Source organism: Mobula hypostoma, chromosome 3 (assembly GCF_963921235.1).
Source record: "Mobula hypostoma chromosome 3, sMobHyp1.1, whole genome shotgun sequence".
NCBI classification, from domain to species: Eukaryota; Metazoa; Chordata; class Chondrichthyes; order Myliobatiformes; family Myliobatidae; genus Mobula; species Mobula hypostoma.
In genome coordinates this window covers 1,579,178-1,723,356 of record NC_086099.1, presented here as the reverse complement: position 1 = coordinate 1,723,356, position 144,179 = coordinate 1,579,178, and the positions used below count along the sequence as shown (strand labels likewise).

The 144,179-nt window shown below is 47.3% G+C and overlaps 2 protein-coding genes and 1 pseudogene across 3 annotated transcripts; 2 read left to right on the top strand and 1 right to left on the bottom strand.

Moving 5' to 3' along the window:
• Window positions 1-82,210: 82,210 nt before the first annotated feature.
• On the bottom strand, window positions 82,211-92,392 carry LOC134343806 (gastrula zinc finger protein XlCGF57.1-like). Its single transcript, XM_063042554.1, has 2 exons — window positions 92,354-92,392; window positions 82,211-88,913 (listed from the first exon to the last, which is right to left on the bottom strand). Exon 2 carries the CDS (start codon window positions 88,234-88,236, stop codon window positions 86,848-86,850), a length of 1,389 nt encoding a protein of 462 aa, XP_062898624.1. The 5' UTR covers window positions 88,237-88,913; window positions 92,354-92,392; the 3' UTR covers window positions 82,211-86,847.
• Window positions 92,147-110,017, top strand: LOC134343325 (zinc finger protein 239-like; annotated as a pseudogene).
• A 5,457-nt stretch (window positions 110,018-115,474) lies between these two features.
• On the top strand, window positions 115,475-124,109 carry LOC134343344 (zinc finger protein 239-like). 2 transcript variants are annotated; one of them, XM_063042031.1, is made up of 3 exons: window positions 115,475-115,493; window positions 120,155-121,719; window positions 122,977-124,109. In XM_063042031.1, exons 2-3 carry the CDS (start codon window positions 120,908-120,910, stop codon window positions 123,011-123,013), a joined length of 849 nt encoding a protein of 282 aa, XP_062898101.1. In that variant the 5' UTR covers window positions 115,475-115,493; window positions 120,155-120,907; the 3' UTR covers window positions 123,014-124,109. The 2 variants fall into 2 exon arrangements, with proteins under 2 accessions (XP_062898101.1, XP_062898102.1); XM_063042032.1 differs by lacking the exon at window positions 115,475-115,493 and adding an exon at window positions 115,506-115,861.
• Window positions 124,110-144,179: the final 20,070 nt, after the last annotated feature.

The following is a 144,179-nucleotide window of genomic DNA, read 5'->3' as shown; positions in this document are numbered from 1 at the left end:
CTCCACACCCCGGGACAGTCCCGATCCTTCCACTCTTTCTCAGCGCGTCGATCGGCTTCCAGGTCCCAGGGCGCTTTGATGAGTGAAGGCGCTGTCGCGATTTCAGCAATGCATGCGTATCGTTGCGACCGAGGCGGTCAAGATGTGGAGTTGAGATTGCAAGGGGAGCTGGGAAAGGATATGTAATAAGGGCAATGTCACAAATGTAATGGAGGACATCGATATGCAAGGGGATTGTGAAAATCAGGTTGGTGTCGGATCGCAAGAGCAGGAATTTCTTGAATGCCCACGAGATGGCCTTTTAGAACACCTTGAGCTTGATCCTACTCGGTGACAGGATGGTGTTGTGCAACTATCCAGATTTTATTAGGTAGATTAAGATAGAGGAACCCTTAGGAGCCATTGATCATAATATTATTGAATTCATACTGCAATTTGAGAGATTAAGCAGGTCAGATGAGTCAGAATCACAATTGAATAAAGGGAATTACAGCGGCATGAGAGATAAGCTTGTTGAGGTGGATGGGAATGGGATACTGGTGGGGATGACGGCAGAGAAGAGGTGGATGAAGTTTCCGGGAACAGTTAACAAGACTCAGGATAAATATATCCCCCAGAAGAAATTGTTCTCAAATAGCAGGGGGTGGCATCTGTGGCAGACAAGGAATGCATAAAAGCCAAGGGAAGGACATATAATGTAGCCAGGGTGAGTGGGATGTTTTTAATATTCAACGAAAGGCAAATTGAAAAGCTGTATGAAGGAAAAAGATGAAATATGAGAGCAAACAAGCAAATAATGATAAGTTTTCTTTTCAGTAACATGAAGAGCAAAAGGCTCTTGTAAGTTTACACTGGACCACCGGCAAATGATGCTGTTGAGGTAGATGTTGTAGGGCAGCAAAAAATGGGGGATGAATGTAATGACTTCTTTGCATCAATCTTCACTGTGGAAGACACGAGTACTGTGCCAGAGGTCTTTGAGTGTCAGAGAACAGGAAGCAGTGCCATTGCTATTACAAGGGAAAACAGTGCCAGGCCGATATAAAGGACTTAAAGTGGATGTCACCTGGACCAGGTGGACTACATTCCAGAGACCTGAGAGATGTTGCTGAAGAGAAAGCAGATGCATTGTTTATGATTTTTCAAGAATCACTTGATTCTAGCATGCTCCCGGAGCACTGGAAAATTGCAAATGTTACCCCACTCTTTATCAAGGGAGGAAGGCGAAAGAAAGTAAGTCAAAGTCAGCATGGTGTCTATGAGGGGAAGTCTTGCCTGACAAATCTGTTTGAGTTCTGGGTGGATAAATGAGCGGCAGTGTATGTCATTTACTTGGATTTCTGAAGGCATTTGATAAAGTGCCACACATGAGGCTGCTTAACGAGATAAAATTAAATATTTGAAGGCACAAAACAGATTATGCAGAGACACTTCGAATGCAATGTGCTACGGAGCTCAGAAGCCGAACAGTCCGAAGGAAGAATCTGTTTCCCATCCAGAACTTTCTTGCATTTTATAAAGCGGATTCTCCTCCCTGATAGTAGAAAGCCAAAGAGGATGCTTGGTGGATTTCTTAATAATACGAACGCCCTGCATATGCAAAGCTTCCAATAAATGCTCCCGATAGATGGTAGAAAGACCCCTGTCATCTTCTCAGCCGTACTCACAGTCCTTTATATGGAATTGCGATAGGATGCTCAGCTGATCCCATTCAAATGTAGATGCATCTTGTCAAGACACTTGTCAATGGTGCTCCTATATATATATAAAACACTTAAAGTGGACGGAGCCTCGATTATCTCAATGTCCTTAGAAGCGGCGCTGCTATAAAAACCATTTAAGGTGGAGGGAGCCTGGTTTATCTCAATCTCCTCAGAAGTGGAGGAGCTGCTAACCTTTCCTTTTCTGGGAGGTGATATTGAGATGACTCTGGCAGATGAAGCGAAGGAAAATCCTAAGGGATTGTACAGATCTGTTAAATGCAAAACGATTGCAAGCAGCAGCATCTGTGCTCTGGGAGTTCAGAATAGTAATCCATATGTGGAGCCAAAGGAGATGGGGGAGATCCTCAAAAGATTTTTTCTTTTGCTTTCCTATTTACCAATATGGACATTAGTAAGGCACTTGACACGGTCCCACATGGGAGAATGGTTAGGAATATTCAGTCATCCGGCATTCGAAATGGGGCAAATTGGATTAGACATTGGCATTCTGGGAGGAACCATAGGATGTATAAACGATCACGTCTTGGACAGGAGGCCTGTGACTGGTGGAGTGCCGCAGGGATCAATGCTAGGTCCATTGCGGTTTGTCATCTTCATGAATGATCCAGATGATGTGTTCATCGTTCTCAGCGAGGCTCCTTTACCAGCGTAACTCGTTAGCTATCTCTACTGACAGCCACGTAACACGGGTGAGAAAGCCACCTTTAATAAATAATATCTGTCTAGGGTCGCTGTGCGTTTATTTAAATTTTCAGAGTGCTAGGCAGCTGCTTAGAGGAGCCCATGGCTGCTGATTGTTAGGACAAGGTTTGAGGAGTCAGGTTATTTATAAAGCTTTGAAATTTGCATCACATGGCCTTTCCTAACGATGACTGTGAACAAGCCATAGCCCTAACAAGCTAATTAAGGTTTGTGATCTTGGTAAAAGTTATCTGAGAGCTCAAATCTCTTAAGGTGCCCAAACTTTTGCATGGTGCTCCTTTCCTTTTTTCACTCTAAAATTGTACAAAACAAAAATAATACACTAATCTTTCTTAAAACGTTAAAAGTAATGTTTCATCTTCAACGGTATGAGTTTTGGAGATCAGTTCATCTTCTACTCACTTACCTATTCACATTAACAGAAATTTTTACCGGGGTGCTCAAACCTTTGCTTACCACTGTATCTTTACATTCAACAACTTTTATGTTGATATAATTTTCTTTTCACATGTTAAATCGCAGTGTTGACGTATTTCCGGGCTGTACGCACTATACTTCCTGTCTCAATCCAAAGTAAATAAATTAATTCATTAAGGTATCTGCTTGGCCTTTGGGAACCCCTTAGAGCTGTCGAAGGTTTCATCATTATTTTAGTTAGGATGGCGTTTCTCAGGTCAGCCATTTATTCATGAATAATAGATTCGAGGGTTTATAAAGACTGGAATAAACACTTTCGCCCAACTGGTCTTTATAGCCAAGACATGTATTTACACTAATCTCAAGGCTGCTTGTCAGCCTTATCTAGCTAAATTATAGTCTATCCATATAATTGTCCAAATGTCTGTTAATTTTCCAAATTGTCCAAATGTCTGTTAATAGTCAGTTTTACTTATCTCTAACCGTTCTGTCAGTTCGTTTCATCAATTCACCAACGTTTCTTTGAAAATACTTTCCTTTTTGGCATGATAAATCGTAGTGTTGACATATTTCCAGGGATCGCTATAATCTGAACGCACCATGTTTCCTGTCCATTTCCAACGTAAATATATTAATTCATGAAGACATCTCTTGACTATTGCCGTCCTCCTACATCCGCCGAAGGTTACATCTTTAGTTTAATTAGGATAGGAAACTATAGCAAACAACAATGTATTGCCGATATTATCACTGCGTTCACAGAAGTTTATTTCTGGAAGGATCTGGCAACTTTACAAAGTGTGCAGAAGGGATTTACCAGGATGCTGCTTCAACTTGATGGCGTGTCCTTTGAAGGTTAGTTAACCGAGCTAGAACTTTTCGTTTTCGAGCAAAGGAGGATGAGAGGTGAATTGCCGGAGATATACTCGATAATGAGAACCATTGATAGAATATGTACCCGGATATTTTTTCCTATGGCGGTAATGGCCAATAAAGAAGGGCATTATTTTAAGGTGATTGGAATTATGTATAATTGTGGGTGTCAGAGAAAAGCAGTTTATGCAGAATAGTGTCTGCGTGGAACATTCTCCGAGGGACGGTAATAGGTCTAGATGCTTTCGGGACACTTTTCAGTGTCCACACGCAAATAGATGGTAGGAAAATGGAGTCCATATAGGAGTGATCTCTTAATGTGCTGTAATGATTATTCTAAGTCTTTCAGTTGTTTGCAAAGTTTCTGAAGGAAGGAAATTGGAAACATGGATTTTTGTGTTGTCTTTCCCGCATTACATTTAAATCTTTATTTTTGCTGGTTTCGTCTGCCCATGTGGAATCCAGTGCTGGAAATACAGTGTTACAGACGGTGCTGGAAATTCTGTCTGTATTCCAGACACGAAATTCCCAAATTCAGAGAGAATTGGTCTTTTCGGAATTAATGATTGCTGTTCATTCATATAGGGAAATTAAATGTGGCATTGTGTGCAAGAAACTGCAATAATTCTGGAGTTATCTGAAAAGTAGACTTTCCGCACTGCGAATGTTCAACTATGTTGAACAACATTTCTAATACACTGATTTTGAATTTCGAGTTCATTAGAAAACGTGGTTTTATGTAAGCACTGTGTTTGTCTTCTTTAAGGCTAGTGAGAAGACAGGATTCCTCTCATCAATGTGTTTAAATATGTTCAATTTCTGTAAAGACCGGCAGTCATAATAAAATGATGGAATTCATAACACGTAATTGCTGACGTCAGCTAGATAGGTCTGTTTAGCCTTTCCGCTTGTCATTAATGAGATGTAGAGTCGATTAGATACCATCCACAGAATGCGAGATCTTTTTACTCTGTTTTTTTTTAATCTCATAAATTATTCCAAACTTGATTCCGCCCAGATGTCTTTCGAAACCAGAGACTAGAGTAGAATATTAAAATTGGTGTCCGGAATGAACTGCGAGAAATGACGTTTCTGCGGCTGTCTCTGCGACAGCCCCACGTTCTGAAGTTTCAGGGTATATCGACGCCAAGATAGTGTTCTGCGTTCCACAGCGAAGTGACGCCCCACATCGGTAAAGAACTTCCTATATGTCGGGCAACTGAGCAGAAAGTACACAGAACTGATCAGATCCTCCCGCCCACTTTTGACTAAATAATTGTCAAGCACGCAGAGTAGATCAGGGACAATGTGATTCAGTAGAAATATTCGACATCGTCGTGCTGGAGAGGGGATAGATTTTAATTTCACTGGCCATTTATTATTTATTCCAGTAAAATAACCAGCATCATTTCACATCACAACAATTTCCTATTCTTGACAGTAACCTCACTTTTATAATCAACACCATCTAATTACCTGATCATGGCGTGCGTCTAAGAAATGATACATTATTTCCTCCGGTGTGATATCACAAAACACAGGACAAACCAAGACTGAAAAAACTGACGAAACCTCATAATTATAACATATAGTTACAAACAGTGTAACAATACCATAACTTGATGAAACACACATCAAAGTTGCTGGTGAACGCAGCAGGCCAGGCAGCATCTCTAGGAAGAGATACAGTCGACGTTTCAGGCCGGGACCCTTCGTCAGGACCTGATAAAGAAGTCCATGAGCACAGTAAAGTTGACAGCTTCTCAAATGTCCCACATCTCACGCAGACGGGAGAAGGAAAAAAAATTCTCCCTGCCATGCCGACCACAATCCGACTCTGAGTCATCCGAAAACTTCGAGCTCTGATCAGCTCTCCGACACCAAGTCCTGAGCGCCATCTCTGTCCGAACGATTCGACCTCCTTCTCGGTCGTCAAAAGCAGGCAAGGCCGGGGATTTTGAGGCCTATCCTCCGAAAGATTCCCGACCACACAGTAACGACAGCAGCGAACTGGCGTTTCAGAAATTTCTCCAGATGTTCCTTTGTGCTTTCACGTCCATTCTCCATCAAATCAGAATTGTCCACGGCCCCTATTTAACAGATACGATATCATTTTTTCACCGGAGGGCTGCGCACACCCAGGCGCGCCAACATCTTCTCCTCCCGTGAAGTCCACACTCTCAGAATCAGAATCAGAATTAGGTTTATTATCACCGGCATGTGACGTGAAATTTGTTAACTTAGTAGTAGCAGTTCAATGCATACATAATATAGAAGAAAACAAAACCACAAAGAATATAAAAATACTAAATAAAAAAATAAATCAATTACAGTATAAGTATATTCGATAGATTTAAACAACATGCACACTCAGAAATACCGTATATTATGAGAAAGTGAGTTGTTGTCCAAAGACTCAATGTCCATTTAGGAATCGGATGGCAGAGGGGAAGAAGCTGTTCCTGAATTGCTGAGTGTGTGCCTTCAGGCTTCTGTACCTCCTACCTGACGGTAACAGTGAGAAAGGACAAGCCCTGGGTTCTGGAGGTCCTTAATAATGGGCGTTGCCTTTCTGAGACACCGCAACCTAAAAATGTCCTGACTACTTTGTAGGCTCGTACCCAACATGGAGCTGACTGGTTTACAATGTTCAGCAGCTTCTTTCGGTCCTGTGCAGTATCACACTGTCATAGTCCGGATCGGGGTCCCTTTAAATTTACCTTGTTTATGTTACGATCCGGACCGTTGATTCCCTGTTTTCCCGTGTCCCTCGACTTTGGTGATTAGAGGCAATTAACACTCGGCTGAACCGGCAGTTTATAATCTCCGGCTTTCCGCCATTCGGGGCGGGAGCGTCTGCAAAGTCACGGCGTGCTAATGTTATCTGGCCGGAGCAAGACTTGTCTCCGCCCGAAGCGAGTGCCAGTAATTCGCCTTTCCTTACTGGAGCAACCCTGTCCAGTTACCTCGCCGAAGTGAGCCTGCAAAGTTTCCTCATCAAGGTGGGTCCGTCAGTTAACCCGCCGGAGAGAATCAGGAGCCTCTGTCTCCTGTTCCCGGGCCGAGTCGAGAGCTCGGTACTACCCGGCGGTTCCAAGCACCACGTCCTGGCTCCGGCGGCGTTCGAGTACCATGTCAAGTCCTGGCTCCAGCGGCTTCCCAGTTCTGAGTCTAGTCCTGGCCCTGGCGGTTTGTGATTCCTGTCCTACCCCCTTGTCTGAATCCCTACTCTGCTCCTCTCGCCTCTAGCCCTCGTCTGCAGCCTCCGCCTGCACTTCGGTCTAGTTCCATCACCGGAGCTAGACAGGTACTGTCTGGTGTCCATTCGTGTTGGTCTTGTCTTGTCTTGTCTTGTCTTGTTCTTGCCTCCGTGGGGTAAGCCAGGCCGTCTTGCCGTTGCCCCGCGGAGGGTCATGAGTCCCGGCCCTATGTCCTGTACCCAAGGAGGGGTCCCGACTCTGTGTTCTGTGTATGTGTCCATGGTTCCATGTACCTGCTCTCCCAAGACCGATGGTCTGTTTTCCATGTTCCTCCTCTCGCGAGCCCATGTCATGTCCTTGCCTAGTTCTAGGGTCTGAGCCCGAGGCAAGACCCAGGTACTGGGTCCTTGCCCAGACTCGGGCTCGGAGTCCATACCCTAGCCTCTTCATGTCTCCTCTAGTTCTGGGAGCCGATTCCGAGTCGATGCCCAGACCCTTGGTCCCAGCCTAGTCATAGTCCTCAGTCCTTGTCCAGTTCGCTACTCCTGTTCCTGCCTAGCTCTCCTGATATCGAACAATAAACTAAATCTAAGTAAGCTCAAGATGTGTCTTGCATTTGGGTCCACCCTTGCTCCCTATGTACCGCCATTGTGACACACACTGTATCATAGACTGACAGGTACAGAGCGAACCCCACCCTCTCACAATGTATCAGAGACTGGCAGGTACAGAATGAATAATATTTCTAACACTGTAACAGAGACTGAGATACAGGAGGAACTCCACATCCTGCAATCTGTGCATCTGTTTCTGGCTTCCCCCTCCCCCTCCCCCTCCCCCTCATAAAAGGCCACATCGGGAGCACCGGACGCAGTATATCACCCCAGCCGACTCACAGGTGAAGTGTCGCCTCACCTGGAAGGACTGTTTGGGGCCCTGAATGGTGGTACGGGAGGAAGTGTAAGGGCATGTGTAGCACTTGTTCCGTTTACACGGATAAGTGCCAGGAGGGAGATCAGTGGGGAGGGATGGGGGGGGGGGACGAATGGACAAGGAAGTTGCGTAGGGAGCATATATATATCTATATATTGGCGAGACCCGACGCAGACTGGGAGACCGCTTTGCTGAACATCTACGCTCTGTCCGCCAGAGAAAGCAGGATCTCCCAGTGGCCACACATTTTAATTCCACATCCCATTCCCATTCTGACATGTCTATCCACGGCCTCCTCTACTGTAAAGATGAAACCACACTCAGGTTGGAGGAACAACACCCTATATTCCGGCTGGGTAGCCTCCAACCTGATGGCATGAACATCGACTTCTCTAACTTCCGCTAAGGCCCCACCTCCCCCTCGTACCCCATCTGTTACTTATTTTATGCACACATTCTTTCTCTCACTCTCCTTTTTCTCCCTCTGTCCCTCTGACTACACCCCTTGCCCATCCTCTGGGTTCCCCCCCCCAACTTGTCTTTCTTCCCGGACCTCCTGTCCCATGATCCTCTCGTATCCCCTTTTGCCTATCACCTGTCCAGCTCTCGGCTCTATCCCTCCCCCTCCTGTCTTCTCCTATCATTTTGCATCTCCCCCTCCCCCTCCAACTTTCAAATCCCTTACTCACTCTTCCTTCAGTTAGTCCTGACGAAGGGTCTCGGCCTGAAACGTCGACTGCACTTCTTCCTACAGATGCTGCCTGGCCTGCTGCGTTCACCAGCAACTTTGATGTGTGTTGCTGAGGTAATGCCGATGAATTTTGATGTATTTGTCTCCAATCGCCCCAGTATTTACAATAGAGATAATGATATTGAAATAAAGTGTTTGTTCAAGCAACTATAACTAAGAAAGTTAGTGAGGTGTATAACCGTATCTCTGGAGACAGATCCTCTGTATAAATCAGGGCCGCTTGGAATGCATCAGCTGTCTGCCGGATCTGTGAATACAGGAGCAACAGAAATCACCGATTCTCACTAAAATGGTGTATCCAGTCATCTGGCGGATTGAAGACGTTTACAATCCTTTCATTTCTGCCTTTGGAATTCCCGGTAAGCCGCAGTGTCAGCTGCCGTGGGTGGAAGTTGAAGTTTAATTACACCGTTGCGATTGATTTTGCCGCTGGTTTAAATTCTCACATTCCAGTCCCGGTATTCCGCATTTCAGGAATGGAGTGGAAACGCCGGGACTATAAAGGCTGGGACTTGGATCTAAAACCAAACCGCTTCCGGAATTCAGCGAAACGGCCACTTTCTGTGTGACTGGGCGGGTCAGGCAGCGTTCTTCCAGCGGTTTGTGATTAATAATGGGATATTCGGCTCTCTGCTTTTGGTCTTGTAGTAGCTGCACTGCAGTTGCAAATATTGTGTTTATACAGGTCGTGGAGCTCATGCTAGTTGATCGTCTGCATTTGAATGTGAGTGTTTGTCCAATCAAACCATCGACTGCAGTAACACTGTAGCAAATGTGAGGAGTTCCGTGTTGTAACACGAAACTGTTGTGGATCTTTAGTAAATGTCTGCCATATGTTTGAATATAAAGCAAATTATGGACAACAGTGAGGTCAATGATATGGCAATTAACCCAACCGACGTGGTGCTTCATAGTTATCAATACAGTGAAATGATTTATATTATATCTACACCTGACACCGGAGCAGACATTTGACTACGGCACCGAGTTTGAATTCTGCTCATCTGCTTCCCTGTGATGGATTCAGTGAGAGTGGTCATGTCTGACTGAGGTTGTGTCAGACTGCGCTGTATCTGTTGGAATCAGTCAATGTTCTGTTGTAAAGTCAGTGAGGTGGCAAATGCAGAATAGGAAACAAACTCGGGGAGTACTGGAAACACTCAGCCTCAGGCAGCTTGCATGGGAAGCAAAACCAGTTAACACTCGTGTTAGGGGGTCTCTCTGAGAACACTTCTGTCGGAAGATACATTAACTGTTTTCCACAGATTCTGTTTTCCTTCCATGAGTGTTTCCAGCATTTCCTGTTTTTGCTCCGTCTTTCGGCTGTTCTGTCACCGACAGTTACCGCCATGGAAGTTGATGATTGTCTAATGGAAGAATCCCACCATCAGCGTCCGGATTTATTCATTTCATCCAGACGAGACGCGGAAGGCACCGGTTAAAAATGTTCCATCAAGTATTGACTCTGAGGAGGTAGTTACTCAGTTCTAGCTTTTCGCTGCCACTTCACATTTCGTTCATCAGTAAGGAATCCGTACTCAGATCATATTGACTTCATTTTACTGTGTAAACTTATTATCTGTCTACGCCAACTCTGCGCCTGTCTCGACCACTAAGTGCAGCAGTAAAGTGGAAATATTGCAAGATCCCCTCAAACTGTTGCATTGGCTTCTGCTCAGTATTTTCTCAACTTGCTGTTCCTTGTCTCTCTTCCAGCGAACGTGGTGGCGATTGTGATCCTGTCCCGGGGAAAGTGCGGTCTCTCCAAATGTGTCACTCGCTACCTGGTGGGAATGGCAGCGGCCGATCTCCTGGTCGTTATCTCCGATCCGCTGCTGAAGTGCGCTGCTAATATTTATTTTCCCCGATCATTCCTGTGAATCACTCCCGTGTGCAGACTCAGATTGTGGTTGGTTTCTGCTAGCACGGCGGCCTCAGTCTGGCTGACTGTCGCTTTCACCGCCGATCGAATTGCGGCTATTTGCTGTGAGAAGCTGAAAACAAAATATTGCACCGAGAGAACGGCGGCTGTGGTTATCGGGACAGTGAGTGTGCTGGCCTGTTTGGAGACCGTCCCCTGGGGCTTTGTATTCGGGCCTCGAGAAATAATTGATGGTGTTCCCTGGTATTGTGTTTATACACCGAGCTGCAAAAACTCTCCCTCCTGGGCGGCATTTGAAATGTTTGACCTCATTTTAACCCCTTGTGTCCCATTCTTTCTGATGTTGCTGTTCAATATTCTGACTGTCAGGCGGATTCTAGCGGCCAGTCGAGCCCGCAGGGGGCTCCGGGGACAAAAGAGAGGAGAGAATGACAAGGACCAGGAGATGGAGAACCGACGCAAATCCATCGTTTTGCTCTTCAGCGTAACCGGTAGTTTCATATTGTTGTGGGGAACACAGCTGGTATTTTCCATCTACAGACGGATTTCAATGAGTTTTGTAAATTCTGTCACGGATCCCTGTTACATCACACACCACACATCGGTAATGCTGCAGCTTCTCAGTTCCTGCACCAACACTTGTATTTACGCCCTGACTCAGAGCAAATTCTCAGAGGAACTGAAGAATGCGGTGAAATACCCACTGAATCTGATTTTGAAACTCAAGAAACGTGAGAAATAAATGCTGTGAAGTATTACAATTCAGCCGCCTACATGCTCCCTATTCTATCCCCCTACTTGTCTGTAAATGGAAACAATGTGAAGAACAGAATTACAAAGCTAACACGAGAGAATCTGCATTCGCTCGTAATACAAAACAACCCACACAATCACATCCTTATGAAGGGTCTCTCCACGAAACGTCCACTGTTTACTCTTTCCCCCACAGAAAAATGCTGGAGGAACTGAGCAGGACAAGCAGAATTTATGGAAAAGAATAAACTGTCGACGTTTCGGACAGAGTCCCTTCATCAGAGACCTGTCAACTGTTTACTCTATTCCCGTTTTGTGTGTGTTGCCTTTGAGTTGTAAAACAGCTGTTTACAGCTGATCCTGACGGCATTACCGGCCTCATCATCCCAGAGAAATCCCTTTTGTTCCTCACGTCCCGCCCTGTTAGATTGAAGCTCAAAGCGAACCTGTTTCCCCCGCTTCCCGGTTCTGACGAAACTGCCTGATCTTAGAGTAAATTTTCGCCACTCTCAGCCTCTCTCGCTCCCGTCAAAACATCTCTATTCCTTCACCTCTTTCTTCTCCTCCTTCTCTCCCTGTAGTTTTGTCTTCTTACTGCCAACTTGAACTATCTTCCTGTAGGAGAAGGCTCCTGTTTTACAATTGAAGACAGAGAACCGATCCGTTCACTTGTCTCTCTGCGAGAGATGGAGAGAGAGAGGAAGTGAGCGCGAGGCTGAGGGCGCGAAGGAGAGAGCGAGTGAGACATCGCGAGAAAGAGAGCGAGAGGGAGAGGGTGCCATGGAGATGACGCGGGAGTGAGCGTGATGTAGAGGGCGCGAGGGAGAGGGTGCGGGCGATGGTGAGCGCGAGGGGGAGAGCGCATGAGGGAGAGGGCGCAAAGGAGAGCACGTGAGGAGAGCGCGCGAGGGATGGGACGTGAGGACAGCGCGCGAGGGATGGGACGTGAGGAGAGCGCGCGAAGAAGAGCACGTGAGGAGAGCGCGCGAAGGAGAGCACGTGAGGAGAGCGAGCGAGGGATGGGACGTGAGGAGAGCGCGCGAGAGTGAGTGCGTGGGAATGGGCGAGGCAGAGAAATAGAAATACTGAAGTTACAAAGACATCGTGAGGGAGACACGGGGACAGAGAGAGAGAGAAAGAGCGGGAGAGAAAACAGCCTGTGTGACATTGCCGTATCTGTGCTTCCACTCTTTCACAGAGATCGCCTTGTTTTAGTGGATGATAAGTATTATTTTGAACCCTAGGACAAAAGGTAGGAGTTTTATGCCTAGAGGCAGAGTTAACATGGGAGGAAGAAACTGAATACTGGTATTGAATATTATCCACTAAGGGAAAAAGGACTAGGAGAAAAGCGTGATGAGAAAGGCGGTATGGTGATATTGTCTGGCGTGCTGCTACTAAACAGAAAGTGCTGTTGGGTCTCTCAAACCATTTTGATGGGTAAGTCCTTTGGGGGAATTTAGTACACTGGGAGATACATACCACCTGCAGTTAATTATGATGTTTAACCTGCCGGCACCGTACTGTAAGAACAGAGATCTTAACAACATCTGGTCTGCACTACAAGGGAAGGGAATGGTCTGTCTCTGGTATAAACATGCCCTGCATATGTGACGGGTCAAGAAAAGTCCACATTTGACTACAGGGTCAGTGAACATTACAATATCTACAACTTCACTAGCAGGACACAGAACAATAAAACTCACAGCACTGTGCGGTGAGCACACGGTCCTGTACACGTCCAGAACTCTACTCCACCATTAAACACTAGAACAACCACAGCACCTCAAGGACATAGAACTGTACAACCCTGATAATAGAAACATAGAAACATAGAAAATAGGTGCAGGAGTAGGCCATTCGGCCCTTCGAGCCTGCACCGCCATTTATTATGATCATGGCTGATCATCCAACTCAGAACCCCGCCCCAGCCTTCCCTCCATACCCCCTGACCCCTGTAGCCACAAGGGCCATATCTAACTCCCTCTTAAACATAGCCAATGAACTGGCCTCAACAGTTTCCTGTGGCAGAGAATTCCACAGATTCACCACTCTCTGTGTGAAGAAGTTTTTCCTAATCTCGGTCCTAAAAGGCTTCCCTCTATCCTCAAACTGTGACTTCCCCAACATCGGGAACAATCTTCCTGCATCTAGCCTGTCCAATCCCTTTAGGATCTTATACGTTTCAATCAGATCCCCCCTCAATCTTCTAAATTCCAACGAGTACAAGCCCAGTTCATCCAGTCTTTCTTCATATGAAAGTCCTGCCATCCCAGGAATCAATCTGGTGAACCTTCTTTGTGCTCCCTCTATGGCAAAGTTGTCTTTCCTCAGATTAGGGGACCAAAACTGCACACAATACTCCAGGTGTGGTCTCACCAAGGCCTTGTACAACTGCAGTAGTACCTCCCTGCTCCTGTACTCGAATCCTCTCGCTATATATGCCAGCATACCATTCGCCTTTTTCACCGCCTGCTGTACCTGCATGCCCACTTTCAATGACTGGTGTATAATGACACCCAGGTCTCGTTGCACCTCCCCTTTTCCTAATCGGCCACCATTCAGATAATAATCTGTTTTCCTATTTTTGCCACCAAAGTGGATAACATCACATTTATCCACATTAAATTGCATCTGCCATGAGTTTGCCCACTCACCCAACCTATCCAAGTCACCCTGCATCCTCTTAGCATCCTCCTCACTGCTAACACTGCCACCCAGCTTCGTGTCATCCGCAAACTTGGAGATGCTGCATTTAATTCCCTCATCCAAGTCATTAATATATATTGTAAACAACTGGGGTCCCAGCACTGAGCCTTGCGGTACCCTACTGGTCACCGCCTGCCATTCTGAAAAGGTCCCGTTTATTCCCACTCTTTGCTTCCTGTCTGCTAACCAATTCTCCACCCACACCAATACCTTACCCCCAATACCGTGTGCTTTAAGTTTGCACACTAATCTCCTGTGTGGGACCTTGTCAAAAGCCTTTTGAAAATCCAAATATACCACATCCACTGGTTCTCCCCTATCCACTCTACTAGTTACATCCTCAAAAAATTCTATGAGATTCGTCAGACATGATTTTCCTTTCACAAATCCATGCTGACTTTGTCCATTCATTTCACGGCTTTCCAAATGTGCTGTTATCACATCCTTGATAACTGACTCCAGCAGTTTCCCCACCACCGACGTTAGGCTAACCGGTCTATAATTCCCCGGTTTCTCTCTCCCTCCTTTTTTAAAAAGTGGGGTTACATTAGCCACCCTCCAATCTTCAGGAACTAGTCCAGAATCTAACAAGTTCTGAAAAATTATCACTAATGCATCCACTATTTCTTGGGCTACTTCCTTAAGCACTCTAGGATGCAGAGCATCTGGCCCTGGGGATTTATCTGCCTTCAATCCCTTCAATTTACCTAACACCACTTCCCTACTAACATGTATTTTACTCAGTTCCTCCATCTCACTGGACCCTCTGTCCCTTACTATTTCTGGAAGATAATTTATGTCCTCCTTAGTGAAGACAGAACCAAAGTAATTATTCAATTGGTCTGCCATGTCCTTGCTCCCCATAATCAATTCACCTGTTTCTGTCTGCAGGGGACCTACATTTGTCTTTACCAGTCTTTTCCTTTTTACATATCTATAAAAGCTTTTACAGTCCGTTTTTATGTTCCCCGCCAGTTTTCTCTCATAATCTTTTTTCCCCTTCCTAATTAAGCCCTTTGTCCTCCTCTGCTGAACTCTGAATTTCTCCCAGTCCTCAGGTGAGCCACTTTCTCTGGCTAATTTGTATGCTACTTCTTTGGAATTGATACTATCCATAATTTCTCTTCTCAGCCACCGGTGCACTACCTTCCTTGATTTATTCTTTTGCCAAACTTGGATGAACAATTGTTGTAGTTCATCCATGCAACCTTTAAATGCTTGCCATTGCATATCCACCGTCAATCCTTTAAGTGTCATTTGCCAGTCTATCTTAGCTAATTCACATCTCATACCTTCAAAGTTACCCCTCTTTAAGTTCAGAACCTTTGTTTCTGAATTAACTATGTCACTCTCCATATTAATGACCACAATTCAGGAACACTATCTATTCCCTCAATCCCAGTGGACAACATTCAGGATGTAACAGAGAGTTGACAAAGGATAACCTTGAATGATGCCAGCAGCAGAAGGCAGAACAGAAATGAAGGCAGGTTCTGGAAGTAGTAAAAGCAACAGAGTAGTGTGTGACTGTAATTTCCCCAACACTGGCTGGGATTATCTTAGTGTCGAGACTCCGAGGAGTGGAATTTGTTGGTATCGTGGAAATATTTCCCAGCATTTACATCTATACTATGTCAGTTTGTGCAGATTTAGCATGTGGTCTAAATGTTCTCTGGATCTAGAGTGGAGAATAGCCTGACTGATCTGGTTTGAATATAATAACAATTGAAAAGTTGTGGATAGAGCCAGTCCATCACAGGTAAAGCCGTCCTCATCACTAAACATATCTACAAGGAGACCTGTTACAGGAAAGCAGCATCCATCATCAAGGCCTCCATCATCCAAGCAATGCTCTCTTCTCGATGTTGTCATCAAGAAAGAGTTACTGGAGTCTCAGGCCCCAGAGCACCAGGTTCAGGAGTAGATATTACAACGATTAGGCTTTGAAAGCAGAGGGGATAATGTCAGTCAGCGCAACAATGAACTCACATTCAGGGACTCCACAGCTCATGCTCTTGATAGTTACTGCATATTTATTATCATTTTGCCAGGCTTTTTGGTTTACTTACACAATTAATTCTCTTTGTTGTCTATTCTACATTGGTGTTTTGCCAGTCTTTGATGTGTGCAGTTTTTCATTCATTTCTTTGTGCTTCTTTGTATTTACTGTGCATGCCCGCAGCAAAATATATATGGTAACATTCGTACTTTGACAATAAATTACTTTGAACTTTGAACTTCACAGAAACAATCTTGTGAGTATAGGTGGAGTAAGATAGGGTTATTCTCTTCGGCAGGAAGTAGGATGAGAGGGGACTTGATGGAGGTATACAAAATGATAGGAGGCATCAGATGAGGGGACATCCAGGGAATATTTCCCAAAGTGGAAGTCGCTGAAACAAGGACGCATAATTCTAACGTTCTTGGGGAAAAGTATAGAGGGGATGTGGGGATGTCTGGTAAGGATGGTGGTAAAGGCAGTGTTGCTTTCGGGACAATTAAGAGACGTTGTACTGGGGTATGACCCTTGCAATTGACGAACTTCAGTGGGTGACTTAGAACATAGAAGATAGAATAGTACAGCACAGTACAGGCCCTGCGGCCCGCAATGTTGTGCTGACCATCAAACCCTGCCTCCTATATAACCTCTACCTTAATTTCCTCCATTTACCTGTCCAGTAGTATCTTAAATTTCACTAGTGTATCTGCCTCCACCACTGACTCAGGCAGTGCATTCCACGCACCAACCACTCTCTGAGTAAAAAAAACCTTCCTCTAATATCCTCCTTGAACTTCCCGCCCATTACCTTAAAACCATGTCCTCCTGTATTGAGCAGTGGTGCCCTGGGGAAGAGGCACTGGTTATCCACTCTATCTATTCCTTTTAATATCTTGTATACCTCTGTCATGTCTCCTGTTATCCTCCTTCTGTCCAAAGAGTAAAGCCCTAGCTCCCTTAATCTCTGATCATAATGCATACTTTCTAAACCAGGCAGCATTCTGGTAAATCTCCTCTGAACCCTTTCCAATGCTTCCACATCCTTCCTATAGTGAGGTGACCAGAACTGGACACAATACTCCAAGTGTGGCCTAAACAGAGTTTTATAGAGCTGCATCATTCCCTCCCGACGCTTAATCTGTATTCCTCGACTTATGAAAGCTAACACCCCATAAGATTTCCTAACTACCCTATCTACCTGTGAGGCAACTCTCAGGGATCTGTGGACATCTACCCCTGGATCCCTCTGCTCCTCCACACTACGAAGTATCCTGCCATTTACTTTGTACTCTGCCTTGGAGTTTGTCCCTCCAAAGTGTACCACCTTACACGTAGACCATAAGACCATAAGACAAAGGAGTAGAAGTCGGCCATTCGGCCCATCGAGTCTGCTCCGCCATTTTATCATGAGCTGATCCATTGTCCCATTTAGTCCCACTCCCCCGCCTTCTCACCATAACCTTTGACGCCCTGGCTACTCAGATACCTATCAATCTCTGCCTTAAATACACCCAATGACTTGGCCTCCATTGCTACCCAAATTCCATAGATTCACCTCCCTCTGGCTAAAAAAAATCTTCGCATCTCTGTTCTGAATGGGCGCCTTTCAATCCTGAAGTCATGCCCTCTCGTACTAGACTCCCCCATTATGGGAAACAACTTTGCCACATCCACTCGGTCCATGCCTTTCAACATTCGAAATGTTTCTATGAGGTCTCCCCTCATTCTTCTTAACTCCAAGGAATACAGTCCAAGAGCGGACAAATGTTCCTTTTATGTTAACCCTCTCATTCCCGGAACATTCCAGTGATTATTCTCTGAACCTTCTCCAACGTCAGCACACCCTTTCTTAAATAAGGAGACCAAAACTGCCCACAGTACTCCAAGTGAGGTCTCACCAGCGCCTTATAGAGCCTCAACATCACATCCCTGCTCCTAAACTCTATTCCTCTTGAAATGAATGCCAACATTGCATTCGCCTTCTTCACTACCGACTCAACCTGGAGGTTAACTTTAAGGGTATCCTGTACGGGGACTCCCAAGTTCCGTTGCATCTCAGAACTTTGAATTCTTTCCCCATTTAAATGATAGTCGGCCCGTTTATTTCTTCTGCCAAAGTGCATAACCATACACTTTCTAACATTGTATTTAAATTGCCACATCTTTGTCCATTCTTCCATTCTGTCCAAGTCTCTATGCAGACTCTCTGTTTCCTCAGCACTACCGGCCCCTCCACCTATCCTCGTATCATCAGCAAACTTAGCCACAAAACTATCTATTCTATAATCCAAATCGTTGATATACAATGTAAAATGAAGCGGCCCCAACACGGACCCCTGTGGAACACCACTGGTAACCGGTAGCCAACAAGAATAGGATCCATTTATTCCCACTCTCTGCTTCCTGCCAATCGGCCAACACCCTATGCACGTATGTAACTTTCCCGTAATTCCATGGGCTCTTATCTTGTTAAGCAGCCTCATGTGTGGCACCTTTCAAAGGCCTTCTGAAAATCCAAATATACAACATCCACTGCATCTCCCTTGTCTAGTCTACTGGGAATTTCCTCAAAAAATGGTAATAGGTTTGTCAGGCAGGATTTTCCTTTAAGGAAACCATGCTGAGTTCCACCTATCTTGTCATATGCCTCCAGGTACTCTGTAACCTCATCCTTGACAATCGACTCCAACAACTTCCCAACCATGGATGTCGAGCTAATTGGTCTATAATTTCCTTTTTGCTTCCTTGCCCCCTTCTTAAATAGCGGAGTGACATTTGCAATCTTCCAGTCCTCCAGAACCATGCCAGAATCTATCGACTTTTGAAAGATCATCGCTAATGCCTCCGCAATCTCCACAGCTACTTCCTTCAGAACACGAGGGTGCATTCCATCTGGTCTGGGAGATTTATCTACCTTTAGACTATTCAGCTTCCTGAGTACTTTCTCTGTCGTAATTGTGACTGCGCACACTTCTCTTCCCTGCCACCCTTGAGTGTCCGGTATACTGCTGATGTCTTCCTCAGAGAAGACTGATGCAAAATACTCGTTCAGTTCCTCTGCCATCTCCTTATCTCCCATTACAATTTCTCCAGCATAATTTTCTATCGGTCCTATATCTACTCTCACCTGTCTTTTACTCTTTATATACTTGAAAAAGCTTTTAGTATCCTCTCTGATATTATTTGCTAGCTTCCTTTCATAGTTAATCTTTTCCCTCTTAATGACCTTCTTAGTTTCCTTTTGTAGACTTTTAAAAACTTCCTAATCCTCTGTCTTCCCACTAATTTTTGCTTCCTTGTATGCCCTCGCTTTTGCTTTAACTTTGGCTTTGACTTCTCTTGTCAGCCACGGTTGCATCCTTTTTCCACTTGAAAATTTCTTCTTTTTTGGCATGTATCTGTCTTGCACCTTCCTCACTTCTCGCATAAACTCCAGCCACTGCTGCTCTGCCGTCTTTCCCGCCAGTGTCCCTTTCCAGTCAACTTTGGCCAGTTCCTCCCTCATGCCACTGTAATTTCCTTTACTCCACTGAAATACTGACACATCAGATTTCGGCTTCTCTTCTTCAAATTGTACAGTGACCTCAATCATGTTATGATCACTGCCTCCTAAGGGTTCCTTCACCTCAATCTCTCTAATCACCTTCGGTTTATTACACAATACCCAATCCAGTACAGCCGATCCCCTAGTGGGCTCAACAACAAGCTGTTCTAAAAAGCCATCTCGCAGACATTCTACAAATTCTCTCTCTTGCGATCCAGTGCCGGCCTGATTTTCCCAATCCACTCGCATGTTAAAATCCCCCACAATTATCATAACACTGCTCTTCTGACAAGCCTTTTCTATTTCCTGTTGTAATTTGTAGTCCACATCACTGCAGCTGTTTGGAGTGCCTGTATATAACTGCCATCAGGGTCCTTTTACCCCTGCGATTTCTTAGCTCAACCCATAAAGATTCTTCACCTTCCGATTGTATGTCACATCTTTCTAATTATTTAATATCATTTCTTACCAATAAAGCCACGCCGCACCCTTTGCCTACCTTCTTATCCTTCCGATACACCGTGTATCCTTGGACGTTCAGCTCCCAGAGACATGCATCCTTTAGCCAGGTCTCAGTGATGGCCACAATATCATACCTGCCAATCTGTAGCTGTACGACAAGATCATCCACCTTATTCCTTATGCTGCGTGCATTTACGTATAACACCTTAAGACCAGTATTTGGTACTTTTTGCTTTGATTGTACTGCAACTTTATTGCACTGCAACTCATCCCAATGGCTACAAATTTACCCCATCACCTGCCTGTCTTTCCGGACATCTTTACTCCTCACTATCTTAGATTTATTTCTGTTTTCCCCTTCCTCCGCTCTACCATTCCGGTTCCTAACCCCCTGCCAAATTAGATTAAACCCTCCCTAACAGCTCTATTAAACCTTCCCACCAGGATATTGGTCCCCTTCGGGTTCAGGTGTAACCTGTCCTTTTTGAACAGGTCATACTTTCCCCAGAAGAGATCCAAATTATCCAAGAATCTGAAGCCCTGCCCCCTACACCAGTCTCTCAGCCACGCATTCATCTGCCCGATCCTACTATTCTTGCTCTCGCTAGCACGTGGCACAGGTATCAATCCCGAGATTACTACCCTGGAGGTTCTGCTTCTCAGCTTCTTTCCTAACTCCCGGAAATCTCTCTTCCGGACCTCCTCCTTTGTCCTATCTATGTCATTGGTACCAACATGTACCAAGACAGCTGGTTGCTCGCCCTCCCCCTTCAGAATATTCAGGACCGGATCCGAGACATCCCGTACCCTGGCACCTGGGAGGCAACACACCATGCGGGTATCTCTATCAGGCTCACAGAATCTCCTGTCTGTTCCTCTGCCTATGGAATCCCCTACGACTACCGCATTTCTCTTCTCCCTCCTTCTCTGCTGCACAACAGTGCCAGGCTCAGTGCCAGAGACCCGGTCACTGTGGGCGTCCCCTGTCAGGTCATCCCCGTCAACAGCATCCAGAACAAGATATTTGTTGCTGAGGGGTACAGCCAGAGGTGTGCGCTCCACTATCCAGGCATTTCCCTTCCCTCTCCTGACATTCACCCAGTTTTCTGACCCCTGTAGGCTAGGGATGACTACCTTCCTGTAGCTCCTGTCTATCACCTCTTCACTTTCCCTGATAAGCAGTAGGTCATCAAGCTGCAGCTCCAGATCCCTAACACGGCCTCTGAGGAGCTGCATCTCGGTGCACCTGGTGCAGATGTGGCCTTCAGGGAGGCTGGAGGTCTCCCAGGATTCCCACATCTAACAGCCTGAACAAAGCACTAACCCTGCAGGCATGCTATCTAATCCTACAGGAATGAAACTGAAAAATAAGTCTACTCACGCACTTACCTCGACAAACAGATGAACTTTTTAAACCGTTAGCTCGTACCGTTAGCTGTGTGAGCCATGCTGTTCCTGTCTGTCCGGGCCGATTCGCCAAGGGGGAAAACGTTGGTGATTCGCTCTCGTCTCTTCCCGTTACCGCCGAAGCCCGTTGTCCCAAGCCCTACACTCTGCTACCAGTCACTCCGCTGCCCGCTGTATAGGGTGGTCTCCTTTTTAAACTCTCCGTACTCTCCTGCCTACGTCACGCGCCTGCGCAGTCTCGTCCTTCTTGCACTCGAAGTTTTCAAAAAAAAAACTGCCTTCCTTCAGAATTCAGCTCCCACGCCGCTCTGCTTCTCCCGATCCAAATGACAGCCGTTGGAAGTAACCTTCCTTTTTAAACTCTCCGCGCTCTCCTGTATACGTCACGCGCCTGCGCAGTCTCGTCCTTCTTGCACTTCTCCTGGTTGAACTCCATCTGCCACTTCTCAACGCACATCTGCATCCTATCAATGTCTCTTTGCAATCTTCGACAATCCTCTACACTATCTACAACACCACCAACCTTTTGTGTCGTCTGCAAACATGCCAACTCACCCTTCTACCCCCACATCCAGGTTGTTGATTAATATCACGAAAAGTAGAGGTCCCAGAACAGATCCTTGTGGGATACAACTAGTCACAATCCTCCAATCTGAATGTACTCCCTCCACCACGACACTCTGCCCTCTGCAGGCAAGCCAATTCTGAATCCACCTGGCCAAACTTCCCTAGATCCCATGCCTTCTAACTTTCTGAATAAGCCTACTGTGTGGAACCTTATCAAATGCCTTAGGAAAATCTTAGAACAGAATGAAGAGGAATTCCTTACAAATTGGTCGTGAAACTTGAATTCATTGCCATAGAGAGGTGTGGAGGCCAAGCCATTCAGTATAAAATGAAGGTTGATAGGTTTTTGATTAGTCAGTGGATGGACGCATTGTTGGGAAAAAGCAAGAAAATGGTGAAAAGAGGGATAGAGAAAAAATCAGCCATCATGGAATGGTGGAGCAGACTGGATTTGGCTGAATGGCCTTATTTTGCCCCTATTTCTTCTGGTCCTATCACAGCCACAACAGAATCATGGCTGAGGGAAGGGCAGAAAGGACAGCTCAGTGCTCCAGGACATAAAGATGCAGGTAAGAAGGGAGAATGAGCAAGGCTGTGCGCAGTGGGAGTCCTTTAACTGTGTGATGTCAGGTCTTCAGAACCTGCATTACTCTTTTAGGGTAAACGAAAAGGCTGGCAGGTTGCAGGAACCCTGGTTGATGAGAGATACTGAGGCCACGGTTGAGAAAGTGAAGTCAAAGCAGTTAGCTTCACCTGCCTTCACTTGCCCCATCATTGAAATTTTCCCACAACCGATGAACTTACTTTCAAGGACACCGCATATCATATTCTCGATATTTATTCTTTGTTTAATTAGTGTGTCTTCCTTTCGTATTCGCACAGTTTGTTGCCTTCTTCACTCTGGTTGAGCGCGATATTTGGCCGGTTTTTCATTGATTATGTCATAGTTATTATCCATAGAATAGATAACAGTTATCAGTCTATAGATTTGTTGAATAGACAAGAAAATTAATCTCAGGGTTGTATATGGTGACGTATATGTACTTTGAACTCCTGTCTACTGCCTTCAACTTTTCCTTGTTTTTGTAAAGTTATGTTACGTGCCCACGGGTTTCGTTTACTGTGGGTGTCACTTTAAGAGACCCCTGGATGAGGCGGGACTATAATATCAGTATAACAAGCTGAGACGGACCGCTGGGATTTTCAGTGGTAAGAGGAGAGAGACACTGGACTGCAAACTGCTGGTAGTAGTTTGCTGAAACAATGGGTAAAGTTTGATACTTTCCCATACCGAAAGGATTGAGTTGATCAACGGCACATCGTACATCGGATGTGTGACTGTCACTTCGTATTATCCAGATGTGGATTCTTTCGGAATATCCTGTGGGAACACTGTTGTTGACCCTTACCTGGATTCAGGGCTGTTATGTGGTAACCATTTGGAGGAAAGGATATTCCGTGACTGTCACCTTGTGATGTTTCGACGTGGATTTCGGATCGACTCAACGGATAAGATCTTCGGCGACTGTTCCTTCGATTTACCCAGCTTGGAACCTGTGGAATTTCTTCGTAATTGCACTCTCTCTACATTTGAATGTGGATTTACAAATCTCTCCCCTCATTTATTCCGTGGATTACTGAAACTTTCTACTTTGCCATGTTTAGACATTACGAACTGTTCCTGAGCTTGACAGTTTGGGAGCCAGACACCCATAACACTGTTAACTTCTGCTTATTTCGTTTAATTTTCTATATTATGATTAGATATTAATGAAGATAGTGGTTTTAACATTAAAACCTGACTCATTGGTGATCTATTGCTGCTGGTACGTAACATTTGTTACATTTATACTGAAATGTAGTAAAGACACCCTTTCCATTTTTATTTAAATCCTGTCTATTTGCCTTGATCACAGGACAGTAAACCACTGGAATTGTCAATTCCATGAAAAAGTTTATTGTAAAGCACATGTAAACTTCGAAGATGGGTATGAATTTTTCTTTAGGTGCTGTAACAGTACGACCAATGTTGTCCTTGATCCTGGTGCTGTGTGTTCTCACTCCCTTATGTCTGCTGCCCACTGGAAGGTATGGGAATACGGAATGACAGGGGTGGGAAGGGTCTTTGATTATGTTAACTGCTTTCCCGGGGCTGCAGGAAATGCAGCCGGAGTCAATGGAGGGGAGCAACCTTTGTGTGACAGACTGCGCTGTGATCACAAAGTCCTTCTCTGATATGACTTCATAAATTGCACACCTCACTTATCTGGACCGAACACCATTTACCATTCCTCAGCCGACTCACCAGGCTGATCAATAATCCCTTCTATCAGAATCAGAATTCGGTTCATTATCACCGGCATGTGTTCTGAAATTAGAAAACTGTTACCATCAGGTAGGAGGTACAGAAGCCTGCAGGCAAACACTCAGCGATTCAGGAACAGCTTCTTCCCCTCTGCCATCTGATTCCTAAATGGGTATTGAAACCTTGGATACTACCTGACTTTTAAAATATGTATTGTTTCTGTTTTTGCACGATTTTAATCTGTTAAATATACGCATACTGTAATTGATTTATTAACTTAGTTATTATTATTATTGTTGTTATTATTATTATTATTATTTTATTTTGTTTTTTTCTTCTATATTATGTTTTGTTGAACTGCTCCTGTTATCAAATTCGACGACACATGCCAGTGATAATAAACCTGATTCTGATTTGTTAACTTATCAGCAGCAGTTCAATCCAATACATGATAACATAGAAAGGAAAAAAAAACAAACAAATTAAACAATAACAGTAAGTATATATGCTTATTGAAATGATGAAATATAGTGCAAATACAAAAATAATATAATAAAAGTGAGGTAGTGTTCATGGATTCAATATCCATTTAGGAATCGCATGACAGAGGGGAAGAAGCTGTTCCTGAGTCACTGAGTGTGCGCCTTCAAGCTTCTGTGCTTCCCTCCGGCCCCTAACAATGAGAAGAGGGCATGTCCTGGGTGATGGAAGTCCTTCATTATTGACGTCGCCTTTCTGACGATGTATTGGATACAACGGAGACTCGTGCCCAAGATGGAGCTGATTAATTTTACGACTTCCGGAAGCTTCTTTTGGTCCTGTGCAGTAACAGCCCCCATCCCCACCAAAGAGTAATGCAGCGTTTTAGAATACTCTTCACTGTACATTAAGAGAGGTTTTTCAATGTTTCAATTGAGGAACCAAATCTCTTCAAACTCTAATGAAATATATCTGCTGTCTTGTCTCCTTTATAGTTGCATTGTTATTTTGGGACAAGGATAGATCCTCAGAGATCTTGACTTCCAGGAACTTGAAATTTCTCACTCTCTCCTATTCTGGTCCCTCTGTGAGGATTGTTTCGTGTTCCCATGTCTTACCCTTGTAATTTTCAATGCCTTCTTCATTCTTTCTATTAGTTTGAAGAAAGTGATGGGAATGTATAGTCAAGTTCACAGTTTAGGGATCCATTCTGGAGAAAAGGTGAATTTTAGTGTATTTGACTGGATCAAGCAGAGGCGGAGTGAGAGAACTTGTGTGACAGAAAATCAACCAATGGCAAGTGGGAGTAGTTTTTTTTTTGCCTTTTTTTATTTATGAGTGTGATTGCAGCTGTCCAGAAGAAGCATGTTCCTTTTAGGGTGAAGGATAACCTGACAAGTTTAGGGAAACTTGGCCAATAAGAGATGCAGGTGGATGCTTCCCTGGTGTCGTGGATTATTGATTACCTGACTGGCAGACCACAGTACGTGTGCTTGCAACATTGTGTGTCCGACAGAGTGATCAGCAGCACTGGGGCTCCACAGGGGGCTGTCTGTCTCCCTTCTCTTCACCATTTACACCTTCGGACTTCAACCACTGCACAGAGTCTTGTCATCTTCAGAAGTTTTCGGATGACTCTGCCATAGTTGGATGCATCAGCAAGGGAAATGAGGTTGAGTACAGGGCTACGGTAGGAAACTTTGTCACATGGTGTGAGCAGAATTATCTGCAGCTTAATGTGAAAAAGACTAAGGAGCTGGGGGTAGACCTGAGGAGAGCTAAGGTACCGGTGACCCCTGTTTCCATCCAGGAGGGTCAGTGTGGACATGGTGGAGGATTACAAATACCTGGGGATATGAATTGACAATAAACTGGACTGGTCAAAGAACACTGAGGCTGTCTACAAGAAGGATCAGAGCCGTCTCTATTTCCTGAGGAGACTGAGATCCTTTAACATCTGCCGGACGATGCTGAGGATATTCTACGAGTCTGTGGTGGCCAGTGCTATCATGTTTGCTGTTGTGTGCTGGGGCAGCAGGCTGAGGGTAGCAGACACCAAGAGAATCAACAAACTCATTCGTAAGGCCAGTGAAGTTGTGGGGATGGAACTGGATTCTTTGACGGTGGCGTCTGAAAAGAGGATGCTGTCCAAGTTGTGATGGAAGTTGTGACGGGGAGTGGTGCAGTGACGGAAGGGTTTACAGTAATGGGGAGCAGTGTAGTGAGGAAAGGGTTTACAGTAATTGGGAGGGATGTAGTGACGGAAGGGTTTACAGTAATGGGGAGTGGTGCAGTGACGGAAGGGTTTACAGTAATGGGGAGCGGTGTAGTGAGGAAAGGGTTTACAGTAATTGGGAGGGATGTAGTGATGGAAGGGTTTACAGTAATGGGGAGTGGAGTAGTGATGTAACGGTTTATAGTAATGGGGAGTGGTGTAGTGACGGAAGTGTTTACAGTAATGGGGAGTGGTGTAGTGACGGAGAGATTACAGTAATGGGGAGTGGTGTCGTGATGGAGAGGGTTTACAGTAATGGGGAGTGGTTTGGTGATGGAAGGGTTTACAGTAATGGGGAGTGGTGCAGGGATGGAAGGGTTTACAGTAATGGGGAGAGGTGTAGTGATGGAAGGGTTTACAGTAATGGCGAGTGGTGTAGTGACGTAAGGGTTTACAGTAATGGGGAGTGGTGTAGTGATGGAAGGGTTTACAGTAATGGGGAGTGGTGTAGTGATGGAAGGGTTTACAGTAATGGGGAGTGGTGTAGTGACGTAAGGGTTTACAGTAATGGGGAGTGGCGTAGTGACGTAAGGGTTTACAGTAATGGGGAGTGGTGTAGTGATGGAAAGGTTTACAGTAATGGGGAGTGGTGTAGTGACGGAAGGGTTTACAGTAATGGGGAGTGGTGTAGTGATGGAAGGGTTTACAGTAATGGGGAGTGGTGTAGTGATGGAAGGGTTTACAGTAATGGGGAGTGGTGTAGTGACGGAAGTGTTTACAGAAATGGGGAGTGGTGTAGTGATGGAAGGGTTTACAGTAATGGGGAGAGGTGTAGTGATGGAAGGGTTTACAGTAATGGGAGGTGGTGCAGTGACGTAAGGGTTTACAGTAATGGGGAGTGGTGTAGTGATGGAAAGGTTTACAGTAATGGGGAGATATGTAGTGACGGAAGGGGTAAAGTAATGGGGAGTGGTGTAGTGACGAAATGGTTTACAGTATTGGGGAGTGCTGTAGTGATGGAAGAGTTTACAGTAATGGGGAGTGGTGTAGTGACTGAAGTGTTTACAGTAATGGGGAGAGGTGTAGTGACGGAAGTGTTTACAGTAATGGGGAGTGGTGTCGTGATGGAAGGGTTTACAGTAATGGGGAGAGGTGTAGTGATGGAAGGGTTTACAGTAATGGGGAGTGGTGTAGTGACGGAAGGGTTAACAGTGATGGAGAGTGGTGTAGTGATGGAAGGGTTTATGGTAATGGGGAGAGGTGTCGTGATGGAAGGGTTTACAGTAATGGGGAGTAGTGTAGTGACGGAAGTGTTTACAGTAATGGGGAGTGGTGTAGTGATGGAAAGGTTTACAGTAATGGGGAGATGTGTAGTGACTGAAGGGGTAAAGTAATGGGGAGTGGTGTAGTGATGGAAGGGTTTCCAGTAATGGGGAGTGGTGTAGCGATGAAAGAGGTTACGGTAATGGGGAGTGGTGTAGTGACGGAATGGTTTACAGTATTGGGGATTGGTGTAGTGATGGAAGGGTTTAAGGCAATGGGGAGTGGTGTAGCGATGGAAGGGTTTACAGTAATGGGGAACCGTGTAGTGACGGAAGGGTTTACTGTAATGGGGAGTGGTGTAGTGACGGAAGGGTTTACAGTGATGGGGAGTGGTGCAGTGACGGAAGGGTTTACAGTAATGGGGAGAGGTGTCGTGATGGAAGGGTTTACAGTAATGGAGAGTGGTGCAGTGACGGATGTGTTTACAGCAATGGGGAGTGGTTTAGTGATGGAAGAGTTTACAGTTATGGGGAGAGGTGTCGTGATGGAGGGATTTACAGAAATGGGGAGTGGTGTAGTGACGGAAGTGTTTACAGTAATGGGGAGTGGTGTAGTGACGGAAGAGTTTACAATTATGGGGAGTGGTGTCGTGATGGATGGGTTTACAGTAATGGGGAGAGGTGTAGTGATGGAAGGGTTTACAGTAATGGGGAGTTGTATTGTGACGGAAGGGGTTACAGTAATGGGGAGTGGTGTAGTGATGGAAGAGTTTAGAGTAATGAGTGGTATAGTGAAGGAAGGGTTTACAGTAATGGGGAGTGGTGTAGTGATGGAAGGGTTTACAGTAATGGAGAGTGGTGTAGTGACGGAAGTGTTTACAGTAATGGGGAGTGGTGTAGTGATGGAAGGGTTTAGAGTAATAGGGAGCATTGTAGTAATGGGGGGTTTACAGTAATGGGGAGTGGTGTCGTGACGGAAGAGTTTACAGTTATGGGGAGTGGTGTCGTGATGGAAGGGTTTACAGTAATGGGGAGAGGTGTAGTGATGGAAGGGTTTACAGTAATGGGGAGTGGTGTAGTGACGTAAAGGTTTACGGTAATGGGGAGTGGTGTAGTGATGGAAGGGTTTACAGTAATGGGGAGTTGTATTGTGACAGAAGGGGTTACAGTAATGGGGAGTGGTGTAGTGATGGAAGGGTTTACAGTAATGGAGAGTGGTGTAGTGACGGAAGGGTTTACAGTAATGGAGAGTGGTGTAGTGACGGAAGGGTTTACAGTAATGGAGAGTGGTGTAGTGACGGATGTGTTTACAGCAATGGGGAGTGGTGTAGTGATGGAAGAGTTTACAGTTATGGGGAGAGGTGTCGTAATGGAGGGGTTTACAGTAATGGGGAGTGGCGTAGTGATGGAAGTGTTTACAGTAATGGGGAGTGGTGTAGTGACGGAAGGGTTTACAGTAATGGGGAGTGGAGTAGTGACGTAACGGTTTATAGTAATGGGTAGTGGTGTAGTGACGGAAGTGTTTACAGTAATGGGGAGTGGTGCAGTGACGGAAGGGTTTACAGTAATGGGGAGTGGTTCAGTGATGGAAGGGTTTAGAGTAATAGGGAGTACTGTAATGATGGGTGGGTTTACAGTAATGGGGAGTTGTGTGGTGATGGAAGAGTTTACCCTAATGAGGAGTGGTGTAGTGATGGATGAATTACGGTAATGGGGAGTGGTGTACTGTCAGAAGGGTTTACAGTAATGGGGAGAGGTGTTGTGATGGAAGTGTTTACAGTTATGGGGAGTGGTGTTGTGATGGAAGGGTGTACAGTAATGGGAGTGGTGTAGTGATGGAAGGGTTTACAGTAATGGGGAGAGGTGTGGTGATGGAAGGGTTTACAGTAATGGGGAGTGGTGCAGTGATGGAAGGGTTTACAGTAATGGTGAGTTGTGTACTGAAGGAAGGGTTTACAGTGATGGGGAGTGGTGCAGTGACGGAAGGGTTTACAGTAATAGGGAGAGGTGTCGTGATGGAAGGGTTTACAGTAATGGGGAGTGGTGTAGTGACGGAAGTGTTTACAGTAATGGGGAGTGGTGTAGTGACGGAAGAGTTTACAGTAATGGGGAGTTGTATTGTGACGGAAGGGGTTACAGTAATGGGGAGTGGTGTAGTGATGGAAGAGTTTAGAGTAATGAGTGGTATAGTGAAGGAAGGGTTTACAGTAATGGGGAGTGGTGTAGTGATGGAAGGGTTTACAGTAATGGAGAGTGGTGTAGTGACGGAAGGGTTTACAGTAATGGGGAGTGGTGTAGTGACGGAAGGGTTTACAGTAATGGAGAGTGGTGCAGTGACGGATGTGTTTACAGCAATGGGGAGTGGTGTAGTGATGGAAGAGTTTACAGTTATGGGGAGAGGTGTCGTGATGGAGGGGTTTACAGTAATGGGGAGTGGCGTAGTGATGGAAGTGTTTACAGTAATGGGGAGTGGTGTAGTGACGGAAGGGTTTACAGTAATGGGGAGTGGAGTAGTGACGTAACGGTTTATAGTAATGGGGAGTGGTGTAGTGACGGAAGGGTGTACAGTAATGGGGAGTGGTTTAGTGATGGAAGGGTTTAGAGTAATAGGCAGTACTGTAATGATGGGTGGGTTTACAGTAATGGGGAGTTGTGTGGTGATGGAAGAGTTTACGGTAATGAGGAGTGGTGTAGTGATGGATGAATTACGGTAATGGGGAGTGGTGTACTGTCAGAAGGGTTTACAGTAATGGGGAGAGGTGTTGTGATGGAAGTGTTTACAGTAATGGGGAGTAGTGTAGTGACGGAAGCGTTTACAGTTATGGGGAGTGGTGTTGTGATGGAAGGGTGTACAGTAATGGGAGTGGTGTAGTGATGGAAGGGTTTACAGTAATGGGGAGAGGTGTGGTGATGGAAGGGTTTACAGTAATGGGGAGTGGTGCAGTGATGGAAGGGTTTACAGTAATGGTGAGTTGTGTACTGAAGGAAGGGGTTACAGTAATGGGGAGTGGTGTAGTGATGGAATGGTTTATAGTAATGGGGAGTGGTGTAGTGATGGTAGGGTTTACTGTGATGGGGAGTGGTGTAGTGATGGAAGGGTTTACAGTAATGGGGAGTGGTGTAGTGATGGAAGGGTTTCCAGTAATGGGGAGTGGTGTAGTGATGGAATGGATTATAGTAATGGGGAGTGGTGTAGTGATGGAAGAGGTTACGGTAATGGGGAGTGGTGTAGTGACGGAATGGTTTACAGTATTGGGGAGTGGTGTAGTGATGGAAGGGTTTACGGTAATGGGGAGTGGTGTAGTGTCAGAAGGGGTTATAGTAATGGGGAGTGGTGTAGTGATGGAAGAGGTTACAGTAATGGGGAGTGGTGTAGTGACGGAATGGTTTACAGTAATGGGGAGTGGTGTAGTGTCAGAAGGGATAATAGTAATGGGGAGATGTGTAGTGATGGAAGGGTTCACAGTAATGGGGAGTGGTGTAGTGATGGAAGGGTTTCCAGTAATGGGGAGTGGTGTAGTGATGGAATGGTTTATAGTAATGGGGAGTGGTGTAGTGATGGAAGAGGTTACAGTAATGGGGAGTGGTGTAGTGACGGAATGGTTTACAGTATTGGGGAGTGGTGTAGTGATGGAAGTGTTTGAGGTAAATGGGAGTGGTGTAGCGATGGAAGGGTTTACAGTAATGGGGAGAGGTGTAGTGATGGAAGGGTTTACAGTAATGGGGAGTGGTGTAGTGACGGAAGGGTTTACAGTAATGGGGAGTGGTGTAGTGATGGAAGGGTTTACAGTAATGGGGAGTGGTGTAGTGATGGAAGGGTTTACAGTAATGGGGAGTGGTGTAGTGACGGAAGGGTTTACAGTAATGGGGAGTGGTGTAGTGATGGAAGGGTTTACAGTAATGGGGAGTGGTGTAGTGATGGAAGGGTTTACAGTAATGGGGAGTGGTGTAGTGATGGAAGGGTTTACAGTAATGGGGAGTGGTGTAGTGATGGAAGGGTTTACAGTAATGGGGAGTGGTGTAGTGACGGAAGGGTTTACAGTAATGGGGAGTGGTGTAGTGATGGAAGGGTTTACAGTAATGGGGAGTGGTGTAGTGACGGAAGTGTTTACAGTAATGGGGAGAGGTGTAGTGATGGAAGGGTTTACAGTAATGGGGAGTGGTGTAGTGACGGAAGGGTTTACAGTAATGGGGAGTGGTGTAGTGATGGAAGGGTTTACAGTAATGGGGAGAGGTGTCGTGATGGAAGGGTTTACAGTAATGGGGAGTGGTGTAGTGATGGAAGTGTTTAGAGGTAAATGGGAGTGGTGTAGTGATGGAAGGGTTTACAGTAATGGGGAGTGGTGTAGTGATGGAAGGGTTTACAGTAATGGGGAGTGGTGTAGTGATGGAAGGGTTTACAGTAATGGGGAGAGGTGTAGTGATGGAAGGGTTTACAGTAATGGGGAGTGGTGTAGTGACGTAAAGGTTTACGGTAATGGGGAGTGGTGTAGTGATGGAAGGGTTTACAGTAATGGGGAGTTGTATTGTGACAGAAGGGGTTACAGTAATGGGGAGTGGTGTAGTGATGGAAGGGTTTACAGTAATGGAGAGTGGTGTAGTGACGGAAGGGTTTACAGTAATGGAGAGTGGTGTAGTGACGGAAGGGTTTACAGTAATGGAGAGTGGTGTAGTGACGGATGTGTTTACAGCAATGGGGAGTGGTGTAGTGATGGAAGAGTTTACAGTTATGGGGAGAAGTGTCGTGATGGAGGGGTTTACAGTAATGGGGAGTGGCGTAGTGATGGAAGTGTTTACAGTAATGGGGAGTGGTGTAGTGACGGAAGGGTTTACAGTAATGGGGAGTGGAGTAGTGACGTAACGGTTTATAGTAATGGGGAGTGGTGTAGTGACGGAAGGGTATACAGTAATGGGGAGTGGTTTAGTGATGGAAGGGTTTAGAGTAATAGGGAGTACTGTAATGATGGGTGGGTTTACAGTAATGGGGAGTTGTGTGGTGATGGAAGAGTTTACGGTAATGAGGAGTGGTGTAGTGATGGATGAATTCTGGTAATGGGGAGTGGTGTACTGTCAGAAGGGTTTACAGTAATGGGGAGAGGTGTTGTGATGGAAGTGTTTACAGTAATGGGGAGTAGTGTAGTGACGGAAGCGTTTACAGTTATGGGGAGTGGTGTTGTGATGGAAGGGTGTACAGTAATGGGAGTGGTGTAGTGATGGAAGGGTTTACAGTAATGGGGAGAGGTGTGGTGATGGAAGGGTTTACAGTAATGGGGAGTGGTGCAGTGATGAAGGGTTTACAGTAATGGTGAGTTGTGTACTGCAGGAAGGGGTTACAGTAATGGGGAGTGGTGTAGTGATGGAATGGTTTATACTAATGGGGAGTGGTGTAGTGATGGTAGGGTTTACTGTGATGGGGAGTGGTGTAGTGATGGACGGGTTTACAGTAATGGGGAGTGGTGTAGTGATGGAAGCGTTTCCAGTAATGGGGAGTGGTGTAGTGATGGAATGGATTATAGTAATGGGGAGTGGTGTAGTGATGGAAGAGGTTACTGTAATGGGGAGTGGTGTAGTGACGGAATGGTTTACAGTAATGGGGAGTGGTGTAGTGATGGAAGGGTTTACGGTAATGGGGAGTGGTGTAGTGTCAGAAGGGGTTATAGTAATGGGGAGTGGTGTAGTGATGGAAGAGGTTACAGTAATGGGGAGTTGTGTAGTGACGGAATGGTTTACAGTAATGGGGAGTGGTGTAGTGATGGAAGAGGTTACAGTAATGGGGAGTGGTGTAGTGACGGAATGGTTTACAGTATTGGGGAGTGGTGTAGTGATGGAAGGGTTTACGGTAATGGGGAGTGGTGTAGTGTCAGAAGGGGTTATAGTAATGGGGAGTGGTGTAGTGATGGAAGAGGTTACAGTAATGGGGAGTGGTGTAGTGACGGAATGGTTTACAGTAATGGGGAGTGGTGTAGTGTCAGAAGGGATAATAGTAATGGGGAGATGTGTAGTGATGGAAGGGTTCACAGTAATGGGGAGTGGTGTAGTGATGGAAGGGTTTCCAGTAATGGGGAGTGGTGTAGTGATGGAATGGTTTATAGTAATGGGGAGTGGTGTAGTGATGGAAGAGGTTACAGTAATGGGGAGTGGTGTAGTGACGGAATGGTTTACAGTATTGGGGAGTGGTGTAGTGATGGAAGTGTTTGAGGTAAATGGGAGTGGTGTAGCGATGGAAGGGTTTACAGTAATGGGGAGAGGTGTAGTGATGGAAGGGTTTACAGTAATGGGGAGTGGTGTAGTGACGGAAGTGTTTACAGCAATGGGGAGAGGTGTAGTGACGGAAGTGTTTACAGTAATGGGGAGTGGTGTCGTGATGGAAGGGTTTACAGTAATGGGGAGAGGTGTAGTGATGGAAGGGTTTACAGTAATGGGGAGTGGTGTAGTGATGGAAGGGTTAACAGTGATGGAGAGTGGTGTAGTGGTGGAAGGGTTTACGGTATTGGGGAGAGGTGTCGTGATGGAAGGGTTTACAGTAATGGGGAGTGGTGTAGTGACGGAAGTGTTTACAGAAATGGGGAGTGGTGTAGTGATGGAAGGGTTTACAGTAATGGGGAGTGGTGTAGTGACGGAAGTGTTTACAGTAATGGGGAGTGGTGTAGTGATGGAAGGGTTTACAGTAATGGGGAGAGGTGTAGTGATGGAAGGGTTTACAGTAATGGGGAGTAGTGTAGTGACGGAAGTGTTTACAGTAATGGGGAGCGGTGCAGTGACGTAAGGGTTTAAAGTAATGGGGAGTGGTGTAGTGATGGAAAGGTTTACAGTAATGGGGAGATGTGTAGTGACTGAAGGGGTAAAGTAATGGGGAGTGGTGTAGTGATGGAAGGGTTTCCAGTAATGGGGAGTGGTGTAGCGATGGAAGAGGTTACGGTAATGGGGAGTGGTGTAGTGACGGAATGGTTTACAGTATTGGGGATTGGTGTAGTGATGGAAGGGTTTAAGGCAATGGGGAGTGGTGTAGCGATGGAAGGGTTTACAGTAATGGGGAACCGTGTAGTGACGGAAGGGTTTACTGTAATGGGGAGTGTTGTAGTGACGGAAGGGTTTACAGTGATGGGGAGTGGTGTAGTGATGGAAGGGTTTACAGTAATGGGGAGTGGTGTAGTGACGGAAGTGTTTACAGTAATGGGGAGTGGTGTAGTGACGGAAGAGTCAACAGTAATGGGGAGTGGTGTCGTGATGGAAGAGTTTACGGTAATGGGGAATGGTGTAGTGATGGAAGGGTTTACAGTAATGGGGAGTGGTGTAGTGATGGAAGAGTTTAGAGTAATGAGTGGTGTAGTGAAGGAAGGGTTTACAGTAATGGGGAGTGGTGTAGTGATGGAAGGGTTTACAGTAATGGAGAGTGGTGTAGTGACGGAAGGGTTTACAGTAATGGGGAGTGGTGTAGTGATGGAAGGGTTTAGAGTAATAGGGAGTATTGTAGTAATGGGGGGTTTACAGTAATGGGGAGTGGTGTAGTGACGGAAGAGTTTACAGTTATGGGGAGTGGTGTCGTGACGGAAGGGTTTACAGTAATGGGGAGTGGTGTAGTGACGTAAAGGTTTACGGTAATGGGGAGTGGTGTAGTGATGGAAGGGTTTACAGTAATGGGGAGTTGTATTGTGACAGAAGGGGTTACAGTAATGGGGAGTGGTGTAGTGATGGAAGGGTTTACAGTAATGGAGAGTGGTGTAGTGACGGAAGGGTTTACAGTAATGGAGAGTGGTGTAGTGACGGAAGGGTTTACAGTAATGGAGAGTGGTGTAGTGACGGATGTGTTTACAGCAATGGGGAGTGGTGTAGTGATGGAAGAGTTTACAGTTATGGGGAGAAGTGTCGTGATGGAGGGGTTTACAGTAATGGGGAGTGGCGTAGTGATGGAAGTGTTTACAGTAATGGGGAGTGGTGTAGTGACGGAAGGGTTTACAGTAATGGGGAGTGGAGTAGTGACGTAACGGTTTATAGTAATGGGGAGTGGTGTAGTGACGGAAGGGTATACAGTAATGGGGAGTGGTTTAGTGATGGAAGGGTTTAGAGTAATAGGGAGTACTGTAATGATGGGTGGGTTTACAGTAATGGGGAGTTGTGTGGTGATGGAAGAGTTTACGGTAATGAGGAGTGGTGTAGTGATGGATGAATTACGGTAATGGGGAGTGGTGTACTGTCAGAAGGGTTTACAGTAATGGGGAGAGGTGTTGTGATGGAAGTGTTTACAGTAATGGGGAGTAGTGTAGTGACGGAAGCGTTTACAGTTATGGGGAGTGGTGTTGTGATGGAAGGGTGTACAGTAATGGGAATGGTGTAGTGATGGAAGGGTTTACAGTAATGGGGATAGGTGTGGTGATGGAAGGGTTTACAGTAATGGGGAGTGGTGCAGTGATGAAGGGTTTACAGTAATGGTGAGTTGTGTACTGAAGGAAGGGGTTACAGTAATGGGGAGTGGTGTAGTGATGGAATGGTTTATAGTAATGGGGAGTGGTGTCGTGATGGAAGGGTTTACAGTAATGGGGAGTGGTGTAGTGATGGAAGGGTTTCCAGTAATGGGAAGTGGTGTAGTGATGGAATGGATTATAGTAATGGGGAGTGGTGTAGTGATGGAAGGGTTCACAGTAATGGGGAGAGGTGTAGTGATGGAAGGGTTTCCAGTAATGGGGAGTGGTGTAGTGATGGAAGAGGTTACGGTAATGGGGAGTAGTGTAGTGACGGAATGGTTTACAGTATTGGGGAGTGGTGTAGTGATGGAAGTGTTTGAGGTAAATGGGAGTGGTGTAGCGATGGAAGGGTTTACAGTAATGTGGAGTGGTGTAGTGACGGAAGGGTTTACTGTGATGGGGAGTGCTGTAGTGATGGAAGGGTTTACAGTAATGGGGAGTGGTGTAGTGACGGAAGTGTTTACAGCAATGGGGAGAGGTGTAGTGATGGAAGGGTTTACAGTAATGGGGAGTGGTGTAGTGACGGAAGGGTTAACAGTGATGGAGAGTGGTGTAGTGATGGAAGGGTTTACGGTATTGGGGAGAGGTGTCGTGATGGAAGGGTTTACAGTAATGGGGAGTGGTGTAGTGATGGAAGTGTTTGAGGTAAATGGGAGTGGTGTAGCGATGGAAGGGTTTACAGTAATGGGGAGTGGTGTAGTGACGGAAGTGTTTACAGTAATGGGGAGTGGTGTAGTGATGGAAGGGTTTACAGTAATGGGGAGAGGTGTAGTGATGGAAGGGTTTACAGTAATGGGGAGTGGTGTAGTGACGTAAAGGTTTACGGTAATGGGGAGTGGTGTAGTGATGGAAGGGTTTACAGTAATGGGGAGTTGTATTGTGACAGAAGGGGTTACAGTAATGGGGAGTGGTGTAGTGATGGAAGGGTTTACAGTAATGGAGAGTGGTGTAGTGACGGAAGGGTTTACAGTAATGGAGAGTGGTGTAGTGACGGAAGGGTTTACAGTAATGGAGAGTGGTGTAGTGACGGATGTGTTTACAGCAATGGGGAGTGGTGTAGTGATGGAAGAGTTTACAGTTATGGGGAGAAGTGTCGTGATGGAGGGGTTTACAGTAATGGGGAGTGGTGTAGTGATGGAAGTGTTTACAGTAATGGGGAGTGGTGTAGTGACGGAAGGGTTTACAGTAATGGGGAGTGGAGTAGTGACGTAACGGTTTATAGTAATGGGGAGTGGTGTAGTGACGGAAGGGTATACAGTAATGGGCAGTGGTTTAGTGATGGAAGGGTTTAGAGTAATAGGGAGTACTGTAATGATGGGTGGGTTTACAGTAATGGGGAGTTGTGTGGTGATGGATGAATTCTGGTAATGGGGAGTGGTGTACTGTCAGAAGGGATTACAGTAATGGGGAGAGGTGTTGTGATGGAAGTGTTTACAGTAATGGGGAGTAGTGTAGTGACGGAAGCGTTTACAGTTATGGGGAGTGGTGTTGTGATGGAAGGGTGTACAGTAATGGGGAGTGGTGTAGTGATGGAAGGGTTTACAGTAATGGGGAGAGGTGTGGTGATGGAAGGGTTTACAGTAATGGGGAGTGGTGCAGTGATGAAGGGTTTACAGTAATGGTGAGTTGTGTACTGAAGGAAGGGGTTACAGTAATGGGGAGTGGTGTAGTGATGGAATGGTTTATAGTAATGGGGAGTGGTGTAGTGATGGTAGGGTTTACTGTGATGGGGAGTGGTGTAGTGATGGACGGGTTTACAGTAATGGGGAGTGGTGTAGTGATGGAAGCGTTTCCAGTAATGGGGAGTGGTGTAGTGATGGAATGGATTATAGTAATGGGGAGTGGTGTAGTGATGGAAGAGGTTACGGTAATGGGGAGTGGTGTAGTGACGGAATGGTTTACAGTATTGGGGAGTGGTGTAGTGATGGAAGGGTTTACGGTAATGGGGAGTGGTGTAGTGTCAGAAGGGGTTATAGTAATGGGGAGTGGTGTAGTGATGGAAGAGGTTACAGTAATGGGGAGTGGTGTAGTGACGGAATGGTTTACAGTAATGGGGAGTGGTGTAGTGTCAGAAGGGATAATAGTAATGGGGAGATGTGTAGTGATGGAAGGGTTCACAGTAATGGGGAGTGGTGTAGTGATGGAAGGGTTTCCAGTAATGGGGAGTGGTGTAGTGATGGAATGGTTTATAGTAATGGGGAGTGGTGTAGTGATGGAAGAGGTTACAGTAATGGGGAGTGGTGTAGTGACGGAATGGTTTACAGTATTGGGGAGTGGTGTAGTGATGGAAGTGTTTGAGGTAAATGGGAGTGGTGTAGCGATGGAAGGGTTTACAGTAATGGGGAGAGGTGTAGTGATGGAAGGGTTTACAGTAATGGGGAGTGGTGTAGTGACGGAAGGGTTTACTGTGATGGGGAGTGCTGTAGTGATGGAAGGGTTTACAGTAATGGGGAGTGGTGTAGTGACGGAAGTGTTTACAGCAATGGGGAGAGGTGTAGTGACGGAAGTGTTTACAGTAATGGGGAGTGGTGTCGTGATGGAAGGGTTTACAGTAATGGGGAGAGGTGTAGTGATGGAAGGGTTTACAGTAATGGGGAGTGGTGTAGTGACGGAAGGGTTAACAGTGATGGAGAGTGGTGTAGTGATGGAAGGGTTTACGGTAATGGGGAGAGGTGTCGTGATGGAAGGGTTTACAGTAATGGGGAGTGGTGTAGTGACGGAAGTGTTTACAGAAATGGGGAGTGGTGTAGTGATGGAAGGGTTTACAGTAATGGGGAGAGGTGTAGTGATGGAAGGGTTTACAGTAATGGGGAGTGGTGTAGTGATGGAAGTGTTTACAGTAATGGGGAGTGGTGCAGTGACGTAAGGGTTTAAAGTAATGGGGAGTGGTGTAGTGATGGAAAGGTTTACAGTAATGGGGAGATGTGTAGTGACTGAAGGGGTAAAGTAATGGGGAGTGGTGTAGTGACGGAATGGTTTACAGTATTGGGGATTGGTGTAGTGATGGAAGGGTTTAAGGCAATGGGGAGTGGTGTAGCGATGGAAGGGTTTACAGTAATGGGGAACCGTGTAGTGACGGAAGGGTTTACTGTAATGGGGAGTGTTGTAGTGACGGAAGGGTTTACAGTGATGGGGAGTGGTGTAGTGACGGAAGGGTTTACAGTAATGGGGAGAGGTGTAGTGATGGAAGGGTTTACAGTAATGGGGAGTGGTGTAGTGACGGAAGTGTTTACAGTAATGGGGAGTGGTGTAGTGACGGAAGAGTCAACAGTAATGGGGAGTGGTGTCGTGATGGAAGGGTTCACAGTAATGGGGAGAGGTGTAGTGATGGAAGGGTTTCCAGTAATGGGGAGTGGTGTAGTGATGGAAGAGGTTACGGTAATGGGGAGTAGTGTAGTGACGGAATGGTTTACAGTATTGGGGAGTGGTGTAGTGATGGAAGGGTTTAGAGTAATAGGGAGCATTGTAGTGATGGGTGGGTTTACAGTAATGGGGAGTTGTGTAGTGATGGAAGAGTTTACGGTAATGGGGAATGGTGTAGTGATGGAAGGGTTTACAGTAATGGGGAGTGGTGTAGTGATGGAAGAGTTTAGAGTAATGAGTGGTGTAGTGAAGGAAGGGTTTACAGTAATGGGGAGTGGTGTAGTGACGGAAGAGTTTACAGTTATGGGGAGTGGTGTCGTGACGGGAGGGTTTACAGTAATGGAGAGAGGTGTAGTGATGGAAGGGTTTACAGTAATGGGGAGTGGTGTAGTGACGTAAGGGTTTACAGTAATGGGGAGTGGTGTAGTGATGGAAGGGTTTACAGTAATGGGGAGTTGTATTGTGACAGAAGGGGTTACAGTAATGGGGAGTGGTGTAGTGACGGAAGGGTTTACAGTAATGGAGAGTGGTGTAGTGACGGAAGGGTTTACAGCAATGGGGAGTGGTGTAGTGATGGAAGAGTTTACAGTTATGGGGAGAGGTGGCGTGATGGAGCGGTTTACAGTAATGGGGAGTGGCGTAGTGATGGAAGTGTTTACAGTAATGGGGAGTGGTGTAGTGACGGAAGGGTTTACAGTAATGGGGAGTGGAGTAGTGACGTAACGGTTTATAGTAATGGGGAGTGGTGTAGTGACGGAAGGGTATACAGTAATGGGGAGTGGTTTAGTGATGGAAGGGTTTAGAGTAATAGGGAGTACTGTAATGATGGGTGGGTTTACAGTAATGGGGAGTTGTGTGGTGATGGAAGAGTTTACGGTAATGAGGAGTGGTGTAGTGATGGATGAATTACGGTAATGGGGAGTGGTGTACTGTCAGAAGGGTTTACAGTAATGGGGAGTGGTGTTGTGATGGAAGGGTGTACAGTAATGGGGAGTGGTGTAGTGATGGAAGGGTTTACAGTAATGGGGAGTGGTGTAGTGATGGAAGGGTTTACAGTAATGGTGAGTGGTGTAGTGATGGAAGGGTTTACAGTAATGGGGAGTGGTGTAGTGATGGAAGGGTTTACAGTAATGGGGAGTGGTGTAGTGATGGAAGGGTTTACAGTAATGGGGAGTGGTGTAGTGATGGAAGGGTTTACAGTAATGGGGAGTGGTGTAGTGATGGAAGGGTTTACAGTAATGGGGAGTGGTGTAGTGATGGAAGGGTTTACAGTAATGGGGAGTGGTGTAGTGATGGAAGGGTTTACAGTAATGGGGAGTGGTGTAGTGATGGAATGGTTTATAGTAATGGGGAGTGGTGTAGTGATGGAAGAGGTTACAGTAATGGGGAGTGGTGTAGTGACGGAATGGTTTACAGTATTGGGGAGTGGTGTAGTGATGGAAGGGTTTAAGGTAATGGGGAGTGGTGTAGTGATGGAAGGGTTTACAGTAATGGGGAGTGGTGTAGTGATGGAAGGGTTTACAGTAATGGGGAGTGGTGTAGTGACGGAAGGGTTTACAGTAATGGGGAGTGGTGTAGTGACGGAAGGGTATACAGTAATGGGGAGTGGTTTAGTGATGGAAGGGTTTAGAGTAATAGGGAGTACTGTAATGATGGGTGGGTTTACAGTAATGGGGAGTTGTGTGGTGATGGAAGAGTTTACGGTAATGAGGAGTGGTGTAGTGATGGATGAATTACGGTAATGGGGAGTGGTGTACTGTCAGAAGGGTGTACAGTAATGGGAGTGGTGTCGTGATGGAAGGGTTTACAGTAATGGGGAGAGGTGTGGTGATGGAAGGGTTTACAGTAATGGGGAGTGGTGCAGTGATGGAAGGGTTTACAGTAATGGTGAGTTGTGTACTGAATTAAGGGGTTACAGTAACGGGGAGTGGTGTAGTGATGGTAGGGTTTACTGTGATGGAGAGTGGTGTAGTGATGGACGGGTTTACAGTAATGGGGAGTGGTGTAGTGATGGAATGGTTTCCAGTAATGGGGAGTGGTGTAGTGATGGAATGGATTATAGTAATGGAGAGTGGTGCAGTGATGGAAGAGGTTACGGTAATGGGGAGTGGTGTAGTGATGGAATGGTTTATAGTAATGGGGAGTGGTGTAGTGATGGAAGAGGTTACAGTAATGGGGAGTGGTGTAGTGACGGAATGGTTTACAGTATTGGGGAGTGGTGTAGTGATGGAAGTGTTTGAGGTAAATGGGAGTGGTGTAGAGATGGAAGGGTTTACAGTAATGGGGAGTGGTGTAGTGACGTAAAGGTTTACGGTAATGGGGAGTGGTGTAGTGATGGAAGGGTTTACAGTAATGGGGAGTTGTATTGTGACAGAAGGGGTTACAGTAATGGGGAGTGGTGTAGTGACGGAAGGGTTTACAGTAATGGAGAGTGGTGTAGTGACGGAAGGGTTTACAGTAATGGGGAGTGGTGCAGTGACGGAAGGGTTTACAGTAATGGGGAGCGGTGTAGTGAGGAAAGGGTTTACAGTAATTGGGAGGGATGTAGTGATGGAAGGGTTTACAGTAATGGGGAGTGGAGTAGTGATGTAACGGTTTATAGTAATGGGGAGTGGTGTAATGACGGAAGTGTTTACAGTAATGGGGAGTGGTGTAGTGACGGAGAGATTACAGTAATGGGGAGTGGTGTCGTGATGGAAGGGTTTACAGTAATGGGGAGTGGTGTAGTGATGGAAGGGTTTACAGTAATGGGGAGTGGTGTAGTGATGGAAGGGTTTACAGTAATGGGGAGAGGTGTAGTGATGGAAGGGTTTACAGTAATGGGGAGTGGTGTAGTGACGGAAGGGTTTACAGTAATGGGGAGTGGTGTAGTGATGGAAGGGTTTACAGTAATGGGGAGTGGTGTAGTGATGGAAGGGTTTACAGTAATGGGGAGTGGTGTAGTGACGGAAGGGTTTACAGTAATGGGGAGTGGTGTAGTGACGTAAGGGTTTACAGTAATGGGGAGTGGTGTAGTGATGGAAGGGTTTACAGTAATGGGGAGTGGTGTAGTGACGGAAGGGTTTACAGTAATGGGGAGTGGTGTAGTGATGGAAGGGTTTACAGTAATGGGGAGTGGTGTAGTGATGGAAGGGTTTACAGTAATGGGGAGTGGTGTAGTGATGGAATGGTTTATAGTAATGGGGAGTGGTGTAGTGATGGAAGGGTTTACAGTGATGGGGAGTGGTGTAGTGATGGAAGGGTTTACAGTAATGGGGAGTGGTGTAGTGATGGAATGGTTTACAGTAATGGGGAGTGGTGTAGTGATGGAATGGATTATAGTAATGGGGAGTGGTGTAGTGATGGAAGAGGTTACGGTAATGGGGAGTGGTGTAGTGATGGAATGGTTTATAGTAATGGGGAGTGGTGTAGTGATGGAAGAGGTTACAGTAATGGGGAGTGGTGTAGTGACGGAATGGTTTACAGTATTGGGGAGTGGTGTAGTGATGGAAGGGTTTAAGGCAATGGGGAGTGGTGTAGCGATGGAAGGGTTTACAGTAATGGGGAGTGGTGTAGTGACGGAAGGGTTTACAGTAATGGGGAGTGGAGTAGTGACGTAACGGTTTATAGTAATGGGGAGTGGTGTAGTGACGGAAGGGTATACAGTAATGGGGAGTGGTGTAGTGATGGAAGGGTTTAGAGTAATAGGGAGTACTGTAATGATGGGTGGGTTTACAGTAATGGGGAGTTGTGTGGTGATGGAAGAGTTTACGGTAATGAGGAGTGGTGTAGTGATGGATGAATTACGGTAATGGGGAGTGGTGTACTGTCAGAAGGGTGTACAGTAATGGGAGTGGTGTCGTGATGGAAGGGTTTACAGTAATGGGGAGAGGTGTGGTGATGGAAGGGTTTACAGTAATGGGGAGTGGTGCAGTGATGGAAGGGTTTACAGTAATGGGGAGTGGTGTAGTGATGGAAGGGGTTACAGTAATGGGGAGTGGTGTAGTGATGGAATGGTTTACAGTAACGGGGAGTGGTCTAGTGATGGTAGGGTTTACTGTGATGGAGAGTGGTGTAGTGATGGACGGGTTTACAGTAATGGGGAGTGGTGTAGTGATGGAAGGGTTTACAGTAATGGGGAGTGGTGTAGTGATGGAAGGGTTTACAGTAATGGGGAGTGGTGTAGTGATGGAAGGGTTTACAGTAATGGGGAGTGGTGTAGTGATGGAAGGGTTTACAGTAATGGGGAGTGGTGTAGTGATGGAAGAGGTTACAGTAATGGGGAGTGGTGTAGTGACGGAATGGTTTACAGTATTGGGGAGTGGTGTAGTGATGGAAGTGTTTGAGGTAAATGGGAGTGGTGTAGAGATGGAAGGGTTTACAGTAATGGGGAGTGGTGTAGTGACGTAAAGGTTTACGGTAATGGGGAGTGGTGTAGTGATGGAAGGGTTTACAGTAATGGGGAGTTGTATTGTGACGGAAGGGGTTACAGTAATGGGGAGTGGTGTAGTGACGGAAGGGTTTACAGTAATGGGGAGTGGTGTAGTGATGGAAGAGGTTACGGTAATGGGGAGTAGTGTAGTGATGGAATGGTTTACAGTAATGGGGAGCGGTGTAGTGAGGAAAGGGTTTACAGTAATTGGGAGTGGTTTGGTGATGGAAGGGTTTACAGTAATGGGGAGTGGTGCAGGGATGGAAGGGTTTACAGTAATGGGGAGTGGTGTAGTGATGGAAGGGTTTACAGTAATGGGGAGTGGTGTAGTGACGGAAGGGTTTACAGTAATGGGGAGTGGTGTAGTGATGGAAGGGTTTACAGTAATGGGGAGTGGTGTAGTGATGGAAGGGTTTACAGTAATGGGGAGTGGTGTAGTGATGGAAGGGTTTACAGTAATGGGGAGTGGTGTAGTGACGGAAGGGTTTACAGTAATGGGGAGTGGTGTAGTGATGGAAGGGTTTACAGTAATGGGGAGTGGTGTAGTGACGGAAGGGTTTACAGTAATGGGGAGTGGTGTAGTGATGGAAGGGTTTACAGTAATGGGGAGTGGTGTAGTGATGGAAGGGTTTACAGTAATGGGGAGTGGTGTAGTGATGGAATGGTTTATAGTAATGGGGAGTGGTGTAGTGATGGTAGGGTTTACTGTGATGGGGAGTGGTGTAGTGATGGACGGGTTTACAGTAATGGGGAGTGGTGTAGTGATGGAAGGGTTTACAGTAATGGGGAGTGGTGTAGTGATGGAAGGGTTTACAGTAATGGGGAGTGGTGTAGTGATGGAAGGGTTTACAGTAATGGGGAGTGGTGTAGTGATGGAAGGGTTTACAGTAATGGGGAGTGGTGTAGTGATGGAAGAGGTTACAGTAATGGGGAGTGGTGTAGTGATGGAATGGTTTACAGTATTGGGGAGTGGTGTAGTGATGGAAGTGTTTGAGGTAAATGGGAGTGGTGTAGCGATGGAAGGGTTTACAGTAATGGGGAGTGGTGTAGTGACGGAAGGGTTTACAGTAATGGGGAGTGGAGTAGTGACGTAACGGTTTATAGTAATGGGGAGTGGTGTAGTGACGGAAGGGTTTACAGTAATGGGGAGTGGTTTAGTGATGGAAGGGTTTAGAGTAATAGGGAGTACTGTAATGATGGGTGGGTTTACAGTAATGGGGAGTTGTGTGGTGATGGAAGAGTTTACGGTAATGAGGAGTGGTGTAGTGATGGATGAATTACGGTAATGGGGAGTGGTGTACTGTCAGAAGGGTGTACAGTAATGGGAGTGGTGTCGTGATGGAAGGGTTTACAGTAATGGGGAGAGGTGTGGTGATGGAAGGGTTTACAGTAATGGGGAGTGGTGCAGTGATGGAAGGGTTTACAGTAATGGTGAGTTGTGTACTGAAGGAAGGGGTTACAGTAATGGGGAGTGGTGTAGTGATGGAATGGTTTATAGTAACGGGGAGTGGTGTAGTGATGGTAGGGTTTACTGTGATGGGGAGTGGTGTAGTGATGGACGGGTTTACAGTAATGGGGAGTGGTGTAGTGATGGAAGGGTTTCCAGTAATGGGGAGTGGTGTAGTGATGGAATGGATTATAGTAATGGGGAGTGGTGTAGTGATGGAAGAGGTTACGGTAATGGGGAGTGGTGTAGTGATGGAATGGTTTATAGTAATGGGGAGTGGTGTAGTGATGGAAGAGGTTACAGTAATGGGGAGTGGTGTAGTGACGGAATGGTTTACAGTATTGGGGAGTGGTGTAGTGATGGAAGTGTTTGAGGTAAATGGGAGTGGTGTAGAGATGGAAGGGTTTACAGTAATGGGGAGTGGTGTAGTGACGTAAAGGTTTACGGTAATGGGGAGTGGTGTAGTGATGGAAGGGTTTACAGTAATGGGGAGTTGTATTGTGACAGAAGGGGTTACAGTAATGGGGAGTGGTGTAGTGATGGAAGGGTTTACAGTAATGGGGAGTGGTGTAGTGACGGAAGGGTTTACAGTAATGGGGAGTGGTGTAGTGACGGAAGGGTTTACAGTAATGGGGAGTTGTGTAGTGATGGAAGGGTTTACAGTAATGGGGAGTGGTGTAGTGATGGAAGGGTTTCCAGTAATGGGGAGTGGTGTAGTGATGGAATGGTTTATAGTAATGGGGAGTGGTGTAGTGACGGAAGTGTTTACAGTAATGGGGAGTGGTGTAGTGACGGAGAGATTACAGTAATGGGGAGTGGTGTCGTGATGGAGAGGGTTTACAGTAATGGGGAGTGGTGTGGTGATGGAAGGGTTTACAGTAATGGGGAGTGGTGTAGTGATGGAAGGGTTTACAGTAATGGGGAGAGGTGTAGTGATGGAAGGGTTTACAGTAATGGGGAGTGGTGTAGTGACGGAAGGGTTTACAGTAATGGGGAGTGGTGTAGTGATGGAAGGGTTTACAGTAATGGGGAGTGGTGTAGTGATGGAAGGGTTTACAGTAATGGGGAGTGGTGTAGTGACGGAAGGGTTTACAGTAATGGGGAGTGGTGTAGTGACGGAAGGGTTTACAGTAATGGGGAGTGGTGTAGTGATGGAAGGGTTTACAGTAATGGGGAGTGGTGTAGTGACGGAAGGGTTTACAGTAATGGGGAGTGGTGTAGTGATGGAAGGGTTTACAGTAATGGGGAGTGGTGTAGTGATGGAAGGGTTTACAGTAATGGGGAGTGGTGTAGTGACGGAAGTGTTTACAGAAATGGGGAGTGGTGTAGTGATGGAAGGGTTTACAGTAATGGGGAGAGGTGTAGTGATGGAAGGGTTTACAGTAATGGGAGGTGGTGCAGTGACGTAAGGGTTTACAGTAATGGGGAGTGGTGTAGTGATGGAAAGGTTTACAGTAATGGGGAGATATGTAGTGACGGAAGGGGTAAAGTAATGGGGAGTGGTGTAGTGACGGAATGGTTTACAGTATTGGGGAGTGCTGTAGTGATGGAAGAGTTTACAGTAATGGGGAGTGGTGGAGTGACTGAAGTGTTTACAGTAATGGGGAGTGGTGTCGTGATGGAAGGGTTTACAGTAATGGGGAGAGGTGTAGTGATGGAAGGGTTTACAGTAATGGGGAGTGGTGTAGTGACGGAAGGGTTAACAGTGATGGAGAGTGGTGTAGTGATGGAAGGGTTTATGGTAATGGGGAGAGGTGTCGTGATGGAAGGGTTTACAGTAATGGGGAGTAGTGTAGTGACGGAAGTGTTTACAGTAATGGGGAGTGGTGTAGTGATGGAAAGGTTTACAGTAATGGGGAGATGTGTAGTGACTGAAGGGGTAAAGTAATGGGGAGTGGTGTAGTGATGGAAGGGTTTCCAGTAATGGGGAGTGGTGTAGCGATGAAAGAGGTTACGGTAATGGGGAGTGGTGTAGTGACGGAATGGTTTACAGTATTGGGGATTGGTGTAGTGATGGAAGGGTTTAAGGCAATGGGGAGTGGTGTAGCGATGGAAGGGTTTACAGTAATGGGGAACCGTGTAGTGACGGAAGGGTTTACTGTAATGGGGAGTGGTGTAGTGACGGAAGTGTTTACAGTAATGGGGAGTGGTGTAGTGACGGAAGAGTTTACAGTAATGGGGAGTGGTGTCGTGATGGAAGGGTTCACAGTAATGGGGAGAGGTGTAGTGATGGAAGGGTTTCCAGTAATGGGGAGTGGTGTAGTGATGGAAGAGGTTACGGTAATGGGGAGTAGTGTAGTGATGGAATGGTTTACAGTATTGGGGAGTGGTGTAGTGATGGAAGGGTTTAGAGTAATAGGGAGCATTGTAGTGATGGGTGGGTTTACAGTAATGGGGAGTTGTGTAGTGATGGAAGAGTTTACGGTAATGGGGAGAGGTGTAGTGATGGAAGAGTTTACAGTAATGGGGAGTGGGGTAGCGACGGAAGGGTTTACAGTAATGGGGAGTGGTGTAGTGATGGAAGGGTTTACTGTGATGGGGAGTGGTGTAGTGATAGAAGGGTTTACAGTAATGGGGAGTGGTGTAGTGACGGAAGTGTTTACAGTAATGGGGAGTGGTGTAGTGACGGAAGAGTTTACAGTCATGGGGAGCGGTGTCGTGATGGATGGGTTTACAGTAATGCGGAGAGGTGTAGTGATGGAAGGGTTTACAGTAATGGGGAGTGGTGTAGTGATGGAAGGGTTTACAGTAATGAGGAGTTGTATTGTGACGGAAGGGGTTACAGTAATGGGGAGTGGTGTAGTGATGGAAGAGTTTAGAGTAATGAGTGGATAGTGAAGGAAGGGTTTACAGTAATGGGGAGGGGTGTAGTGATGGAAGGGTTTACAGTAATGGAGAGTGGTGTAGTGACGGAAGGGTTTACAGTAATGGGGAGTGGTGTAGTGACGTAAAGGTTTACGGTAATGGGGAGTGGTGTAGTGATGGAAGGGTTTACAGTAATGGGGAGTTGTATTGTGACAGAAGGGGTTACAGTAATGGGGAGTGGTGTAGTGATGGAAGGGTTTAGAGTAATGGAGAGTGGTGTAGTGACGGAAGGGTTTACAGTAATGGAGAGTGGTGTAGTGACGGAAGGGTTTAGAGTAATGGAGAGTGGTGTCGGTGTAGTGACGGAAGGGTTTACAGTAATGGAGAGTGGTGCAGTGACGGATGTGTTTACAGCAATGGGGAGTGGTGTAGTGATGGAAGAGTTTACAGTTATGGGGAGAGGTGTCGTGATGGAGGGGTTTACAGTAATGGGGAGTGGTGTAGTGACGGAAGTGTTTACAGTAATGGGGAGTGGTGTAGTGATGGAAGAGTTTACAGTTATGGGGAGTGGTGTCGTGATGGATGGGTTTACAGTAATGGGGAGAGGTGTAGTGATGGAAGGGTTTACAGTAATGGGGAGTGGTGTAGTGACGTAAAGGTTTACGGTAATGGGGAGTGGTGTAGTGATGGAAGGGTTTACAGTAATGGGGAGTTGTATTGTGACGGAAGGGGTTACAGTAATGGGGAGTGGTGTAGTGATGGAAGAGTTTACAGTAATGGGGAGTGGTGTAGTGATGGAAGGGTTTACAGTAATGGGGAGTGGTGTAGTGATGGAAGCGTTTACAGTAATGGAGAGTGGTTTGGTGATGGAAGGGTTTACAGTAATGGGGAGTGGTGCAGGGATGGAAGGGTTTACAGTAATGGGGAGAGGTGTAGTGATGGAAGGGTTTACAGTAATGGCGAGTGGTGTAGTGACGTAAGGGTTTACAGTAATGGGGAGTGGTGTAGTGATGGAAGGGTTTACAGTAATGGGGAGTTGTGTAGTGACGGAAGGGTTTACAGTAATGGGGAGTGGTGTAGTGACGGAAGGGTTTACAGTAATGGGGAGTGGTGTAGTGATGGAAGAGTTTACAGTAATGGGGAGTGGTGTCGTGATGGAAGGGTTTACAGTAATGGGGAGTGGTGTAGTGATGGAAGTGTTTACAGTAATGGGGAGTGGTGTAGTGACGGAAGGGTTTACAGTAATGGGGAGTGGAGTAGTGACGTAACGGTTTATAGTAATGGGGAGTGGTGTAGTGACGGAAGGGTATACAGTAATGGGGAGTGGTTTAGTGATGGAAGGGTTTAGAGTAATAGGGAGTACTGTAATGATGGGTGGGTTTACAGTAATGGGGAGTTGTGTGGTGATGGAAGAGTTTACGGTAATGAGGAGTGGTGTAGTGATGGATGAATTACGGTAATGGGGAGTGGTGTACTGTCAGAAGGGTTTACAGTAATGGGGAGAGGTGTTGTGATGGAAGTGTTTACAGTAATGGGGAGTAGTGTAGTGATGGAAGGGTTTACAGTAATGGGGAGTGGTGTAGTGATGGAAGGGTTTACAGTAATGGGGAGTGGTGTAGTGATGGAAGGGTTTACAGTAATGGGGAGTGGTGTAGTGATGGAAGGGTTTACAGTAATGGGGAGTGGTGTAGTGACGGAAGTGTTTACAGTAATGGGGAGTGGTGTAGTGACGGAAGAGTTTACAGTAATGGGGAGTGGTGTCGTGATGGAAGGGTTTACAGTAATGGGGAGAGGTGTAGTGATGGAAGGGTTTCCAGTAATGGGGAGTGGTGTAGTGATGGAAGAGGTTACGGTAATGGGGAGTAGTGTAGTGACGGAATGGTTTACAGTATTGGGGAGTGGTGTAGTGATGGAAGGGTTTAGAGTAATGGGGAGTGGTGTAGTGATGGAAGGGTTTACAGTAATGAGGGTGTAGTGATGGAAGAGTTTACAGTAATGGGGAGTGGTGTAGTGATGGAAGGGTTTACAGTAATGGGGAGTGGTGTAGTGACGGAAGGGTTTACAGTAATGGGGAGTGGTGTAGTGATGGAAGGGTTTACAGTAATGGGGAGTGGTGTAGTGATGGAAGGGTTTACAGTAATGGGGAGTGGTGTAGTGATGGAAGAGTTTACGGTAATGGGGAGTGGTGTAGTGATGGAAGGGTTTACAGTAATGGGGAGTGGTGTAGTGATGGAAGAGTTTAGAGTAATGAGTGGTGTAGTGAAGGAAGGGTTTACAGTAATGGGGAGTGGTGTAGTGATGGAAGGGTTTACAGTAATGGGGAGTGGTGTCGTGACGGAAGGGTTTACAGTAATGGGGAGTGGTGTAGTGATGGAAGGGTTTACAGTAATGGGGAGTGGTGTAGTGACGTAAAGGTTTACGGTAATGGGGAGTGGTGTAGTGATGGAAGGGTTTACAGTAATGGGGAGTTGTATTGTGACGGAAGGGGTTACAGTAATGGGGAGTGGTGTAGTGATGGAAGGGTTTACAGTAATGGAGAGTGGTGTAGTGACGGAAGGGTTTACAGTAATGGGGAGAGGTGTAGTGATGGAAGGGTTTACAGTAATGGGGAGTGGTGTCGTGATGGAAGGGTTTACAGTAATGGGGAGTGGTGTAGTGATGGAAGGGTTTACAGTAATGGGGAGCATTGTAGTGATGGGTGGGTTTACAGTAATGGGGAGTGGTGTAGTGATGGAAGGGTTTACAGTAATGGGGAGTGGTGTAGTGACGGAAGGGTTTACAGTAATGGGGAGTGGTGTAGTGACGGAAGGGTTTACAGTAATGGAGAGTGGTGTAGTGACGGAAGTGTTTACAGTAATGGGGAGTGGTTTAGTGATGGAAGGGTTTAGAGTAATAGGGAGTACTGTAATGATGGGTGGGTTTACAGTAATGGGGAGTGGTGTAGTGATGGAAGGGTTTACAGTAATGGGGAGTGGTGTAGTGATGGAAGCGTTTACAGTAATGGGGAGTGGTGTAGTGATGGAAGGGTTTACAGTAATGGGGAGTGGTGTAGTGAAGGAAGGGGTTACAGTAATGGGGAGTGGTGTAGTGATGGAAGGGTTTACAGTAATGGGGAGTGGTGTAGTGATGGAAGGGTTTACAGTAATGGGGAGTGGTGTAGTGATGGAAGGGTTTACAGTAATGGGGAGTGGTGTAGTGATGGAATGGATTATAGTAATGGGGAGTGGTGTAGTGATGGAAGAGGTTACGGTAATGGGGAGTGGTGTAGTGACGGAATGGTTTACAGTATTGGGGAGTGGTGTAGTGATGGAAGGGTTTACGGTAATGGGGAGTGGTGTAGTGTCAGAAGGGGTTATAGTAATGGGGAGTGGTGTAGTGATGGAAGAGGTTACAGTAATGGGGAGTGGTGTAGTGACGGAATGGTTTACAGTAATGGGGAGTGGTGTAGTGTCAGAAGGGATAATAGTAATGGGGAGATGTGTAGTGATGGAAGGGTTCACAGTAATGGGGAGTGGTGTAGTGATGGAAGGGTTTCCAGTAATGGGGAGTGGTGTAGTGATGGAATGGTTTATAGTAATGGGGAGTGGTGTAGTGATGGAAGAGGTTACAGTAATGGGGAGTGGTGTAGTGACGGAATGGTTTACAGTATTGGGGAGTGGTGTAGTGATGGAAGTGTTTGAGGTAAATGGGAGTGGTGTAGCGATGGAAGGGTTTACAGTAATGGGGAGAGGTGTAGTGATGGAAGGGTTTACTGTGATGGGGAGTGCTGTAGTGATGGAAGGGTTTACAGTAATGGGGAGTGGTGTAGTGACGGAAGTGTTTACAGCATTGGGGAGAGTGTAGTGACGGAAGTGTTTACAGTAATGGGCAGAGGTGTAGTAATGGAACAGGTTACAGTAATGGGGAGTGGTGTAGTGACGGAATGGTTTACAGTATTGGGGAGTGGTGTAGTGATGGAAGTGTTTGAGGTAAATGGGAGTGGTGTAGTGATGGAAGGGTTTACAGTAATGGGGAGTGGTGTAGTGACGGAAGGGTTTACTGTGATGTGGAGTGCTGTAGTGATGGAAGGGTTTACAGTAATGGGGAGTGGTGTAGTGACGGAAGTGTTTACAGCATTGGGGAGAGTGTAGTGACGGAAGTGTTTACAGTAATGGGGAGTGGTGTCGTGATGGAAGGGTTTACAGTAATGGGGAGAGGTGTAGTGATGGAAGGGTTTACAGTAATGGGGAGTGGTGTAGTGACGGAAGGGTTAACAGTGATGGAGAGTGGTGTAGTGATGGAAGGGTTTACAGTAATGGGGAGTGGTGTCGTGATGGAAGGGTTTACAGTAATGGGGAGTGGTGTAGTGACGGAAGTGTTTACAGTAATGGGGAGTGGTGTAGTGATGGAAGGGTTTACAGTAATGGGGAGAGGTGTAGTGATGGAAGGGTTTACAGTAATGGGGACTAGTGCAGTGACGGAAGTGTTTACAGTAATGGGGAGTGGTGCAGTGACGTAAGGGTTTAAAGTAATGGGGAGTGGTGTAGTGATGGAAAGGTTTACAGTAATGGGGAGATGTGTAGTGACTGAAGGGGTAAAGTAATGGGGAGTGGTGTAGTGATGGAAGGGTTTACAGTAATGGGGAGTGGTGTAGTGAAGGAAGGGTTTACAGTAATGGGGAGTGGTGTAGTGATGGAAGGGTTTACAGTAATGGAGAGTGGTGTAGTGACGGAAGGGTTTACAGTAATGGGGTGTGGTGTAGTGATGGAAGGGTTTAGAGTAATCGGGAGCATTGTAGTAATGGGGGGTTTACAGTAATGGGGAGTGGTGTCGTGATGGAAGGGTTTACAGTAATGGGGAGAGGTGTAGTGACGGAAGGGTTTACAGTAATGGGGAGTGGTGTAGTGACGGAAGGGTTTACAGTAATGGAGAGTGGTGTAGTGACGGATGTGTTTACAGCAATGGGGAGTGGTTTAGTGATGGAAGGGTTTAGAGTAATAGGGAGTACTGTAATGATGGGTGGGTTTACAGTAATGGGGAGTGGTGTAGTGATGGAAGGGTTTACAGTAATGGGGAGTTGTATTGTGACAGAAGGGGTTACAGTAATGGGGAGTGGTGTAGTGATGGAAGGGTTTACAGTAATGGGGAGTGGTGTAGTGATGGAAGGGTTTACAGTAATGGGGAGTGGTGTAGTGAAGGAAGGGTTTACAGTAATGGGGAGTGGTGTAGTGATGGAATGGTTTATAGTAATGGGGAGTGGTGTAGTGATGGTAGGGTTTACTGTGATGGGGAGTGGTGTAGAGATGGTCGGGTTTACAGTAATGCGGAGTGGTGTAGTGATTGAAGGGTTTCCAGTCATGGGGAGTGTTGTAGTGACGGAATGGTTTACAGTATTGGGGAGTGGTGTAGTGATGGAAGGGTTTACGGTAATGGGGAGTGGTGTAGTGTCAGAAGGGGTTATAGTAATGGGGAGATGTGTAGTGATGGAAGAGGTTACAGTAATGGGGAGTGGTGTAGTGATGGAAGGGTTTCCAGTAATGGGGAGTGGTGTAGTGATGGAATGGTTTATAGTAATGGGGAGTGGTGTAGTGATGGAAGAGGTTATAGTAATGGGGAATGGTGTAGTGACGGAATGGTTTACAGTATTGGGGGGTGGTGTAGTGATGGAAGGGTTTACAGGTAATGGGGAGTGGTGTAGCGATGGAAGGGTTTACAGTAATGGGGAACCGTGTAGTGACGGAAGGGTTTACAGTAATGGGGAGTGGTGTAGTGACGGAAGGGTTTACAGTAATGGGGAGTGGTGTAGTGACGGAAGGGTTTACAGTAATGGGGAGTGGTGTAGTGATGGAAGGGTTTACAGTAATGGGGAGTGGTGTAGTGATGGAAGGGTTTACAGTAATGGGGAGTGGTGTAGTGACGGAAGGGTTTACAGTAATGGGGAGTGGTGTAGTGATGGAAAGGTTTACAGTAATGGGGAGATGTGTAGTGACTGAAGGGGTAAAGTAATGGGGAGTGGTGTAGTGATGGAAGGGTTTCCAGTAATGGGGAGTGGTGTAGCGATGGAAGAGGTTACGGTAATGGGGAGTGGTGTAGTGACGGAATGGTTTACAGTATTGGGGATTGGTGTAGTGATGGAAGGGTTTAAGGCAATGGGGAGTGGTGTAGCGATGGAAGGGTTTACAGTAATGGGGAACCGTGTAGTGACGGAAGGGTTTACTGTAATGGGGAGTGTTGTAGTGACGGAAGGGTTTACAGTGATGGGGAGTGGTGTAGTGACGGAAGGGTTTACAGTAATGGGGAGAGGTGTAGTGATGGAAGGGTTTACAGTAATGGGGAGTGGTGTAGTGACGGAAGTGTTTACAGTAATGGGGAGTGGTGTAGTGACGGAAGAGTTTACAGTAATGGGGAGTGGTGTCGTGATGGAAGGGTTCACAGTAATGGGGAGAGGTGTAGTGATGGAAGGGTTTCCAGTAATGGGGAGTGGTGTAGTGATGGAAGGGTTTAGAGTAATAGGGAGCATTGTAGTGATGGGTGGGTTTACAGTAATGGGGAGTTGTGTAGTGATGGAAGAGTTTACGGTAATGGGGAATGGTGTAGTGATGGAAGGGTTTACAGTAATGGGGAGTGGTGTAGTGACGGAAGGGTTTACAGTAATGGGGAGTGGTGTAGTGATGGAAGGGTTTACAGTAATGGGGAGTGGTGTAGTGATGGAAGGGTTTACAGTAATGGGGAGTGGTGTAGTGACGGAAGTGTTTACAGTAATGGGGAGTGGTGTAGTGACGGAAGAGTTTACAGTAATGGGGAGTGGTGTAGTGATGGAAGGGTTTACAGTAATGGGGAGTGGTGTAGTGACGTAAAGGTTTACGGTAATGGGGAGTGGTGTAGTGATGGAAGGGTTTACAGTAATGGGGAGTTGTATTGTGACGGAAGGGGTTACAGTAATGGGGAGTGGTGTAGTGATGGAAGAGTTTAGAGTAATGGGGAGTGGTGTAGTGAAGGAAGGGTTTACAGTAATGGGGAGTGGTGTAGTGATGGAAGGGTTTACAGTAATGGAGAGTGGTGTAGTGACGGAAGGGTTTACAGTAATGGGGAGTGGTGTAGTGATGGAAGGGTTTAGAGTAATAGGGAGCATTGTAGTAATGGGGGGTTTACAGTAATGGGGAGTGGTGTAGTGACGGAAGAGTTTACAGTTATGGGGAGTGGTGTCGTGACGGAAGGGTTTACAGTAATGGGGAGTGGTGTCGTGATGGAAGGGTTTACAGTAATGGGGAGAGGTGTAGTGATGGAAGGGTTTACAGTAATGGGGAGTGGTGTAGTGACGGAAGGGTTTACAGTAATGGGGAGTGGTGTAGTGACGGAAGGGTTTACAGTAATGGGGAGTGGTGTAGTGATGGAAGGGTTTACAGTAATGGGGAGTGGTGTAGTGACGGAAGTGTTTACAGTAATGGGGAGTGGTGTAGTGATGGAAGGGTTTACAGTAATGGGGAGTGGTGTAGTGATGGAAGGGTTTACAGTAATGGGGAGTGGTGTAGTGATGGAAGGGTTTACAGTAATGGGGAGTGGTGTAGTGACGTAAAGGTTTACGGTAATGGGGAGTGGTGTAGTGATGGAAGGGTTTACAGTAATGGGGAGTTGTGTAGTGACGGAAGGGGTTACAGTAATGGGGAGTGGTGTAGTGATGGAAGAGTTTAGAGTAATGAGTGGTGTAGTGAAGGAAGGGTTTACAGTAATGGGGAGTAGTGTAGTGATGGAAGGGTTTACAGTAATGGAGAGTGGTGTAGTGACGGAAGGGTTTACCGTAATGGGGAGTGGTGTAGTGATGGAAGGGTTTAGAGTAATAGGGAGCATTGTAGTAATGGGGGGTTTACAGTAATGGGGAGTGGTGTAGTGATGGAAGGGTTTACAGTAATGGAGAGTGGTGTAGTGACGGAAGGGTTTACAGTAATGGAGAGTGGTGTAGTGACGGAAGGGTTTACAGTAATGGAGAGTGGTGTAGTGACGGATGTGTTTACAGCAATGGGGAGTGGTTTAGTGATGGAAGGGTTTAGAGTAATAGGGAGTACTGTAATGATGGGTGGGTTTACAGTAATGGGGAGTGGTGTAGTGATGGAAGGGTTTACAGTAATGGGGAGTTGTATTGTGACAGAAGGGGTTACAGTAATGGGGAGTGGTGTAGTGATGGAAGGGTTTACAGTAATGGAGAGTGGTGTAGTGATGGAAGGGTTTACAGTAATGGTGAGTTGTGTAGTGAAGGAAGGGGTTACAGTAATGGGGAGTGGTGTAGTGATGGAATGGTTTATAGTAATGGGGAGTGGTGTAGTGATGGTAGGGTTTACTGTGATGGGGAGTGGTGTAGAGATGGTCGGGTTTACAGTAATGGGGAGTGGTGTAGTGATTGAAGGGTTTCCAGTCATGGGGAGTGGTGTAGTGATGGAATGGTTTACAGTATTGGGGAGTGGTGTAGTGATGGAAGGGTTTACGGTAATGGGGAGTGGTGTAGTGTCAGAAGGGGTTATAGTAATGGGGAGATGTGTAGTGATGGAAGAGGTTACAGTAATGGGGAGTGGTGTAGTGATGGAAGGGTTTCCAGTAATGGGGAGTGGTGTAGTGATGGAATGGTTTATAGTAATGGGGAGTGGTGTAGTGATGGAAGAGGTTACAGTAATGGGGAGTGGTGTAGTGACGGAATGGTTTACAGTATTGGGGAGTGGTGTAGTGATGGAAGTGTTTGAGGTAAATGGGAGTGGTGTAGCGATGGAAGGGTTTACAGTAATGGGGAATGGCGTAGTGACGGAAGGGTTTACAGTAATGGGGAGTGGTGTAGTGACGGAAGGGTTTACTGTAATGTTGAGTGGTGTTGTGACGGAAGGGTTTACAGTGATGGGGAGTGGTGTAGTGACGGAAGGGTTTACTGTGATGGGGAGTGGTGTAGTGATGGAAGGGGTTACAGTAATGGGGAGAGGTGTCATTGTGGAAGGGTTTACAGTAATGGGGAGATGTGTAGTGACGGAAGGGTTTACAGTAATGGGGAGTGGTGTAGTGATGGAAAGGTTTACAGTAATGGGGAGATGTGTAGTGACTGAAGGGGTAAAGTAATGGGGAGTGGTGTAGTGATGGAAGGGTTTCCAGTAATGGGGAGTGGTGTAGCGATGGAAGAGGTTACGGTAATGGGGGGTGTGTAGTGACGGAATGGTTTACAGTATTGGGGATTGGTGTAGTGATGGAAGGGTTTAAGGCAATGGGGATTGGTGTAGCGATGGACGGGTTTAAAGTAATGGGGAACCGTGTAGTGACGGAAGGGTTTACTGTAATGGGGAGTGGTGTAGTGACGGAAGGGTTTACAGTGATGGGGAGTGGTGCAGTGACGCAAGGGTTTACAGTAATGGGGAGAGGTGTCGTGATGGAAGGGTTTACAGTAATGGGGAGTGGTGTAGTGACGGAAGTGTTTACAGTAATGGGGAGTGGTGTAGTGACGGAAGAGTCAACAGTAATGGGGAGTGGTGTCGTGATGGAAGGGTTCACAGTAATGGGGAGAGGTGTAGTGATGGAAGGGTTTAGAGTAATAGGGAGCATTGTAGTGATGGGTGGGTTTACAGTAATGGGGAGTTGTGTAGTGATGGAAGAGTTTACGGTAATGGGGAGTGGTGTAGTGATGGAAGAATTTACAGTAATGGGGAGTGGTGTAGCGACGGAAGGGTTTACAGTAATGGGGAGTGGTGTAGTGATGGAAGGGTTTACTGTGATGGGGAGTGGTGTAGTGATGGAAGGGTTTACAGTAATGGGGAGTGGTGTAGTGACGGAAGTGTTTACAGTAATGGGGAGTGGTGTAGTGACGGAAGAGTTTACAGTTATGGGGAGTGGTGTCGTGATGGAAGGGTTTACAGTAATGGGGAGAGGTGTAGTGATGGAAGGGTTTACAGTAATGGGGAGTGGTGTAGTGACGTAAAGGTTTACGGTAATGGGGAGTGGTGTAGTGATGGAAGGGTTTACAGTAATGGGGAGTTGTATTGTGACGGAAGGGGTTACAGTAATGGGGAGTGGTGTAGTGATGGAAGAGTTTAGAGTAATGAGTGGTATAGTGAAGGAAGGGTTTACAGTAATGGGGAGTGGTGTAGTGATGGAAGGGTTTACAGTAATGGAGAGTGGTGTAGTGACGGAAGGGTTTACAGTAATGGGGAGTGGTGTAGTGATGGAAGGGTTTAGAGTAATTGGGAGCATTGTAGTAATGGGGGGTTTACAGTAATGGGGAGTGGTGTAGTGTCGGAGGAGTTTGCAGTTATGGGGAGTGGTGTTGTGATGGAAGGGTTTACAGTAATGGGGAGAGGTGTAGTGATGGAAGGGTTTACAGTAATGGGGAGTGGTGTAGTGACGTAAAGGGTTACGGTAATGGGGAGTGGTGTAGTGATGGAAGGGTTTACAGTAATGGGGAGTTGTATTGTGACAGAAGGGTTTACAGTAATGGTGAGTGGTGTAGTGATGGAAGGGTTTACAGCAATGGGGAGTGGTGTAGTGATGGAAGAGTTTACAGTTATGGGGAGAGGTGTCGTGATGGAGGGGTTTACAGTAATGGGGAGTGGCGTAGTGATGGAAGTGTTTACAGTAATGGGGAGTGGTGTAGTGACGGAAGGGTTTACAGTAATGGGGAGTGGAGTAGTGACGTAACGGTTTATAGTAATAGGGAGTACTGTAATAATGGGTGGGTTTACAGTAATGGGGAGTGGTTTAGTGATGGAAGGGTTTAGAGTAATAGGGAGTACTGTAATGATGGGTGGGTTTACAGTAATGGGGAGTTGTGTGGTGATGGAAGAGTTTACGGTAATGAGGAGTGGTGTAGTGATGGATGAATTACGGTAATGGGGAGTGGTGTACTGTCAGAAGGGTTTACAGTAATGGGGAGAGGTGTTGTGATGGAAGTGTTTACAGTAATGGGGAGTAGTGTAGTGATGGAAGCATTTACAGTAATGGGGAGTGGTGTAGTGACAGAAGAGTCAACAGTAATGGGGAGTGGTGTAGTGACGTAAAGGGTTACAGTAATGGGGAGAGGTGTCGTGATGGAAGGGTTTACAGTAATGGGGAGTGGTGTAGTGACGGAAGTGTTTACAGTAATGGGGAGTGGTGTAGTGACGGAAGAGTCAACAGTAATGGGGAGTGGTGTCGTGATGGAAGGGTTCACAGTAATGGGGAGAGGTGTAGTGATGGAAGGGTTTCCAGTAATGGGGAGTGGTGTAGTGATGGAAGAGGTTACGGTAATGGGGAGTAGTGTAGTGACGGAATGGTTTACAGTATTGGGGAGTGGTGTAGTGATGGAAGGGTTTAGAGTAATAGGGAGCATTGTAGTGATGGGTGGGTTTACAGTAATGGGGAGTTGTGTAGTGATGGAAGAGTTTACGGTAATGGGGAGTGGTGTAGTGATGGAAGAATTTACAGTAATGGGGAGTGGTGTAGCGACGGAAGGGTTTACAGTAATGGGGAGTGGTGTAGTGATGGAAGGGTTTACTGTGATGGGGAGTGGTGTAGTGATGGAAGGGTTTACAGTAATGGGGAGTTGTGTAGTGATGGAAGAGTTTACGGTAATGGGGAGTGGTGTAGTGATGGAAGGGTTTACAGTAATGGGGAGTGGTGTAGTGATGGAAGAGTTTAGAGTAATGAGTGGTGTAGTGAAGGAAGGGTTTACAGTAATGGGGAGTGGTGTAGTGATGGAAGGGTTTACAGTAATGGAGAGTGGTGTAGTGACGGAAGGGTTTACAGTAATGGGGAGTGGTGTAGTGATGGAAGGGTTTAGAGTAATAGGGAGTGGTGTAGTGACGTAAAGGTTTACGGTAATGGGGAGTGGTGTAGTGATAGAAGGGTTTACAGTAATGGGGAGTTGTATTGTGACGGAAGGGGTTACAGTAATGGGGAGTGGTGTAGTGATGGAAGAGTTTAGAGTAATGAGTGGTGTAGTGAAGGAAGGGTTTACAGTAATGGGGAGTAGTGTAGTGATGGAAGGGTTTACAGTAATGGAGAGTGGTGTAGTGACGGAAGGGTTTACCGTAATGGGGAGTGGTGTAGTGATGGAAGGGTTGAGAGTAATAGGGAGCATTGTAGTAATGGGGGGTTTACAGTAATGGGGAGTGGTGTAGTGATGGAAGGGTTTACAGTAATGGAGAGTGGTGTAGTGACGGAAGGGTTTACAGTAATGGAGAGTGGTGTAGTGACGGAAGGGTTTACAGTAATGGAGAGTGGTGTAGTGACGGATGTGTTTACAGCAATGGGGAGTGGTTTAGTGATGGAAGGGTTTAGAGTAATAGGGAGTACTGTAATGATGGGTGGGTTTACAGTAATGGGGAGTGGTGTAGTGATGGAAGGGTTTACAGTAATGGGGATAGGTGTGGTGATGGAAGGGTTTACAGTAATGGGGAGTGGTGCAGTGATGAAGGGTTTACAGTAATGGTGAGTTGTGTACTGAAGGAAGGGGTTACAGTAATGGGGAGTGGTGTAGTGATGGAATGGTTTATAGTAATGGGGAGTGGTGTCGTGATGGAAGGGTTTACAGTAATGGGGAGTGGTGTAGTGATGGAAGGGTTTCCAGTAATGGGGAGTGGTGTAGTGATGGAATGGATTATAGTAATGGGGAGTGGTGTAGTGATGGAAGAGGTTACGGTAATGGGGAGTGGTGTAGTGACGGAATGGTTTACAGTATTGGGGAGTGGTGTAGTGATGGAAGGGTTTACGGTAATGGGGAGTGGTGTAGTGTCAGAAGGGGTTATAGTAATGGGGAGTGGTGTAGTGATGGAAGAGGTTACAGTAATGGGGAGTGGTGTAGTGACGGAATGGCTTACAGTAATGGGGAGTGGTGTAGTGTCAGAAGGGATAATAGTAATGGGGAGATGTGTAGTGATGGAAGGGTTCACAGTAATGGGGAGTGGTGTAGTGATGGAAGGGTTTCCAGTAATGGGGAGTGGTGTAGTGATGGAATGGTTTATAGTAATGGGGAGTGGTGTTGTGATGGAAGAGGTTACAGTAATGGGGAGTGGTGTAGTGACGGAATGGTTTACAGTATTGGGGAGTGGTGTAGTGATGGAAGTGTTTGAGGTAAATGGGAGTGGTGTAGCGATGGAAGGGTTTACAGTAATGGGGAGAGGTGTAGTGATGGAAGGGTTTACTGTGATGGGGAGTGCTGTAGTGATGGAAGGGTTTACAGTAATGGGGAGTGGTGTAGTGACGGAAGTGTTTACAGCATTGGGGAGAGTGTAGTGACGGAAGTGTTTACAGTAATGGGCAGAGGTGTAGTAATGGAACAGGTTACAGTAATGGGGAGTGGTGTAGTGACGGAATGGTTTACAGTATTGGGGAGTGGTGTAGTGATGGAAGTGTTTGAGGTAAATGGGAGTGGTGTAGCGATGGAAGGGTTTACAGTAATGGGGAGAGGTGTAGTGACGGAAGGGTTTACTGTGATGGGGAGTGCTGTAGTGATGGAAGGGTTTACAGTAATGGGGAGTGGTGTAGTGACGGAAGTGTTTACAGCATTGGGGAGAGTGTAGTGACGGAAGTGTTTACAGTAATGGGGAGTGGTGTCGTGATGGAAGGGTTTACAGTAATGGGGAGAGGTGTAGTGATGGAAGGGTTTACAGTAATGGGGAGTGGTGTAGTGACGGAAGGGTTAACAGTGATGGAGAGTGGTGTAGTGATGGAAGGGTTTATGGTATTGGGGAGAGGTGTCGTGATGGAAGGGTTTACAGTAATGGGGAGTGGTGTAGTGACGGAAGTGTTTACAGAAATGGGGAGTGGTGTAGTGATGGAAGGGTTTACAGTAATGGGGAGAGGTGTAGTGATGGAAGGGTTTACAGTAATGGGGACTAGTGCAGTGACGGAAGTGTTTACAGTAATGGGGAGTGGTGCAGTGACGTAAGGGTTTAAAGTAATGGGAAGTGGTGTAGTGATGGAAAGGTTTACAGTAATGGGGAGATGTGTAGTGACTGAAGGGGTAAAGTAATGGGGAGTGGTGTAGTGATGGAAGAGTTTAGAGTAATGAGTGGTGTAGTGAAGGAAGGGTTTACAGTAATGGGGAGTAGTGTAGTGATGGAAGGGTTTACAGTAATGGAGAGTGGTGTAGTGACGGAAGGGTTTACCGTAATGGGGAGTGGTGTAGTGATGGAAGGGTTTAGAGTAATAAGGAGCATTGTAGTAATGGGGGGTTTACAGTAATGGGGAGTGGTGTAGTGATGGAAGGGTTTACAGTAATGGAGAGTGGTGTAGTGACGGAAGGGTTTACAGTAATGGAGAGTGGTGTAGTGACGGAAGGGTTTACAGTAATGGAGAGTGGTGTAGTGACGGATGTGTTTACAGCAATGGGGAGTGGTTTAGTGATGGAAGGGTTTAGAGTAATAGGGAGTACTGTAATGATGGGTGGGTTTACAGTAATGGGGAGTGGTGTAGTGATGGAAGGGTTTACAGTAATGGGGAGTTGTATTGTGACAGAAGGGGTTACAGTAATGGGGAGTGGTGTAGTGATGGAAGGGTTTACAGTAATGGAGAGTGGTGTAGTGATGGAAGGGTTTACAGTAATGGTGAGTTGTGTAGTGAAGGAAGGGGTTACAGTAATGGGGAGTGGTGTAGTGATGGAATGGTTTATAGTAATGGGGAGTGGTGTAGTGATGGTAGGGTTTACTGTGATGGGGAGTGGTGTAGAGATGGTCGGGTTTACAGTAATGCGGAGTGGTGTAGTGATTGAAGGGTTTCCAGTCATGGGGAGTGTTGTAGTGACGGAATGGTTTACAGTATTGGGGAGTGGTGTAGTGATGGAAGGGTTTACGGTAATGGGGAGTGGTGTAGTGTCAGAAGGGGTTACAGTAATGGGGAGAGGTGTAGTGATGGAAGAGGTTACAGTAATGGGGAGTGGTGTAGTGATGGAAGGGTTTCCAGTAATGGGGAGTGGTGTAGTGATGGAAGGGTTTATAGTAATGGGGAGTGGTGTAGTGATGGAAGAGGTTATAGTAATGGGGAATGGTGTAGTGACGGAATGGTTTACAGTATTGGGGGGTGGTGTAGTGATGGAAGTGTTTGAGGTAAATGGGAGTGGTGTAGCGATGGAAGGGTTTACAGTAATGGGGAATGGCGTAGTGACGGAAGGGTTTACAGTAATGGGGAACCATGTAGTGACAGAAGGGTTTACTGTAATGTTGAGTGGTGTTGTGACGGAAGGGTTTACAGTAATGGGGAGTGGTGTAGTGACGGAAGGGTTTACAGTGATGGGGAGTGGTGTAGTGATGGAAGGGTTTACAGTAATGGGGAGAGGTGTAGTGATGGAAGGGTTTACAGTAATGGGGAGTGGTGTAGTGACGGAAGGGTTTACAGTAATGGGGAGTGGTGTAGTGATGGAAAGGTTTACAGTAATGGGGAGATGTGTAGTGACTGAAGGGGTAAAGTAATGGGGAGTGGTGTAGTGATGGAAGGGTTTCCAGTAATGGGGAGTGGTGTAGCGATGGAAGAGGTTACGGTAATGGGGAGTGGTGTAGTGACGGAATGGTTTACAGTATTGGGGATTGGTGTAGTGATGGAAGGGTTTAAGGCAATGGGGAGTGGTGTAGCGATGGAAGGGTTTACAGTAATGGGGAACCGTGTAGTGACGGAAGGGTTTACAGTAATGGGGAGTGGTGTAGTGACGGAAGGGTTTACAGTGATGGGGAGTGGTGTAGTGACGGAAGGGTTTACAGTAATGGGGAGAGGTGTCGTGATGGAAGGGTTTACAGTAATGGGGAGTGGTGTAGTGACGGAAGTGTTTACAGTAATGGGGAGTGGTGTAGTGACGGAAGTGTTTACAGTAATGGGGAGTGGTGTCGTGATGGAAGGGTTCACAGTAATGGGGAGAGGTGTAGTGATGGAAGGGTTTACAGTAATGGGGAGTGGTGTAGTGATGGAAGGGTTTAGAGTAATAGGGAGCATTGTAGTGATGGGTGGGTTTACAGTAATGGGGAGTTGTGTAGTGATGGAAGAGTTTACGGTAATGGGGAATGGTGTAGTGATGGAAGGGTTTACAGTAATGGGGAGTGGTGTAGTGATGGAAGAGTTTAGAGTAATGGGGAGTGGTGTAGTGATGGAAGGGTTTACTGTAATGGGGAGTGGTGTAGTGATGGAAGGGTTTACAGTAATGGGGAGTGGTGTAGTGACGGAAGTGTTTACAGTAATGGGGAGTGGTGTAGTGATGGAAGGGTTTACAGTAATGGGGAGTGGTGTAGTGATGGAAGGGTTTACAGTAATGGGGAGTGGTGTAGTGATGGAAGGGTTTACAGTAATGGGGAGTGGTGTAGTGACGTAAAGGTTTACGGTAATGGGGAGTGGTGTAGTGATGGAAGGGTTTACAGTAATGGGGAGTTGTATTGTGACGGAAGGGGTTACAGTAATGGGGAGTGGTGTAGTGATGGAAGAGTTTAGAGTAATGAGTGGTGTAGTGAAGGAAGGGTTTACAGTAATGGGGAGTGGTGTAGTGATGGAAGGGTTTACAGTAATGGAGAGTGGTGTAGTGACGGAAGGGTTTACAGTAATGGGGAGTGGTGTAGTGATGGAAGGGTTTAGAGTAATAGGGAGCATTGTAGTAATGGGGGGTTTACAGTAATGGGGAGTGGTGTAGTGACGGAAGAGTTTACAGTTATGGGGAGTGGTGTAGTGATGGAAGGGTTTACAGTAATGGGGAGTGGTGTAGTGATGGAAGGGTTTACAGTAATGGGGAGAGGTGTAGTGATGGAAGGGTTTACAGTAATGGGGACTAGTGCAGTGACGGAAGTGTTTACAGTAATGGGGAGTGGTGCAGTGACGTAAGGGTTTAAAGTAATGGGAAGTGGTGTAGTGATGGAAAGGTTTACAGTAATGGGGAGATGTGTAGTGACTGAAGGGGTAAAGTAATGGGGAGTGGTGTAGTGATGGAAGAGTTTAGAGTAATGAGTGGTGTAGTGAAGGAAGGGTTTACAGTAATGGGGAGTAGTGTAGTGATGGAAGGGTTTACAGTAATGGAGAGTGGTGTAGTGACGGAAGGGTTTACCGTAATGGGGAGTGGTGTAGTGATGGAAGGGTTTAGAGTAATAGGGAGCATTGTAGTAATGGGGGGTTTACAGTAATGGGGAGTGGTGTAGTGATGGAAGGGTTTACAGTAATGGAGAGTGGTGTAGTGACGGAAGGGTTTACAGTAATGGAGAGTGGTGTAGTGACGGAAGGGTTTACAGTAATGGAGAGTGGTGTAGTGACGGATGTGTTTACAGCAATGGGGAGTGGTTTAGTGATGGAAGGGTTTAGAGTAATAGGGAGTACTGTAATGATGGGTGGGTTTACAGTAATGGGGAGTGGTGTAGTGATGGAAGGGTTTACAGTAATGGGGAGTTGTATTGTGACAGAAGGGGTTACAGTAATGGGGAGTGGTGTAGTGATGGAAGGGTTTACAGTAATGGAGAGTGGTGTAGTGATGGAAGGGTTTACAGTAATGGGGAGTTGTGTAGTGAAGGAAGGGGTTACAGTAATGGGGAGTGGTGTAGTGATGGAATGGTTTATAGTAATGGGGAGTGGTGTAGTGATGGTAGGGTTTACTGTGATGGGGAGTGGTGTAGAGATGGTCGGGTTTACAGTAATGCGGAGTGGTGTAGTGATTGAAGGGTTTCCAGTCATGGGGAGTGTTGTAGTGACGGAATGGTTTACAGTATTGGGGAGTGGTGTAGTGATGGAAGGGTTTACGGTAATGGGGAGTGGTGTAGTGTCAGAAGGGGTTATAGTAATGGGGAGATGTGTAGTGATGGAAGAGGTTACAGTAATGGGGAGTGGTGTAGTGATGGAAGGGTTTCCAGTAATGGGGAGTGGTGTAGTGATGGAATGGTTTATAGTAATGGGGAGTGGTGTAGTGATGGAAGAGGTTACAGTAATGGGGAATGGTGTAGTGACGGAATGGTTTACAGTATTGGGGGGTGGTGTAGTGATGGAAGTGTTTGAGGTAAATGGGAGTGGTGTAGCGATGGAAGGGTTTACAGTAATGGGGAATGGCGTAGTGACGGAAGGGTTTACAGTAATGGGGAACCATGTAGTGACAGAAGGGTTTACTGTAATGTTGAGTGGTGTTGTGACGGAAGGGTTTACAGTGATGGGGAGTGGTGTAGTGACGGAAGGGTTTACTGTGATGGGGAGTGGTGTAGTGATGGAAGGGGTTACAGTAATGGGGAGAGGTGTCGTGGTGGAAGGGTTTACAGTAATGGGGAGATGTGTAGTGACGGAAGGGTTTACAGTAATGGGGAGTGGTGTAGTGATGGAAAGGTTTACAGTAATGGGGAGATGTGTAGTGACTGAAGGGGTAAAGTAATGGGGAGTGGTGTAGTGATGGAAGGGTTTCCAGTAATGGGGAGTGGTGTAGCGATGGAAGAGGTTACGGTAATGGGGAGTGGTGTAGTGACGGAATGGTTTACAGTATTGGGGATTGGTGTAGTGATGGAAGGGTTTAAGGCAATGGGGATTGGTGTAGCGATGGAAGGGTTTAAAGTAATGGGGAACCGTGTAGTGACGGAAGGGTTTACTGTAATGGGGAGTGGTGTAGTGACGGAAGGGTTTACAGTGATGGGGAGTGGTGCAGTGACGGAAGGGTTTACAGTAATGGGGAGAGGTGTCGTGATGGAAGGGTTTACAGTAATGGGGAGTGGTGTAGTGACGGAAGTGTTTACAGTAATGGGGAGTGGTGTAGTGACGGAAGAGTCAACAGTAATGGGGAGTGGTGTCGTGATGGAAGGGTTCACAGTAATGGGGAGAGGTGTAGTGATGGAAGGGTTTCCAGTAATGGGGATTGGTGTAGTGATGGAAGGGTTTAGAGTAATAGGGAGCATTGTAGTGATGGGTGGGTTTACAGTAATGGGGAGTTGTGTAGTGATGGAAGAGTTTACGGTAATGGGGAGTGGTGTAGTGATGGAAGAATTTACAGTAATGGGGAGTGGTGTAGCGACGGAAGGGTTTACAGTAATGGGGAGTGGTGTAGTGATGGAAGGGTTTACTGTGATGGGGAGTGGTGTAGTGATGGAAGGGTTTACAGTAATGGGGAGTGGTGTAGTGACGGAAGTGTTTACAGTTATGGGGAGTGGTGTAGTGACGGAAGAGTTTACAGTTATGGGGAGTGGTGTCGTGATGGAAGGGTTTACAGTAATGGGGAGTGGTGTAGTGACGTAAAGGTTTACGGTAATGGGGAGTGGTGTAGTGATGGAAGGGTTTACAGTAATGGGGAGTTGTATTGTGACGGAAGGGGTTACAGTAATGGGGAGTGGTGTAGTGATGGAAGAGTTTAGAGTAATGAGTGGTGTAGTGAAGGAAGGGTTTACAGTAATGGGGAGTGGTGTAGTGATGGAAGGGTTTACAGTAATGGAGAGTGGTGTAGTGACCGAAGGGTTTACAGTAATGGGGAGTGGTGTAGTGATGGAAGGGTTTAGAGTAATTGGGAGCATTGTAGTAATGGGGGGTTTACAGTAATGGGGAGTGGTGTAGTGTCGGAAGAATTTGCAGTTATGGGGAGTGGTGTTGTGATGGAAGGGTTTACAGTAATGGGGAGAGGTGTAGTGATGGAAGGGTTTACAGTAATGGGGAGTGGTGTAGTGAAGTAAAGGGTTACGGTAATGGGGAGTGGTGTAGTGATGGAAGGGTTTACAGTAATGGGGAGTTGTATTGTGACAGAAGGGTTTACAGTAATGGTGAGTGGTGTAGTGATGGAAGGGTTTACAGCAATGGGGAGTGGTGTAGTGTTGGAAGAGTTTACAGTTATGGGGAGAGGTGTCGTGATGGAGGGGTTTACAGTAATGGGGAGTGGCGTAGTGATGGAAGTGTTTACAGTAATGGGGAGTGGTGTAGTGACGGAAGGGTTTACAGTAATGGGGAGTGGAGTAGTGACGTAACGGTTTATAGTAATAGGGAGTGGTGTAGAGACGGAAGGGTATACAGTAATGGGGAGTGGTTTAGTGATGGAAGGGTTTAGAGTAATAGGGAGTACTGTAATGATGGGTGGGTTTACAGTAATGGGGAGTTGTGTGGTGATGGAAGAGTTTACGGTAATGAGGAGTGGTGTAGTGATGGATGAATTACGGTAATGGGGAGTGGTGTACTGTCAGAAGGGTTTACAGTAATGGGGAGAGGTGTTGTGATGGAAGTGTTTACAGTAATGGGGAGTAGTGTAGTGACGGAAGCGTTTACAGTAATGGGGAGTGGTGTAGTGACAGAAGAGTCAACAGTAATGGGGAGTGGTGTAGTGACGTAAAGGGTTACAGTAATGGGGAGAGGTGTCGTGATGGAAGGGTTTACAGTAATGGGGAGTGGTGTAGTGACGGAAGTGTTTACAGTAATGGGGAGTGGTTTAGTGACGGAAGAGTCAACAGTAATGGGGAGTGGTGTCGTGATGGAAGGGTTCACAGTAATGGGGAGAGGTGTAGTGATGGAAGGGTTTCCAGTAATGGGGAGTGGTGTAGTGATGGAAGAGGTTACGGTAATGGGGAGTAGTGTAGTGACGGAATGGTTTACAGTATTGGGGAGTGGTGTCGTGATGGAAGGGTTTAGAGTAATAGGGAGCATTGTAGTGATGGGTGGGTTTACAGTAATGGGGAGTTGTGTAGTGATGGAAGAGTTTACGGTAATGGGGAGTGGTGTAGTGATGGAAGAATTTACAGTAATGGGGAGTGGTGTAGCGACGGAAGGGTTTACAGTAATGGGGAGTGGTGTAGTGATGGAAGGGTTTACTGTGATGGGGAGTGGTGTAGTGATGGAAGGGTTTACAGTAATGGGGAGTGGTGTAGTGACGGAAGTGTTTACAGTAATGGGGAGTGGTGTAGTGACGGAAGAGTTTACAGTTATGGGGAGTGGTGTCGTGATGGAAGGGTTTACAGTAATGGGGAGAGGTGTAGTGATGGAAGGGTTTACAGTAATGGGGAGTGGTGTAGTAACGTAAAGGTTTACGGTAATGGGGAGTGGTGTAGTGATGGAAGGGTTTACAGTAATGGGGAGTTGTATTGTGACGGAAGGGGTTACAGTAATGGGGAGTGGTGTAGTGATGGAAGAGTTTAGAGTAATGAGTGGTGTAGTGAAGGAAGGGTTTACAGTAATGGGGAGTGGTGTAGTGATGGAAGAGGTTACGGTAATGGGGAGTAGTGTAGTGACGGAATGGTTTACAGTATTGGGGAGTGGTGTCGTGATGGAAGGGTTTAGAGTAATAGGGAGCATTGTAGTGATGGGTGGGTTTACAGTAATGGGGAGTTGTGTAGTGATGGAAGAGTTTACGGTAATGGGGAGTGGTGTAGTGATGGAAGAGTTTACAGTAATGGGGAGTGGTGTAGCGACGGAAGGGTTTACAGTAATGGGGAGTGGTGTAGTGATGGAAGGGTTTACTGTGATGGGGAGTGGTGTAGTGATGGAAGGGTTTACAGTTATGGGGAGTGGTGTAGTGACGGAAGTGTTTACAGTAATGGGGAGTGGTGTAGTGACGGAAGAGTTTACAGTTATGGGGAGTGGTGTCGTGATGGAAGGGTTTACAGTAATGGGGAGAAGTGTAGTGATGGAAGGGTTTACAGTAATGGGGAGTGGTGTAGTGACGTAAAGGTTTACGGTAATGGGGAGTGGTGTAGTGATGGAAGGGTTTACAGTAATGGGGAGTTGTATTGTGACGGAAGGGGTTACATTAATGGGGAGTGGTGTAGTGATGGAAGAGTTTAGAGTAATGAGTGGTGTAGTGAAGGAAGGGTTTACAGTAATGGGGAGTGGTGTAGTGATGGAAGGGTTTACAGTAATGGAGAGTGGTGTAGTGACGGAAGGGTTTACAGTAATAGGGAGAGGTGTAGTGATGGAAGAGTTTACAGTAGTGGGGAGTTGTATTGTGACAGAAGGGGTTACAGTAATGGGGAGTGGTGTAGTGATGGAAGGGTTTACAGCAATGGGGAGTGGTGTAGTGATGGAAGAGTTTACAGTTCTGGGGAGAGGTGTCGTGATGGAGGGGTTTACAGTAATGGGGAGTGGCGTAGTGATGGAAGTTTTTACAGTAATGGGGAGTGGTGTAGTGACGGAAGGGTTTACAGTAATGGGGAGTGGAGTAGTGACGGAAGGGTATACAGTAATGGGGAGTGGTTTAGTGATGGAAGGGTTTAGAGAAATAGGGAGTACTGTAATGATGGGTGGGTTTACAGTAATGGGGAGTTGTGTGGTGATGGAAGAGTTTACGGTAATGAGGAGTGGTGTAGTGATGGAATGGTTTACAGTAATGGGGAGTGGTGTAGTGATGGAATGGATTATAGTAATGGGGAGTGGTGTAGTGATGGTAGGGTTTACTGTGATGGGGAGTGGTGTAGTGATGGTCGGGTTTACAGTAATGGGGAGTGGTGTAGCGATGGAAGGGTTTCCAGTAATGGGGAGTGGTGTAGTGATGGAATGGATTATAGTAATGGGGAGTGGTGTAGTGATGGAAGAGTTTACGGTAATGGGGAGTGGTGCAGTGACGGAATGGTTTACAGTATTGGGGAGTGGTGTAGTGATGGAAGGGTTTACGGTAATGGGGAGTGGTGTAGTGTCAGAAGGGGTTATAGTAATGGGGAGTGGTGTAGTGATGGAAGAGGTTACAGTAATGGGGAGTGGTGTAGTGACGGAATGGTTTACAGTATTGGGGAGTGGTGTAGTGATGGAAGTGTTTGAGGTAAATGGGAGTGGTGTAGCGATGGAAGGGTTTACAGTAATGGGGAGAGGTGTAGTGATGGAAGGGTTTACAGTAATGGGGAGTGGTGTAGTGACGGAAGGGTTTACTGTGATGGGGAGTGCTGTAGTGATGGAAGGGTTTACAGTTATGGGGAGTGGTGTAGTGACGGAATGGTTTACAGTATTGGGGAGTGGTGTAGCGATGGAAGGGTTTACGGTAATGGGGAGTGGTGTAGTGTCAGAAGGGGTTATAGTAATGGGGAGTGGTGTAGTGATGGAAGAGGTTACAGTAATGGGAGTGGTGTAGTGACGGAATGGTTTACAGTAATGGGGAGTGGTGTAGTGTCAGAAGAGGTTATAGTAATGGGGAGATGTGTAGTGATGGAAGGGTTCACAGTAATGGGGAGTGGTGTAGTGATGGAAGGGTTTCCAGTAATGGGGAGTGGTGTAGTGATGGAATGGTTTATAGTAATGGGGAGTGGTGTAGTGATGGAAGAGGTTACAGTAATGGGGAGTGGTGTAGTGACGGAATGGTTTACAGTATTGGGGAGTGGTGTAGTGATGGAAGTGTTTGAGGTAAATGGGAGTGGTGTAGCGATGGAAGGGTTTACAGTAATGGGGAATGGCGTAGTGACGGAAGGGTTTACAGTAACGGGGAGCCATGTAGTGACGGAAGGGTTTGCAGTAATGGTGAGTGGTGTAGTGACTGAAGAGTTTACAGTTATGGGGAGTGATGTCGTGATGGAAGGGTTTACAGTAATGGGCAGAGGTGTAGTAATGGAAGAGGTTACGGTAATGGGCAGTGGTGTAGTGACGGAATGGTTTACAGTATTGGGGAGTGGTGTAGTGATGGAAGGGTTTACAGTAATGGGGAGTTGTGTAGTGATGGAAGGGTTTACAGTAATGGGGAGTTGTGTAGTGACGGAAGGGTTTACTGTGATGGGGAGTGGTGTAGTGATGGAAGGGTTTACGGTAATGGGGAGAGGTGTTGTGATGGAAGGGTTTACAGTAATGGGGAGTGGTGTAGTGACGGAAGTGTTTACAGAAATGGGGAGTGGCGTAGTGATGGAAGGGTTTACTGTAATGGGGAGTGGTGCAGTGACGTAAGGGTTTACAGTAATGGGGATTGGTGTAGTGATGGAAAGGTTTACAGTAATGGGGAGATGTGTAGTGACGGAAGGGGTAAAGTAATGGGGAGTGGTGTAGTGATGGAAGGGTTTCCAGTAATGGGGAGTGGTGTAGCGATGGAAGGGTTTACAGTAATGGGGAGTGGTGTAGTGACGGAAGGGTTTACAATAATGGGGAGCCGTGTAGTGACGGAAGGGTTTACTGTAATGGGGAGTGGTGTAGTGACGGAAGGGTTTACAGTAATGGGGAGTGGTGTAGTGATGGAAGGGTTCACAGTAATGGGGAGTAGTGTAGTGATGGAAGGGTTTCCAGTAATGGGGAGAGGTGTAGTGATGGAATGGTTTATAGTAATGGGGAGTGGTGTAGTGATGGAAGAGGTTACAGTAATGGGGAGTGGTGTAGTGACGGAAGGGTTTACAGTAATGGGGAGTGGTGTAGTGACGGAAGGGTTTACTGTGATGGGGAGTGGTGTAGTGATGGAAGGGTTTACAGTAATGGGGAGAGGTGTCGTGATGTAAGGGTTTACAGTAATGGGGAGATGTGTAGTGACGGAAATGTTTACAGTAATGGGGAGTGGTGTAGTGACGGAAGAGTTTACAGTTATGGGGAGTGATGTCGTGATGGAAGGGTATACAGTAATGGGCAGAGGTGTAGTAATGGAACAGGTTACGGTAATGGGCAGTTGTGTAGTGATGGAATGGTTTATAGTAATGGGGAGTGGTGTAGTGATGGAAGAGGTTACGGTAATGGGGAGTGGTGTAGTGACGGAATGGTTTACAGTATTGGGGAGTGGTGTAGTGATGGAAGGGTTTAAAGTAATGGGGACTGGTGTAGCGATGGAAGGGTTTACAGTAATGGGGAGTGGTGTAGTGACGGAAGGGCTTACAGCAATGGGGAGCCGTGTAGTGACGGAAGGGTTTACTGTAATGGGGAGTGGTGTCGTGACGGAAGGGTTTACAGTGATGGGGAGTGGTGTAGTGACGGAAGGGTTGACAGTAATGGGTAGTGGAGCAGTGACGTAACGGTTTACAGTAATGGGGAGTGGTGTAGTGACTGAAGGGAATACAGTAATGGGGAGTGGTGTAGTGATGGAAGGGTTTAGAGTAATAGGGAGTACTGTAATGATGGGTGGGTTTAGAGTAATGGCGAATTGTGTAGTGATGGAAGAGTTTACGGTAATGGGGAGTGGTGTCGTGATGGAAGGGTTTACAGTAATGGGGAGAGGTGTAGTGATGGAAGGGTTTACAGTAATTCGGAGTGGTGTAGTGATGGAAGGGTTTAAAGTAATGGGGAGTGGTGTAGCGATGGAAGGGTTTACCGTAATGGGGAGTGGTGTAGTGATGGTAGGGTTTACTGTGATGGGGAGTGGTGTAGTGATGGTCGGGTTTACAGTAATGGGGAGTGGTGTAGCGATGGAAGGGTTTCCAGTAATGGGGAGTGGTGTAGTGATGGAATGGATTATAGTAATGGGGAGAGGTGTAGTGATGGAAGAGTTTACGGTAATGGGGAGTGGTGCAGTGACGGAATGGTTTACAGTATTGTGGAGTGGTGTAGTGATGGAAGGGTTTACGGTAATGGGGAGTGGTGTAGTGACGGAAGGGTTTACAGTAATGGGGAGTGGTGTAGTGATGGAAGAGGTTACAGTAATGGGGAGTGGTGTAGTGACGGAAGGGTTTACAGTAATGGGGAGTGGTGTAGTGATGGAAGGGTTTACAGTAATGGGGAGTGGTGTAGTGATGGAAGGGTTTACAGTAATGGGGAGAGGTGTAGTGATGGAAGGGTTTACAGTAATGGGGAGTGGTGTAGTGACGGAAGGGTTTACTGTAATGGGGAGTGGTGTAGTGATGGAAGGGTTTACAGTAATGGGGAGTGGTGTAGTGACGGAATGGTTTACAGTATTGGGGAGTGGTGTAGTGATGGAAGGGTTTACTGTAATGGGGAGTGGTGTAGTGATGGAAGGGTTTAAAGTAATGGGGAGTGGTGTAGTGATGGAAGGGTTTACAGTAATGGGGAGTGGTGTAGTGACGGAATGGTTTACAGTAATGGGGAGTGGTGTAGTGTCAGAAGAGGTTATAGTAATGGGGAGATGTGTAGTGATGGAAGGGTTCACAGTAATGGGGAGTGGTGTAGTGATGGAAGGGTTTCCAGTAATGGGGAGTGGTGTAGTGATGGAATGGTTTATAGTAATGGGGAGTGGTGTAGTGATGGAAGAGGTTACAGTAATGGGGAGTGGTGTAGTGACGGAATGGTTTACAGTATTGGGGAGTGGTGTAGTGATGGAAGTGTTTGAGGTAAATGGGAGTGGTGTAGCGATGGAAGGGTTTACAGTAATGGGGAGTGGTGTAGTGACGGAAGGGTTTACAGTAACGGGGAGCCATGTAGTGACGGAAGGGTTTGCAGTAATGGTGAGTGGTGTAGTGACTGAAGAGTTTACAGTTATGGGGAGTGATGTCGTGATGGAAGGGTTTACAGTAATGGGCAGAGGTGTAGTAATGGAAGAGGTTACGGTAATGGGCAGTGGTGTAGTGACGGAATGGTTTACAGTAATGGGGAGTGGTGTAGTGACGGAATGGTTTACAGTATTGGGGAGTGGTGTAGTGATGGAAGGGTTTACAGTAATGGGGAGTTGTGTAGTGACGGAAGGGTTTACTGTGATGGGGAGTGGTGTAGTGATGGAAGGGTTTACGGTAATGGGGAGAGGTGTTGTGATGGAAGGGTTTACAGTAATGGGGAGTGGTGTAGTGACGGAAGTGTTTACAGAAATGGGGAGTGGCGTAGTGATGGAAGGGTTTACTGTAATGGGGAGTGGTGCAGTGACGTAAGGGTTTACAGTAATGGGGATTGGTGTAGTGATGGAAAGGTTTACAGTAATGGGGAGATGTGTAGTGACGGAAGGGGTAAAGTAATGGGGAGTGGTGTAGTGATGGAAGGGTTTCCAGTAATGGGGAGTGGTGTAGCGATGGAAGGGTTTACAGTAATGGGGAGTGGTGTAGTGACGGAAGGGTTTACAATAATGGGGAGCCGTGTAGTGACGGAAGGGTTTACTGTAATGGGGAGTGGTGTAGTGACGGAAGGGTTTACAGTAATGGGGAGTGGTGTAGTGATGGAAGGGTTCACAGTAATGGGGAGTAGTGTAGTGATGGAAGGGTTTCCAGTAATGGGGAGAGGTGTAGTGATGGAATGGTTTATAGTAATGGGGAGTGGTGTAGTGATGGAAGAGGTTACAGTAATGGGGAGTGGTGTAGTGACGGAAGGGTTTACAGTAATGGGGAGTGGTGTAGTGACGGAAGGGTTTACTGTGATGGGGAGTGGTGTAGTGATGGAAGGGTTTACAGTAATGGGGAGAGGTGTCGTGATGTAAGGGTTTACAGTAATGGGGAGATGTGTAGTGACGGAAATGTTTACAGTAATGGGGAGTGGTGTAGTGACGGAAGAGTTTACAGTTATGGGGAGTGATGTCGTGATGGAAGGGTATACAGTAATGGGCAGAGGTGTAGTAATGGAACAGGTTACGGTAATTGGCAGTTGTGTAGTGATGGAATGGTTTATAGTAATGGGGAGTGGTGTAGTGATGGAAGAGGTTACGGTAATGGGGAGTGGTGTAGTGACGGAATGGTTTACAGTATTGGGGAGTGGTGTAGTGATGGAAGGGTTTAAAGTAATGGGGACTGGTGTAGCGATGGAAGGGTTTACAGTAATGGGGAGTGGTGTAGTGACGGAAGGGCTTACAGCAATGGGGAGCCGTGTAGTGACGGAAGGGTTTACTGTAATGGGGAGTGGTGTCGTGATGGAAGGGTTTACAGTGATGGGGAGTGGTGTAGTGACGGAAGGGTTGACAGTAATGGGTAGTGGAGCAGTGACGTAACGGTTTACAGTAATGGGGAGTGGTGTAGTGACTGAAGGGAATACAGTAATGGGGAGTGGTGTAGTGATGGAAGGGTTTAGAGTAATAGGGAGTACTGTAATGATGGGTGGGTTTAGAGTAATGGCGAATTGTGTAGTGATGGAAGAGTTTACGGTAATGGGGAGTGGTGTCGTGATGGAAGGGTTTACAGTAATGGGGAGAGGTGTAGTGATGGAAGGGTTTACAGTAATTCGGAGTGGTGTAGTGATGGAAGGGTTTAAAGTAATGGGGAGTGGTGTAGCGATGGAAGGGTTTACCGTAATGGGGAGTGGTGTAGTGACAGAAGGGCTTACAGCAATGGGAGCCGTGTAGTGACGGAAGGGTTTACTGTAATGGGGAGTGGTTTCGTGACGGAAGGGTTTACAGTGATGGGGAGTGGTGTAGTGACGGAAGGGTATACAGTAATGGGGAGTGGTGTAGTGATGGAAGGGTTTAGAGTAATAGGGAGTACTGTAATGATGGGTGGGTTTAGAGTAATGGCGAGTTGTGTAGTGATGGAAGAGTTTACGGTAATGGGGAGTGGTGTCCTGATGGAAGGGTTTACAGTAATGGGGAGAGGTGTAGCGATTTAAGGGTTTACAGTAATTGGGAGTGGTGCAGTGACGTAAGGGTTTACAGTAATGGGGCGTGATGTAGTGATGGAAGGGTTTACAGTAATGGGGAGTGGTGTAGTGATGGAAGGGTTTACAGTAATGGGGAGTGGTGTAGTGATGGAAGGGTTTACAGTAATGGGGAGTGGTGTAGTGATGGAAAGGTTTACAGTAATGGGGAGATGTGTAGTGACAGAAGGGGTAAAGTAATGGGGAGTGGTGTAGTGATGGAAGGGTTTCCAGTAATGGGGAGTGGTGTCGTGATGGAAGAGGTTACGGTAATGGGGAGTGGTGTAGTGACGGAATGGTTGACAGTATTGGGGAGTGGTGTAGTGATGGAAGGGTTTAAGGCAATGGGGAGTGGTGCAGCGATGGAAGGATTTACAGTAATAGGGAGTGGTGTAGTGACGGAAGGGTTTACAGTAATGGGGAGCCGTGTAGTGACGGAAGGGTTTACTGTAATTGGGAGTGGTGTAGTGATGGAAGGGTTTACAGTAATGGGGAGTGGTGTAGTGACGGAAGGGTTTACTGTGATGGGGAGTGGTGTAGTGATGGAAGGGTTTACAGTAATGGGGAGTGGTGTAGTGACGGAAGAGTTTACAGTTATGGGGAGTGATGTCGTGATGGAAGGGTATACAGTAATGGGCAGAGGTGTAGTAATGGAACAGGTTACGGTAATGGGCAGTTGTGTAGTGATGGAATGGTTTATAGTAATGGGGAGTGGTGTAGTGATGGAAGAGGTTACGGTAATGGGGAGTGGTGTAGTGACGGAATGGTTTACAGTATTGGGGAGTGGTGTAGTGATGGAAGGGTTTAAAGTAATGGGGACTGGTGTAGCGATGGAAGGGTTTACAGTAATGGGGAGTGGTGTAGTGACGGAAGGGCTTACAGCAATGGGGAGCCGTGTAGTGACGGAAGGGTTTACTGTAATGGGGAGTGGTGTCGTGACGGAAGGGTTTACAGTGATGGGGAGTGGTGTAGTGACGGAAGGGTTGACAGTAATGGGTAGTGGAGCAGTGACGTAACGGTTTACAGTAATGGGGAGTGGTGTAGTGACTGAAGGGAATACAGTAATGGGGAGTGGTGTAGTGATGGAAGGGTTTAGAGTAATAGGGAGTACTGTAATGATGGGTGGGTTTAGAGTAATGGCGAATTGTGTAGTGATGGAAGAGTTTACGGTAATGGGGAGTGGTGTCGTGATGGAAGGGTTTACAGTAATGGGGAGAGGTGTAGTGATGGAAGGGTTTACAGTAATTCGGAGTGGTGTAGTGATGGAAGGGTTTAAAGTAATGGGGAGTGGTGTAGCGATGGAAGGGTTTACCGTAATGGGGAGTGGTGTAGTGACAGAAGGGCTTACAGCAATGGGAGCCGTGTAGTGACGGAAGGGTTTACTGTAATGGGGAGTGGTTTCGTGACGGAAGGGTTTACAGTGATGGGGAGTGGTGTAGTGACGGAAGGGTATACAGTAATGGGGAGTGGTGTAGTGATGGAAGGGTTTAGAGTAATAGGGAGTACTGTAATGATGGGTGGGTTTAGAGTAATGGCGAGTTGTGTAGTGATGGAAGAGTTTACGGTAATGGGGAGTGGTGTCGTGATGGAAGGGTTTACAGTAATGGGGAGAGGTGTAGCGATTTAAGGGTTTACAGTAATTGGGAGTGGTGCAGTGACGTAAGGGTTTACAGTAATGGGGCGTGATGTAGTGATGGAAGGGTTTACAGTAATGGGGAGTGGTGTAGTGATGGAAGGGTTTACAGTAATGGGGAGTGGTGTAGTGATGGAAGGGTTTACAGTAATGGGGAGTGGTGTAGTGATGGAAAGGTTTACAGTAATGGGGAGATGTGTAGTGACAGAAGGGGTAAAGTAATGGGGAGTGGTGTAGTGATGGAAGGGTTTCCAGTAATGGGGAGTGGTGTCGTGATGGAAGAGGTTACGGTAATGGGGAGTGGTGTAGTGACGGAATGGTTGACAGTATTGGGGAGTGGTGTAGTGATGGAAGGGTTTAAGGCAATGGGGAGTGGTGCAGCGATGGAAGGATTTACAGTAATAGGGAGTGGTGTAGTGACGGAAGGGTTTACAGTAATGGGGAGCCGTGTAGTGACGGAAGGGTTTACTGTAATTGGGAGTGGTGTAGTGATGGAAGGGTTTACAGTAATGGGGAGTGGTGTAGTGACGGAAGGGTTTACTGTGATGGTGAGTGGTGTAGTGATGGAAGGGTTTACAGTAATGGGGAGAGCTGTCGTGATGGAATGGTTTACAGTCATGGGGAGTGGTGTAGTGACCGAAGGGGTTACAGCAATGGGGAATGGTGTAGTGATGGAAGGGTTTCCAGTAATGGGGAGTGGTGTAGTGATGGAATGGTTTATAGTAATGGGGAGTGGTGTAGTGATGGAAGAGGTTACGGTAATGGGGAGTGGTGTAGTGACGGAATGGTTTACAGTATTGGGGAGTGGTGTAGTGATGGAATGGTTTATAGTAATGGGGAGTGGTGTAGTTGATGGAAGAGGTTACGGTAATGAGGAGTGGTGTAGTGACGGAATGGTTTACAGTATTGGGGAGTGGTGTAGTGATGGAAGGGTTTAAAGTAATGGGGAGTGGTGTAGCGATGGAAGGGTTTACCGTAATGGGGAGTGGTGTAGTGACCGAAGGGGTTACAGCAATGGGGAATGGTGTAGTGATGGAAGGGTTTCCAGTAATGGGGAGTGGTGTAGTGATGGAATGGTTTATAGTAATGGGGAGTGCTGTAGTGATGGAAGGGTGCACAGTAATGGGGAGTTGTGTAGTGACAGAAGGGGTTACAGTAATGGGGAGTGGTGCAGTAATGGAAGGGTTTACAGTAATGGGGAGTGGTGTAGTGATGGAAGTGTTTACAGTAACGCGGAGTGGTGTAGTGATGCAAGGGTTTCCAGAAATGGGGAGTGGTGTAGTGACGGGAGGGTTTACAGTAATGGGGAGTGGTGTAGTGACGGGAGGGTTTACAGTAATAGGGAGTGGTGTAGTGATGGAAGGGTTTACAGTAATGGGGAGTGGTGTAGTGATAGAAGGATTTACAGTGAAGGGGAGTGGTGTAGTGACTGAAGGGTTTACAGTAATGGGGAGTGGTGTCGTGATGGAAGGGAGTACAGTAATGGGTGTGGTGTAGTGATGGAAGGGTTTACAGTAATGCGGAGAGGTGTAGTGATGGAAGGGTTTACAGTAATGGGGAGTGGTGTAGTGATGGAAGGGTTTACAGTAATGGGGAGTCGTGTAGTGACGGATGAGTTTACAGTTATGGGGAGAGGTGTCGTGATGGAGGGGTTTACAGTAATGGGGAGTGGCGTAGTGATGGAAGGGTTTACAGTGATGGGGAGTGCTGTAGTGATGGAAGGGTGCACAGTAATGGGGAGTTGTGTAGTGACAGAAGGGGTTACAGTAATGGGGAGTGGTGCAGTAATGGAAGGGTTTACAGTAATGGGGAGTGGTGTAGTGATGGAAGTGTTTACAGTAACGCGGAGTGGTGTAGTGATGCAAGGGTTTCCAGAAATGGGGAGTGGTGTAGTGACGGGAGGGTTTACAGTAATGGGGAGTGGTGTAGTGACGGGAGGGTTTACAGTAATAGGGAGTGGTGTAGTGATGGAAGGGTTTACAGTAATGGGGAGTGGTGTAGTGATAGAAGGATTTACAGTGAAGGGGAGTGGTGTAGTGACTGAAGGGTTTACAGTAATGGGGAGTGGTGTCGTGATGGAAGGGAGTACAGTAATGGGTGTGGTGTAGTGATGGAAGGGTTTACAGTAATGCGGAGAGGTGTCGTGGTGGAAGGGTTTACAGTAATTGGGAGTGGTGTAGTGATGGAAGGGTTTACAGTAATGGGGAGTGGTGTAGTGATGTAAGGGTTTACAGTAATGGGGAGTGGTGTTGTGATGGAAGGGTGTACAGTAATGGACAGTGGTTTAGTGATGGGTTTACAGTAATGGGGAGAGGTGTAGTGATGGAAGGGTTTACAGTAATGGGGAGAGGTGTCATGATGGAAGGGTTTACAGTAATGGGGAGTGGTGTAGTGACGGAAGGGTTTACAGTAATGGGGAGAGGTGTAGTGATGGAAGGGTTTACAGTAATGGGGAGAGGTGTCATGATGGAAAGGTTTACAGTAATGGGGAGTGGTGTCGTGATGGAAGGGTTGACAGTAATGGGGAGTGGTGTAGTGACGGAAAGGTTTACAGTAATGGGGATTGGTGTAGTATCGGAAGGGTTTACAGAAATGGGGAGTGGTGTAGTGATGGAAGGGTTTACAGTAATGGGGAGTGGTGTAGTGATGGAAGAGTTTACAGTAATGAGGAGTGGTGTAGTGACGGAAGGGTTTACAGTAATGGGGAGAGGTGTCATGATGGAAGGGTTTACAGTAATGGGGAGTGGTGTAGTGACGGAAGGGTTTACAGTAATGGGGAGTGGTGTCGTGATGGAAGGGTTGACAGTAATGGGGACTGGTGTCGTGATGGAAAGGTTTACAGTAATGGGGAGTGGTGTAGTGATGGAAGGGTTTACAGTAATGGGGAGTGGTGTAATGATGGAAGGGATTTCACAGAGGGAGCCGGGTGTTGGGATGCTTCTGTCACTGTGGAAATGTCCTTCACTTGTAGTAGCATTTCTGTCTGTAACAAAATGGAATCTGCAATGTATGAGAGTGCTTTGCTAGTAATGTCCATGCAACATTATTGTGATGGAATGTTAGCACATGAGCGCAGAACCACAGCTGTGTTCGTGGAAGAATGCTAAATACACTGATTCAGCAGACAAACAGAATGCTCCCTGTTTTGACCTTGTGTCTGAAGGACTGACTGTACCGTCTATGGTTTTCTTTTTGGCAAAGCTGTGACTTGCTCTTTGGCAGTGCTAGTCTTCCCTTTCTGCAAGTAAAATAAACGCTCTTATGATTGATACCCTCTGAGTTAATTATTCAACGTAGTGAAAAGCTGTTTCACCAGCTCCTAGCTGGACACCCACTATTATCTGCACCCGCACCTTACTCCCCAACGCTTCGCAATTTCTCCAGTATACCACAAGTCAACCGAACTGTTAATACCCATCTCGTCCATTGAGTCTTCTCCATCATTCTGTCACAACTATTGGTCTCACCCTCTGAACTCCATACTGTTCCCTTCTACCCATCACCTTTGACACACTTATTAATCTACAACCCACCACTTACTTACTTAAACCCGTTACGCCACTGGTGTTTAGGGCAGCAAAGAAGAGTTTAACCAGGATGTTGTCCAGATTAGGGGCATGAGCTACTGTGTAAGGAGAGTTCGGACGAACTTGGGCTGTTTTCTCTGGGGTGGAGGAGGCTCAGGGTGACCTGATGGAGCTTGATAAGATGTTGAGAGGTATAGATAGAGTAGATCGCTGCCATTGTTGTCCTTTAGGGTCAAAGTGTCTAATACCCGAGAACATGCATTTAGAGATGAGGGACCTGTGGAATTCATTGCCATGGATGGCTCAGATGCCAAGTCATCGGGTTTATTTAAAACAGAGGTTGACTGGTGCTTGATTAGTCAAGGTGTCAAAGGTTATGAGGGGAATGGGGTTGAGAAGGAAAACAAAAGTCACTGGGACAGGGACAGAAAGAGGAGACTTTAGAGGGAGGCGTATCAAGCACAGACAGACGGAGTACAGTCAGATCGGGGTTCTTGTCTGGCATGGAGCAGTGGGGCTGAACACCGGTTCATTTTCCACTCAGACCTTCACTGAGACCATTTCTCATCAGTACATGTTTTACAAACAAAACATTTCAATGTTCAAGTTCAACGTAAATTTATTATCAAAGTGTGTTAACCAGATACCATTGAACAATTCATTTTCTTGTTAGCAAGGCAACTCAATGCTCACCGCAGCCTGGGGTAGGGAATGGGACCAATTCCAGAGGGGGAGTCTGTGAAGCAGCCTGAACACAATCCTCCTCATTCACCTTTTCCCTTCTCACTCCCCTCCGTCCCACTCCACTGCATGTGTTTGCATGTGTGAGAGAGAGAGACCTGTCTGCCCACTCACCTTCCATCAACGATGTCCCCTCTCCCCCAATACACACACAGCAATCCTTACAGGCTCAAATGATCCACAAATCTTATGCCCTCCCTCCTGCACCCACTCCTTAGCCACATTTTAAACTGTATATTCTCCCTATTCCTTACACATGGTACAGATGGCAGTCCTGAGATCACAGCCCAGGATGAGCTGCCCTAGCACCTCACTCCCTGAACCCCCTTTGCAGAACCTCGTTACTCTACCAGCCCATATCATTGGTACCCACATGGACCACGACCTTCACTGTTCACCCTCCTTAGGAATGCTGAGCACTCTACCCCAGATGTCCCAGACACTAGCACACAGGACGTAACATACCATCCTGGAATCTCATTCTCACCCACAGAACATCCAGTCAGTTTCCTTAGCTAATGAAACACCTGTGACCACAGCTCACCTCTTCTGCACCCTTCCCTTCTCAGTCTCAGAGCCAGACGAAGCACCAGAGGCACGACTGCTGTGCCTGTCCTTTGCTAGGTCATCCCACCGTCCCCAACAGTATCTAAAGTGATATATGTGTTGTTCAGGAGCCTGGACACAGGGGTACACTGCACTCATTTCCCCCCCCCACCCTTTCCCCTTCCTGACTGTCACCCAGTTCCCTGTGCTGTACAGCCTGGTTGCAACTACCTCTCTATATGTCCTACCTATCACCCCTCCGCCTCCCGAATGATCTGGAGTTCATCCAGTTCCGGCTCCCACTCCTTAATGTGGATTGTTCGGCACTGAATCTGGATGCCCTTCTCACAGGTGTAGTTATCAGGGACACAGGAGGGTCCCCTGCCTTCCCAAATCACGCAAGAGGCGCTTTCCACTATCCTGCCTGGCATCTTGACTGTTTTAACTGAGCAAATGCAAAGAAGGGGCAAAAAAAATTCTACCTCCGGCATAGTTTTGCTTCTCTGACTAAAAGCTCTCCGCACTGAAACCTCAAAGAGGTGAAGTCTCAATGTCTCCGCTCCAACTGTCCACTCCAACAATGACCGCTCCACTTGCTCCTGTCTAACTTTAATATCTTCTTGATAATCCATCCTGAATGCTGATTGGCCACTGCTGAAAGCTCAAAAATAACCTGCCCTGAGCCACCACCCTTAATACTCGATTGGCAAACTGGAGTGAATTTCGTCCTCTGAAGCATCCGATCTCCCCAATTAACAATGAGTCAAAGCTCGGCAGGGCGACACAACGATGAATGACTGATGGAAACCCATTCCACATTCAGAGCGCATCACCACCGTCACCACAGTGTGAACCCACTGTCTCTGCAGTGTGGATAAATGTGTGAATGCCTTCCCACAGTCTGAGCAGATCAATGTCCTCTCACTGCTGAAAACAGTCTGGTGTATCGGTAGGTAAGATGGATGTGTGAATTCATTCCTGCAGTCAGAACAGAGGAACGGCTTCTACTCAGTGCGAACTCGGTGATGTTTATTCAGTTGAGATGACTGAGTGAATTCCTTCTCGCAGTCTGAGCAGTTGAACAGTTTGTCCCCAGTGTTTACATGCCGAAGTTCATTCAATACTGGACTGAAAGTGATATATTTGAATGCACTCAGCATAAGAAATAAAATAAGATTATCTTGAAATTCAGCTACAGACTGGCAAGTATGACATTGTGGCCATTTCTGAAACTTGGCTGAAAGATGGCTGCCATTGGGAGCTGAACGTCCAAGGATATACGGTGTATCGGAAAGATAGGTTAGCAGGCAGAGGGCGCGGTGTGGCCTTGTGTATAAGAAATCATATTAAATAATCAGAAAGGGATGACACAGGATCGGAAGGTGTAGAGTCTCTCTGGTTGGAGGTAAGAAATGGCAAGGGTAAAAGGACCCTAATGGCAGTTGTAAACAGGTCTCCAAACAGCAGCCGGGATGTGGGTTACAAATTACAGCAGGAGATAGAAAAGGCGTGTCGGAAGGGCAATGTCATGTTAATCGTTAGGGATTTTAACATGAAAGTGGATTGGGAAAACCAGGTCAGTACTGGACCTCAAGAGAGTGTGTTTGTAAAATGTCTAAGGGATGGCTTTTTAGAACAGCTTGTTGTTGAGCCCACTAGGGGATCGGCTGTGCTGGATTGGGTGTTGTGCAACGAAATGATAAGAGAGCTTAAGGTTAAGGAATCCTTGGGGAACAGTGATCACAACATGATTGAATTCACTTTGAAATTTCTGAAGGAGAAACTAAATTCCAATGTTTGGTATTTCAGTGGAATAAAGGAAATTACAATGGCATGAGAGGGGAACTGGCCAAAGTTGACTGGCAAGGGACACTTGCAGGAAGGACAGCAGAGCAGCAATGGCTGGAGTTTCTGCGAAAAACGTGGGAAGTGCAAGACAGGTATGTATACTCTAAACAAGAAGGAATTTTCAAATTGAAGGACACTACTGTGGCTGACAAGTGAAGTCAGAGCCAAAGTAAAAGCTAAAGAGAGGGCATACAAGGAAGCCAAAGCTAGTGGGATTATAGAGAATTGGAAAGCTTTTAAAAACTTGCAGAAGGAAACTATGAAGGTCAATAGGAAGGAAAAGATGAATTATGAAAGGAAGCTGGTGACTAATGTCAAAGAAGATACTGAAAGCATTTTTAAGTATATAAGGGGTAAAAGAGAGTTGAGGGTAGATATAGGACCAATAGAAAATGATGCTGGAGATAGTGTAACGAGAGACACAGAGATGGCAGTGGAACAGAATGCGTATTTTGCATCAGTCTTTACAGTGGAAGACATCTGCAGTATACCGGACATTCAAGAGTGTCAGGAAAGTGCAGTATGTGCAGTGAAAATTACGACTGAGAAGGTGCTCAGGAAGCTTAATGGTCTGAAGGTGGATAAATCTTCTGGACCTGATGGAATACACCCTTAGGTTCAGAAGGAAGTAGCTGGAGAGACTGTGGAGACATTAACAATAATCTTTCAAGAATCTCAACAGATTCTGGCATTGTACTAGATGACTGGAAAATTGCAAATGTTACTCCGCTATGTAAGAAGGGTGGGAGGCAGCAGAAAGGAAACTATAGACCTGTTAGCCTGAAATCAGTGGTTGGGAAGTTGTTGAAATCGATTGTTTAGGGATGAGATTACGGCATACCGGGAGGCACATGACAAGGTAGGCCAAAGCTGAACAGAAAAATCCTGCCTGACTAACCTACTGCAATTTTTTGAGGAAATTACAAGCAGGGTAGACAAAGGAGATGCTGTAGATATGGTGTACTTAGATTTTCAGAAGGCCTTTGACAAGGTGCCGCACATGACGCTACTTAGCAAGATAAGAGCCCATGGAATTCCAGGGAAGTTACTAGCCTGGGTGGAGCATTGGCCGGTCGGCAGAAAACAAAACAAAAGTGGGAATAATGGGATTCTACTCTGGCTGGCTGCCGTAGTGCCACAGGGGTCAGTGTTTGGACCGCTGCTTTTTACGCTTACGTCAATGATTTTGACTATGGGATTAATGGATTTGTAGCTAAATTTGCCGATGATACAAAATTAGTGGAGGAGTGGGTAGTGCTGAGGAAACAGAGCCTGCGGAGAGATTTAGATAATTTAGGGGAATGGGCAAAGAACTAGCCAATGAAATACAATGTTGGAAAGTGTATGGTCGTGCTCTTTGGTGGAAGAAATAAACAGACAGACAATTACTTATAATGGGAGAGAATTCAAAATGCAAAGATGCAAAGGAACTTGGGAGTCCGTGTGCAGGATACCCTAAAGGCTAACCTCTAGATTGAGTCGGTGGTGAAGATGGCGAATACAATGTTGGCATTCATTTCTAGAGGTATAGAATATAAGAGCAGGGATGTGATGTTGAGGCTCCATAAGGCACTCGTGAGACCACACTTGGAGTATTGTGTGCAGTTTTGGGCTCCTTATTTTAGAAAGGATATACTGACATTGGAGAGGGTTCAGAGAAGATTTACAAGAATAATTCCAGGATTCCAGGAAAGGGTTACTGTACGAGAAGGGTCCGGCAGCTCTTGGGCTGTATTCCCTGAATTTCAGGAGAACGGGGGCGGGGGGGGGCATTGAAGCATTCCGAATGTTAAAAGCTCTGAACAGATTAGATATGGGAGTATAAACGACTTCGGGATTGAAGGACATCCATTTAGAACAGAGATGAGAAGAAATTACTTTTGTCAGTGGGTGGTAAATCTGTGGAATATGTTGCCACAAGCAACTGTGGAGGCCAAGTCATTCGGTGCGTTTAAGGCAGAGAGAGATAGATTCTTGATTAGCCAGGGCATCAAAGGGTATGGGGAGAAGGCAGGGAAGTAGGGCGGCTGGAAGAATTGGATCAGCCCATGACTGAATGGTGGAGCAGACTCGATGGGCTGAATGGCCTACTTCTGCTCCTATATCTTATAGTCTTAATTGACATGTCTGAGTGAATCCTTTCCCACATTCAGAACAGGTGAGTTGCATCCCCTCGTGTGAATTTGCTGATGTATTTTAAAGTCAGATGACCGACTGAATTCCTTCCCACAATCTGAGCAGGTGAACAGTTTCTCTCTAGTGTGAATTCGGTAGTGCCTCACAAGTTTGGATGACTGAGCAAATCCCTTCCCACATTCAGAGCATGTGAATGGCCTCTCCCCAGTGTGAACTCGTTGATGTAACTTCAATTCAGATGACCGTGCAAATACCTTCCCACATTCAGAGCAGGTGAACGGCTTCTCCCCAGTATGGACTCGCTGATGTATCTTCAGTTCAGATGACCGAGCAAATCCCTTCCCACATTCAAAGCAGGTGAATGGCCTCTCCCCAGTGTGGACTCGCTGATGCTCTTTCAGTTGAGATGACTGAGTGAATCCTTTCCCACATTCAGAGCATGTGAATGGCTTCTCCCCGGTGTGAATTCGCTGGTGTCTCTGTAGGTTGGATGAGCGAGTGAATCCTTTCCCACAGTCTGAGCAGGTGAATGGCTTCTCCCCAGTGTGAATTCGCTGGTGACTCTGTAGGCTGGATAAGTGAGTGAATCCCTTTCCACAGTCAGAGCACGAGAATGGCTTCTCCCCAGTGTGAACTCGCTGATGTATCTTCAGTTCAGATGACCAAGCAAATACCTTCCAACATTCAGAGCAAGTGAACGGCTTCTCCCCAGTGTGGACTCGCTGATGTTGTAGCAGGTGATTTGACTGAATGAATCCTTTCCCACAGTCTGAGCAGGTGAATGGCCTCTCCCCAGTGTGAACTCGCTGGTGTCGAAGTAATGTGGACAAGCGAGTGAACCCCTTCCCACAGTCTGAGCAGGTGAATGGTCTCTCCCCAGTGTGAACTCGCAGATGATCCTTCATTTGAGCTGACTGACTGAATCCCTTCCCACATTCATAGCATGTGAATGGCTTCTCCCCAGTGTGGACTCGCTGATGTAATTTCAGTTCAGAGGACCGAGCAAATCCCTTCCCACATTCAGAGCAAGTGAACGGCTTCTCCCCAGTGTGAACTCGCTGATGTTCCTTCAGTTGAGACGACTGGGCGAATCGCTTCCCACAGTCTGAGCAGGTGAATGGCTTCTTACCGGTGTGAACACGCTGGTGTCTCTGTAGGTTGGATGACTGAGTGAATCCCTTCCCACAGTCTGAGCAGGTGAATGGCCTCTCCCCAGTGTGAACCAACTGATGTTGTAGCAGGTGATTTGACTGAGTGAATCCCTTCCCACAGTCTGAGCAGGTGAATGGCATCTTTTCAGTGTGAACTCGCTGATTTTCATTCAGTTGAGATGATTGAGTGAATCCCTTCCCACATTCAGAAGCCATTCGGCTTTTCCACGGTGTGAACTCACTGGTGTCACTGTGGCGTGGTTGAGCGTGTGAATGCCTTCCCACCGTCCGAGCAGGTCTATGTCCTCTCACTGGTGAATTTTCTGATATACCTTTAGCACCAATAACAGAATGGCTTCCCGCTTGCAGAACAGGTGGAGCATCTCACGATGGTGTGAACTTGCAGATGTATCTTCAGGCTGGATGACTGAGTGGTTCCCCTCCCTCACACAGAGCGGGGGAATGTCCTCTCCCCACTGTGAACTCACTGGTGTGTCTGCGGGTAGTCTGTGAGTGAATCTCTTCCCACACTGAGAGAAGAAGAATGATATCTCACTGCGATCAATCCTCTGACAATTCAGAAAGTCAGATGTTTGAATCCCTTGTACGATCAATGCAGTTGAAGAACTGATCTCTAGTGAACAAATGCTGGTGTGTTCTCAGCTCCTAGTTCCAGTGAGTTTCACAGAGTTAAAACAGAAAACTTCATTTCAGATGCAGAATACATTTCCAGCTGGGATGAGATACTTCTTCATCTCCAAGGGTCGACAGCAGATGTGTTGGTGTTGCAAAGAAAGTATCTGGTCACTCCTTAAATATCCAGACAGAGTCAGCAAAACTGATGTGTTGTTGTGTTTGAGATTCCTGTACACAAGTGTTCTGCCATTTCAAACCTGTAAAAATATTTACAAAAGACATCAATGGGTGAAGGACAATATTCCAGGAGAGATTTTAGTCTGGGGTGAGAACATAAGAAATAGGAGCAGGAGTGGCCATTTGGCCCGTCGAGCCTGCTCCACCATTCAATAAGATCATGGCTGATCTGACCATGGACTCATCTCCACCTACCTGCCTTTTCCCCATAACCCTTAATTCCCCTACTATGCAAAAATCTATCCAACCTTTTCTTAAATACATTTACTGAGGTAGCCTCAGCTCCTTCATTGGGCAGAGAAATCCACAGATTCACCACCCTCTGGGAAAGGCAGTTCCTCCTCATCTCCGTCCCAATTTACCTGAATCTTGAGGCAATGCTCTCTCATCTCATCTACCAGTGGAAACAACCTTACTGCCTTTATCTCATCTATTCCTTTCATAATTTTACATGTTTCTATATCATCTCCTCTGAATGTGAGCTCTGGCATCACAATTTTACCAATTTCAACTCAATTTGGGGGTATCAACTGGAGATGTACCCCAGGCTGCTGTGGGAAGTGAGGGGGGAAATTGCTGAGCCTCTGGCAATGATCTTTGCACAACAATAGGGAGAGGAAAAGTACTAGAGGATTAGAAGACTTTGTTCCCTTTTCAAGAAAGAGAGTAGAGGTAAGCCAGGAAATTACAGACCAGTGGTTCTTACTTCAGAGGAGGGCAAATTGTTGGAGAAGCTCCTGACAGGCAGGATTTACGAGCATTTGGAGAAGCATAATCTGATGTGGGATAGTCAGCAAGGGCAGATCATGCCTTACGAACCTGATTGAATTCTTTGAGGATGTAACAAAACACACTGATGAAGGTAGAGCATTGGATGTAGTGTACATGGCTTTCAGTAAGACTTCTGATAAGATTCCTCATATGAGGCCTCATTCAGAAAGCAATGAAGCAAAGATCCAAGTAGACCTTGCTTTGTGGATCCAGAACTGGCTTGCCCACAGAAGCCCAAAGGTGGTTGTAGGTGGTTTGTACAATGCATGGAGGATGGTGACCAGTGGTGTTCCACAGGGATGTGTTCTGAGACTCCTTCTCTTTCTGATGTTTATAAATGATCTTGATGAGGAAGGAGAAGGGTGCTGATGGCACAAAAGTTGGGGGTGTTGTGAAGAGTCCGGACAGTTGTCCAGAGGTTACAGCTGGACATCGATAGGATGCAGCACTGGCAGATGGAGTTCAACCCAGATAAGTGTGCTGTGGTTTATTTCGGTACACCAAATATGAAGTCAGAACACAATATTATGTAAGGACTCTTAGGAGTGTGGATGATTAGCGAGATCTTGGGGTCCAAGTGAATTTTACACTCAAAGCTGCAGTGCTGATTGACGTTGTTCTTAATAAGGCCTTCATCAACCATGGAACTGAGTTCAAGAGAGATGAGGTAATATTACCGATATTACAGAGACCTTATTTATACCCCACTTAGAGTATTGTGTTCAGTTAACTCATTACAGGAAAGGTTGTAGATACTATAGAAAGAATGCAGACGAGATTTACAAGGATGTTGCATAGATTGGAGAACATGCCTTATGAAAATGGGTTGAGTGAACTTTGGAGCGATGGAGGATGAGAGGTGAGCTGACAGATGTGTATAAGATGATGAAAGGCATCGATCGTGTGGATAGTCAGAGGCTTTTTCCTAGGGCTGAATTGGCAAACACGAGGGGCATAGTTTTAAGGTGTTTGGAAGTAGGGTCAAAGGAGATGTCAGAGGTAGATTTTTCACATAGAGAGTTGTTGTTCGTCCATCGTTGGCGTCGATGAGGACCTCGACACCATTATGATGGTATCGAGACTAGCGCGTGATTTGGATTTAAGTGAGGGAGAGTTGCGCAGCGTCAGCCTCACTCTCTCTTCCCAATTCCCATCTGGGTCCAGTGGCAAGACAGAGTCTAGACGGCTGGAGATGGGACTAGGCGCAGTGGATGACCAGGACGTCTTCTGTGTCTTGTCCTGCTCTACACGTTCCACGACGCTTGCAGAGACCGCCTTCTTGACTGTTGGACCTTCCATTGGTCTCGTCCGCTCAATCCGCCGGAGTCTGTCTTCACATGCTGGGATAGACAACTCCCTATCTCACCGAGGGTTTGAGACCCGTCGGCTACCCTCACCTGGTTTAGCTGGCTTGTCGAAGCCGTTGCCCGGGGTGTGGCCCCTGTCGCATGCAAACAGCTACGGGGAGCCACAGGTGAGAGCTCAGTGCCAGGTGGGGACCAAAGGTGGACAAACCGCCCTGAGAAGGACGCGACATGTTCCCCCACCAGAGGTGCTACCCCTCCCTGACACCCCATATACCCCTACTACACAGAGAGTAGTAGGTGAATGGAATGCACTGTCAGCGATGATGGGAGAGGCAGATACCATAGAGTCTTTTGAGAGACTGTTGGATATGTACACGGAGCTCAGGAAAACAGAGTGCAAAGCAGTTGGGAAATCCGAGGCAGTTTCTAGAGTAGGTTACATGGATGGCACAACACTGTGGGCCTAAGGGCCTGTAATATATTGTAGATTTCAATGTTTCTATATACACTTATCTTCTAACAAGGCATGGATCAGACATTCTGACTGACCATCAAATTCTCTGACTGTATGCCTGTCTGTATGAGAATGGGCTATTTTTTACTTCAGTCAACCTTTGACTTGGCTCAATTTGTCTCTGTCCTTTGGTATTATTTCAAGTTCTGGTCATGTTCCACAACACTACAAAGAGCACCTGTTACTACATGTATGATCCTGGAGATTTACTATTCACTCGGATCGCCTCCCACCAGTTGATTGACAGTGATCAAACCATCGATGGCAATGCCAATGAATATAAAGTGGAGGGCAGTGGTTATTCTCATTGGAGTGCGGCACTTTTGTGATGTGAAAGCCACAAGTCACTTGTCATCGAGGCAAAGGTGTTTCATATCGTTATTTACCCAAAGAGAACTAAATCTGACGGAAGGTTTTATTTCCATACAGCACTAATTGACATTTTTACTGACTGGAAGGTAAACTCTTCAACCGAGATTAACTGGGAACTATATTTTGTTCCGAGTTCCGAATCCTCGGATTTACATAGCCGGAGCTCGGCAGTGTTTAGGAGATACAACCGCTCCCATTTCGTTCGACTGTATACGACAATGCCGGTACTATCGCCCATGGCTGTCACTTTACCCAGGAGCCCTCGCGAACAGAAACCACTCATCGAAAGATGCAGGAATGCGCATGCGCCGCAAAACTGGCGCCCGTGAATCGAAAGCTCCCCGGGGCACGGGTACGGATTGTGGGGCTGAGAGAGAGGGAAAGGACCAGAACTGTAGTGGGGTGCAGCATCAGTGTGGCTAGAAACCACAATAATTGTTGTTCGTTCGCGTTTCAGACACCGGTGATTAAAGCCCCACCCGGAGTGCGCTCTTACCTTCGTGCGGTCGTTCTGAGCCTGTCGTCTACTCAGCGCATGCGCGATATCCGGGATTGGGCGAGCCGATCACGCATGCGCATTGGTTTAAACAGGAGAAAATCTGCAGATGCGGAAATCCAAAGCAGCACACACACAATGCTGGAGGAACTGAGGGGGACAGGTAGCAACTATGGAGAGGAGTGATCAGTCGGCATTTCAGACCGAGACCCTTCTTCAGGACTGGAAAGGGAGATGAGGTGATAGGTGAAACCGGGAGAGGGGGAGGAGTAAAGTCAAGAGCTGTGAAGTAGATTGGTGAAAGAGATACAAGGCTGGAGAACAGTAAATAATAATAAATACTTTATTGATTCCGAGTGGGAAATTCCTTTGTTGCAGCAGCAATATTTAAAATCACACTTAGCAGTGTGCAGACTTTACTAAAAATAAAGTGGAGAATAATAATATACACTCCTTGGCTACAGGACGGGCAGGACTGGCAGCTTAATATTCCAGGGTTCCGATATTTCAGATGTGATCGAGGCAGAGGAATGAAAGGTGGGGGAGTAGCATTGCTTGTTAGGGAAAATATTACAGCAGTGCTCAGGCAGGACAGATTAGAGGGCTTGTCTACTGAGTCCTTATGGGTGGAGCTGAGAAACAGGAAAGGTATGGTCACATTAGTGGGATTGTATTACAGACCACCCAATAGTCAACAAGAATTGGAAGAGCAAATCTGCAGAGAGATAGCAGGCAACTGCTGGAAACATAAAGTTGTGGTGGTAGGGGATTTTAATTTTCCATATATTGATTGGGACTCCCATACTGTTAGGGGTCTAGATGGTTTAAAGTTTGTAAAATGTGTTCAGGAAAGTTTTCTAAATCAATATATAGAGGTACCAACTAGAGGGGATGCAATATTGGATCTCCTGTTAGGAAACGAGTTCGGACAAGTGACAGAAGTGTGTGTAGGGGAGTACTTTGGTTCCAGTGATCATAACACCATTAGTTTCAACTTGATCATGGACAAGGATAGATCTGGTCCTAGGGTTGAAGTTCTGAACTGGAAGAAGGCCAAATTTGAAGAAAAGAGAAGGGATCTAAAAAGTGTGGATTGGGACAGGTTGTTCTCTGGCAAGGATGTGATCGGTAAGTGGGAAGCCTTCAAAAGAGAAATTTTGAGAGTGCAGAGCTTATATGTTCCTGTCAGGATTACAGGCGAAGTGAATAGAAATAAGGAACCTTGGTTCGCAAGGGATATTGCAACTCTGATAAAGAAGAAGAGAGAATTGTATGACATGTATAGGAAACAGGGAGTAACTAAGGTGCTTGAGGAGTATAAAAAGTGCAAGAAAATACTTAAGAAAGAAATCAGGAGGGCTAAAAGAAGACATGAGGTTGCCTTGGCAGTCAAAGTGAAGGATAATCCAAAGAGCTTTTACAGGTATATTAAGAGCAAAAGGATTGTAAGGGATCAAATTGGTCCTCTTGAAGATCAGAGTGCTCGGCTTTGTGCAGAACCAAAAGAAATGGGGGAGATCTTAAATGGGTTTTTTGCGTCTGTATTTACTCAGGAAACTGGCATGAAGTCTATGGAATTAAGGGAAACAAGTAGTGAGATCATAGAAATTGTACAGATTGAAAAGGAGGAGGTGCTTGCTATCTTGAGGCAAATTAAAGTGGATAAATCTCCAGGACCTGACAGGGTATTCCCTCGGACCTTGAAGGAGATTAGTGTTGAAATTGCAGGGGCCCTGGCAGATACCCCGCAGGTACTAATATCCTGGCGGGATTGTTTAGTATAGCTGTTAGGGAGGGTTTAAACTAAGTTGGCAAGGGGAAGGAAACCAAGGTGTTAGGGTCGAAGAAGAGGAAAATAGAAATAAGTCAAGAATACTGTGCAGCAAAGATGGCAAGAAGGACAGGCCGGTGAATATACAGGATAATTTGCTGCAAAATAGAAATATAGCAAAATCGGCAACAGATTCTGATCTAAATGTACTGTACTTAAATGCACACAACATTAGAAATAAAGTGGATGACCTTGCTGCACAGCTGCAGGTTAAAAGGTATGACACTGTGGCCATCACCGAGTCATGGCTAAATGCTGGATGTGATTGGGAGCTGAATATCCCAGGATACACAGTGTACAGGAAGGTAGGTAAAGGGGTTGGCGTGGCCCTGATGGTAAGTAACAAAATCAAATCAATAGAAAGAAGGGACATAGGATCAGAAGAGGTAGAATCCTTATGGGTAGGATTAAAAAAAGGCAAGGGTAAAAAGACACTAATAGCAGTTATATACAGGCCTCCAAACAGCAGCCGAGATGTGGACTACAAGTTGCAGCTGGAAATAGTAAAAGCGTGTCAGAAGGAAAATGTCAAGATAATTGTGGGGGATTTTAATATGAAAGTGGATTAGGAAAGTCAGGAAGGTACTGGATCTCAGGAGAGGGAGTTTGTAGAATGCCTACGGGATGGCTTTTTGGAGCAGCTTGTCCATAAGCCCACCAGGGGACCGGCTGTTTTGGATTGGGTGCTGTGTAATCAACCTGAGGCGATTAGGGAGCTGGAGGTAATGGAACCCCTTGGAAGTAGTGATCATAATATGATTGAGTTCAGTTTCAAATTTGAAAAGGAGAAGCTGGTATCAGGTGTATCGATATTTCAGTGGAACAAAGGAAATTACAGTGGTATGAGAGAGGAACTGACCCAAGTCGATTGGAAAAGTAAGCTAAATGGAGGGACGGCAGAGCAGAATTGGATGAAATTCCTACAAGAAATAAGGAAAATGCAGGAAAAATATATTCCAAGAAAAAAGAAAATCATGAATGGAAAAATGGCACAAATGTGGCTAATGAGGGAGGTTAAGGCAAAAATAAAAGGAAAAGAAACAGCGTACAAGGAAGCAAAAATTAGTGGGAAAAATGAGGACTGGAAGACTTTTAAAAACTTACAGAAGGAAACTAAAAAAGTCATTAGGAAAGAAAAGATGGATTATGAAAGGAAGTTGGCGATTAACATAAAAAAGGATACTAAGAGTTTTTTTTAAACATATGAAGAGTAAAAGAGTGACAAGGGTAGATACGGGACTGATTGAAAATGATGCTGGAGAAATTATACTGGATAACAAAGAGATGGAGGAGGAACTGAATGAGTATTTTGCATCAGTCTTCACAGTGGAAGACATGAGCAATATACCTGATAGCCAGAGGTATCAGGGAATAGAATTAGGTACAGTCAAGATAACTAGAGAGAAAGTGTTTGGGAAGCTAAGTGGACTAAGAATAGATAAGTCTCCCAGTCCGGATGAGGTGCACCCAAGGATTCTGAAGGAGGTGGCTTTGGAGATTGTGGAAGCATTGGAAATGATCTTCCAGGAATCAATAGACTCTGGCATGGTTCCGGAGGACTGGAAGGTCGCAAATGTAGTTCCGCTATTGAAGAAAGGAAGGAGGCAGCAAAAAGAAAATTACAGACCTATTAGTCTGACATCGGTAGTTGGAAAGATATTGAAGATAATCATCAAGGACGAGGTTATGAAATACCTCGAGGTGCATGACAAGATAGGCCGAAGCCAGCATGGTTTCATGAAGGGAAGATCCTGCTCACCAACCCACCACAAGATACAACCAGTTCCCTTTCATCTGCACTTTATTTAGTGTCACAGCGCACTATAACAAAGCAACAAACCCTTTTGCCATTTAGACCGTACCGAATTGTTATTCTGCCAAGCCCTAGAACCGCACCTGGACCACAGTCTCAATTTCTCCCATCCATGTGCTTACAGTGGCATGCAAAAGTTTCTGTTACTGTGAATAGCTAACCGATTAAAAGATGACCTGATTTACAAAAGGCATAAAGCTGAAGATGATATTCCTTAATATTTTACCTCAACACACAAGGATTCAACATCTTCCCATCCTCTGTCACAGCTTTCTACTGATTTGATGCCATTCTTTTCCACTAGAGGCACACCACCCCCTCTGCCTACTTCTTATCCCTCCGATACAACGTGTGACTTTGAACATTCAGCTCCCAACTACAAGCATCCTTCAGCCACGATTCAGTGATGGCCACAACATCATACCTGGCAACCTGTAATAGTGCAACAAGATCATCCACATTATTTGTCTTACTAGTCGCATTAGATATAATACCTTGAGTGCCGTATTTGCTATCCTTACTGATTCTGCATCCCTATTGTTTTGATACTCAGCTAGTTGTCTGCAACTAAGGTCCATCGCCTGCCTGTCCTTCATGACAGCCTGACTGCATGCTATCTTTACTTTTCACAATTCGTCCTATCCTGAGTCAATTAACTCCGGTTACCAGCCACTGCCAAGTTAGTTTAAACCCTCCCGACAGCACTAACAGACCTGCACACAATTGGTCCCCACTTGTGTTCAGGTGAAACGCGTCACTTTTGAACAGGTCATACCTCCCCCAGAAGGGATCCCAAGTTAAAGCACAAATTATCGTTTTAACAAATAAGATTAATAGGCCTGCACTTGATTTCAAATTATACGGTCATACTATTGAAGGTGCGTCAGTGGGAAGATTTCCAGGCATGTGGATGGATGATAAGTTGACTTGGAAGCACCATATCAAATAGTTGATAAATATAAAGAAGCATTAAATACTTTCAGTCATCTATGTGGGTATTCTGGGGTGCCACATGAAAATTATTGTTGACCATTTTCATTTGTTTAATTAGATCTGTTTTTGATTATGACTCTGTGGCTTATGGTTCAGCATCACCTTCAGCTTTCAAATGTCAGGATGCGATACCAGCACGGCTTTAAGAAGGTATTGTGCTGCAGGTCGTCCCCTGTTTCGGCTTCACTGGTTGAAATGTGTCATCTACAATTGCTGAGATTGCAGGTGATGTTAACACACTGGATTAATTTGAAGGGACAAAGAAATGATCATCCTGTTGAAGTTGTGCTAGAGAACTGTTGGGAACATCACACGAAGAGTGTTTTTAGTTTCAGGGGTTGAGAATTTATAACACTGGAGAAATCGGATTGATGGATTATGCAATGTGCCCCACTGTCACGTTCTCTGAAACCCCACCTTGTTCTGCCTATGAATAGTTGATTTTAGGTCACAGAGTTTAATATATTGTAGGATTCTGTTATGCCAGAGAGTCTGTTGGTTCATCAGTATATTTAGGAAAAAATATTATGATATATTAACCATTGTTACAGAAAAATGAAAAGATAACTTAACTCTAAATGTGCGTGTACGTGAATGTCACATGTCAGACATCAGCTAACATCAGATCCATCCAGTAACATCAGCTCCCAGACTACTCTCTATGACATTGGCCCAATTCCTCCACAAATTTGCAATCATCGACTTGCAGGTCCAAACATATTCTTATCAATAACCATCTGAAACCCTCCAGAATTAAGATCCATAAATCGTTCACAATTAAACTCGCATCATCTTGCTAGGTTCATTTCCCAATACCGTACCAAGTATGTCTTCCTCCCTGGTAGACCGTCTACATACTGCTTCCGGAAACCTTCCTGAACACGCCAAACAAATAACGCCCCATCCGCTCAATGCTACTTACTCACCTGTGGCTCTGGATCCCAACATCCCTTCCACATGCCACACGATAAAACTCGTCAGTGTGGCTCCAGCAAGCTTCCCTGTGAAAATATTACTTCCCATCACTGTAACCAATCCCTGTTACACCAGTCCCACTTACGTCGCAAGCATGTGACACCTGAAATAATCCTGAAATCACCACCCGGGACTTCCTATTTCCTAACTTTCTGCCCTACTCCTTAAATTCTCTTTGCAGGACCTTGTCTCTCTGTTGTTAGTTCTAATAAGGGACATGACCTCTGGCTGTTCACCCTGCCCTTTCAGAATGGCCCGTACCTTCTCAGAGACATTCTTGGCCATGGCATGATTGGGGTAACGCATCATCCTGCAATCTCACTCATTTACACACATACTCCTGTCTATGTCCCCGCTAAAGTGTTTGCTACATGTGATTCATATCTTTCCATCCCCGTGCATTTATGCGCTTTCTAGTAGCCTGTTTGTAATCAACATTTTTTGAAAATTCATTCATTGTAGTCTTCTTTGATTCAGCTGAGGCAATTTAATTATGCATTCGCAAACAGAGGAGACGGCACACGTGTTGAAACGGGTGAATTTATTATGGGGAACAAGGAAATGGCAGACGAGTTGAACAGGTACATTGTATCTGTCTTCACTAGGGAAGACACAAACAATCTCCCAGATGTAATAGTGGCCAGAAGACCTAGGGTAACGGAGGAACTGAAGGAAATTCACATTAGACAGGAAATGGTGTTGGATAGGCTGTTGGGTCTGAAGGCTGATAAGTCCCCGGGACCTGATGGCCTGCATCCCAGGGTACTTAAGGAGGTGGCTTTAGAAATCGTGGACGCATTGGTAATCATTTTCCAATGTTCTATATTTTCAGGATTGGAGGGTGGCTAATGTCGTCGCTCTCTTCAAGAAGGGAGGAAGAGAGAAAACAGGGAATTATAGAGAGGTTAGCCTGACGTTGGTGGTGGGAAAGATGCTGGAGTCCCACATAGGAGATTAGTGGACAAAATTAGGGCACATGGTATTGGGGGCAGAGTACTGACATGGATTGAAAATTGGCTGGCTGACAGAAAGCAAAGAGTAGCGATTAATGGGTCCCTTTCGGAATGACAGGCGGTTACCAGTGGGGTACCGCAGGGTTCAGTGCTGGAACCGCAGCTGTTTACAATATACATTAATGATTTAGATGAGGGAATTAAAAGTAACATGAACAAATTTGCCGATGACACAAAGCTGGGTGGCAGTTTGAAATGTGAGGAGGAAGTTATGAGAATGCAGGGTGACTTGGACAGGCTGGGTGAGTGGGCAGATGCATGGCAGATGCAGTTTAATGTGGATAAATGTGAGGTTATCCACTTTGGTGGTAAGAACAGGAAGGCAGATTATTATCTAAATGGAGTCAAGTTAGGAAAAGGGGAAGTACAGGGAGATCTAGGTGTTCTTATATATCAGTCACTGAAAGCAAGCATGCAAGTACAGCAGGCAGTGAAGAAAGCTAATGGCATGCTGGCCTTCATAACAAGGGGAATTAAGTATAAGAGCAAAGAGGTCCTTCTGCAGCTGTACAGGGCCCTGGTGAGACCACACCTGGAGTACTGTGTGCAGTTTTGGTCTCCAAATTTGAGGAAGGACATTCTTGCTATTGAGGGAGTGCAGCGTAGCTTAACAGAGTTAATTCCCGGGATGGCGGGACTGTCATGTGTTGAAAGATTGGAGCGACTGGGCTTGTATACACTGGAATTTAGAAGGATGAGAGGGGATCTTATTGAAACATACTAGGTTATTAACGGATTGGACACGCTGGAGGGAGGAAGCATGTTCCCGCTGATGGGTGAGTCCAGAACCAGAGGCCACAGTTTAAGAATAAGGGGTAGGCCATTTAGAACGGAGTTGAGGAAAAACTTCTTCACCCAGAGAGTGGTGGATATATGGAATGCTCTGCCCCAGAAGGCTGTGGAGGCCAAGTCTCTGGATGCTTTCAAGAAAGAGATTGTTAGAGGTCTTAAAGATAGCGGAATCAAAGGTTATGGGGATAAGGCAGGAACTGGATACTGATTGTGGATGATCAGCCATGATCACAGTGAATGATGGTGCTGGCTCGAAGGGCCGAATGGCCTACTCCTGCACCTATTGTCTATTGTCTATAACACAATTTGTTAGAACTCGTACGATTATACTATAGAAAAAAAAGCAAATGCCTGCACTAGTAGCTGTACATAATCCAAAATAATACTTATCATCCACTAACATAGAACAGAGAATAATACAGCAGAGTACAGGCCCTTCGGCCCACAATGCTGTGCCGACACTTAAACCCTGCCTCCCATATAAGCCCCCACCTTAAATTCCTCCATATATCTGTCTCGTAGTCTCTTAAATATCACCAGCGTATCTCCGTCCACTACTGACTCAGGCAGTGCATTCCACGCACCAACCACTCTCTGAGTAAAAAATCTTCCTCTAATATCCCCCTTGAACTTCCCACCCCTTACCTTAAAGCCATGTCCTCTTGTATTGAGCAGTGGTGCCCTGGGGAAGAGGGGCTGCCTGCCCACTCTATCAGTTCCTCTTAATATCTTGTATATCTCTATCATGTCTCCTCTCATCCTCCTTCTCTCCAAAGAGTAAAGCTCTCTTAATCTCTGATCATAATGCATACTCTCTAAACCAGGCAGCAATCTCCTCTGTACTCTTTCCAATGCTTCCACGTCCTTCCTACAGTGAGGCGACAAGAACAGGACACAGTTCTCCAAGTGTGGTCTAACCAGAGTTTTATAGAGCTGCATCATTACCTCGCGACTCTTAAACTCTGTCCTTCGACTTATGAAAGCTAACACCACATAAGCTTTCTTAACTACTCTATCTACCTGTGAGGCAACTTTCAGGATCTGGAGACATGTACCCCGAGATCCCTCTGCTCTTCCACACTACCAAGTACCCTGCTATTTACTTTGTACTCTGCCTTGGAGTTTGTCCTTCCAAAGTGTGCCACCTCACACTTCTCCCGGTTGAACTCCATCTGCCGCTTCTCAGCTCACTTCTGCATCCTATCAATGTCTCTCTGCAACCTTCGACAATACTCTACACTATCCACAACACCACCAACCTTTGTGTCGTCTGCAAACTTGCCAACCCACCCTTCCACCCCCACATCCAGGTCGTTAATAAAAATCATGAAAAGCAGAGGTCCCAGAACATATCCTTGTGGGACACCACTAGTCACAATCCTCTAATCTGAATGTACTCCCCCCACCATGACCCTCTGCCTTCTGCAGGCAAGCCAATTCTCATTCCATCTGGCCAAACTTCCCTGGATCCCATGCCTTCTGACTTTCTGAATAAGCCTACCGTGTGGAACCTTGTCAAATGCCTTACTAAAATCCACGTAGATCACATCCACTGCACTACCCTCATCTATATGCCTGGTCACCTCCTCAAAGAACTCCATCAGGCTTGTTAGACACGACCTGCCCTTCACAAAGCCATGCTGACTGTCCCTGATCAGACCATGATTCTCTAAATGCCCACAGATCCTATCTCTAAGAACATTTTCCAACAGCTTTCCCACCACAGACGTAAGACTCACTGGTCTAATTACCCGGACTATCCCTACTACCTTTTTTGAACAAGGGGACAACATTCGACCCCCTCCAATTCTCCGGTACCATTCCCGTGGACAACGAGGATATAAAGGTCCTCGCCAGAGGCTCAGCAATCTCTTCCCTCTCTTCGTGGAGCAGCCTGGGGAATATTCCGTCAGGCCCCGGGGACTTATCTGTCCTAATATATTTTAACAACTCCAACACCTCCTCTCCCTTAATATCAACATGCTCTAGAACATCAACCTCACTCATATTGTCCTCACCATCATCAAGTTCCCTCTCATTGGTGAATACCAAAGAGATGTATTCATTGGAGACCTCGCTCACTTCCACAGCCTCCAGGCACATCTTCCCACTTTTATCTCTAATCGGTCCTACCTTCACTCCTGTCATCCTTTTTTTCTTCACATAATTGAAGAATGCCTTGGGGTTTTCCTTTACCTTATTCGCCAAGGCCTTCTCATGCCCCCTTCTTGCTCTTCTCAGCCCCTTCTTAAGCTCCTTTCTTGCTTCCCTATATTCCTCAATAGACCCATCTGATCCTTGCTTCCTAAACCTCATGTATGCTGCCTTCTTCCACCTGACTAGATTTTCAACCTCACTTGTCACCCATGGTTCCTTCACCCTACCATTCTTTATGTTCCTCACCGGGACAAATTTATCCCTAACATCCTGCAAGAGATCCCTAAACATCGACCACATGTCCATAGTACATTTCCCTGCAAAAACATCATCCCAATTCACACCCGCAAGTTCTCGCCTTTTAGCCTCATACTTTGCCTTTCCCCAATTAAAGAATTTCCTGTCCTCTCTGATTCTATCCTTTTCCATGATAATGCTAAAGGCCAGGGAGCGGTGGTCACTGTCCCCCAGATGCTCACCCACTGAGAGACCTGTGACCTGACCCGGTTCGTTACCTAATAGTAGATCTAGTATGGCATTCCCCCAAGTCGGCCTGTCCACATACTGTGACAGGAATCCGTCCTGGACACACTTAACAAACTCTGCCCCATCTAAACCCTTGGAACTAATCAGGTGCCAATCAATATTAGGGAAGTTAAAGTCACCCATGATAACAACCCTGTTATTTTTGCACCTTTCCAAAATCTGCCTCCTAATCTGCTCCTCTGCATCTCTGCTGTTACCAGGGGGCCTATAGAATACCCCCAGCAGAGTAACTGCTCCCTTCCTGTTCCTGACTTCCATCCATATTGACTCAAAAGAGGATCCTGCCACATTACCCGCCCTTTCTGCAGCTGTAATAGTATCCCTGACCAGTAATGCCACCCCTCCTCCCCTTCCCCCCTCCTATAACGTTTAAAGCACTGAAATCCAGGAATATTGAGAATCCATTCCTGCCCTGGTGCCAGCCAAGTCTCTGTAATGGCCAAACAAGCCGATCTTTGTGAAGGAGTGGAACCGCAGATCCAGCAATGTCACAAAGCTCTCGCTCTCTCTCTCTGTCTGTCTCTCTCTCTGTCTCCCCGTGTCTCCCTCATGATGTCTTCGTCGCTTCACTATATCTCTGTCATTCTATCTTCTCTGCCTCTGCCACACGCCCATTCCGTCGCGCTCACCATCGCCCGCACCCTCTCCCTCGCGCCCTCTACATCACGCTCACTCCAGCGTCATCTCCATGGCACCCTCTCCCGCGCGCTTTTTCCTCGCGATGTCTCACTCGCACGCCCTCTCCCTCGCGTCCTCACCCTCGCGCCCTCTTCCGCGCGCCCGTTCCTCGCGATGTCTCACTCGCGCGCCCTCACCGTCGCGCCCTCTCCCGCGCGCCCTCACCCTCGCGCCCTCTCCCGCGCGCTCGTTCCTCGCGATGTCTCACTCGCGCGCCCTCACCCTCGCGCCCTCACCCTCGCGCCCTCTCCCGCGCGCTCTTTCCTCGCGATGCCTCACTCGCGCGCCCTCACCCTCGCGCCCTCTCCCGCGCGCGCTTTCCTCGCGATGTCTCACTCGCGCGCCCTCTCCCTCGCGTCCTCACCCTCGCGCCCTCTCCCGCGCGCCCGTTCCTCGCGATGTCTCACTCGCGCGCCCTCACCGTCGCGCCCTCTCCCGCGCGCCCTCACCCTCGCGCCCTCTCCCGCGCGCTCGTTCCTCGCGATGTCTCACTCGCGCGCCCTCACCCTCGCGCCCTCTCCCGCGCGCTCTTTCCTCGCGATGTCTCATACGCTCTCTCTGTTTCCCTTGTTTGAGCTCCTTTCACTGTCACTCCTTTCTGTCATCTTCCAATAAACTGGTGTTGGTCTCGTTTGTTTAATACTTGGAGAAGAATGTCGGTCGAACAATTAGTGAGATTTCGGATAACACTAAGCTGGTGTGTGGTGAAAGTGCAGGTTGTCTGAGGTTGCAGTGGGATGGAGACCAGCTGCGAAAATTGTCGTAAGGAAGGCAGGTGTTTCTCGAAAACAAGTTTTCTTTTTTTTTTCTTTTTAATTCCTTTTATTAATTGTCCAAAGTTATAAACAATTTAACAATGTTGATACAGAGAGATTGTTAATAAGCATATACAAAAAAGATTTCAAATAATACAAATATAATAGACGTTGTGTTGCCCTTAAGGCATTTATTTGACTTTGTTGGGTCTACGTTTTAAATGATTTGTTTGTAACTATTTTCTAGTTAAAATTAAAGGTTTATAATTAAGTTACAGTATAACAAAGACAAATTCATTGTCTACGGTATATCGCGGCATGCGATGACGTCACCACCAGTTTCGCCGCGTCTGATGTGTAACCTCCGGTTTGGGAAGGTGTGAAGGCGGGTGCCACGCGTGCAGCGTGATCGTGAACAGCTCCGTTTCTACCCACAAAGAAACATTATAGAAGCAACGCCGTAAGTTCATAAGAATGGATTCGAAGTAAAAATATTAACGCGGTTTCTGTTAAGGAAGAGGCGGTTGGGACGGCGCGCGTGCCGGCTTTTCAATTTCAAACACGGGGTGGGCTCGAGCCCGATGGCGGTTTGACGCGACCCCCCTCGCCCGCTACTCGGGGCGGCTGTAGACTCTCGCTAAAAGAAGAGAGCGCACGTAGTCTCCAGAATGAAACAGACGCTGTATATGTTTGTATTTTTTTATCAACAATTTTCACCATACGATGTTAATGTGGAAGAGTGAACAGTAAATGGTTAACCTTACTACGACTCTGTCTTCATTGGCTCCGGATTAACTTGGTGTTTAGTCACAGTTTCAACACACTGCACGAGAACACTACAGACTTCCAAACTCATGATATAATTAATCACAGAGAAAAAAGAAATAAAAAGAAAAAAATATGAAGAAACCCCCCAAAAAGAAACATAAAAAAAAGAACTAAATACGAAACCCAAAAAAGCAAACGGAACAAAACAAGGCTAGACCATTATCTTAAATCGAATACATTCAATAATGTCGTCAACTCCGCTCCTCTATTCATATAGTTTAAGTTCATAAGAAGGATTCGGAAAGGTCAAATTACATCACATGAAAATGTTGAATAAATGGTTTCCCAGTCTCTTCAAATTTAAACGAAGGATCAAAAATGTCACTTCTAATTTTTTCTAAATTTAAGCATAATATAGTTTGGGAAAACCATTGAAATGTAGTAGGAGGACTACTCTCCTTCCAATTCAATAAAATAGATCTTCTGGCCATCAAAATAACAAATGCAATCATCCGACAGGCTGAAGAAGATAAAAATCTTTGTTCTACCATTGGCAATCCAAAAATTGCCGTAATAGGATGGGGTTGTAAGTCAAAACACAGAACTGTTGAGGTAATATGGCGGGAGGAGGCGAAAGCGTCGCGCCGTGCGTGCGCAGCCCTCCCCACTGATCTCCCTCCTGGCACTTATCCGTGTAAGCAGAACAAGTGCTACACATGCCCTTACACTTCCTCCCTTACCACCATTCAGGGCCCCAAATAGTCCTTCCAGGTGAGGCAATACTTCACCTGTGAGTCGACTGGGGTGATATACTGCGTCCGGTGCTCCCGATGTGGCCTTTTATATATTGGCGAGACCCGACGCAGACTGGGAGACCGCTTTGCTGAACATCTACGCTCTGTCCGCCAGAGAAAGCAGGATCTCCCAGTGGCCACACATTTTAGTTCCACATCCCATTCCCATTCTGACATGTCTATCCACGGCCTCCTCTACTGTAAAGATGAAGCCACACTCAGGTTGGAGGAACAACACCTTATATTCCGTCTGGGTAGCCTCCAACCTGATGGCATGATCATCGACTTCTCTAACTTCCACTAAGGCCCCACCTCCCCCTCATACCCCATCTGTTACTTATTTTTATGCACACATTCTTTCTCTCACTCTCCTTTTTTTCCCTCTGTCCCTCTGAATATACCTCTTGCCCATCCTCTGGGTCCCCCCCCCCCGTCTTTCTTCCCGGACCTCCTGTCCCATGATCCTCTCGTATCCCCTTTTGCCAATCACCTGTCCAGCTCTTGGCTCTATCCCTCCCCCTCCTGTCTTCTCCTATCATTTTGGATCTCCCCCTCCCCCTCCAGCTTTCAAATCCCTTACTCACTCTTCCTTCAGTTAGTCCTGACGAACGGACTCGGCCTGAAACGTCGACGGCACCTCTTCCTACAGATGCTGCCTGGCCTGCTGCGTTCACCAGCAACTTTGATGTGTGTTGTTCGGTAAAAAATGTTATCGTTTCTGTTAAATAGGGGCCGTGGACAATTCTGATTTGATGGAGACGGACGTGAAAACACAGAGGAACATCTGGAGAAATTTCTGAAACGCAAGTTCGCTGCCGTTGTTACTGCGCGATCGAGAATCTTTCGGAGGGAAGGCCTCAAAATCCCCGGCTTTGCCTGCTGCTGACGACCGAGATTGAGGTCGAATCGTTCGGACAGAGATGGTCCTCGATACTCGAGGGCTGATCGGAGGCTCGAAGTTTTCGGACGAATCAGAGTCGGACTGTGGTCAGGCATGGCAGGGAGAGTTTTCTTCCCCTCCCGTCTGCGTGAGATGTGGGACATTCGAGAGATTTTGAACTCTTTTACTGTGCTAATGGACTGTTCTTCATCAAGTTATGGTATTGTTACACTATTGTAACTATATGTTACAATTATGTGGTTTTGTTAGTTTTTTCAGCCTTGGTCTGTCCTGTGTTTTGTGATGTCACACCGGAGGAATATTGTATCATTTCTTAATGCATGCATTAATAAATGACAATAAAAGAGGACTGCGTATCCTCATAATCGAAAATCTAAAATATCAAAAATATCTTTCGAATATTTTCCCAAAAGACGACAGGGCCAAAACATATGAGTTAACGAGGCCATCTCAGAGTGACATCTGTCACAAATAGGGTTCATATAGGAACAAAAACGAGCTAATTTATCTTTAGACATGGCCTATGCACTACTTTAAATTGTATTAATGTATGTTAATATATGTTAACAGGTTTTCAGGAGGTCAAAAAGACGATTATTTAGATGAAGAGACAGCTTCCCTTGGGGCTCTGGATTCAAAAGACAAGACTGGTGCTATGGTTCAGCTCATCGGTTTGGACGATACCAGGACAGAAAAGGTGTTACTCCTCCATCCTGAGCGTGACCTCATCAGTTAATGGAACACTTCATCGAGCTGCTTCGCAGCATCGGCCATGTGTAGAACTTCACAGCGCCAAACATTTTAATCCTGATTCTCATTCAGTGTTGTCAGAGATTACAGCGGGACATCAATAGCAGCAGAACCAGGCTGAGAAGTGGCAGATGGAGTTCAACCCAGTTAAATGTGAATGGTTCATTTTGGTATGTCAAATTTGCAGACAAAACATAGTATTAATGGGAAAACAGTGTGGAGAATCAGCGAGATCCTGGGGTCTGTATCCGTAGGACACTCAAAGTTACAGCACGGGTTGACATGTGGTTAAGATGGCGTATGGTGTTATGGCCTTCATCAACCGTGGATTGAGTTCAAGAGCCGTGAGGTAATGTTAAATCTATATAGATCTTGCTAAGACCCACCTGCATTACTGTTTTCAGTTCTGGTCTCCTCACTACAGGAAGAATGTGGAAGCTATGGAATGCAGAGGAGATTTACAAGGATTGGACAGGCTAGATGCAGGAAGATTGTTCCCGATGTTGGGGAAGTCCAGAACGAGGGGTCACAGTTTGAGGACAAAGGGGAAGCCTTTTAGGACCGAGATTAGGAAAAACTTCTTCACACAGAGAGTGGTGAATCTGTGGAATTCTCTGCCACAGGAAACAGTTGAGGCCAGTTCATTGACTATATTTAAGAGGGAGTTAGATATGGCCCTTGTGGCTATGGGGATCAGGGGGTATGGAGGGAAGGCTGGCAGGGTTCTGAGTTGGATGATCAGCCATAATCATACTGAATGGTGGTGCAGGCTCGAAGGGCGAATGGCCTACTCCTGCACCTATTTTCTATGTTTCTATGTTTCTATGGTGTTCGGATATCGGGACCCAATTGCCCACCATTGAGAACATCTACCACAAACGCTGCCTGGGCAGGGCGAAAAGCATTATCAAGGATGCATCTCACCCTAACCATGGACTTTTTACTCTCTTCCCATCTGGTAGGTGCTACAGGAGCCTTCAATCCCGCAGCAGCAGGCACAGGAAGAGCTTCTTCCCTGAGGCTGTGACCCTGCTGAACCTCACATCACAGCGCTAAGCAGTATTGCACCCATATTGTACTGTCTCAGTACTTTTATATTTGTGTGCTGTAGCACTTACTTTCTATTCACAGTTATTTTGTAAATAACACTATTCCTTGCATTTCTGGTCAGATGCTAATTGCATTTCATTGGCTTTGTATCTGTACTCGGCACAATGACAATAAAGTTGAATCTAATCTAACCTAATCTAATCTAACGTTGCCTTTATTGGAGAACATGCCTTTTGAGAATAGGTTGAGTAAACTTCGCCTTTTCTCCATGATGAGACAGATAATGAGAGGTGTCCTGATCGACGTGTATAAAACGATGAGAAGCATTGATCGTGTGGATACCCAGAGGCTATTTCCCAGACCTGAAATGGCTAACACAAGGGGCCATCGTTTTAAGGTGCTTGGAAGTAGGTACAAGGGGGATGTCAATGGTAATTTTTTACACAGAGAGTGGTGGAGGTGTGGAATGTACTGCCAGCAACACTGGCAGAGGCAGGTCCTGTACAATCGGGTCCTTTAAGAGACGCTCAGATAGGTACATGGGGTTAGAGAAATGGTGAGCTATGTGGTTGGGAAATTATAGGGAGTTTCCAGAGTAGGTTAAATGGTCGGCACAACATTGTAGGCTTCGTCGTATCAGCTTCCACAACCACCGCAGGATTTTCCATCAGCAGAACACGTCTTTGGAGTGTGCCGACCTTCACGTTTGCTGCATTTGCTGTTCAAATGGTTCCGTTTATTGTCAGCGAATACACACAGTATTCAACCCGAAATACTTGTCTTCGCGGACATCCTTGAAAAACAGAACCCAAAAAGAATGAACGAAATAAAAGCGTAAGAACACCAAAGCTTCCTCTGTCCGCGTTCCCCGCGCAAGCAGCGGCGAGCATCAACGCATCAGCCTCCTCCCTGCCAAACCGCCCGTTTCCGCAAAAAGAGTCATCACCCACAATCACCAAGCAACAGGAAAGCAGCAAAGAGAGACCCACAGCAGCACGCACAGAACGCTGGAGGAACTCAGCAGGTCAGGCGGCATCTATGGAAAAGAGTACATCTGCAGTGAAAAAAACTATTGGTTACCCGACAGCTCGACATGCCACAGGCTCCCACTCTCACAAGCAAGGCACACAGAGATATCACTCATTTTCACAGCGAAAGGGGACACTGACAGTCGTTATGATATTACAGTCTGCCGAGACAATTTCCCATACATCCGCCGGAGCGAAATCCCGATGTTAGTTCACACAGGGGAGTGCCATTCGACTGTCTGAATGTGGGAATGGATTCACTCAGTCATCTACCCTTGTGAAGCACTGCAGACTTCACAGTGGTGAGAGGCCGTTCACCTGCTCTGAATGTGCGAAGGGATTCACTCGGTCTTCTCAACTGAAAGAACATCAGTGAATTCACAGTGGGGAGAGGCCATTCATCTGCTCTGAATGTGCGAAGGGATTCACTCGGTCTTCTCAACTGAAAGAACATCAGTGAATTCACAGTGGGGAGAAACCTTTCAAATGCTCAGACTGTGGGAAGGGATTCACTGAATCATCTCAACTGAATGAGCATCAACGAGTTCACACTGGCGAGAGGCCTTTCACCTGCTCAGTCTGTGGGAAGGGATTCACTCAGTCATCTCAACTGAAAAAACATCAGCGAGTTCACACTGGGTAGAAGCCATTCAACTCCTCGGACTGTGGGAAGGATTTCATTCAATCACCACAACCGAAGGAACATCAGTTAGTTAACACTAGGCGGAAACTTCATCTTCCTCAGATTGTTGGAAGGGATTCACTCAGACATCCTACCAAACGACACACCAGACTGTTTTCAGCAGTGAGAGTACGTTGACCTGCTCAGACTGTGGGAAGGCGTTCACACACTTGTCCACGCTGCAGAGACAGTGGTGAGGGCGGTCACTAGCTCTGAATGTGGGATTGGTTTCAATCAGTGATTCATCGTTGTGTCACCCTACCCAGCTTTGACCCATCGTTAATCGGAGAGATCAGAAGCTTGAGAGGATGTAATTCACTCAGGTTCGACTACTGAGTATTAATGGCAGTGGCTCAGGACAGTATTTATTGAAGCTTTGAGCAGTGGCCAATCAGTGTACAGGATTTATTAATGTTAGGCAGGAGCAAGAGGAGTGGCCAATGTTGGAGAGGCCCATGCTGGAGTGGACAAAGTTGGAGAGGCCCATGTTGGAGTGGCCAGTGTTGGAGAGGCCCATGCTGGAGTGGACAAAGTTGGAGAGGCCCATGTTGGAGTAGCCAGTGTTGGAGAGGCCCATGTTGGAGCGGCCGATGTTGGAGAGGCCCATGTTGGAGTGGACAAAGTTGGAGCGGAGACTTTGAGGTTTCAGTGAGGAGAACCTTCAATCAGAGAAGGCAAAATCATGCTGGAGGTAGTTTTTTTGCCTCCTTCTTTACATTTGCTCAGTTAGAACAGTCAAGATGCCAGGCAGGATAGTGGAAAGCTCCTCTTGCGGGATGTGGGAAGGCAGGCACCCCCCCCCCCACTCCGCGTTCCTGTGAAAAGGTCCGAACGATCCACATTAAGGAGTTGGAGCTGGACTGGATGAACTCCGGATCATTTGGGAGGCTGAAGGGGTGATAGTTAGGACATTTAGAGAGGTAGTTACACCCAAGGTCCCGGCACAGGGAACTGGGTGACAGTCACGAAGGGGAAGGAGGGGGGGAAAGCAAGTGCAGTGTACCCCTGTGTCTATCCCCCTGAACAACACATATATCACTTTAGATACTGTTGAGGATGGTGGGATGACTTGGCAAAGGACAGTCACAGCAGGAGGGTCTGTGGCACTTCGTCTGGCTCTGAGACTGAGAAGGGAAGGGTGGAGAAGAGGTGAGCTGTGGTCATAGGTGTTTCATTAGCTTAGGGAACTGACTGGATGTTCTGTGGGTGAGAATGAGATTCCAGGATGGTATGATACCTCCTGTGTGCTGGGGTCTGGGATCTCAGGACTGCCATCTGTATCACGTGTAAGGAATAGGGAGAATGTACAGTTTAACACGTGGCTAAGGAGTTGGTGCAGGAGGGTGGGCATAAAACCTTTGGATCATTTGAGCCCACAGGGACTGCATTGTGCACAGGAGTGTGAGTGTGTTGGGGGAGAGGGGACATCGTTGATGGAGGCTGAAGTGGGCAGACAAGTCTCTCTCTCTCACACACACACAAACACATGCAGTGGAGTGTGAGAGTGGGGAGTGAGAAAGGAAAAGGTGAATGAGGAAGATTGTGTTCGGCTCCTTCACGAAGTCCCAGACTCACCCAACGCTCCCCGTCTAGAATTGGTCTCATTCTCTACCCCAGGCTGCGGGTAAGCATTGAGTTGCCTCGCCAAGAAGGAAATCATTTGTTCGATAGCATCTGGTTGACACTCATTGATAATAAATTTACCTTGAGCTTGAACATTGAAATGTTTTGTTCTTAAAACATGTACTGAGGAGAAGTGGTCTCACTGAAGGTCCGAGAGTGGAAAATGAACCAGGTGTTCAGCCCCACTGCTCCGTGCCAGACACAAACCCCTACCTGAGTCTGTCCCATCTGTCTGTGCTTGACACGTCTCACGCTGGTTTTCTCTTTCTGTACCTGTCCCAGTCTCTTTTATTTCCCTTCTCAACCTCATTCTTCTACCTTCTCTCCATAGCCTTTGATGCCTTTACTAATCAAGCACTGGTCAATGTATGTTTAAACTAAACAGGATGACTTGGCCTCTGAGCCGTCCGTGGCAATGAATTCCACAGGGCCCTCATCTCTAAATGCATGCTCTCTGGTATTAGACACTGTGACCCAGAAGGTTAAAAACGGCGCTATCTACTCTATCGAGATCTTTCGTTATCTTATCAAGTTCTATCAGCTCACACTGAGCCTCCTCCACTCCAGAGAAAACAGCCCAAGTTTGTCCAAAATCTCCTCACACAGTAGCTCATGATTCCAATCCACACAACATCCTGGTGAACTTCTTCTGCAATCTCCTCATTGCTGCCCCAAACACCAGTGGTGTAATGAACTTCAAGTAAGTAAATGGTGGATTGTTGATTAATAAGGTTGTCAAAGGTGACCGGTAGAAGGCAGCAGCGTGGGATTCAGAGGCAACATCCAGTAGCCGTGATCGAATGGTGGTGAAGACTCAATGGTCGGAATGGGTATTTCAGTTTCTAGTGTCCAGCTAGGAGATGGTGTGAAGCACCTTTTCACTACGTCTGGTAACCAACAACAATTAACTCAGAGTGGATCAATCTTAAGCGTGTTTATGTTTACTTGCAGCAAGGGAAGACTAGCACTGCCCAAGTGCTGGTGATAGCTTTATCAAAAAGAAACAGTACCATCACCACTTTGAATACAAGTTCAAGGACAGGGTGCATTCTGTTGTCTGCTGAATCAACGTTTGGCATTCTTCCAGTAACTCTGCTGCGGTTCTACACTCAAGTGCTCAGGTACCGTCAGCATAATGTTGCACGAAGATTATTAGCAAAGCACTCTGATACACTACAGGTTCCATTTTGTTACAGAAAGAAATGCCATTTTGGTGTGACAAGTGAAGTAAATTTCCCCAGTGGTGGCGAAGCAGTCCTGCACACCTCGCCCTCTGTGAAAACCCTTCCAAGCCTTACGCCACTCCCCATTTCTGTTCACACCTCCGATCCTTGCGGCCCTCACCATCTGTGAAAACCCTTCTTACCCTAATCCCATAGTTATTTTGTAAACCCGCCTGACCCTTACACCATTTGCCATCCCTGTAAAGCCCCCCACCTTCCACGTTCCTTCCAGGTGAGGCAACATTTCAGAATCGGGTAAGAATACGATGATTCAGCAGATGAATGTGTGATTGAAGAACTGATGCAGAGGCATTGCATCAGATCTCTGGGTCATTGGGATCTCTCCTGGGAATGGAATGATCTGTACAACAGGGACGGTTTGCATCTGAACCTGGCGGGGTCCAGTATGCTCGTGGGCAGGTGTGTTAGAGCTTGTGTTTAAAATAACTTGTCAGGGAGATCGGAACCGGAGTGTGAGTGTTGGGGATGAGGTAGTTGGTTGGCAACAGAGGTAGTGTGCAGTGAGAGTACAAGCAAGCAGTGGCTGATGTCAGGGAAAAATTGCAGTCAACGGAATGAGTTGCAGCGTTAAGGTGGGATAACATCGATAAGGGTGATGAATGCAGGACTGAAGGTGTTACATTTGAATGTGCGCAGTGTACAGAATAACAGAGGTGAACTTTTAGCACAGTGTGATTTGTGTACGTATCCGTATCGTGGCTGAAAGAAGATTATAACCCGGGGCTTAACGTCCAAACAGACACGTTGTCTCAAAAGGACAGGTAGGTAGGCAAAGAGGGTGGGTGCCTCTACTGGTAAATATGAAATCAAATCATTACAAACAAGAGGCGGGAGAGCATCAGAGAATCAGAAATGTAGAATCTCTGTGGGTAGAGCGAAGAAACATTAAGTGTAACAACACCCTGGGATAATTTATACGCAGACCTCCAACCGTAGTAACGATGTGATCTACAAATTACAACGGGAGACAAAATGCATGTCAAAAGGACGATGTTACGATAGTCATGGGGGATATCAATCAGGTTAGTGTTGGTTACCAAGAGGGGGAAATTTGTAGAATGCCCACGAGATATCTGTTTCTAGCAGATGCTGGTTGAACACACTGAGGATCAGCTATTGTGTGTTGAGCAAAGAACCGGAATTGAGCTCTGATGAAATCCCAGAGCACACTCAATGGGCCGAATGGCCGGATTGTTCTCCTGTATCTAATGGAGTTCTGGTCTCACAAACCCCTGCAATGCTGAGTGACCAGGGTTCAGTCCTGGGTGTGAGGAATTGGTGTAATATCTGCAGAATCTGACATTAACAGTCCCTCGTCAAGTCGCAACTGGATTCAGTCACCATCATGTTTAAACATTTAACAGGCAGCCGACTTGAACTTCCTCCCCGCTGTGAAGTTGCTGGAATTTCAGTAGGCGGGATGACTGAGTAAATCTCTTCGCTCACTCAGGACAGAAGTATGGCCTCTACTTATTGTGAACTCGCTGGAGCCTCTCAAGGTGGATTTACCGAATGAAACACTTCCCACGCTCCGGAGAGGTGTACAGCTGCTTCCCCCTGCGTGAAATGGCTGCAGCTTTAGTAGATCGGTTAACCGACTGAACCCTTCCCACACTCGCCGCTGGTGAACGGGCTCTCCCCCGACTGACGCTCTGGTATTTCTGCAGATCCGCTGTTTGGATGAATCCTTTTCCACACCCGGAGCAGGTGAACGTGGTCACCCCGGTGTGAACTTGCTGGTGTATCTGCAGGTACAATGGCTGACTGAATCCCTTCTAAAATGAGAGCCCGTGAATGACGTCCCACCACTCTCAACCGACAGGCCATTCATCAGGTCAGATCACGGACGTGTACACATATTCGGGTTCTCCTTGTCACAACTGGGGTGCTGTCTTCTCCAGCATCTCCTCCTCCACGTTCGAGGACTAAAGGCATCCAAGTGCTGGTGAACTGACAGACACAGCAGAACTGACGAGCTGTTGTGTTTGACATTCCCACACACAAACCTTTTGCCTTTTCCGCGCTGTCAAAATTCTGCAAAGCTCATCAATGGATTAAAGACAGCTGAAACAGCTTTAGTTTTAATGGTGACCTCTGGTATCAGACTGTTATAGCAAGGCTCAACTCTGGTCGGAGGAGGAACACATCATCTTCTACCTGGGCACAATTCAAGCATCCAGGCACAACATCCACACACACGGTCAGTATCACAGATGGTCCTGGCACAGAGTAATGCAGAAAGACACACAAAAAAACGTAAAAATAACGAAGAACAATATGAAGAACGGCAAAACGTAGGAACTACAGCAATAAGCTGTCAGTGGCGCAGCGCCATCTTACAGTGTAGGCAGCCTGGAGTGTCCCGTCTGACAGCGACAGCACGTCAGGGTAGGAGACAGCCGGAGATTCTACATCTGTTGACCCTGTTGGGTATTTATTTATTATTATTATCATCCAGTCCTTTATCTCTCTCAACAATCAACTTCCCAGCTCTTTACTTCACCCCTCACCTTTCCCGGTTTACCCTATCACCTCAGCTCCCCCCACATTCTCACTTCCTCCCTTCCTTTCCCGTCCAGAAGAAGGATCTTGTTCTAAAAACTCCGACCATTCACTCCACTCCACCCCCGGACTTCCACTCTGCAGACTTTCGCCTATTTGCTCACGCGCATGCGCAGAGGTCTGAGTTAATCCCAAATATCGCGCATGCGCTCAGTAGACGAGAGGCTCACGAGGTTCGGCCGCAGGTAGGAGGGGTCTCCGGCCGGGTATTAATTACCGGCGTCTGAAACGCGATTGAAAGGCTATTACTCTGCACACCTATCGCGGTGGTCCTGCATCGCAGGACAGCCCCGGTCCGTTCCCACTTTTTCAGCCCCACGGTCCGTACCAGGGCCCGGCGGGGAATTCGGCTGATGAGCGCTGGAGGCGCCGCCATTTTCGGCGCATGCGCGTCGCTGGATCTTTTGGTGGCTGACGGACAGGTTTCTCGTTCGTGGGGCCTTCTGGGTAAAGAGGCAGCCATGGCTGACAGTACCAGCATTGTCCCCGTACAATCGGAGGAAATGGGAGCAAATGTATCTGCCGAGCTCCAGCTATGTAAATCCGAGAATTAGTAAGTCGCAACAAAAATATATTTCCCAGTTAATCACGGATAAAGATTCTGCCTTCTAGTCAGTAAAAATGTCAATTAGTGCTGTATGGCAATAGAAAATTCTTCCGTCAGCTTTAGTTCTCTCTGGATAAATAACGATATTAAACAGCTTTGTCCTCGATGCCAAGTGAGTTAGGGCTTTCACATCACAAAAGTGCCACACTCCAATGAGAACAACTACTACCTTTCACGTCATTGCCATCGCCATCAATGGGTTCATCACTGCAGATCAACTGGGCGGGGAGGGAGAGCGGATCTGAGTAATTTAGAAATTTCCAGCATCATACATGTAGTAACAGGTGCTCTTTATAGTGTTGTGGAACATGACCAGAACTTGAAATAATACCGAAGGACAGAGAGAAATTGAGCCAAGTCACAGGTTGATTGAAGGCAGACATAGCCCATTCTCTTGCAGACAGTAATACAGTCAGAGAATTTGATGGTCAGTGAGGATGCCTGATCCTTGCCTTCTTAGAAGATGAGGAGTTCATATTAGAAACATGGAAATCTACAGTACATTACTTGTCCTTCGCCCCAGAATGTTGTGCTGACCGTGCAACCTAATTGAGAAACTGCCTAGAATTTCCTTACCACATAGCCTCTTATTTTTCCTGGCTCCATGTATCTATCTGAGAGTCTCTTAAAATACCCTATTGAATCCACCTCTCCCACCTTCGCAGAGTATTCCACACACCCACCACTCTCTGTGAAAAGCTTACTTCTGACATCCCCTCATACCTGTTTCCAAACACCTTAAAACTATGCCCCCTCGTGTGAGCCATTTCAGTCTTGAGAAATAGCCTCTGCCCTCATCATCTTATTTACCTCTGTCAGGTTACCTCTCAGCTTCTGTCGCTCCAAAGTTCACTCAACCGATTCTCGTAAGGCATGTTCTCCAATCCAAGCAACATCCTTGCAAATTTCCTCTGCACTCTTTCTAAAGTGTCCTCGTCCTTCCTGTAGTGAAGTGACCAGAATTGAATTGAACACCAATAGTACCAAAAGTGGGGTCTAACTAAGACCTTATGTATTAGTAACATTCCCTCACTGCTTTTGATTTCAGTCCCATGGCTGGTGAAGGCTTTCTTAACAACAATATTAACCAGCACAGCAGCCTTGCGTGTACTATTGACATGGACCCCAAGATCTCACTGATCCTCCAGACTACCATAAGTCCTAACATTAATATTGTTTTCTGTCTTCAAATTGGACCTACCAAAATGAACCACTAGGTTGAACTCCATGTGCCACCTCTCAGCCCAGATTTGCATCCCATCAATGTGCCGCAGTAACCTCTGACAACCATCCTGATTATCCACAACACCCCAACTTTTGTATCATCAGCAAGCTTACTTCCTCATCAAGGTCATTTGTAAAAATTAGAAAGAAGAGGGGTCCCAGAACAGATCCCTGTGCAGCACGATTGGTCACCATCCTCTATGAAGTATATCAACCATCTACAACCACCCTTTGCCTTCTGTGGACAAGCCAATTCTGGATCCACAAAGCAAGGTCTCCTTGGATCCTTGCCTCATTACTTTCTAAATTAGCCTCACATGAGGAACCTTACTGAAAGCCATGTACACTTCATCCAATGCTCCACCTTCATCAGTGTGCTTTGTTACATAGAAACATAGAAAATAGGTGCAGGAGTAGGCCATTCGGCCCTTCGAGCCTGCACTGCCATTTATTATGATCACGGCTGATCCTCCAACTCAGAACCCTGCCCCAGCCTTCCCTCCATACCCCCTGACCCCCGTAGCCACAAGGGCCATATCTAACTCCCTCTTAAATATAGCCAATGAACTGGCCTCAACTGTTTCCTGTGGCAGAGAATTCCACAGATTCACCACTCTCTGTGTGAAGAAGTTTTTCCTAATCTCGGTCTTAAAAGGCTTCCCCTCTATCCTCAAACTGTGGCCCCTCGTTCTGGACTTGCCCAACATCGGGAACAATCTTCCTGCATCTAGCCTGTCCAATCCCTTTAGGATCTTATACGTTTCAATCAGATCCCCCCTCAATCTCCTAAATTCCAACGAGTACAAGCCCAGTTCATCCAGTCTTTCTTCATATGAAAGTCCTGCCATCCCAGGAATCAATCTGGTGAACCTTCTTTGTACTCCCTCCATGGCAAGGATGTCTTTCCTCAGATTAGGGGACCAAAACTGCACACAATACTCCAGGTGTGGTCTCACCAAGGCCTTGTACAACTGCAGTAGTACCTCCCTGCTCCTGTACTCGAATCCTCTCACTATAAATGCCAGCATACCATTCGCCTTTTTCACCGCCTGCTGTACCTGCATGCCCACTTTCAATGACTGGTGTATAATGACACCCAGGTCTCGTTGTACCTCCCCTTTTCCTAATCGGCCACCTTTCAGATAATAATCTGTTTTCCTATTTTTGCCACCAAAGTGGATAACTTCACATTTATCCACATTAAATTGCATCTGCCATGAATTTGCCCACTCACCCAACCTATCCAAGTCACCCTGCATCCTCTTAGCATCCTCCTCACAGCTAACACTGCCACCCAGCTTCGTGTCATCCGCAAACTTGGAGATGCTGCATTTAATTCCCTCATCCAAGTCATTAATGTATATTGTAAACAACTGGGGTCCCAGCACTGAGCCTTGCGGTACCCCACTAGTCACCGCCTGCCATTCTGAAAAGGTCCCGTTTATTCCCACTCTTTGCTTCCTGTCTGCTAACCAATTCTCCATCCATATCAATACCTTACCCCCAATACCGTGTGCTTTAAGTTTGCACACTAATCTCCTGTGTGGGACCTTGTCAAAAGCCTTTTGAAAATCCAAATATACCACATCCACTGGTTCTCCCCTATCCACTCTACTAGTTACATCCTCAAAAAATTCTATGAGATTCGTCAGACATGATTTTCCTTTCACAAATCCATGCTGACTTTGTCCGATCATTTCACCGCTTTCCAAATGTACTGTTATCACATCCTTGATAACTGACTCCAGCAGTTTCCCCACCACCGATGTTAGGCTAACTGGTCTATAATTCCCCGGTTTCTCTCTCCCTCCTTTTTTAAAAAGTGGAGTTACATTAGCCACCCTCCAATCCTCAGGAACTAGTCCAGAATCTAATGAGTTTTGAAAAATTATCACTAATGCATCCACTATTTCTTGGGCTACTTCCTTAAGCACTCTAGGATGCAGACCATCTGGCCCTGGTGATTTATCTGCCTTTAATCCCTTCAATTTACCTAACACCACTTCCCTACTAACATGTATTTCGCTCAGTTCCTCCATCTCACTGGACCCTCTGTCCCCTACTATTTCTGGAAGATTATTTATGTCCTCCTTAGTGAAGACAGAACCAAAGTAATTATTCAATTGGTCTGCCATGTCCTTGCTCCCCATAATCAATTCACCTGTTTCTGTTTCTGTTACATCTTCCAAGAATCCAATCAGGGTCGTAAAGCATGACCTGCCCTTGACAAAGCCATGCTGACTATCCATAATCAAATTATATCTCTCCAAATGTTCATAAGTCCTGCCTCCCAGGATATTCTCCAGCAACTTGCCCACCACTGAAGAAAGATTCACTGGTCTATAATTTCACGGGTTACCTTTACTCCCTTTCTTGAACAAGGGAACAATGTCTTCCAATCTTCTGGTTCTTCTCCCATCCTGATTGATAATACAAAGGTCATTGCTAGAGGCTCAGCAATCTTCTCCCTCGCTTCCCACAGTAGCCTGGGGTATATCTCAAGTTGTGTTGAACTGGGTAACATTGTGATGTCAGAGCTCACACTGAAAGGAGATCTTTTAGAAACATGTAAAATTATGAAAGGCATGGACAAGACAGAGGCAGGAAAGTTGTTTCCACTGGTAGGTGAGACTAGGACTAGAGGACATTGCCTCAAGGTTTGGGGATGTGGGATGGAGATGAGATAAGGAACTGTTTTTCCCAGAGAGTGGTGAATCTGTGGATTTCTCTGCCCAATGAAGCAGTGGAGATGGCCTTTGTAAATGTATTTGGGACAAGGTTGGATAGATTTTTGCATAGTAGGGGAATTAAGGGTTATGGGGAAAAGGCAGGCAGGTGGAGATGAGTCCATGGCCAGATCAGCCATGATCTTATTCAATGGCAGAGCAGGCTCGACGGGCCAGATGGCCGACTCCTGCTCCTATTTCTTACGTTCTTATGTTCTCACCCCAGACTAAAATCTCTCCTGAAATATTGTGCTTCACCCATTGATGTCTTTTGTAAATATTTTTACAGGTTTGAAATGGCAGAACACTTGTGTACAGGAATCTCAAACACAACAACACATCAGTTTTGCTGACTCTGTCTGGATATTTAAGGAGTGACCAGATACTTTCTTTGTAACACCAACACATCTGCTGTCAACTCTTGGAGATGAGGAAGTATCTCATCCCAGCTGCTGATGTATTCTGTCTCTGAAATGAAGTTTTCTGTTTTAACTCTGTGAAATTCACTGGAACTAGGAGCTGAGAACACACCAGCATTTGTTCACTAGAGATCAGTTCTTCAACTGCATTGATTGTACAAGGGATTCAAACGTTTGACTTTCTGAATTGCCAGAGGATTGATCGCAGTGAGATATCATTCTTCTTCTCTCAGTGTGGGAAGAGATTCACTCACAGACTACCCGCAGACACACCAGTGAGTTCACAGTGGGGAGAGGACATTTCCCCGCTCTGTGTGAGGGAGGGGAACCACTCAGTCATCCAGCCTGAAGATACATCAGCAAGTTCACACCATCGTGAGATGCTCCACCTGTTCTGCAAGCGGGAAGCCATTCTGTTATTGGTGCTAAAGGTATATCAGAAAATTCACCAGTGAGAGGACATTGACCTGCTCGGACGGTGGAAAGGAATTCACACACTCAACCACGCCAGAGTGACACCAGCGAGTTCACACCAGGGAGAAGCCATTCACCTGCTCTGAATGTGGGAAAGGGTTCACTCAATCATCTCAACTGAATAAACATCAGCAAATTCACACTGGAAGATGCCATTTATCTGCTCGGACTGTGGGAAGGGATTCACTCACTTTTCAACACTGCAGAGGCACCAGCAAGATCACACTGCGGAGAGGCCATTCACCTGCCCTGAATGTGGGAAGGGATTCACTCAGTCATCCCACCTAAAGAAACATCATTTTGTTCATAATGGGGCAAAACCATTCTCCTGCTCTGATTGTGATAAGGAATTCACACGGTCGTATAACCTGAAACTTCATCAGCGAATTCACACTGGGGAGAAGCCGTACAGCTGCTCAGACTGTGAGAAGGAATTCACACGGTCATCTGACTTAAAAATACATCAGCGAGTTCACACTGGGGAGAAACCGTTCACCTGCTCAGATTGTGGGAAGCAATTTGCGCGATCATCTGACTTGAAAGTGCATCAGCGACTTCACACCGGGGAGAAGCTATTTAGCTGCTCTGAGTGTGGGAAGAGATTCACTCGATCTTCTCACCTACTGACACACCAGTTAGTTCACACTGGGGAGAAACCATTCACCTGCTCAGTCTGTGGAAAGGAATTCATTCGGTCATCTGACTTGAAAGTGCATCAGCGAGTTCACACTGGGGAGAAGCCTTTCACTTGTTCTGAATGTGGGAAGGGATTCACTCGGTCTTCTCAGCAGAAGGAACATCAGCGAATTCACACTGGGGAGAAACCTTTCAAATGCTCAGACTGTGGGAAGGAATTCACTCGGTCGTCCGTACTGAACAAACATCAGCGAGTCCACACTGGGGAGAGGCCTTTCACTCGGCATCCTTGTAAACCCTCCACCATCCACCCCGACACATTCAGGTGACGGCTGACTCGAGAAAGACACCGACCGTGGCAGGTGGCAGGTCTCACAAATCACAGTCGCACCAGCTGACTCTCTATAACCTACTGACTTGCACAGTTACCTTGGCTAAACCACTTCCTACCTTCCTAACTTTACAACCCCCCCCCCCCACTAATCTCCCTCCTGGAACATATCCTTGCAAGTGAGGGAGGATCTACACGCTCCCATTTACTTCCGCCCTCAGCCCCTTCTGGATCACAAATCGTCCTTCCAGGTGAGGCAACACTTCACCTGCAAGACTGTCAGGTTGATCTGCTGTATCTGATGCTCCCAGTGCGGGCTCCTTGACATCAGTGAGACCCAATGCAGATTGGGAGTCCACTTTGTCAAGTACATTAGCCCTGTCTGCATCAAACAGAATTTCCCGCTCATAAACAAGCGAAAATTTGCAAATGCTGGAAATCCAAGCAACAAACACAAAACCTTTCCAATGATTTCAAGTTCCCTGCCCCGATTTTCTTATTTTCACAATGCAAAGCCCACCAGGAAAGCCAAAGAGCTCCCTGTTTCCACCTAGGACCAGACCCAATGAGTTCCCCTCCACCACCACCCTCCTGTTCTATGTTTTACTTGTCTTCTTTGTTTGAGCTGATCTCTGCTGTCACTTCTTTCTGTCATCTTGCAGTAAACTGCTGTTGGTCACGTGTGTGAATGATTAGGAGGAGAATGTAGGCCGGACAACTAGTGAGGTTGTGGATGACAGCAGAGCTGGTGTGTGGTGAAAGTGAGGGTTGTCTGATTACAGTGGGATGGGAAAGTGGGCTAATGAACGGCAGGTGGACCTTAACTGGGACAAGCAAAATGTGATTGATTTTGGGAAGTTAAACCAGAGCAGAACATACAGAGTGAAAGGCGCCAGACCAGCACAGTATTTCTGACATTGATATTTTTAAAGAGAGACTCAGTCAAATTGATTTAGGGGATCTAGTCAAAAGAAGCAGAAGGGAAGTGGCGGAACACAGGGGTAGGGGGGTGCAAGTACAGTGTTCCCTGAGGTGGTGACACACATGGATAGGGTGGTGAAGACAGGGGAGGAACACAGGGACGGAGGGGTGCAAGCACAGAGTTCCCTGAGGTGGCGGCACACGTAGACGGGATGGTGAAGAAAGTGTGGATGGGTTCCAGTGCGGTGTAAATCTGTGACTCTCAGTGCAAATGCTCTTGTCATTGTCCAATTGTAAGGCGGTGAATTTACTTCCTCTTTCTTCTCTTAGCGGGACAAGGGTGCTGGAAACCGTGCCATCTGGGTGAGCGCAGGGAACCGCAGCATTTCACTGTACGAGCCAGCGATGAAGTTGTGAGTGACCAGTCCACAGTACAAGCACGAGACAGCAGATGGTATTGCAAAGGTCAAATGGCTACAGCAATTAATCGACACTACTAAGGAAGCCCATTATGTTACAGACCACAATGTCTGAGAGAAAACACAGCAGAGCAAAGCTAATTCTGACATGTGAACAGAACCTCGGGAGTTGGAAAGAGGACAGAAGGTTACAATCTCAGGACATCAGCCGGGGCCTGTCACATCTCCGAGATGTGCAGGGACATGTCATGTCAGGGACAGAGCCAGTCTATCAGTCTGTCAAGTCCAGACTGCTCCAGAGAGTTTAGGTTGGCAGCTTGTGAACCCACTTGTAGACAGTGAATGTTCTCTGGAAGCTGAGGTCCATAAGGCGCATTGTCTCTGGATGGAGATGATGATACTTTTAGATTTATCTTTCAGCCCATCGACGATGGTGACGATGAAGGAGCAGTTGTCCTCTCAGTGAGTTGGGCAAACTCTTTCACTTTGCACCCAGAGCTGAAGGGTAGTTCACTTCATCGTCAGCATCTACAAGGGTTGGTTAAGGCAAGGCAATCTTTTCCCTCCTCTCAGCCAAGGCAGAGACAATGGAGGAGAGAAACAGATACGTTCCTCACCAAATGTTCTGGAAATAAAGCAGGCAATAGAGAAGTTGAATTTCAAGGCGGTATCAGTAATCAGATAAGTACAGAAATTGCTCTTGATGGTTTTACTTACAGATATTCGGAAATGATTGATGTTGGAATACTATTGATGAATGTCCTCATAATGGTCGAATGCTCGATTGAAGGTTACATGTTCTCCAATAAAGTGTATTATTTCTCAGTTGTATATTCGTTGTTCATGTGGATTGATGCAAGTGTAAACAGTGTCATTCCTCTGCCACTCAGTTAGCCATTCCCACATGGGAGGAGTTCACACACTGTACGAGCAGGGTTGTCAATAAAGATCTGTTGAGTATCCTGCATGCGGATGTCCTGGTGTGCTCTGCACTATCCCTCAATAATGTAAACAACATGGAGTCAGAAGTGGTTCATCAATGCAAAATCAACTGACCTCTAGTGAACAAATGCTGGTGTGTTCTCAGCACCCCAGTTCTGGTGGATTTCACTGAATTAAAACAGAAGACTTATTTCAGACAAAACTTGTTTTGACAGTATTTTGGGAGGTTTATCATTGTGCAGTTTGTTATATCAAATAAAACTGCAGGCCATTTTCTAAATGCAGGGGAATATCAAATATCTGAGTTGCAAAGACACTCGGCAGTCGTGCTGGATTCACTGAAGGTTAATATTAGGCTGAGTCGTTGGCAAGGAAGGTAAATGCTATGTATGCATTCATTTCATGAGGACTAGAATATACACACAAAGATATACTGTTAAATCTTTATAATGCACAGGCGAGGCCTCAGTTGGAGTGTTGGGCGATAGGCAGATTGCAGTGGGTTCAGGTACTTGCTGAAGCAGGAGTTGATTCCAGCCATAGCCTGTCTCTCAAAGCACTTCATCAGCTGAGACATGAGTGCGAGTGAACAACAGTCAGTAAGTCAGCTCACCCTGCTCTTCCTGGGCACTGGTATAATTGTAACCCTTTTGAAGCAGGAGGGAACTTCCGACCGCAGCAATGAGATTAAAAATGTCTTTTAATATCCCTGCTAATTGGTTAGCTCTGGTTTTCAGAGCATTACCTTTGTAGGAAGTAATGGTCTGCAAACCCTGCCAGAAGTGACATGCATTCGATGTCGCCTGAAACTTTCGTTTGGAATTATTTCTTAGCTCTTGCAATAGCTCTGCAAGTCATGCCTTGTTTATTTGTAAATGATAGGAGTAATAATAATAGATCTGGGTGGCCATGCTTAAATGTCATCAATCTGATGTCCAGCAGACTACGAGCCTCCTGGTCATCCACAGCTTTTGATCTGGGGTATGTACTGTAGATTAAGTTCTCGTTGGCACACACTCATCCACAGAGGTTTTAATGAAGTTGGTGTCAGCTGTGCCATACTCATTCACACTCGAAGATGAGTCCCTGAATAAACCCATTCAAAGTTGTCCTGTAAGTGCTCCTGGGCCTCACTTGTTCATATCTTCTTGGTCCTCACTGCTGCTGTTGCAGTATTCGGTGTCTGCCGATACTCCAGGAGAAGACGTACAGTCAGGTGATCAGACATTCCAAAGTGTGGGCGTGGGATAGCACAGTTAGCGATCTTGATGGTGGTGTGACAGTGGCCCAGGGTGTTGGCTCCTCTGGTACCACAAGTGATTTGTTGGTCATAATTATTTCAAGACTTTTTCAAACTGGTCTGGTTCAAATCTCCCCTAGATTTCGTGCCTGTTGATCACATCGCAGAGTTCATCTGGAGCCTGAGGTGGAATGTACACCTCCACCAAAATGATCACTGAAATCTCCCACGGCAGGTAAAATGGCCAGCACTTCACCACGTGGAGTACAAGGAGTAATCTGGAGTATTGTGCATAGTTTTGGTTACCTACCTGTTGGAAAGATGTAAATAAGTTTGGAAAAGCAGAGAGAAATTTGACAAGGATGTTGCCAGGTCTAGAGATTAGATTAGATTAGATTATGAGGACACGTAGTTCTCTTTTATTGTCATTTAGTAATGCATGCATTAAGAAATGATACAATTTGTTGCTCCAGAATGATATCAGAGAAACACAAGACTAAAAAAAAACTGAGGACCTGAGGTATGAGAGATGATTGAAGATGTTCGGACTTTATTCAATAGAATATGGAGGATTGAGAGGCAATTTGATGGAGGTTCAAAAAACTATGAGTGGTTTAGGTAGGGTAAATGCAAGCAGGCTTTTTCAACTGAGATTAGGTGAGATAAAAACCCGAAGTCGTGGGTGAATGGTGATAGGCAAACACTTTCAGGAAAACATGGGGGTACCTTCTTCACTCAAACGGCTGTGAGAGTGTGGAATGAGCTGTCAGCACAAGTGTACAGCAGCCTGATTTCAACGTTTAAGCAAAGTTTGGATAAGTGGAGAGGACTATGGTCCAGAGCAGGTCGATGAGATTAGGCAGTTTATATTGTTTTGGTATGGACTAGATTGGATAGAAGGGGCCAGCTTTTTGTGCTGCAATTGTCAAAGGCACTGTGAATTCAATTGGATCTTCATGCATACATCCCATTAGAACAGCTATTTCATCCCTTGTATTTTTTTTTCACCAGCTGTTTTCCACAATTTATCCCCCAGGGTTCCTGACACTCCACCCTCTACTCGAGCTGGAGCAGGAGTTGAATGCACTGAGGATCATTGAGGAGGTTGAATATTTTGAAGATGAATATATTGAAGAGGTGGCTCAGACAGTGATGGGTGACGGCCAGGAGAGTACAGAGATTAAGAAGTCAGTTCAGTGTTCCCCTCAGCAATAAATATACCCCTTTCGAAATTGCTGGTGGGGAATGACCGATCAGCTGACAGCAGCAGCAGCCAGGCTGGTGACATTGCAGCCGGCTCTGAGCCTGACACGGAGGGGTAAAGGAGGCAGTGCAGTAGTTATAGGGGACACGGTAGTGCGGGGAAAGAAAAGGGATTCTGTGGCCGCAAAAGAGTCAGTAGGATGGTGCCTTAACTCCCGGGTGCTGGGATCCAGGGTGGATCAAAGCAGCGGCAGCACAAGCAGCAAAATGGAAATAACAGGTATGACGGGTCGGATAGTTTGAAGTGTGTATTGTGAGTAAAGGTGATAGAAACATAGAAACATAGAAAATAGGTGCAGGAGTAGGCCATTCGGCCCTTCGAGCCTGCACCACCATTTATTATGATCATAGCTGATCATCCAACTCAGAACCCCGCCCCAGCCTTCCCTCCATACCCCCTGATCCCCGTAGCCGCAAGGGCCATATCTAACTCCCTCTTAAATATAGCCAATGAACTGGCCTCAACTGTTTCCTGTGGCAGAGAATTCCACAGATTTACCACTCTCTGTGTGAAGAAGTTTTTCCTCATCTCAGTCCTAAAAGGCTTCCCCTTTATCCTCAAACTGTGACCCCTTGTTCTGGACTTCCCCAACATTGGGAACAATCTTCCTGCATCTAGCCTGTCCAATCCCTTTAGGATTTTATACGTTTCAATCAGATCCCTCCTCAATCTTCTAAATTCCAACGAGTACAAGCCTAGTTCATCCAGTCTTTCTTCATATGAAAGTCCTGCCATCCCAGGAATCAATCTGGTGAACCTTCTTTGTACTCCCTCCATGGCAAGGATGTCTTTCCTCAGAATAGGGGACCAAAACTGCACACAATACTCCAGGTGTGGTCTCACCAAGGCCTTGTACAACTGCAGTAGTACCTCCCTGCTCCTGTACTCGAATCCTCTCGCTATAAATACCAGCATACCATTCGCCTTTTTCACCGCCTGCTGTACCTGCATGCCCACTTTCAATGACTGGTGTATAATGACACCCAGGTCTCGTTGCACCTCCCCTTTTCCTAATCGGCCACCTTTCAGATAATAATCTGTTTTCCTATTTTTGCCACCAAAGTGGATAACTTCACATTTATCCACATTAAATTGCATCTGCCATGAATTTGCCCACTCACCCAACCTATCCAAGTCACCCTGCATCCTCTTAGCATCCTCCTCACAGCTAACACTGCCGCCCAGCTTCGTGTCATCCGCAAACTTGGAGATGCTGCATTTAATTCCCTCATCCAAGTCATTAATATATATTGTAAACAACTGGGGTCCCAGCACTGAGCCTTGCGGTACCCCACTAGTCACCGCCTGCCATTCTGAAAAGGTCCCGTTTATTCCCACTCTTTGCTTCCTGTCTGCTAACCAATTCTCCATCCATATCAATACCTTACCCCCAATACCGTGTGCTTTAAGTTTGCACACTAATCTCCTGTGTGGGACCTTGTCAAAAGCCTTTTGAAAATCCAAATATACCACATCCACTGGTTCTCCCCTATCCACTCTACTAGTTACATCCTCAAAAAATTCTATGAGATTCGTCAGACATGATTTTCCTTTCACAAATCCATGTTGACTTTGTCCGATGATTTCACCGCTTTCCAAATGTGCTGTTATCACATCTTTGATAACTGACTCCAGCAGTTTCCCCACCACCGACGTTAGGCTATCCGGTCTATAATTCCCCGGTTTCTCTCTCCCTCCTTTTTTAAAAAGTGGGGTTACATTAGCCACCCTCCAATCCTCAGGAACTAGTCCAGAAACTAACGAGTTTTGAAAAATTATCACTAATGCATCCACTATTTCTTGGGCTGCTTCCTTAAGCACTCTAGGATGCAGACCATCTGGCCCTGGTGATTTATCTGCCTTTAATCCCTTCAATTTACCTAACACCACTTCCCTACTAACATGTATTTCGCTCAGTTCCTCCATCTCACTGGACCCTCTGTCCCCTACTATTTCTGGAAGATTATTTATGTCCTCCTTAGTGAAGACAGAACCAAAGTAATTATTCAATTGGTCTGCCATGTCCTTGCTCCCCATAATCAATTCACCTGTTTCTGTCTGTAGGGGACCTACATTTGTCTTTACCAGTCTCTTCCCTTTTACATATCTATAAAAGCTTTTACAGTCAGTTTTTATGTTCCCTGCCAGTTTTCTCTCATAATCTTTTTTCCCCTTCCTAATTAAGCCCTTTGTCCTCCTCTACTGAACTCTGAATTTCTCCCATCCTTGGTCACCCTGGAGCCATGTCTCTGTGATCCCAACTATATCATAATCATTAATAACAATCTGCACTTTCAATTCATCCACCTTATTATGAATGCTCCTTGCATTGACACAAAAAGCCTTCAGGTGCTCTTTTACAGCTCTCTTAGCCCTTATACAATTATGTTGAAAAGTGGCCCTTTTTAATGCTTGCCCTGGATTTGTCGGCCTGCCACTTTTACTTTTCTCCTTAGTACTTTTTGCATCTACCCTCACTTTACACCCCTCTGTCTCTCTGCACTGGTTCCCATCCCCCTGTTGTGAACTAACCTCCTCACGCCTAGCCTCTTTAATTTGATTCCCACCCCCCAACCATTCTAGTTTAAAGTGACCTCAGTAGCCCTGTGATGAACAGAGCATGGACAGTACATGGAAATACAGTACTGTAGTCATTACCGAGAGGGACAGAAATGGGCCATTAATGTTCCTGATTTTGGCTGTTTCGGAAAAGATGTAGAAGGAGGTAAAAGAAGGTATAGAATTGCACAACTAATCACAACAGCACTTCTTGGAGAGATAATGGAGTGGTCAGATACCAAGTCCATTGGACAGAACTCTGGAAGAGAAAGGGTGCAATCACAGTGGCAGAGGATGATCACACCCTCAGGTGTCCTGGGCCCAAGGACTGGACTGAGACACCCTCAATGCTTCCTCTAATGTCCAGTGGCAGTGACCCACTCCACCTGCACCACCCTGCGTGACCGATGCAGGATCGGGGCTTGGCAAGGTGGTGCTCAACAAGGGTGTTGGAGGTGAATGGAATGGATAGATGGCGTTGAGCGGAGTAATGGACGGCATTCCGAACCCTCATTTCCAAACTCAGATCCCCCTTATGTTCAGTACGTCAGCCGAAATCACAGGAGCTCTTGTGCCCGACTCAAACAGCGACTCCCGGGAAGCTTCCTTGGGGTTTACCAGCAGGCAGGGAAGTTTGAATGGGAATTATTAGGAATAGGGATCAGAGTGGCTATCCATTTCCGAACTCATGGTGACCGGACCGACGGAGTTTAACCCTCGCCATAAACACCTGCCACTCAGTCGAGCTGCCTCAGGGGCCGATATACTCTCCCTGGCTGTGCCAGCCGCAGGAACAAATATAGACCATATGGATTATGGAGAGGGCTTGCGGGTATGTCCACGTTGGAGAGTGTGTGTGTTTGGGGGGAAGTGGTCACATAAAAGGCCATTTGAGATCTGAGACTGCCCTCCACAAAGTTTAACCCACCCACAACAGGGATGTCCCTGAATGGGGTCGAGTCCAAATGGTTGGTTCCCCAAAAAGAGCTGTTGCCAAGTGGAGAGCAGGGTCCTGGGGCTGGGTTGGTGCCACCAGAGAGCATGATGTGTGCCCCCAGTGAATGACACACCAACTGTATCTGTCGGCGATTGGGGTAACCAGTCACATTCTGGTACGGGTGGGCAGAACCTGCTGGTTTCAGACAAGGAATCATCCTCTATTCTGGGAGGTCTCGGTACCAGTGTGTACCAGGGTTTACCATGCCGTGCGATCTGGAACGTCAGTGGCTGGGTCCTCTCCAGAGCAGGTACAGTAACTGTCAGCTGGTCCACCCGGGGGAAAACCCATTGGTCAGAGCAAACAACTTCAGACAGAACTGCTCCGGAAGACAAACACCCATTGGCACACAGAATGGCAACTTTTAAAATTAGAAATACACCATGTCAAAACAAATTTAGCGGTTGAATGTTGACCCCTCTGATCTCAGGATGGAAGGGATGGAAAGGGTCCTGAGGTGAGAGAGGTGATTACACACCGTCTCCACAACCCAGTCGACCCATGAAGGGGAACGGGAGCATCTGTTGTGTCAACACCGAGAGGTGGATGGGACACGGAGGTACTGACCTCAGGAGCGGTTCGATTACACCGAGAGGTGGATAGGACAAGGAGGGACTGACCTCAGGAGCGGTTCGATTACACTGAGAGGTGGATGGGACACAGAGGGACTGACCTCAGGAGCGGTTTGATTACACTGAGAGGTGGAAGGGACAAGGAGGGACTGACCTCAGGAGCGGTTCGATTACACCGGGAGGTGGACGGGACACGGAGGGACTGACCTCAGGACGGTGCGATTACACCGGGAGAAGGACGGGACACGGAGGGACTGACCTCAGGAAGGGTTCGATTACACCAAGAGGTGGATGGGACACAGAGGGACTGACCTCAGGAGTGGATCGATTACACTGAGAGGTGGATGGGACACGGAGGGGCTGACCTCAGGAGCGCTTCGATTACACTGAGAAGTGGATGGGACACGGAGGGACTGAACTCAGGAGGGGTTCGATTACACTGAGAGGTGGATGGGACACGGAGGGACAGACCTCAGGAGCGGTTCGATTACGATGAGAGGTAGATGTGACACAGAGGGACTGACCTCAGGAGGGTCAGTTCGATTACACTCAGAGGTAAATGGGACACGGAGGGACTGACCTCAGGAGCGGTTCGATTACACTGAGAGGTGGATGGGACACAGAGGGACTGACCTCAGGAGCGGTTCGATTACACTGAGAGGTGGATGGGACACAGAGGGACTGACCTCAGGAGCGGTTCCATTACACTGAGAGGTGGATGGGACACGGAGGGACTGACCTCAGGAGCGGTTCGATTACACTAAGAGGTGGATAGGACATGGAGGGACTGACCTCAGGAAGGTTTCGATTACACCGAGAGGCGGATGGGACACGGAGGGACTGACCTCAGGAGCGGTTCGATTACACCGAGAGGTGGATAGGACAAGGAGGGACTGACCTCAGGAGCGGTTCGATTACACTGAGAGGTGGATAGGACAAGGAGGGACTGACCTCAGGAGCGGTTCGATTACACTGAGAGGTGGATAGGACATGGAGGGACTGACCTCAGGAAGGTTTCGATTACACCGAGAGGCGGATGGGACACGGAGGGACTGACCTCAGGAGCGGTTCGATTACACCGAGAGGTCGATAGGACAAGGAGGGACTGACCTCAGGAGCGGTTCGATTACACTGAGAGGTGGATAGGACAAGGAGGGACTGACCTCAGGAGCGGTTCGATTACACTGAGAGGTGGATGGGACACAGAGGGACTGACCTCAGGAGCGGTTTGATTAAACTGAGAGGTGGATGGGACACGGAGGGACTGAACTCAGGACGGTGCGATTACACTGAGAGGTGGATGGGACACAGAGGGACTGACCTCAGGAGTGGTTTGATTACACTGAGAGGTGGATGGGACAAGGAGGTACTGACCTCAGGAGCGGTTCGATTACACTGAGAGGTGGATGGGACACGGAGTGACTGACCTCAGGAGCGGTTCGATTACACCGAGAGGTGGATAGGACAAGGAGGGACTGACCTCAGGAGCGGTTCGATTACACTGAGAGGTGGATGGGACAAGGAGGGACTGACCTCAGGAGCGGTTCGATTACACTGGGAGGTGGACGGGACATGGAGGGACTGACCTCAGGACAGTGCGATTACACCGGGAGAAGGACGGGACACGGAGGGACTGACCTCAGGAAGGGTTCGATTACACCAAGAGGTGGATGGGACACAGAGGGACTGACCTCAGGAGCGGATCGATTACACTGAGAGGTGGATGGGATACGGAGGGACTGACCTCAGGACCGCTTCGATTACACTGAGAGGTGGATGGGACACGGAGGGACTGAACTCAGGAGGGGTTCGATTACACTGAGAGGTGGATGGGACACGGAGGGACAGACCTCAGGAGGGGTTCCATTACACTGAGTGGTGGATGGGACACAGAGGGACTGACCTCAGCAGCGGTTCGATTACACTAAGAGGTGGATGGGACACGGAGGGACTGACCTCAGGAGGGTCAGTTCGATTACACTGAGAGGTGGATGGGACACAGAGGGAGCGACCTCAGGAGGGGTTCGATTACACTGAGAGGTGGATGGGACACGGAGGGACAGACCTCAGGACGGTGCGATTACACCGGGAGAAGGACGGGACACGGAGGGACTGACCTCAGGAAGGGTTCGATTACACCAAGAGGTGGATGGGACACAGAGGGACTGACCTCAGGAGTGGATCGATTACACTGAGAGGTGGATGGGACACGGAGGGGCTGACCTCAGGAGCGCTTCGATTACACTGAGAGGTGGATGGGACACGGAGGGACTGAACTCAGGAAGGGTTCGATTACACTGAGAGGTGGATGGGACACGGAGGGACAGACCTCAGGAGCGGTTCGTTTACGATGAGAGGTAGATGTGACACAGAGGGACTGACCTCAGGAGGGTCAGTTCGATTACACTCAGAGGTAAATGGGATACGGAGGGACTGACCTCAGGAGCGGTTCGATTACACTGAGAGGTGAATGGGACACAGAGGGACTGACCTCAGGAGCGGTTCGATTACACTGAGAGGTGGATGGGACACAGAGGGACTGACCTCAGGAGCGGTTCCATTACACTGAGAGGTGGATGGGACACGGAGGAACTGACCTCAGGAGCGGTTCGATTACACTGAGAGGTGGATAGGACATGGAGGGACTGACCTCAGGAAGGTTTCGATTACACCGAGAGGCGGATGGGACACGGAGGGACTGACCTCAGGAGCGGTTCGATTACACCGAGAGGTGGATAGGACAAGGAGGGACTGACCTCAGGAGCGGTTCGATTACACTGAGAGGTGGATAGGACAAGGAGGGACTGACCGCAGGAGCGGTTCGATTACACTGAGAGGTGGATGGGACACAGAGGGACTGACCTCAGGAGCGGTTTGATTAAACTGAGAGGTGGATGGGACACGGAGGGACTGAACTCAGGACGGTGCGATTACACTGAGAGGTGGATGGGACACAGAGGGACTGACCTCAGGAGTGGTTTGATTACACTGAGAGGTGGATGGGACAAGGAGGTACTGACCTCAGGAGCGGTTCGATTACACTGAGAGGTGGATGGGACACGGAGTGACTGACCTCAGGAGCGGTTCGATTACACCGAGAGGTGGATAGGACAAGGAGGGACTGACCTCAGGAAGGGTTCGATTACACCAAGAGGTGGATGGGACACAGAGGGACTGACCTCAGGAGCGGATCGATTACACTGAGAGGTGGATGGGACACGGAGGGACTGACCTCAGGACCGCTTCGATTACACTGAGAGGTGGATGGGACACGGAGGGACTGAACTCAGGAGGGGTTCGATTACACTGAGAGGTGGATGGGACACGGAGGGACAGACCTCAGGAGGGGTTCCATTACACTGAGTGGTGGATGGGACACAGAGGGACTGACCTCAGCAGCGGTTCGATTACACTAAGAGGTGGATGGGACACGGAGGGACTGACCTCAGGAGGGTCAGTTCGATTACACTGAGAGGTGGATGGGACACAGAGGGAGCGACCTCAGGAGGGGTTCGATTACACTGAGAGGTGGATGGGACACGGAGGGACAGACCTCAGGACGGTGCGATTACACCGGGAGAAGGACGGGACACGGAGGGACTGACCTCAGGAAGGGTTCGATTACACTGAGAGGTGGATGGGACACAGAGGGACTGATCTCAGGAGGGGTTCGATTACACTGAGAGGTGGATGGGAGACGGAGGGACTGACCTCAGGAGTGGTTTGATTACACTGAAAGGTGGATGGGACACAGAGGGATTGACCTCAGGAGCGATTGGATTACACTGAGAGGTGGATGGGACACAGAGGGACTGACCTCAGGAGCGGTTCCATGACACTGAGAGGTGGATGGGACACGGAGGGACTGACCTCAGGAGCGGTTCGATTACACTGAGAGGTGGAAGGGACACAGAGGGACTGACCTCAGGAGCGGTTCCATTACACTGAGAGGTGGATGGGACACGGAGGGACTGACCTCAGGAAGGTTTTGATTACACCGAGAGGTGGATGGGACACGAAGGGACTGACCTCAGGAGCGGTTCGATTACACCGAGAGGTGGATGGGACACGGAGGGACTGACCTAAGGTGCGGTTCGATTACAATGAGAGGTGGATGGGACACAGAGGGACTGACCTCAGGAGGGTCAGTTCGATTACACTGAGAGGTGGATGGGACACAGAGGGACTGACCTCAGGAGCGGTTACATTACACTGAGAGGTGGATGGGACACGGAGGGACTGACCTCAGGAAGGTTTCGATTACACCGGGAGAAGGACGGGACACGGAGAGACTGACCTCAGGAGCGGTTCGATTACACCGACAGGTGGATGGGACACAGAGGGACTGACCTCAGGAGGGTCAGTTCGATTAAACTGAGAGGTGGATGGGACACAGAGGGACTGACGTCAGCAGCTGTTCGATTACACTGAGAAGTGGATGGGACACGGAGGGACTGACCTCAGGTGGGGTTCGATTACACTGAGAGGTGGATGAGACACGGAGGGACTGACCTCAGGAGCGGTTTGATTACACTGAGAGGTGGAAGGGACAAGGAGGGACTGACCTCAGGAGCGGTTCGATTACACCGGGAGGTGGACGGGACACGGAGGGACTGACCTCAGGAGTGGTTTGATTACACTGAGAGGTGGATGGGACAAGGAGGTACTGACCTCAGGAGCGGTTCGATTACACTGGGAGGTGGACGGGACATGGAGGGACTGACCTCAGGACGGTGCGATTACACTGGGAGAAGGACGGGACACGGAGGGACTGACCTCAGGAAGGGTTCGATTACACCAAGAGGTGGATGGGACACAGAGGGACTGACCTCAGGAGCGGATCGATTACACTGAGAGGTGGATGGGACACGGAGGGACTGACCTCAGGAGCGCTTCGATTACACTGAGAGGTGGATGGGACACGGAGGGACTGAACTCAGGAGGGGTTCGATTACACTGAGAGGTGGATGGGACACGGAGGGACAAACCTCAGGAGCGGTTCGATTACAATGAGAGGTGGATGTGACACAGAGGGACTGACCTCAGGAGGGTCAGTTCGATTACACTGAGAGGTAAATGGGACACGGAGGGACTGACCTCAGGAGTGGTTCGATTACCCTGAGAGGTGGATGGGACACAGAGGGACTGACCTCAGGAAGGGTTCGATTACACTGAGAGGTGGATGGGACACAGAGGGACTGATCTCAGGAGGGGTTCGATTACACTGAGAGGTGGATGGGACACGGAGGGACTGACCTCAGGAGTGGTTTGATTACACTGAAAGGTGGATGGGACACAGAGGGATTGACCTCAGGAGCGATTGGATTACACTGAGAGGTGGATGGGACACAGAGGGACTGACCTCAGGAGCGGTTCCATGACACTGAGAGGTGGATGGGACACGGAGGGACTGACCTCAGGAGCGGTTCGATTACACTGAGAGGTGGAAGGGACACAGAGGGACTGAGCTCAGGAGCGGTTCCATTACACTGAGAGGTGGATGGGACACAGAGGGACTGACCTCAGGAAGGTTTCGATTACACCGAGAGGTGGATGGGACACGAAGGGACTGACCTCAGGAGCGGTTCGATTACACCGAGAGGTGGATGGGACACGGAGGGACTGACCTAAGGTGCGGTTCGATTACAATGAGAGGTGGATGGGACACAGAGGGACTGACCTCAGGAGGGTCAGTTCGATTACACTGAGAGGTGGATGGGACACAGAGGGACTGACCTCAGGAGCGGTTACATTACACTGAGAGGTGGATGGGACACGGAGGGACTGACCTCAGGAAGGTTTCGATTACACCGAGAGGTGGATGGGACACGGAGGGACTGACCTCAGGAGCGGTTCGATTACACCGACAGGTGGATGGGACACAGAGGGACTGACCTCAGGAGGGTCAGTTCGATTAAACTGAGAGGTGGATGGGACACAGAGGGACTGACCTCAGCAGCTGTTCGATTACACTGAGAAGTGGATGGGACACGGAGGGACTGACCTCAGGTGGGGTTCGATTACACTGAGAGGTGGATGAGACACGGAGGGACTGACCTCAGGAGCGGTTTGATTACACTGAGAGGTGGAAGGGACAAGGAGGGACTGACCTCAGGAGCGGTTCGATTACACCGGGAGGTGGACGGGACACGGAGGGACTGACCTCAGAACGGTGCGATTACACCGGGAGAAGGACGGGACACGGAGGGACTGACCTCAGGAAGGGTTCGATTACACCAAGAGGTGGATGGGACACAGAGGGACTGACCTCAGGAGTGGATCGATTACACTGAGAGGTGGATGGGACACGGAGGGGCTGACCTCAGGAGCGCATCGATTACACTGAGAGGTGGATGGGACACGGAGGGACTGAACTCAGGAGGGGTTCGATTACACTGAGAGGTGGATGGGACACGGAGGGACAGACCTCAGGAGCGGTTCGATTACGATGAGAGGAAGATGTGACACAGAGGGACTGACCTCAGGAGGGTCAGTTCGATTACACTCAGAGGTAAATGGGACACGGAGGGACTGACCTCAGGAGCGGTTCGATTACACTGAGAGGTGGATGGGACACAGAGGGACTGACCTCAGGAGCGGTTCGATTACACTGAGAGGTGGATGGGACACAGAGGGACTGACCTCAGGAGCGGTTCCATTACACTGAGAGGTGGATGGGACACGGAGGGACTGACCTCAGGAGCGGTTCGATTACACTGAGAGGTGGATAGGACATGGAGGGACTGACCTCAGGAAGGTTTCGATTACACCGAGAGGCGGATGGGACACGGAGGGACTGACCTCAGGAGCGGTTCGATTACACCGAGAGGTGGATAGGACAAGGAGGGACTGACCTCAGGAGCGGTTCGATTACACTGAGAGGTGGATAGGACAAGGAGGGACTGACCTCAGGAGCGGTTCGATTACACTGAGAGGTGGATGGGACACAGAGGGACTGACCTCAGGAGCGGTTTGATTACACTGAGAGGTGGATGGGACAAGGAGGGACTGACCGCAGGAGCGGTTCGATTACACCGGGAGGTGGATGGGACACGGAGGGACTGAACTCAGGACGGTGCGATTACACTGAGAGGTGGATGGGACACAGAGGGACTGACCTCAGGAGCGGTTTGATTACACTGAGAGGTGGATGGGACACGGAGGGACTGACCTCAGGACCGCTTCGATTACACTGAGAGGTGGATGGGACACGGAGGGACTGAACTCAGGAGGGGTTCGATTACACTGAGAGGTGGATGGGACACGGAGGGACAGACCTCAGGAGCGGTTCGATTACAATGAGAGTTGGATGTGACACAGAGGGACTGACCTCAGGAGGGTCAGTTCGATTACACTGAGAGGTAAATGGGACACGGAGGGACTGACCTCAGGAGTGGTTCGATTACCCTGAGAGGTGGATGGGACACAGAGGGACTGACCTCAGGAAGGGTTCGATTACACTGAGAGGTGGATGGGACACAGAGGGACTGACCTCAGGAGGGGTTCCATTACACTGAGAGGTGGATGGGACATAGAGGGACTGACCTCAGCAGCGGTTCGATTACACTGAGAGGTGGATGGGACACGGAGGGACTGACCTCAGGAGTGTCAGTTCGATTACACTGAGAGGTCGATGGGACACAGAGGGATTGATCTCAGGAGGGGTTCGATTACACTGAGAGGTGGATGGGACACGGAGGGACTGACCTCAGGAGTGGTTCGATTACACTGAAAGGTGGATGGGACACAGAGGGATTGACCTCAGGAGCGATTGGATTACACTGAGAGGTGGATGGGACACAGAGGGACTGACCTCAGGAGCGGTTCCATGACACTGAGAGGTGGATGGGACACGGAGGGACTGACCTCAGGAGCGGTTCGATTACACTGAGAGGTGGAAGGGACACAGAGGGACTGACCTGAGGAGCGGTTCCATTACACTGAGAGGTGGATGGGACACGGAGGGACTGACCTCAGGAGCGGTTCGATTACACTGAGAGGTGGATAGGACATGGAGGGACTGACCTCAGGAAGGTTTCGATTACACCGAGAGGTGGATGGGACACGAAGGGACTGACCTCAGGAGCGGTTCGATTACACCGAGAGGTGGATGGGACACGGAGGGACTGACGTAAGGTGCGGTTCGATTACAATGAGAGGTGGATGGGACACAGAGGGACTGACCTCAGGAGGGTCAGTTCGATTACACTGAGAGGTGGATGGGACACAGAGGGACTGACCTCAGGAGCGGTTACATTACACTGAGAGGTGGATGGGACACGGAGGGACTGACCTCAGGAAGGTTTCGATTACACCGAGAGGTGGATGGGACACGGAGGGACTGACCTCAGGAGCGGTTCGATTACACCGACAGGTGGATGGGACACAGAGGGACTGACCTCAGGAGGGTCAGTTCGATTAAACTGAGAGGTGGATGGGACACAGAGGGACTGACCTCAGCAGCTGTTCGATTACACTGAGAAGTGGATGGGACACGGAGGGACTGACCTCAGGAGCGGTTCGATTACACCGAGAGGTGGATGGGACAAGGAGGGACTGACCTCAGGAGCGGTTCGATTACACCGGGAAGTGGACGGGACACGGAGGGACTGACCTCAGGATGGTTCGATTACACTGAGAGGTGGATGGAACACGGAGGGACTGACCTCAGGAAGGGTTCGAATACACCGAGAGGCGGATGGGACATAGAGGGACTGACCTCAGGAGCGGTTCGATTACACCAAGAGGTGGATGGGACACAGAGGGACTGACCTCAGGAGCGGTTTGATTACACTGAGAGGTGGATGGGACAAAGAGGGACTGACCTCAGGAGCGGTTCGATTACACCGGGAGGTGGACGGGACACGGAGGGACTGACCTCAGGAGCGCTTCGATTACACTGAGAGGTGGATGGGACACGGAGGGACTGACCTCAGGAAGGGGTCGATTACACCAAGAGGTGGATGGGACACAGAGGGACTGACCTCAGGAGCGGATCGATTACACTGAGATTTGGATAGGACACGGAGGGACTGAACTCAGGAGGGGTTCGATAACACTGAGAGGTGGATGGGAGACGGAGGGACTGACCTCAGGAGCGGTTCCATTACAATGAGAGGAGGATGGGACTCAGAGGGACTGACCTCAGGAAGGTCAGTTCGATTACACTGAGAGGTAAATGGGACACGGAGGGACTGACCTCAGGAGTGGTTCGATTACACTGAGAGGTGGATGGGAAACAGAGGGACTGACCTCAGGAAGGGTTCGATTACACTGAGAGGTGGATGGGACACAGAGGGACTGACCTCAGGAGGGGTTCCATTACACTGAGTGGTGGATGGGACACAGAGGGACTGACCTCAGCAGCGGTTCGATTACACTAAGAGGTGGATGGGACACGGAGGGACTGACCTCAGGAGGGTCAGTTCGATTACACTGAGAGGTGGATGGGACACAGAGGGAGCGACCTCAGGAGGGGTTCGATTACACTAAGAGGTGGATGGGACACGGAGGGACAGACCTCAGGAGCGGTTCGATTACACTGAGAGGTGGATGGGACACGGAGGGACTGACCTCAGGAGCGGTTCGATTACACTGAGAGGTGGATGGGAAAGAGAGGGACTGACCTCAGGAGCAGTTCCATTACACTGAGAAGTGGATAGGACATGGAGGGACTGACCTCAGGAAGGTTTCGATTACACGGAGAGGTGGATGGGACACGGAGGGACTGACCTCAGGAGGGTCAGTTCGATTACACTGAGAGGTGGATGGGACACGGAGGGACTGACCTCAGGAGCGGTTCGATTACACCGAGAGGTGGATGGGACAAGGAGGGACTGACCTCAGGAGCGGTTCGATTACACTGAGAGGTGGATAGGACAAGGAGGGACTGACCTCAGGAGCGGTTCGATTACACTGAGAGGTGGATGGGACACAGAGGGACTGACCTCAGGAGCGGTTTGATTACACTGAGAGGTGGATGGGACAAGGAGGGACTGACCGCAGGAGCGGTTCGATTACACCGGGAGGTGGATGGGACACGGAGGGACTGAACTCAGGACGGTGCGATTACACTGAGAGGTGGATGGGACACGGAGGGACTGACCTCAGGACCGCTTCGATTACACTGAGAGGTGGATGGGACACGGAGGGACTGAACTCAGGAGGGGTTCGATTACACTGAGAGGTGGATAGGACAAGGAGGGACTGACCTCAGGAGCGGTTCGATTACACTGAGAGGTGGATAGGACAAGGAGAGACTGACCTCAGGAGCGGTTCGATTACACGGAGAGGTGGATGGGACACAGAGGGACTGACCTCAGGAGCGGTTTGATTACACTGAGAGGTGGATGGGACAAGGAGGGACTGACCGCAGGAGCGGTTCGATTACACCGGGAGGTGGATGGGACACGGAGGGACTGAACTCAGGACGGTGCGATTACACTGAGAGGTGGATGGGACACAGAGGGACTGACCTCAGGAGCGGTTTGATTACACTGAGAGGTGGATGGGACACGGAGGGACTGACCTCAGGACCGCTTCGATTACACTGAGAGGTGGATGGGACACGGAGGGACTGAACTCAGGAGGGGTTCGATTACACTGAGAGGTGGATGGGACACGGAGGGACAGACCTCAGGAGCGGTTCGATTACAATGAGAGGTGGATGTGCCACAGAGGGACTGACCTCAGGAGGGGCAGTTCGATTACACTGAGAGGTAAATGGGACACGGAGGGACTGACCTCAGGAGTGGTTCGATTACCCTGAGAGGTGGATGGGACACATAGGGACTGACCTCAGGAAGGGTTCGATTACACTGAGAGGTGGATGGGACACAGAGGGACTGACCTCAGGAGGGGTTCCATTACACTGAGAGGTGGATGGGACATAGAGGGACTGACCTCAGCAGCGGTTCGATTACACTGAGAGGTGGATGGGACACGGAGGGACTGACCTCAGGAGTGTCAGTTCGATTACACTGGGAGGTCGATGGGACACAGAGGGATTGATCTCAGGAGGGGTTCGATTACACTGAGAGGTGGATGGGACACGGAGGGACTGACCTCAGGTGTGGTTCGATTACACTGAAAGGTGGATGGGACACAGAGGGATTGACCTCAGGAGCGATTGGATTACACTGAGAGGTGGATGGGACACAGAGGGACTGACCTCAGGAGCTGTTCCATGACACTGAGAGGTGGATGGGACACGGAGGGACTGACCTCAGGAGCGGTTCGATTACACTGAGAGGTGGAAGGGACACAGAGGGACTGACCTGAGGAGCGGTTCCATTACACTGAGAGGTGGATGGGACACGGAGGGACTGACCTCAGGAAGGTTTCGATTACACCGAGAGGTGGATGGGACACGAAGGGACTGACCTCAGGAGCGGTTCGATTACACCGAGAGGTGGATGGGAAACGGAGGGACTGACGTAAGGTGCGGTTCGATTACAATGAGAGGTGGATGGGACACAGAGGGACTGACCTCAGGAGGGTCAGTTCGATTACACTGAGAGGTGGATGGGACACAGAGGGACTGACCTCAGGAGCGGTTACATTACACTGAGAGGTGGATGGGACACGGAGGGACTTACCTCAGGAAGGTTTCGATTACACCGAGAGGTGGATGGGACACGGAGGGACTGACCTCAGGAGCGGTTCGATTACACTAAGAGGTGGATGGGACACAGAGGGACTGACCTCAGGAGGGTCAGTTCGATTAAATTGAGAGGTGGATGGGACACAGAGGGACTGACCTCAGCAGCTGTTCGATTACACTGAGAAGTGGATGGGACACGGAGGGACTGACCTCAGGAAGAGTTCGAATACACCGAGATGCGGATGGGACATAGAGGGACTGACCTCAGGAGCGGTTCGATTACACCAAGAGGTGGATGGGACACAGAGGGACTGACCTCAGGAGCGGTTTGATTACACTGAGAGGTGGATGGGACAAAGAGGGACTGACCTCAGGAGCGGTTCGATTACACCGGGAGAAGGACGGGACACGGAGGGACTGACCTCAGGAGCGCTTCGATTACACCAAGAGGTGGATGGGACACAGAGGGACAGACCTCAGGAGCAGTTCGATTACACTGAGAGGTGGATGGGACAAGGAGGGACTGACCTCACGAGCGGATCGATTACACCGGGAGAAGGACGGGACACGGAGGGACTGACCTTGGGAGCGCTTCGATTACACTGTGAGGTGGATGGGACACGGAGGGACTGACCTCAGGATGGTTCGATTACACTGAGAGGTGGATGGGACACGGAGGGACTGACCTCAGGAAGGGTTCGATTACACCGAGAGGCGGATGGGACATAGAGGGACTGACCTCAGGAGCGGATCGATTACACCAAGAGGTGGATGGGACACAGAGGGACTGACCTCAGGAGCGGTTTGATTACACTGAGAGGTGGATGGGACAAAGAGGGACTGACCTCAGGAGCGGTTCGATTACACCGGGAGGTGGACGGGACACGGAGGGACTGACCTCAGGACGGTTCGATTACACCGGGAGAAGGACGGGACACGGAGGGACTGACCTCAGGAGCGCTTCGATTACACTGAGAGGTGGATGGGACACGGAGGGACTGACCTCAGGAAGGGGTCGATTACACCAAGAGGTGGATGGGACACAGAGGGACTGACCTCAGGAGCGGATCGATTACACTGAGATGTGGCTAGGACACGGAGGGACTGAACTCAGGAGGGGTTCGATAACACTGAGAGGTGGATGGGACAAGGAGGGACTGACCTCAGGAGCGGTTCCATTACAATGAGAGGTGGATGGGACTCAGAGGGACTGACCTCAGGAAGGTCAGTTCGATTACACTGAGAGGTAAATGGGACACGGAGGGACTGACCTCAGGAGTGGTTCGATTACACTGAGAGGTGGATGGGAAACAGAGGGACTGACCTCAGGAAGGGTTCGATTACACTGAGAGGTGGATGGGACACAGAGGGACTGACCTCAGGAGGGGTTCCATTACACTGAGTGGTGGATGGGACACAGAGGGACCGACCTCAGCAGCGGTTCGATTACACTAAGAGGTGGATGGGACACGGAGGGACTGACCTCAGGAGGGTCAGTTCGATTACACTGAGAGGTGGATGGGACACAGAGGGAGCGACCTCAGGAGGGGTTCGATTACACTGAGAGGTGGATGGGAAAGAGAGGGACTGACCTCAGGAGCAGTTCCATTACACTGAGAAGTGGATAGGACATGGAGGGACTGACCTCAGGAAGGTTTCGATTACACGGAGAGGTGGATGGGACACGGAGGGACTGACCTCAGGAGGGTCAGTTCGATTACACTGAGAGGTGGATGGGACACGGAGGGACTGACCTCAGGAGCGGTTCGATTACACCGAGAGGTGGATGGGACAAGGAGGGACTGACCTCAGGAGCGGTTCGATTACACCAAGAGGTGGATGGGACACAGAGGGACTGAGCTCAGGAGGGTCAGTTCGATTAAACTGAGAGGTGGATGGGACACGGAGGGACTGACCTCAGGAGCGGTTCGATTACAC

Coding starts and splice junctions, on each gene's coding strand:
- LOC134343806 (XM_063042554.1), bottom strand. CDS start 88,236: ATGGCTTCTGAATGTGGGAAGGGATTCACTCAATCATCTCAACTGAAT.
- LOC134343344 (XM_063042031.1), top strand. CDS start 120,908: ATGCCATTTATCTGCTCGGACTGTGGGAAGGGATTCACTCACTTTTCA. Junction 121,720..122,976: donor ATCCACCCCGACACATTCAG/GTGACGGCTGAC, acceptor TTCTTCTCTTAG/CGGGACAAGGGTGCTGGAAA.